General features: G+C 34.9%; 1 protein-coding gene across 1 annotated transcript; it reads left to right on the top strand.

The window, feature by feature from the left end:
- Positions 1 to 46,464: 46,464 nt before the first annotated feature.
- LOC149534496 (putative galacturonosyltransferase-like 4) lies at positions 46,465 to 124,373 on the top strand. The gene is made up of 6 exons (XM_089804094.1): positions 46,465 to 46,886; positions 48,210 to 48,340; positions 114,402 to 114,512; positions 114,602 to 114,752; positions 122,074 to 122,351; positions 123,746 to 124,373. The coding sequence occupies exons 1-6, from the start codon at positions 46,623 to 46,625 to the stop codon at positions 124,002 to 124,004; spliced, it is 1,194 nt and encodes a 397-aa protein (XP_089660220.1). The 5' UTR covers positions 46,465 to 46,622; the 3' UTR covers positions 124,005 to 124,373.
- Positions 124,374 to 144,179: the final 19,806 nt, after the last annotated feature.

The raw sequence follows: 144,179 nt of genomic DNA, 5'->3' as shown, positions 1-144,179 counted from the left end.
GTACTTCAATAGATTCAGACACATGGGGTTCTATTGATAGTTGTAGTGAGAGGTCACAACATCAGCATAGTCCACATGCTTATATTTCCATAGTGAAAGGTCCAACACAGTAGGGTACATGTTGTCTTCTAGCTCCAACTTCAGTTGATGACTACATGGCAAACATTGCAAGTTTGTTTGTGGAGTCACACACTATAGATTTGGGAGACAACCTTGATGATTTACATCTTCTCTTTGATGAAAATGATCCTTCTATAGTTGTTGTGAGGGCTCACTTTGACCCTCATGTCCATTCTCTACATGATTGATCTTTGTAGGTTGATGTGATTATGGAACCTTATGAATAGTAGTTATCGAAGGTCTCTTTATCAGTTGAAGAGATAGATGGTTCTTTGGAATAGGTTCAACAAACATCCTTGCCAGATCTGCATTCATTCTTTTTAGCACAGTTGGAAGGGGTGACCATCAACATCAACTCATAGATACTTGAGCAAGTTTCAGGGCCACCATACATCTTCAAGATTGTACCTTTGCCATTATTTCTTCCAAAGGGGAGGAACATCATTCTGCACTCTTGGACTAGCTTCTACCTTGGAGCAGCTTTCACTGACAGGCATTCTTCATTTGGGGGGGGGGGTGACTACCTTCTATCTCTTCCTCTTATGAGGTCTTGTTCTTCTCATTCTTCATTATTGTATATATTGGATGTATGTCATGATGGGGGGGTCTTGATTACTCCATCCATCCATGCATCTTGCCTTTTTATCTCTCTTTTTGGGGGTGGGTTTTTCTCATGAGGTTTTCCCTCTTTCTCTACTTTATGAGAGATTGCATTTCATTATGTACATGGGTACCTAACATGGCCTAGTAGCTGGGACCCATCTTGCATTTCATCCTAGTTTTTGTAAGCTTAAGGGCATTCCCCTAAGTTGCACTTCAAGGGGGGTGTTGGTGTAAATACATATTTACTATTTACACTTACTTAAGTTTACTTAGGTTAATGCATTATTTTATTATTTATTTTGTGAGACACTTAGGAGTTTGCACACCTTTTTGAGTTGTCATGTTGACAACACAAAAGTATGCAACTCTACTTCAGCACATGGTGTCTACAACACTGGAGTTTGCATCATTCACTGAGTTGTCATGTAGACAACACAATTATTCGCACTCCCTTTTTAACACATGTTGTCTACAACATAAATTTGCATGTTACACCCTTGTTTATCTTCTGATCACCGCACTTACTTATGTGCTTAACGGAGGATAACCCATATCTGGTGGGCATGTGCTTGGTTGTATGACTTATCATGTAGTTGATACTTAAGCATTCTAGATGCATCTCAAAGGCCTTTATATACAGGTACTCCTAGTGTACTTTCATGCATATTGAATTGAATATATTGTTATTCTGATCATACTCTTTTATGTTCTATAGTTGTGTTTGTGTTTGAGTTCTTAATTCTTGGGTGAATTTTACCCTAAAAAAAATTCTTACATGGTATCAGAGCTATACCAAATTCTTACATCATACATAAACAAACATATAATATATTATGATAACCACTAATTTCATACATGAACAAACATATCATATATCATGATAAATAATAATGCCATAAGTCTAATAATGTCATGCATCAAATATATGTCATACATCAAATATAAAATTTTATATATACATCAAATGTATGTCAAATATGTCCACTAACATAAAATCCAAGATATATATCCACTAATTCCTATACATGTGTGTCTATCCCTATATCTTCTCCTTTCCATAAGGGGAAGGAAACAAATCCCTAGAGCTCTTCAATTGTTGCATGGAGGGAGATGATGGGAATGATGGGGTCTACCTTACATGCTCACTCATCCTCTTGTTTAGGCTCCTCTCTAAATGGAGTTGATACAAACAAAGTAGATATGAATCAATAATTATTATACATTGAAATCAAATATATGTACACATAAAATTAATTATTTTCTTACTGTCATCAAATAGTCACTCTATACATCCACCTCAAAGGCTCACAGATGATTGGGAGTAACAAGGCCCAACAACAATTCAATTAATATAATCACTCGATCATACTTATAAATACCATTTGAAATTTCAATACTAACAATTATAAATAAAAACTAAAACTATGAAAACTCTTTCATACCTCAGACAATGGCTTTGAACTAGCCATTGCAGCAGCAACTCCATGATCAATGGATTGGCAAAGATGAGGAGGAGTCTTAGACGTCAACAACTACAAATAATATAATACAATTTACATGTAATATGAAACATGAAACAAATATAATCAAATGAATTAAATTAACATGAAACAAATGAACCTCTACAAAGCTCGTATCATGCCTAGGCTCAGAGTTCCTTGTGAATGTCAAAAATCCAATAGAGAACTAATGCACATGATAAAAAAATTTGTCAATCCTTCCTATGATTACTTAATAAATATATGTATTAATTTAAATGATCAAATCGATACATACCTCTTGACTCATTGACTGGACATAAAATGAGACCGTATAAATTTGTGGCCAAAAGTACCTCTCTAAAATCAGTTTCATTGTCTTATCAATTCCAAAATGTCTAGCAAACCCAACACTATGTTTCTCCTTCATTATGTTTTCTCTCGTAGATCCTCTAGGTATACATAACTGAATTCCTTTAACTAACATGTCTTCTTGAAATAATCAGCCCACTTATCACTTACTATTTGTTCTTTACAAGCTTCAAAGGTTTTGTAAAATCAAGATCAGTCTCATATAAATTCTTCAAATCATCAAAACCAAGTACCTCAACTCTCATCTCAATCAACAAATTTCTTCTTCGGCTCAAGGCATTAGCAACTTTATTCAACTATCCACTTTTATGCTTCAATGAAAAGGAAAAACCCTGCAAAAACTCAACCCACTTCATATATCTCTGATTCAACTTATGTTGACTTCCCAAATACTAAAAAGCTTTATGGTCATCATACAACACAAAATCTTTAGGCATCAAATAATGTCTCCATTTCTTCAAAACCTCATTCCTTAATCTCATGAAAGTACTAGTTGCATTAGTCAAACCAAAAGGCATAACCAACCATTCATACAATCCTTCATTAGTCTTAAAACCAATTTTTCATTCATCTCCTTCTCTGATTCTAATCTGATGATATCTACTTTTCAAATCAATCTGTGTAAAATACTTTGCTCCACGCAAACTGTCCATTATGTCATCCATCCTAGGCAATGGAAATCTGTACTTCAATGTTATCTTGTTTATAGCTCTGGAATTAGTGCACACTCTCCATTCTCCATTCTTTTTAGGTGCTAACACAACAGGTATTGCATAAGGACTCAAACTTTCTCTGATCATACATCTCTCCATCAATTCTTGCACTTGTCTATTCAGCTCAATCTTTTCATCAAGTGTCAACTTGTGTGGTGCTTTAATAGGCAAACTAACTCCATGTATCAAATCCATACAATGAATTATACTTCTCATAGGAGGCAAACCATTAGGTACATTATCAGAAATAATGTCATAAAATTCAATCAGCAAAGGTTCAACCTCAGTTGCATGTTCCAATTCATCTTGTTTCTAAGTCTTTCTAGGAATCAAAGTATAGCAAACATTATGTTCTTTCATTTCTTTGCAAACTTTTTACCATCTACTAAACATATTTTGACTATAGTACAATGACTTTCATCAAAAATTTCCACCAAAGGAAACAATATTTGTTTATTTCCTTCCACCCAAATAGTAAACTAATTCAATCTATCATCATGCAAAACATTTCTATAATACTACCAAGGTCTACCCAAAAGAATAAGACAACAATCCATAGGCATAATATCACACAAGACTTCATCATGATAATTTCCAATTTTAAATTTGATAAGGAATTGTTCACTTACAAGTAAATTATGCTCCTTCTAGATCCAAGCAACATGGTAAGGTATAGGATGTCTCAATTTTTGCAACTGCAATTTGTTAACTAGCTCTTTAGATGCCAAATTATTTGAACTTCCACTATCAATGATTACTTTGCAACATTTTCTAACAATCTTACATCTTGTTTTGAACAAACTTATTCTCAAAATAGGTTCCTCATCAGCTTCCTCATTCCAAAAAAATCCTTCTTAGTATCAAGCTTTCACCATTTTAAGGTTCATTGGATGTTTTAGCAACTTCTTCACAAGCTAAAGCACTTCTGCTATTATCTCCAATCTTCCTTTTAGAGTTAGTACATTCAAAGTCCCTATGTCCTTCTTCACCAAATTTGTAACAAGTACCTTTAAACCAAGATCTCTCTTCTCTTTTTTCACTATTATTATTATTCCTAGAGTAACCAGTATCACTACCTCAAGAGTAATTACCTCTTTTAACAAGTTCATCTTTCCATCCTTTATCTTGCATTGTGTCATTAGATCTACTACTTTCTACATAGGTTCTTCTACTTTATTGAAATATACCACCTCTTCCTCGTTGCCTAAGATCATGTCTGTTTGACAACCTTTCTTTAGCTTTCAAAGAAAATTGATATGCCTCTTCCATGTTATCCATCTTAACATAACTGATTTCATTTTGAATTGATACTCTCAGGCCATTTAGGTATCTACCCACTTTCTCAACTTCATCATCAACATGTCCATATCTGATATCTAGCTTGTAGAATTCTTTAGTATATTCCTTCACACTCATGTCCTTTTATCTCAAATTTTGCAATTTTCTCAACAAACTAACCTAGTATTCTACTAGGATAAACTTCTTCATCTTTCCAAGCATCTTCATCCATGTTTTGATCTTTTATTTTCCTCTCTTTTGTCTATTAGTTTGCAAATGATCCTGCCAAAGAGATGCATGACCTTTCAAATTTCTAACTACAGTCTTCACCTTCTTATTATCAGGAGTACCTTCATGCTCAAAGTATTTTTCCATCTCAGAGATCCAATCTAGCAATGCATCAGTCTCAAGTCTTCCATCATAGTGAGAAACTTCAACAACAGGTATGTAATTAGCTTTAGACAAAACTCTCAAAAGTCATTCCTCATCTTGTTCGGCTTTAGGTATAGGTTCAAGATTAGGTGTTGCCTCTTCTTCATCACTAACATCTTCAAGATGTACACCTCTTCTTTGCATTATCTCCACAACTTCAAGTCTGGTTACAATCTGTCTCGACATATCCCTTATAGCATTATCAGCATTTCCTCTACCACAAACCATCTTTACAATCAAGTTCTCGCTAGATCATAACTTTCTACAAGTTATAGGTTAGATTTCAATCTTTCACCCTACAACCAATCCAATAACGTTCTCCATGATCCAATCCACAAGAAATAACTCTTCTCTAATACCACCTGATGTAGAGACAAGCAGATTTAAGAGGAATTAATCCAACTCAAACCAACAAACATCCCCTACTCATAGTTACACACAGAAGAAACATACAAATTAAATAAAAAATAGAGAACAAGAGACCAAATTTTGTGAAACCATATGATATAATCAAAAAATAAATTCCAACATGCTCGAGTGTGAGGCCTTATGGGTTACAGCCATATAAAAAGAGTTATGAAATCAAATCTAAACTCACATCTAGCTTTCTTCTTTAAGATCTTTCTATGATCTATCTTCTATCTCATATATCCTAATCCTAATAATCCTCACAATGTTTTCCTACATCAATCCAAACTTCTTATATAGTTAGCTAAGCCACAAGTCAACTAGTTAAGCATTTTAATACATTATAGGTCCTCCTTGGAAGAGTAAACTAAAACCATACAAAATATGAATGAAACTTAATACCGAGCCATATTTAGGTCTATACATGATCCAATAACATGTCCCTAGCTTCAAAAGATCTCATTTCCTCATACAAAACTATGCAAGATGAAAAATCCACACATTTCCATGAAAAATGTGCAAAACTCAATGTCCAAGGAAAACAATGCTATCTCCTAGCTTTGATTGAATTACAACTTGTCCTTTGAACTGAAGGTATTACTTTACATCCTCTTCAACTAATTAAGTGTGCAAAGGTGGATTCATCAAGGAGAGCTACACATCCATCCCGAATGTCATGCATAGAAACTCATCACGAAACGAATAGAAAATCAATGTGTTAGAAAAACATCATATCTCCCAAACCATGATTAATTAAGACTTGTTCCTTTAACCATAAATAGTAATCTAGACCCTCTTCAATCCATAAAATTTTCACCTCTAGATCATTGTGCAAAATTAGTAATAGTTCTGGCAATAGGAACGCAAAATACCAAAAAATATAGTTCTAGCAGTAATGCTACTTTACAAATAGAGAAATGTTTTTTTTGGTTGATGCAAGATTGCTCCAAGACCCAAGATGCTCCTGTATCAATTTTCCATCATTCATAAACATTATTGTAATTAATAAGAAAGTAATTGATAGTCTCCTCAACTAAATCACAAAATAAATACCTTGTTGGTCCTCGAAAACCAAAATATTTCCTCCACACACGTGTTAGAATTCTTCCCTGAATGGCTAGCCAAGAAAAAGATCCCACCTTGGGAAGGAAATTTCCCCCACAAAAAATATATACAAGACAATATCCCATCTCTTCTCCCACTATTAGCATTTGATAGCCCACCTTCACTGAGTATTGACCACTCTTCATTGCATGTCATATTATGTTATCTTCTCTATTGCATATATTATTGTTCTCCCTTCAAGAGTGGATTGCATAAGTTCTTATTTCTGTCCAATTAACCTAAAATCCTATAAGGACTTCAAACAACATTCCCAATCATCTGAACTTTGTCTCTATTCCACATAGTCAACCACTTTATTATGCCATCTATCAGTTAGCAACACTCTTGCATCATGTAAGCCCCCATTTTCTATTAAAGTGGATAATCCACACCATGAGTCTTCCCAAGACCTAGCTTATAAACCATTTTCAATCTACCATGATATGTGATTAGTGATTAAGAAATGACAATATAGAATACAGTTCCATATTACTAAACCTTTGGGTGGGTTTCTAATAGTAAAATTATTCTCCTTGCCTCATAATCAAGATACTTAGCCTTGATGATTTCACTCATAAAAGGTTGGGATCATGATAAATGTTCCAAAAAAACTTAGCCCCCAAATCTAAATTCATTCTTTTCCAATCTCTCAATCCTACCCCCATCTTTCTTACTTTTACAAATATGTTTAAATGCTAAAAGTGGTCACTTTTCATTATCTTGTGCACAATTTCAAAAAAAAATTACGTATTTTTTATTCAATAATTCTAATCACCTTCTTGGGTATTTTTATGCACATCATTGAAAATATTGAAATAGCAGAGAACATAGATTTGAGAATTAAGATCCTACTTGTAGATGATAGCAACTTTCTATACTAAGCCTCCATTTTTCTAAAAAATCTATCCACTAGGTCCTTCCACAAACTAGCCTTTGCAGCACTCCCAAATAGATGGATCCCTAGATATCTACCAGGAAGGGTTCTCATTCTCATCCTAAAATTTTTCATATGGATCTTTGTCAAGATAAATTTTTATTGAAGAAATAGACTTCAATTTTAGCCTAAGTGATGTATTGTCTTGATGAATCATTATATTTATCCAAACTAGATCTAATTACTGTTGAGAATAGATTGAAGAAGCTAATCAAAGGAGGAGATTTTTGAAAGAGGGAAATTGCTAAGAACATATAAGTATAATAAATATGCTTCAATAATTGTTTTATCATTTATGTCAAACCTACTATTTGATGGTGAGGCAATTGCTTACAAGATTCAAGTATTATCACTTATTTGATTGATAACGAGGATTTGATCAAAAGATGTAACAATAGCACCTAGAGGAAAGGTTGAGTTATGATTATGTAATGAAGTACAAGAATCAATTAAGATAGTGATAATATGATGTATTAATAATCTACTTAAGGTTACAAAGGCTAGTTACATAAGAAAGTTTAGAAGAAAAAGTTACACAAAGTTTTTCTGCCAAGCTTGACTGAGTGGATAGTAGGTGCCAAGAAAAGACAGAGCAAGCCAAGCAAAAAATTAGTTGGAGCCAAGTAAAAGTTCATTCTAGTGTATGCCGAGCATAATAGTTGATACCAAGTAAATTTTAGTTGATGTCAAGCACCAGTAAACTTTAATTCATGCCGAGTGATTTTATAGTGGATGTCAAGCAACACAGTATATATCAAGCATTAGAAGCTTGATAATGTCAAGCTACTACATTATTTAAAAGATCATGAATTCGATGGATATGAACCAACAAGTTTTTTCTTGGATTATGTGGACCAGGTGGAAGATAAGATTGATGAGCTTGTGGCATAGAATTCAAGGTGAACCATTTTTAGGAAAAATCAAAGAGGATTCTAGGAGAAGTGTCTAGAAGTGATATAAAATATGGAGTAGATACATTGTATCCTACCTAAACCATCTAAACCCTAAATTGGATGATGAAGAATAAGCGGAAAAAGATCTTAATTTCCTATTTCTAGAAATGGTTGGTCATGAAGCAAAGTTTGTCATGTGCAAAAACCTAAGGAAGATAAGGAGTCAAGGGTTTTGCTTCATCTAGTGACCTAAAAGAAGAATATGCAATGGCATGTTAAGAAAAAAGGCTTAAGGGAATGAATGCTTGGAGGGTGAGCAAGCTATCAAAGCTGCAAAGTATTAAGGCCAAGTAGAATTAAGGATTGAATAGTGATCTGTAATCAGCAAATGAAGTTGTAAGTTGTATCAGATCAAAGCCCTATTGTTACTCTCTAACAATTGTATCAGTCTAGGGTAAATCCTTTGGATTAAGGTTGACCTAGCAGTCATTTATGAATCCTTTAACTGGGTGACATTCCAAGTGAATGGTCTAAAGTCCTCTAACTAGGCTCACTCCTAACAAGGTGATTGAAATCCTTTAACAAGGTCATATTTAACAGTGTGTATTGTAACCTTTAACAGGGTTGGCCTTTCACAGGGCATCACTTCAAAATAGTGAAAAGAGTAGCATGTTACTGGTGGTTTTTCCCAAATTGGATTTCCACTTAAATCATTGTGTCAATTGTGTTGATGAATCTGTTATGTTTCATACTTTACATTTCTGCAAAGTTGATTTGACAATAACCTACAAGTTTTAAGTGATTGCATAATCTTATGGATGCATGCATGATGAATAATGTTTTATGGGTTCATTGAGTTGTGAATAGTTTTATTTATACATTTGGACCTTGGATTATTGATTCACACCCCCCCCCAGTTATTCTAAAGTATTAGAACAATTGGTATCAAAGCCATCTACTTAAAAGGACTAGTTTGAAAGTACCAGAAGCACAAAGATCAAGATGTCAAAAAGAGAAGTACCCAAGCTCAATAGAGATAATTTTCCTACATGGAAATTTTTGATGAAGCTACATCTTGGAGGACTTGGATATCATGCATAATCTACCATTTCTATGAAGCATGTTGATCCTGTTAGTGCCCCTACTTCTAAGGATATGAAGAAGAAGAAAGAACACAAACAAGGAATGTTGGAGATTGCCTTTGCCCTAAGTTATGTCGAATTTGATGATATCAAAGGTCTTGACAGTGCAAATAAAATATGGGATGCCTTAACCACTATCTATGGAGGAGACACAAAAGTTCTAAAAGCCAAAGCTAAAAGTCTTAGAGGTAATTTTGATGATATGAGAATGGAAGAAGGTGAGAATATTGCTCATTATGTTAAAAGGATAAAAGAAGTTGTTAATGCAATAAGAGGAGCTACTAGTAATATAGATGATGATACTATAATAAGAAAATTTTTAAGGACATTATTGCATATTAATGCTATTAGAGTTTCTGAAATTCAAGAACTGAGATGCATACCAAGGAATAAACTATCACTTGAAGGTCTAGTAGGTAGACTCACTACTTTTGAGCTATCTAACTTTGATAATTACAAACCTAAAAAGATTGAATCTACTTTCAAAGATAGGTTGTCATTGAAGGAACCTAATGAAAAGAACAAAAAGAAAAAGAAGAAGTATGTGTCTAGTGACAATGATATAGATGAGGAAGATGTTCAAAAACTTGAAGGACTACTATCAAGAAGATTCCAAAAAGGTAAAGGCAAGTTCAAAGGTAAGTTACCCATCATTTGTTTCAATTGCATTGAAGTTGGTAATATTGCTACTAGATGTCCAGAGAAGGACTATAGAGTTGGTGACAAGTACAAGGGTAGAAGAGATGAAGATAGCAAGGATTACAAAGACAAAGACAAGAAGTCTTGCTACATTGTTGAAGAGGAAACAAAAGAAGAATATGATGAACATGATGATGAAGTGATTTTCAATAAAGTACAAATCTAATGAAGATGAGGCAACTACACTTGTGACTTATGTGAACAAGAATGATAGATGGATCATTGATAGTGGGTGCTCACATCACATGACTGGAGACAAAAATAAGTTCATTAACCCAAACTGTTATGATGGAAATAGTGTAAGATTTGGTAATGATGCACCATGTTTGATAAAAGGAAAAGGTTCTATCAAACTCATAGATAAGATTTTATGCGACAATTCTTACTATGTTGAAGGACTTAACTATAATTTGTTGATTATGTCACAACTGAATAATTTGGGATGTAAGGTTGAGTTTGAAAACATGATTGCTAAGATATATGACACTGATGGAAAACTGATTGGAAAGGGTGATCAAAATAAAAATAATCTATTCTATGTTGATATAGAGGATGCTACTTGTCTTCTTGTAAAATTTGATGATGTATGGTTATGGAACAAGAGGTTATGTCATGTTAACTTTGATAACTTGGTTAATATCAGTAACATCAAGAAAGTTAGAGGATTGGCTAAATTGAAGAAGCCTAATAATGTAATGTGCAAACAATGTTTGTTAAGCAAAATGACTATGTCAAGTTTTAAGAGTAAAACTTATACCTCTAAAGGAATACTAGAAATTGTTCATACTGACTTGTGTGGACCAATTGTGTTGGAATTTACAAGTGGGAAGATTTACTTCTAAGAGGGGGGTAGTGAATCAGAAGTAACTAACTTTAACCTTTTCAAAACCCTTTTAACTGATATCATTCACATGCATCTAATTCATCTAGTAAACATGGAAGGAAAGACATGCATGAAAAATAGATAACACAAGATTTGGTAACCCAGAAACCCTCCAAAGTGAGAAGGTAAAACTGGGGTGGGGATGACACCCACAAAGTATCACTACAACAATATGTAATTGTTCAAGGTTACAAAGTTTGACCACTTCCAATGGTCTTCCCTATGAAAGGCCTATCATGTTAAAGACTTTACACCCTGTTAAAATTGACCTGGTTAAAGGATTTACAAACATTCACTTGGAATGTTACCCTATTAAAGGATTTAGCACCTTGTCTAAAGGCTTACAACATGGCTATTAAACTAACCTATCATCATAGGATTTTCATTCCTAATACAAATGCTAGAGAGTATTAGAAAGTCTTGACTTGATGACTTACAATCCTTAATTTTTTATTCTAGATCCTCATTCTACTCTGTATGTTCTGATCCTTGCTTGATCTGATATGTCTCTTCCTAAAATTCTAATACTCTATTCTTGATCAACTGAATTCTGCAATGTTGCTCTGCTCTTCTCAAGTCTTTACACCTTCTGCACTTCACTATAATTTACTCATACACTTCTCATATGTGCACGTACAATGGGGTTTCATCCTCCTTTTAAAGGCTTTGAAGACTTAGGGTTAGGTATGAATCTAGGATCAATATTTACTCTTCATTTCCCTCTCAATTCTTGCACTTTTCCTATTGGTTGCATCCCTTCTCCACTTTTCTTATTAGTTGCATGTTGATTACATAAGAAATGCAAAAGATTTGATCTTATCTTCAAGATCCTTTGAGATTCATCCTAAGTCGGCTCAAAAATGGTTTACATCTGAGTTTGTGAAGGCACAAACTTATATGTTGATTCTGTGTTACTCGACACTTACTAGTCATTGATGCTCGACACATATAGGAATTCAATCTCACTTAGCTCCTATAGCAATTCTGTTTCACTCAGCATCTATACTCTGCTCGGCATCTATAGTGACTTGGCATCACTTATCACTCGGCACTTGAACTTCACTCGGCACCTATTGAATTCTCTTGCTCGACACACACTGTAGCTTGGCTTTTGTATTATACTCAGCATCATCTTGAGAATTAGTTAAGTGTTTTGACATTCAATTGTCAAAACCAATCTGAGACCAACAATCTCCCCCTTTGACATGAGTGGAAAAAATACTTAACTGAACATTATGAATCTGATCTCTATGAGTATACTACATATTTTGTTTGGCATGTGTACAAGACTTCAATAAATTGTTCAAAATTATATATACCTCAAGAATTTGTAACTCCACCTAAGGTAATGTGCCAATTCTATAACCAAAATTCCATTCTTGCAACCAAAGATTCTTGTGTTGAATTTGTCTCATGCTAATGTGCCTGATACTCTTTGCCTTGTCTATACTCTGTATCTATTTTTTATACCCTCCCATTGTTTTTTCTCCCCCTTTCACATCTTCTTACAATTTTTGCATCCCCTTTTTTTGGTTGTATCTCCTTATTACTTCCTCAGAATCTGAATATCTCCCCCTTGGATATTCTTTATTACCTCCATCAAAGAATGTATCATCTCCCCATTCTTATCATTTCCTATCTTTATCTCCCCCAAAATATTATATCTCCCCTTTTTTACACTTATGTCAAAGGGTCCTAAGAATTAATAGAATATTTAGCCAAAAATGTTTTATTTACCTCCATAATCATCTTCAGAGAAGCATCCCAATTATCTAAGGAAATTTCTAGTGATTTGTGTTGGATAGTTGTCTCTGCTGCAAGATGTACTAGGCCTTCTAGGGTAGAAAGATTAGGATCCTTCTTTAAGACATTTTCTACATAGGCCATTTCCTTGTGTAGAACTTCAAGATGTGGAGTAATGGCAGATTGAATCTGTATCAATTTAGCCTTGACATTGGTCTCTTCTACTGTCAATATAGTTAATTCTTTTTGGGTGTGAAGAGTAGGTGCAAAATGCTTCTCACTTTGAGCTAGGTCTTTGGGTAGTTGTGTGCTAGAAATATTAAAATTTCATTCCAAGCTCAGTATTCTTTGCCTAGTTTCTTATGTGAAGTATGATGTGTCACACAATTTGGAGTACAATGAGAATATGTTCTCAAGTACTGTTTTCACTTTTTCAACCTTCTTAGCCAATTCAACTTGTGAAAGTGCTATCTCACTAGATATTTTCTCACTAACTTTCATTTGAAACTTCTTTTCAGACCATTCTAATAGATTAACATTTGTATCAAGGTCTTCATTTTGTACCTAGTCCACTATGTTGGACAATTGCTCCATGATGGGTTGGGTTTCATTAGGTACTGGCAAGCTAAATGCATCAAGGAATATATCTTTGATTTCAACAAGTGCTTGCTTTTGTTTATACTCATTTCTGAGTATCTCCTGCTTCTTCCTTCTCTCTAGTGTCTCTTACACTTCATTTATCTACACTAAGTTCAGTGTTCTAGAGTCATAACTAGGTATGACTATTTCCTTATCAAGTGCAGGGTCTCTATAGTGAAGTACCCTTGCAACCTTGGTGGAGCTCAAGCCTGGTGCTAAAATCTATAGTGGTACTGCATCAGTGCTCAGCTTTTTGGTAGGATTCCCTGAGGTAGGCAAGTTCACCAATGTCTATATTGCATCTTGCTCCTTTTATTTAGTGGGTTTTCTCCTCTTTCTTCTCTTCTTCTCTGCTTCCTTGATCAATAATAATGATTTGAGGAGGTGCATCTTGGTTTTGTGCTGTAGGAAAATCTTGTTCTATTTGTTCCTTTGCTAGCTCCTTGACAGTTGTTGTTACTGTGACTATATGATCAACCTTAGCAATTATATCATGTGTTTCTTGCTCTTTTGTTTGATTTGTTGTAGCTGTGGGAGGTTTTGAAGGTGGTTCTTGTGTGTTCACCTCCTCCCTAGTGATTTCTACTACAACCTTTTGTAACTCTTCCACACTCACCAAAATCAGATTTGTACACAATTGTGATTACAATGTAGTTTGGTGAAGGATCTTTTTGAGATCCTCTGCAATTAATGTATTGGTGTTCTAACCTGAGGTGTTAGAAACATCCTTTACAATTACTATTTCTACAAGTTCTGTATGTGGAGGACTTGGTGGTGGCAGTTGGGTATCTTGGACACTCTGTTTTGGTTGTTGCTCCTTAGTTGTTGCCTCTTCATTTTGTGTCTTCTCTATTGTTGCTTCTTCTTTCTCTTTTTCTCCTTCCTCATATTTTCCATTCTCCTCTTCTTCTTCATCATTTCTTCCTTTAAAGGGGTCTTCCTTCTCTTCCTTTACTATAGTCAATCCATAAATTAATTTCCACATCTGTGTGGACTTTTGCACAACATCTTCAATTTGATTTTGCAAAATTCTAAAGGCTCTGTATTTAGGTGCAAATTTTCTCCCATGTTTCTTGTTAGGCTTAGTTATTTGACCTTTGGTTAGGTCTGGAATTACATGAGCCAATGTTGACTCCCTTATTTCCTTTTCCATTTTAAGGCAGTAATGCCATTTATTCTCTACAATGGAGTTTAGCTCCTTAGGCATTGAATTGTCTTGTTCAAGTAGGGTGGTCTTGAACTTAGCCATCATAGTGTAGATGGATTCTTCCACTATGTTTTTTTGTTCCCTTGTCAACTTATTATAATCAATGGTCTTTAAACCAATTAGATCTACATTGTCTCTAATGTTATTACAAACATTTTCCAATTTAAACTTAGTAGAATGCCTTACCAATCTGAATTGATCTTCATCAGACTCTGTCTTTTCTTTGTCTGATTTTGGAGGTGCAACATATTTTCTTCTCTTCTTTTTCTCTACAGGCCCTCCTTGTTCTATGGTTTTTTATTTCCCTTGTTCTTTTGCCACTTGGGTTGTTGCCCTGGTATTTGCCCTTGTAGTTGGCTTGGTTGGGCTTGGCTTTGTTGCTTTCTTCTTCTCCTTTGGTTGTGCAACTGGTTGTTTTTGTGCTTTTCTTTTCTTTGGCTCTAGCTTTGGTGCTTCTTTCTTAGTACCTTCCTCTTCTTCTATATCCTCCCCCATTACTTGGGTCAAAGAAAGTGTTTCCTAACCTTGTTCTTCTTCATCATCCTCGGCTTCTTCACTTTCTTCTTCTTCTTTTGCTTCTGTAGTGCCCTCACCAAATTTGACCTTTAACTTCTTTACAATTTTATCTTTCTTTTTCAGTGTGGAGGTAGTCTTTAATTCCATATCCACCTTTGACCTAACCACATCATAGGTTCCAAAATGTGGCACACTTTTGTCTACTTCCTCAGCTAATAATGTTGTTGTAGCTGTTGATGCCTCATCTATATTAATTTCATAGCCAAGAGGTTTTAACCATATAAATTTTGGTATGGCAGCTTGAATGTATGTATAGTCAATATCTACATCATTTACATGTTTCTTCACTAAAGAAACTGGAATTCTTAGCCTTTGCTTCATTGTCTTCTTGAATTCTTCAAAATAGCTAGTCATAAGGGTCTCAAAATTAGCTCCCATGTGCTCAATATATTCATTTACTTGAGCTATGGTTGACCTATTTGACTTCCACACAACTTTACCAAAAGAAGAAAACTCATTCTGTACATAAAAGAATATACAAATAAAAATAGGACCAAACTTGCATTGTGCTCCCCTGGTTCTCCTTATTGCTACTAAATTTTCATTAATCTATTGTAGTTGCAGTTCTGCAAGACCATAAGTATGATCCTTTTTCACCAATTTATAGCCCACATCCACTGCAATGCAAGGCACATTGTTAAGTCTGCTAAATTGGTAGAATTTGTGTGCAATAACCCTAATAACAAAGTCAACAAGAGAGTCTTGAATGGTATCAATTGTCATTCCTCTCTTGTTCCACTTAGCACTAGTGTTCTTCTCTATTGCTTCCTTAGAATCACTCCTAAGGGTCTTTGACCAATCTAGGGTTAGGTACCCTGTCACTCTATGCACAATTCTCTTTATTATTTTCACTAGACCATCCTACAACCATAAGCTTCCATCATGTATTCTACTTAGCACTATCCTGATCCATTCAGTTTTGAATACTATGGGGAATTCTAGGGCTCATGTCAAACCCTTCTTTTCAACAATCTGATATTCTTCCTTTAACACTCCATTTTCATACAATCTCTCATAAGCTTCCCTCATCTCCATGTCTCCTATGGCTCCAATCTTGCAATTGTAACATCTTCTTACATCCTAAACCATAACTACCTTAGGGGGTATTATAGATAGGGCTCCGACCAGGTCATTTTTATATGCTACCTTTGGAATTGGATAGAAATTTGGTTGTTTAACTTCATTGGACACTAGCTAAACTTCAAAAGGTTCCTTCTCCTAAGTTTTCTTAGAGCTAGAAGCCATTTGTGTGATCTAGGGTGTGTACACAAAGAAAATATGAAATTGTGTAACTCGGCACAAAAGAAAATACATCAAAATCAACGGAATCATGATGAATTGATGTTGAAATTGGCTTAAACATTGGATTGTTTGTTGTGAAGTCACTCTTCATTCTTTTTCGTCTTTGATCTTCATTCATGATGAAGAAAAATGATTGAAAAAATGATAATATACCTTATTTTCATTGTATTTAATGCTTAGTGCATTTACAACTACCCAGTCAGCTTCTTAAAGATTCTTGCATTCGTCGGCTTCCATTGTCTTTTCATCACTCAACTTCCTCTACCAACTTGGCTGCTACTAATCATTTGGCTTCTACTATTTTTGATAGTCAGCTCGACATGCATTAGAATTTTACTTGGAATCTAAGGGCAACTCGACAACACTTATGAAATCTTGAAATTTTATCTTTGCATCTCTATTCATGTGATTTCTTCTTTTCAATACTTGCTTGTTTAGGAAATGATGTATGATAAAGCTTTGTAAATTAGTCCCTCATGCCTTCTCTTGCTTAGTTTGACGAAGTGTGACCACTTGACCTATTAGGTGAAGTGATACATTCATTTGATGTGCTACACTCATCTTTCTTCTTCCATGTCTTATTCATTTCTTCTTTGATGTGTTCAACATCTACCTTCTCTTTTCCTTTGTTGTTCTTTGAATTGGGTGCCTTTGACCTTGTTGGGAAGTTCCTACTGACATGACCAGTTTTCAAGCAAATAAACATGTGGTTTGACTCAACCATCTACTGTAATTTCCTTTGAAGTGTGTCCTTATGCAATTTTTAGGAATGTCTCCATATTCTTGACAATAATGAAAACTATACCTAGTATTGTAGTCCCAACCATAGTGATGTTCATGGTTATTTCCCCTTGTAGGCTAATTAGGTGTCCACATAGGCTTTGATCTGCACTCAAAAGCTCTATGTCCATACTTCTTGCAATTGTAGCAGTGACTTTCAAATCTTGGTGTTATGATAGTCCTATTCCTGTAGTTATGTGTTTGATGTCCTTACTTGTTGCACTTATGACTATGACTCACATTCTTAGATTTTTCATGTTGATGAGAATTCTTTCTCCTACATACATTAGAGGTGTGCCCCTTTTTACCATAGAAATGACAAGTAGGTTTAGTGTTCGTACCTTTGTTAATCATTTCTTCTATAGTCTTGGATGACTCTCCTTGTTCAATGCTGGTGTATCCTAGTCTTGAAGTATCATTGCTAGCCCTTGGTGATTTCAGTAGCTACTCAAAGTACTTGATGGCCTCATTGGATTTTTTGAAGCTCTCTACAACCTCCTTCTCTCTTTTTAGGTCATTTTGTTGTTGTTCATTTTGCATTTTCAGTGTAGAGATCTCAATGTCCTTGACATTTAGTTCATGGTGTGTATTCATCATCTGACTTAGGGTGTCTAGTTGCATGTTTGAAATTCTTGAAAGTTCAATTAACTTTTCTTCTAGTCTGTTGGCAAGGTTTCTCTTGTCCTCTTCTAGCATAGCCTTATCTTCAATGGCTCTTTTCTTTTGTTTAGTCACCTCACAAAGCATCATGGCTTGTGACTCTTGTTCAAGCTTGAGTCTTCTAATTTTTTCTACTTGGGCTCTATTCTTCTCATTAGGTCTGTTATTGTCACATCAAACTCTTTGGAATCTCCATTTGCAAACAGTTTTGAGGTGTCAATCTCCTTGTATTGTGTATCATTCTCAGCTATGGCAATCTCTCTTCTTCTCTTTAAGGATTTTCTTAGTTCCTCTCTAGCTTCTTCCAAAGTATGCAAAGCAAGTTGTATATCAATTGCCTAATTCTCTATTATCTTCCCAAGTTTGTAGACTTCCATTTTCAGATATTTTCTCCAAGCTATAAGGCTCCTTCTTGTGAGAACTTGGCTCTGATACCAATTGTTGGAATTTACAAGTGGGAAGATTTACTTTTGAGAGGGGAAGTGAATTAGAAGTAACTAACTTTAACCTTTTCAAAACCCTTTTAATTGATATCATTTACATGCATCTAATTTATCTAATAAACATGGAAGTAAAGATATGCATGAAAAATAGATAACACAAGATTTGGTAACCCAAAAACCTTCCAAAATGGGAAGATAAAACTTGGGTGGGGATGACACCCACAAAGTATCACTGCAGCAATATGTAACTATTCAAGGTTACAAAGTTTAACCACTTCCAATGGTCTGCCCTGTGAAAGACCTATCCTGTTAAAGACTTTACACCCTATTAAAAGTGACCTAGTTAAAGGATTTAGAAACATTCACTTGGAATGTTACCCTATTAAAGGATTTAGCACCTTGTCTAAAGGCTACAACATGGCTATTAAACCAACCTATCATCATAGGATTTTCATTCCTAATACAATTGCTAGAGAGTATTAGAAAGTCTTGACCTGATGACTTGCAATCCTTAATTATTGGTTCCAAATCCTCATTCTACTCTGTATGTTCTGATCCTTGCTTGATCTGATATCTCTTCTCAGAATTCTAATACTCTGTTCTTGATCAACTGAATTCTGTAATGCTACTTTGCTCTTCTCAAGTCTTTATGCCCTTCTGCACTTCACTATAATTTACCCATACACTTCTCATATGCACACATACAGTGGGGTTTCATCCTCTTTTTAAAGGCTTCAAATACTTAGGGTTAGGTATGAATCTACGATCAATATTTACTCTTCATTTCCTGCTCAATTCTTGTACTTTTCCAATTGGTTACATGCCTTCTCCATTTTTCTTATTGGCTACATGTTGATTACATATGTAATGCAAAAGATTTGATCTTATCTTCAAGATCCTTCGAGATTCATCCTAAGTTGGCTCAAAAATGGTTTACATATGAGTTTGTAAAGGGACAAACTCATATGTTGAATCTGTGTTACTAGGCACTTACTAGTTGCTAATGCTTGGCACATATAGGAATTCAATCTCACTCAGCTCCTATAGCAATTCTATTTCACTTGGCATCTATACTCTGTTAGGCATCTATAGTGACTTGGCATCACTTATCACTCGACACTTGAACTTCACTTGGCACTTGTAGTTCACTCGGCACCTGAAGTTTACTCGACACCTATTGAATTCTCTAGCTCGACATACACTATAGCTCAGCTTCTATATTATACTTAGCATCATCTTGAGAATTAGTTAAGTGTGTTGACACTCAATTGTCAAAATCAATTTGAGACCAACACAATTGATGTGCAAAGCTACAAAGGAGATAAGTACATTATGTTATTTGTTGATGACTATTCTAGGATGATGACAGTTATGTTTCTGAACTAGAAATCTAATGCTTTCCAAATGTTTAAGTAGTACTTAGCAAGAGTTGAGAAGGAAACAAGTAAAAGTCTGAAGTGTTTGAGATCTGATAGAGGAGAAGAATTCACATCAAATGAATTTGAAATGTTATGTAATGATACAGGAATTAAAAGACAGATATCAGCCCCTAGAACACCTCCACAAAATGGAATAGTTGAAAGGAGGAACAGATCTATAATGGACTATGCTAGAACACTCATGATAGAGAAGAATGTTGCTTTGAAATACTAGAGAGAAGCTGTAAGTACAACTATTTATACCTTGAACCATGTGCAAATCAAGAAAGGTACTCAATCAACACCTTTTGAACTATGGTATGGATACTCAATGTAAAGTATTTTAAGGTATTTGAAAGTAAATGTTACATTATTAAAGATGTCAAGAATGGTAAACTTGATGCAAAAAGTGAAGAAGATATATTCCTAGGATACTCCACAAGAAGTAAAGCTTATAAGTGTTTAAATACTAACACTAACAAAATTGTTGAAAGTGCAAATGTGAACTTTGATGAATATAAAGAGGTATATGAGTTTGGACCTATGAAAGAACCGGAAGAATACAAATCATTTGTATACTTTTATGAAGGTATGCCTACTGATGGAGATGCTACAAATCAACAAAAAGTTCCAGTGATTGTTGAGTCACACCTTATGAATGTTGAGTTACATTCAGGAACCAAGCTAGATACAGATGCTGAGTTATAGAATGAAGTGGATGCACATTCTGATTCTAAGATTAGTGTACATAAAAGAGATGTTGAGTTACCTAACAGAGATGTACACAGTGACTCTGAAGTTGAAAGACAAAATGAAGAAACAAGAGTTGAACCAAGATTGTCTAAGTATGTCAAAAGACATCATCCTATTACCCAAATCATTGGAGATAAAAATGCTAGACCAATGACAAGAAATAGATTGAGAGATGATACATGTTTGCTAAGTATGAAGGAACCCAAATCAATGATAGATGCATTAGAAGATGTTGACTAGAGTAAAGCTATGGAAGAAGAGATTGAACAAATTGAGAAAAACAAAACATGGACTCTAGTTCCTAGACCAAAAGACAAAAATGTGATTGGTGCCAAGTGGGTATTTAGAGACAAATTAGATGAAAATGGTGAATTCACAAGGAATAAAGCAAGATTAGTTTGCAAGGGATATGCACAAGAAGGAATTGACTATGGAGAGACATTTGCCCTTGTTGCTAGATTGGAAGGAGTAAGAACTCTACTTGCTTATTTGCATACAAAGGTTTCAAAGTTTATCAAATAGATGTGAAATTTGCATTTATGAATGGTATATTGGAGGAAGAAGTTTACATAGAACAACTAGAAGGTTTTCTTGATGTTAACAATAAGAACATGGTATGTAGACTACATAAGGCTCTATATGGTTTGAAACAAGCACCAAAAGCATGGTATGAGCGACTTCATAATTATCTTGTGAAGGTTGGATTTGAAAGGACTGATAATAACAACAATCTATACATGAAGATAGAAAAAGGCAAAGGTATTTTTTTATCTAAAATTTTTGTTGATGATATCATATTTGGAGGTCAAGATGCTTTATGTAAAGATTTTGCAAATCAGATAAAGCAAGAATTTGAGATATTTATGTTTGGAGAGATCAAAATTTTTATGGGTTTGCAAGTATATCAGATGAAATATGGTATAGACATCACTTAGTCAAAGTATATCAAGGAAATATTGGAAACTTTTTTATTGGAAGATTCCAAACCAGTAATTACACCTATGGTAACAGGACACAAGTTTTCAAAGAATGCACTTCACAATCTACTGTTGAAGCTAAATATGTTGTTGCTGCTATAAATTGTACAAATATTGTATGGATGAAATAGCTACTCAGAGGTATGAAGGAAGAGATCACAGAACTAGTGATACTTTATTGTGATAATACAAGTGTTATCAATATATCAAAGAATCCTATAATGCACATAAAGACTAAGCACATTGCAATGAAGTATCATTACTTGAGAGAATTAGTTCAAGATAAAGAGGTGAAGGTGGAATATGTCAACACAAAGGAACAAATTGTTGATATCTTCACAAAAGCATTACCTACGGATGCTCATGAGTATCTAAGAGGTAAACTAGGGGTGATACCCCTATCCAAGGCTATATAATAATAAGAGGAGTGCCCTACATCAAACAAGATAATGTTCATATGTTACACATTGATGTAGAGGATCTTATTTTAGGAGCTACCTAAAGTAATCAAAGAGCTAAAACTTCAAATTAGTCACAAGCAAGATGACAGAGGCAGAAATTGAAGAAACTTAAAAAGTTTATATCTGTCATGTTAAAGATGACATCAAAGAGGGAGAGTTTTACTAATCAAGAGAGATTGACTGATCAAGAAGAAGAGATTATATCAAGAAATTATTATCAAAAAGGGACAATTTACTAATCCCAAGAGGGAGATAATTGTTGAAGGAGACAGTTGTTGATCAAGAGAGTAAAGAAAGAGAAATCCTAACATCTACCTAGTAAGAGGCACATATAGTAAGAGGGAGTTATAAGAAAGTGTTTTGTAACCTATTCAAAAGATGGAAGTTGATGATAGAGGGAGATATTTTGATACAAGTTTTCTTTTTGGTATTGTCTTGCTATTTTAACCTAGTGAATTTGGTTGAACAAGGTGTTTACCATTTGGTTGACTCGGTTGATCAGTTTGGTTTGCCATCAATACCAAAGAGGGAGATTGTTGAGAATAGATTGAAGAAGCTAATCAAAGAAGGAGATTGTTGAAAGAGGGAAATTGCTAAGAACATATAAGTATGACAAATATGTTTCAATCATTATTTTGTCACTGATGTCAAACTTGCTATTTGATAATGAGACAAGTGCTTATAAGATTAAGGTATTATCACTTATTTGATTGATGAAGAGGATTTGATCAAAAGATGTAACAATAGCACCTAGAGGAAAGCTTGAGTTATGATTATGTAATGTAGTACAAGAATCATTTAAGATAGTGATGATATGATGTATTGATAATCTACTTAAGATTACAAAGGCTGGTTACACTAAGAAAGTTTAGAAGAACATGTTACAAAAAGTTTGTCTACCAAGATTGACTGAGTGGATAGTGGGTGCAAAGAAACGATAGAGCAAGCCAAGAAAAAAATCAGTTGGAGCTGAGTAAAAGTTCATTCTAGTATATGTCAAGTAGAATAGTGGATACCGAGTAAAGTTTAGTTGATGTTGAGCACTAGTAAAATTTAGTTCGTGTTGAATGATTTTATAGCGGATGTCAAGCAACATAGTATGTGTTGAGCATCAGAAGGTTGATAATTTTGAGCTATTGCATTATTTAAAAGTTTGTGAATTTGATGGATCTGAGCTCACAAGTTTGTTTTCTTGGATTATGTGAACTAGGCAGAAGATAAGGTTGATGAGCTAGTGGCATAGAATTCAAGGTGAACCATTTTTAAGCAAATTCAAAGAGGATTCTAGGAGAAATTCCTAGAAGATATATGAAATATGGGGTAGATACAGTGTATCCTACCTAATCCATCCAAACCCTAAATTGGATGATGGAGAATGAGCAGAAAAAGATCTTACTTTCCTAATAATAGGAATGGCTGGTCATGAAGCAAAGTTTTTCATGTGCAAAAACCTAAGGAAGACAAGGAGTCAAGGGTTTTGCTTCATCTAGTGACCTAAAAGAAGACTCTGCAATGGCATCTTAAGTAAGAAGGCTTAAGGGTATGAATTCTTGGAGGGTGAACAAGCTATCAGAGCTACAAAGTATGAAGGCCAAGTAGAATTGAGGACTAAACAATGATATGTAATCTACAAATGAAGTTGTAAGTTATATCATATCAAAGCCTCATTGTTACTCTCTAACAATTGTATCAGTCTAGGGTAAATCCTTTGGATTAAGATTGATCTAATAGTCATTTGTAAATCCTTTAACCAAGTGACATTCCAAGTGAATGGTCTAAAGTCCTCTAACAAGGCTCACTCCTAACAGGGTGATTGAAATCCTTTAATAGGGTCACATTTAACAGTGTGTATTGTAACCTTTAACAGGGTTGGCCTTTCATAGGGAATCACTTCAGAAGAGTGAAAGAGTAGCATGTTACTGGTGGTTTTTTCCAAATTGGGTTTCCATGTAAATAATTGTGTCAAGTGTGTTGATGAATCTATTATGTTTCATGTTTTACATTTCTGCAAAGTTGATTTGACAGTAACCTACAAGTTTAAAGTAATTGCATAATCTTATGGATGCATGAATGATGAATAATGTTTTATGGGTTCATTGAGCTATGAAATTTTTTATTTATACATATGGACCTTGGATAATTGATCCACCCACCCCCCCTCCCCCAGTTATTCTAAAGTATTACAACAATTATTCTTTCTTATCTTTTGTTGGCCTCCCCCATTAGGTAAGTATCATCGAAAAATTAAAGATGTGAGGCTCGATCAATACCTTCAACAACATTTATTTCCATTCCTTTGTCCATCCTTTCTATTCTTTGCGATCAACCTCCCTTAAAATTTAGCCATGATTATAAACAAGAAGGGGGAGAGGAGGTCTCCCTATCGAATACCTTTATTTGATTCAAAAAGTATTTGAGGGATTCCATTAATCAAAACCAATGAAATTTATCCCCATCAAACCAATCCCTTTCAAAACTAAAATATTCTAAGACTTTTAACAAGAAATCACAATTGACTACATCATAGGCCTTCTTCATATCAAGTTTGAGCATCATTCTAGATGTTTTTTCTGCCTTGACTGAGTGGATAGCTTCATGAGCCACAATTATGTTGGACTTAATGTTCCAAAAATCATAAGTGATTGTTGTGCAAGTAGAAAATCTTGTTTGAGTTGTTGGCAACATAAGTTCAGTCCAAGCGTATGAGTCATAGAGTTTTATTTTGAAATAATAAGTAATTGTAGATGTGTCCTCCTTCTCATAGTTAGTGTCATTCCTCTATAGGTTTTTGTTAATTAGTTTAGCCAATTTATAGGAAAGTGGTTTGTCTCTACGACTATATATATAAGAATCATTTAATCAATATAATATAACATATTATTTATTTGTTATATATTCTTTGTTTCTATTGTTTTATTTGTCTAATGTGGTATCGGGGCCATCTTCCTACTAAATTATTTGTTAGAGAAGAAGCTATTAAGGAGATGAGGACTGGAGAAGAGCCATCGTATCTTAATGGTGATTATGATTTCATTGAAGAAATCGTCTGATTTTGAGGAGATCAATGTTTTGAAGATAGAAATGGATGTAGTAGAGCCTACATAGATGTTCAATAGTCCCATGTGATAAAGGATTAGAGAGACTATACCTCATTGGGGTTATGAGACATACATATGTGGATTGGTGCCCAATAGTTTAGGGAGATCTGAAAATATGGAAGCTTGGCATCATACCTTAATGAGGGTTATGAGGCATTTCATGTGTAAATGGTGTCCAACAGTGATTCAGGACTTGGATGATAGTTGCATGAATATACCAGCATTTGGGAGCAACTTAAGGAAGTCTTACTAGTCTATGAACCATATTTCAAAAAATATTTTTTATATAACATTTTTTTAGTTGTCACATTAGGTGGGGGTGTTGGAGTTAATGCTCCAATAGACATAAGTGATTGTTGTACATGTGGCAGACCTTGTTTGAGTTGCTAGTAATATAAGTTTAGTTCAAGTGTGTGAGTCAATGTTTTAGTTTGAAATAATAACTAATTGTAGATGTGTCCTTCTTCTCATAATTAGTTGTCATTCCTCTATAGTTTTTTGTCAGTAAGTTTATCTAATTTATAGGAAATTTATTTGTTCTCATGATTGTATAATTAAAAATCATTTGATCAATATAATATAACATTTTTTTTCTTTGTTCTATCTTCTTTGTTTTTTTTGTTATATTTTTCTAATAAATTATTCCTTCATAAATTGACCGATTTGGGGAGAACCTGCATTGTTCCTCAAAAATGATCAAACGTAGCATGTTCTTAAGCCTATTTGTTATAGGTTTTGCAATAATTTTATAGATTATATTGCACAGGGATATTGGCACACAATCGCCAAATTAATTCTATCTTCCTTCCTTGGGACCAAAGCAAAAAAAGGTATTGTTTAAGTCCTCAAAATGAATTTTCCTTGTCTTAATTCCTCTTCCACACTTTATCACCAACAATGTGCCAGTATTTCTTTAAAAAATGGTAGAAAACCCATCCAACTCTGAAGATTTTTTTACTACCCATGGACATTACTGCTCTCCTCATGTAGTGCCTACACCTAGTTTACATTTTTGCTATTATTGTCGAACTCTTTTAGGCTAGTTTTATGCTTGATGATTAGTAGCATTATTTTGAGTTTATCAAATATTGTTTCAGACTTAGTTGATAAATGATGAGATTACTTGGTACTCTATACTTCATGCATGCATCATGATTATTACAGTGTTTTTAGTTATTGATGATGATTAGTTAGATGGATTATTATGTGTCCTCTTATGGATACTTACCCCATATTGCATGTGTATGGTGTGCATGTATGTTTTCTTTATGTATGATGTTTCTGATGTGGTTAAGGAAGGGAGTCATAATCACCTACTAGTCGAGATCTACACAATACACCACTTCCTGCCATTGCCTGTTTAGCTTAGTATATATGTGTTTGTACATGCATGGATTTTTATGGAGATTGCAAGTACCAGGTATCAACTTCCTTGAATTGCTAGGATGAGTGTACTCTATCACATTATCTCAATAGTAAGAGAGGGGAGATAAATTCTTAAGTCCAAATCCTAAACCTTTAAGCCATTTGTCCTAGAAAATTAGGACAAGTATCTGAGTTGTTTACCTTCCAAATGCGTCGGATGACATTAATTCATGATTAAATCCCTTTAGTTTGATCTTGTGTGTGTTTTTCTATGATGGGTTTTTCGTATTTTGTTTTATGAATCCTTGGTGATTTTTCTATTTATTTAATTCAAATTACATTATTAAATTAATAATTTAATTTAATGGAAAATTACTATAGTATTTTTAATATTTAATTAATTAGGAGATTAATTAAATAAAAATAATTAAATATGAAGATAAAATTTATAAGAATAATTTTAGAACATGATAATATTTATTTAATTTAATAATAATATAATTAGAGTTCATTTTTAAATAAATGTTAAATACTATTATTATTTAAGTTAATAAATATTTTATCATTTAACATTTGAAAATAAATTAAGAAGTGAAAAAGATATTAATTTATTAAAAGTTTCAAAATTGCATAATGTGTGCATGAGATTAAAATTTAATAAATTAATTGAAAAGAGAAGTCAAGTGAAAATTAAATTTAAAGTTATTTTTTAATTCAATAAACATGCATGGAAAAGAAAAAGAAAAGATAAAGAAAAGTTAATAAGAGTTAATGTCTGGTGAACAAGGAGTCCTCTTGGGTGATCGCACAAGTAGTACCCCAATTTTAGGAGAGAACTTCTTATCACCAATTGAGGGTTCATTTTCGAGGGACCGTGAATTTTGGAGGAGCAAAGGATTTTGGAAGAGAGAAGGTTTTTAGAGGAGAAATTTCTCTCACAATCTTCTTGGGCGTAGCGATTAACATCAGAGTCTAGGTAGATGCTTGTGATTATTTGCACAATTTATTATATTTTTCTTTCCTTTCTTGTCTTCTTCGTGACTGTGGATTGATTGTCTATGTTTTGCTACAACGAATCTTTCAATCTTGTAATTTGGAATTTTTGATATGCATGTTGTTTTCGTCTAAATATGAAAAGATTAAAACATTAGAGCAATCCTCCTTCTATAGAATTAAAATTTGGAAATTAAATTGGGAGGGGTTTTGAAAGAAAAGAAAATTTTAAAATCAAGAATTTGAATGGTTGACTGTATTCTTCCTATCAGACTAAAATTGCAAATGTATATATATATATATATATAATGTGTGTAGGGGCAATATTGTTTGAAATGAATTTCTTTTAATTCTAAATAAAAATTAATTAATTATATATATATATATATATATATATATATATATATATATATATATATATATATATATATATATATATATATATATATATATATATATATATATATATATATATATATATATATATATATTTAAAAAATGAGGTGGGCAGGGGCCACCAACCCCCACCCCCTCCTTCTTACCTTACCTCATGGCTAGGATGGCTTGTGTATGCAGACCGCCTACTGGCCACAACAATAGTATTGAATATTGTTGCGTGCAATAGCAGGTGGCCTATGGCCGCATGATAGTCGCCTTTTGAGGCCAATTGGCGGGCCCTAACCATAGGGGGGTGTTTTTAAAAAGTTTTTTTATTATTTAATTTAAATTTAAATTATTTTTTATTAATAATTTTAAAATATTATTTATTAATAAAAAAGTTTATTAATATTTTTATTAATATTATTAAATTAATTAATAGTTAATGAATATTATTTATTAAAGAATTTTTCTTATTAAATTTTTAATTATTAATTAATTAATAATTATTTAATTTAGTAGTTTAGATTTTAGCAAAGCTAATTCAAATTAATGTTGAATATTAATTAAAAACGTTTAATTATATTTATTGATTTGATTACTATTGGGATTGTGGGTATTTGAGTTTTAAATAATCAAATTATTATTATTTTAATAATTTAACAGATAATTATCCTCAAATCATTTTAGAATAAATAACTTAACATCAAATAGGGGTAGCTGTGCATTTTAATTTGAATATAAGAATGGGTTAATTTGTAAAGGTAAGTTGTGAATTTTATCTACTCAAAAACTTATACTGAAACGAAAATTGAAATCTTACTGTAAACTGAAACCACATGTTTTCAAAATCAAACCAAACTATGAGACTACTCTATTTTCTGTGTGTTGTCTAAGTTTTGGTTTGGGTTGACTAGAGTGTTGACCAATCTTAGGATGTTACCAGAGGCTTGGGAGTTCTACGTTTGTGATGTTATGATGATTTGATTTCGATCTTTTATACTCAACCATGGTAATTTTTCTAGTATGCTCTATGATGTGTGTTGATCTATTGATTAATATTGTTTTCCAGTGTTCTCATGTGAAGCTGAGGTGAATGTTATTACCTACTTGACTTAACCATTTTCAATCTTCGATCAGTTGTATTTGGATTGCTTTCTAGTCACTTTTATAGGACTGAGGTGTTTGGTATGATTTGTTATTAGTGATATCATGTTATGACATATTTGACTTAACCATTTTAAGTCTTCCATCAGTTGTATTTGGATTGCTTTCCAGTCACTTTTATAGGACTGAGGTGTTTGGTATGATTTTTTATTGGTGATATCATGTTATGACATATTTGACTTAACCATTTTGAGTCTTCGATTAGTATTTTTGGAATACTTTCCAGTTACTCATAGAGAACTAATGGGTATTGTGATTTATCTTTTGATGTTTCCTAGTCGCTTGTACAAGACTGAGGTGATTTTATATGATTCTTTGGTTTATACTTTTATGAGCCTAGGGTAGGTTATCTATATGTAATGTCGAAAAGTGGCTTGCAATGGAGGTCGAGGCCCTAAGTGGCTGCCAGGGTAACCCATTGTAAGTTGTTTAATAAGTGAAAATACTACACTAAATGAGAGTAAAATAAACCTAATAAGAATCTTTGTATGTTCTCACCCATGCCTCAAGTGCTAGTACAAACTAGGATGGGAATAGAGAGAATGCTTGGTTGCAACCATGCATCGTTAGTATGCCTTGTTAGTATGAGAGGATACTAGCACTGCATAGGGATCACTAGGGGGCTAGGGTCCTGAGAGACTGCCAGGGTAACTCTAGTGTGATTTGTGTGATTTCACTTGCTCACTTACATAGTAGGCTTCCTATGTGTCTTTGTGTGCCTTTGGGTCTAGATATCGATTTATTTTGGTACCTTTGAGTTAGATTACTTTTATGATTTCCTGGACTTAGAGAGTACTTTCGATATTTGGCTTGATATCATGTTTGGGACTTGAGACTATCTCCTCAATATGGTGAGAGTGGTCCATTTAGGTTCTACATGGTCAGGTGGTAGTGCTTTTTACTCTTACCATTGAGATCATCCGTAGATACCGTGGCTGGAGTTTTCTTGTCTACATTTCCTTTCATTCTATCTTTGTATCATTATGATGGATGGTTATATTTTTATGATGGATGGTTTCATTTATGGTATTATACTTGTATCATGGATCTGAGGAGGATGATGCAATTCTATTTTTATAAATGTATATTCTTTTAGCCTTTCATACCTTGTGACATGTACAGTGGATGATTGATCATTCTGAATTTTATTGTCAAGTGGCACTCAGAACAAATGTATATTATTTAAATGGACTTTGGACTTTTAATTATTATTTCATGTGGATGTGGTATTTATTAGACTTAGTATTAATTATTTATAAATGTAATTCAATGTCTTCGGATCCTTAAGGAATGTAATCTGTTATGTTTGCTTAATTATGATTGTATGTTATTGCTTCTGCTACTTTGTGTTTGATGTGTATGTTATCCTTTCTTGTTCTAGAAAATATATATTTGGCAATAAAAATTTACATCAATTCTTTTGGATCCCTTGGTGAGGTGTTACACCTCACCTCTTCTTTAGAAATATCTCACATTAAGTCTTTTTTTTGTTCCTTTGTACACACTTTGGAACAATTCTAAAATATTGATGTTCCTATTTAGAGTTTTTTGATCAGCCTAAAGATGTTTTGAAAATAATTTTCTACCTCCTTATTAACTGATTGATATTCTATTTAGCATTTCCTCCAACTTGAAATTATCTTCCTTTATGCTATGTGCAATTATGTTTGCATGTAGGCTATATAGATATTCTTTTATCCTAATTTTTTCATCAAAAATGTTCTTAAGAATTGCAATTTTTTAAAGAATTTTAAAGCCTTGTTACCTTTTCTATGTGGTTCATTAGTCCACCACTCATGAATGTTATCCTCTATCATAGAATCTCATAGCCACATTTATTCAAATTTGAAAGGTTATCATTCTAGAGTTCTCCCATCTTAGATGCGAAGGACAACTAGATAATGGCCAAACCCTGTAATCAAAACAATCTTAGTACATAACCATTCAATGATTGCCCAATTTCCAACTAACAAAAATTAATTTAGCTTCTCAGCCATATTCAAGAACCCACTACATTTTTGGTGTATGGGAATTGTCCATTCCTCATCTCAACTTCCATCAACCCATTATTATTCACAAAATCTTCAAAGTCCTATTGACCTTTTTCTAGCCACCCTTTTCCTCCTTTTTTCCCAAAAAAAATAAAATAGCATTCAATTCCCCACCCAATATAAACATATATTCCTAGTTTTTCCTAAGGATGGTGGATAGATATGTTATAATATTTAGAATAATTGAGATGGGGTGGGTGGGGGGTGAATAAGTTATCCAAGGTCTAGATGTACCAATTGAACAATTAAACACTTCAATTACTTCATATATAAGCATCCACTAGCTCGGCCTCTATATTAAATAGTCAACAACATAAAATTGTAGTCCACTATCCGTCTACTTATCAAACTTGCAAAATGCAAAAATTAATAATAAAACATCAGAAATGACATCCACACAAGTTGACACTAGGATTTAAAGTGGAAACCCAATTTGGAAAAAACCACTAGGAACATGTCAGCAATTTTTCACTCTTTTGGAGTGACCTCTATTAGGAGCCAACCTTGTTAAAGGTTACAAAACACACTGTTAAATGTGACCTTGTTAGAGGATATAATCAACCTATTAGGAGTGGTCTTTTTAGAGGAATTTAGAACATTCCATTAGAATATCACCTTGATTAAAGGATTTACATATGGTTGTTAGGTCAACCTTGATTAAAGGATTTCAATACTGATACAATGGTTAGAAAGTAACAACAGGTTTTTATTTGACTAATACAACTCACTTTGTGAATACATATCATGGTTCAGCTCACATGATGGTCCACTGACTGGCCTCCATTGTCATCTCAATCTTTGATCTACTTGGCACTCCTTCAAGTAATCATTCTTTGCCACTTCACAACTCTTCTTACCCTCCTACTCATTTTCACCAATCAATAGCATCAAAAACTACTCTAACCCCTTTTTAGGTTAGCCCGTGTACTTCCTTAAATAGGTAATACTAATATTTTTCCACTTAAACATCATCATAGATCTTAGGCTTAGGTCAAATTCATCATATCCTTCCATCATTTTGTCTCCTCTTTTCTTTCTAGAAACTTCTCCAAACTTTTATTTGAATTCTTGCATAGAAATACACAGACATGGTTTCCCTCAATTTAAATGCTCTAGGTCATCCATCCTTATCTCCCACGTGTTTTATATATACTAGGAAATCAATTGTGTTGGTTAGAAATCATGATTTCCTCATAATTTATCAAATGTTATCCCTTGGACAACACTGTATTCTAATGCTCGATCATCACTAGATTACTTGGTCACTACCAATATTTATTTTTGGCACATATACTAACACTCAATCAATATTGATTCTAGGTTGACACTACTTCTACTTGGTACATACTAGTGCTCGGTCAACACTAGCATCGCTCAACATATACTTCAAGTTTCTTAATTTTCTACTCTTTTTCTCGATCAAGCCTATGCATTATAGTCATTCTTTGATCACTTCTTCAAGGCTTCAATTCAATTGTCTTCTTCACTTGTAGCATGATTAAACAATTATTTTATCTTGTCAAAGCCTAACTAATCAAGTGCCCATTTTAATTTCCTCATAACTCAACCTTTCCTCTAGGTGATTTTTTTGTGTCTTGTCTAAGGTCCTCTTCATCAATCATCTAGATATTACACTCAAATTAGATAGAAAACTATCTTACCAATAAGGTTTGATATCAATGATAACATAAAAATTGTTCCAATTGTAGTTTCCAAAAATATCCCTCTTTGGCATTGATGGCAACACCTCTAGCTACCATGCAATCCAAAACATGTACTACTTCAAGAAATCTCCCTATGTGTTTAGTATTAGATCTTTCATTAATATCCTTAGTTTCATTCTAATTTTCATCCATGTAGCTCACATGAGCTCCTCAAATCATGAAATCAATTAGATTCTTCTATATTGTTGGTAATACCTTGCATAGATTGTTCCTCTTTTCAATGTCTCCTTACTGAATGATACTACTCCATCTTCCTATGGCTACTGACATATACTCTCCCTCTTTCTTATTTTGTAACTTTCATATTCTCCCTCTTTGACAATAATGCCAAAGACACTACATTTGTCTCATACATCTTTGTCATGTAGATATCTTCATATTAGTACTGAATTCATCATTCATCATTTTCCTTTACTACTCTAGGCAACTCCTAAAGTATGGTTTTTCGCATCAAATTATAAGATATTTTGATTAACACATTCGATGCAAAGCTCCTTCTTATCTTAAGTAACCTTTTTTAGGGGAATCACACTTAATTTACCTGTTATATATTCATGAACATCCTTAGGTAAAGCCTTAGTAAAAATATCAATTATTTGCTCCTTAGTATTCACATACTCCAATCTCACTTATTTGTCTTGAACTAACTCTCTCAAGTAATGATACTTATTATCAATAAGCTTTATCTTTGTGTGCATCACAAAATGCTTTGATATGTTTATAACACTAGTGTTGTCACAATAGATAACAACTAGATTAGCGATCTCTTCCTTCACCCCTCTTAGCAATTTCTTGATCCATATTTGAACAATTTACTACTGTTGCCACATATTCAGCTTTAGCTATTGATTGTGAAATACAATTTTTTTTCTTTTTTTTTCATGAGATTAGTCTCTTTCCTAGAAAGAAAGATCCACCACGTGTACTATTTCTGTCATCAACATTTCCTCCCCAATTAGAATTAGTGAACACTTTCAGTTCAAATGTGTCATTCTTCTTGTAATATAAGCCATAGCCTCTCAGTATCCTTTTCATTTTCATAATGTGATTCTCCTTATGACTTGCAAAAAATCTTACAACTATCCCAACTACTAATGCAATATCAGGTCTATTGTGAACAACATATTGTAGCTTCCCAATCATTGATCTATATAATGTCTAGTTCACATTAGTTTACTCATCATTCATAGATTGCTTATGTCTTGTAGCCATAGGTGTACTCACAAGTCTAGAATGTTCCACTCCAAAAGTTTTCATTATCTCCTTGATGTATTTTGATTGAGTAATGTATATACCTAGCTTCATCTAATATACTTGTAAACCAACAAAGAATTTGATCTCACCAAAGATAGACATTTCAAATTCTTTCTTCATTTCATCTGCAAATGATTTTCCTAATGCATCCTTTCCTCCAAATATGATATCATCAACAAAGATTTCAGATAGTAATATCTCATTGTTGTCTCTAGTCTTCAAGTATAGGTTGTCATTATCATTAGTTCTTGCAAATTCAATCTTCACTAAATAATTATGAAGTCTTTCACACCATGCTCTAGGGGCTTATTTCAAACCATATAAGTTTACATACCATGTTCTTTTTGTTGGGATCTATGTACAAATCCCTCAAGTTGTTCAATGTAAACCTCTTCTTCAAGTGTTCCATTCAAAAATGTATATTTGACATCCATTTTGTACACTTTAAATCCTTTATAAGCATAATATGCAAGTATTTTTCTAGTTCCTTTCAATCTTGCAGCTCAGGAAAATGTTTCTCCATAATCAATTCCTTCTTCTTGTGCATATCCTTTTGCATACTGATCTAGACTTGTTTCTTGTGACTTCACCTTTTTCATTTATCTTGTTTATGAATACCCACTTTTTTCCAATAACATTCTTGTCCTTTGGTCTAGGTACCAATGTCTAGGTTTTGTTCTTATCCATCTTCTCAATTTCTTCATTCATTGCATGAATCCAATCCTCATTCTCCAAAGCATATTTTATTGATTTAGGTTCAAAATCACAAGGTAAACATGTATCACTTCTGAGTCTTTTCCTTGTCATAACTCCAGATTCTTTGTCTCTAATAATTTTCTCATATGCATGGTGTCTTCTTGTTGATATGAGATTGTTTTGAAGAGAAGAACATGTAATGGAATAATCATTATTTTGTCAATGATGTCAACCTACTACATGCCAATGAGACAATTACTTATTGGTTTGAAAGCTATTATTTAGCTGATTGATGAAGAGGATTTGAAAAGAGGAGATAACAATATCACTTAGAGAAAAGTTGAGTTATTTGGTATGTAAAAGAAGCACTAAGACAAAGTAAGACATCAATACTATAGTGTATTGCTTATCTACTTAAAGTTTGAAATGAAAGATTACTCAAGTTAAGAATGGAAGAAGATCAAGTAAGAAAAGTGTCTGCTAAGCCTTGTTGAGAAGTCAGTGTAAGTTGAGTAGAAATTAGTAGAAGTTGAGTGAAAATAAAGAGGTACCGAGAAAAGATGAAAAATAGTACAAGCCAAGTGATTGTTAGTATATGTCAAGTAAAGTTTAATTGGTGTCAAACATTAGTAAACTTTAGTGTTTGCCAAGTGAACTAATGTTGGCTAGGTGAGAGAACATAATAGATGTCAAGTGACAACAAATAGTGTTAAATCAAAGATTTGATGAATGTAAGCTGACTATTTTGATTTCTTGAATCATGTGAAGTATGTGGAAGATAACCATATTGAGCTAATGTTATAGAATTCAAGGTAAATTGTTTTAAAGAAAATACAAGGAAGATTATAGAAGAAGTTTCTAGAGGAACCAAATAGAAAAATGGGTAGACTCATTGAATCCTACCTAATCCTACCTAATCCCACCTAACCCTAAAATGTATGATTGTGGCTAAGTGGCAAAAGATCTAATTTCTCTATTTATATAGATAGCTAGTCAGAAGAATAGGTTGTCACATGCGAGAACCTAAGGAAGACAAGGATTCTAGGGTATTGCTTCATTCAGTGGCCGAATAGAGGTGACTGCAGTTGGCATACAAAGCAAGAAGACTTAAGAGTATGAATGCTTGAAGGGTGAACAAGCTATCAATTTCAAAGTGTGTGAAAGTCAAACATAATGGAGGACTAAAACAAAGATATATAATTTGTAAGTGAGTTATAATTTTTATCAGATCAAGCGTTACTATTACTTTCTAATCATTGTATCAGTTTAGGATAAATCCCTTGGATTAAGGTTGACCTAATAGTCATTTGTAATTCCTTTAACCAGGTGACATTCTAATGGAATGGTCTAAAGTCCTCTAACAAGGTGCACTCCTAACAGGGTGATTGAAATCCTTTAACTAGGTCACATTTAATAGTGTGTATTATAACCTTTAATAGGGCATCACTTCAGAAGAGTGAAAATTGGTATCATGTTACTGGTGGTTTTTTCCAAATTGGGTTTCCATGTAAAATTCTTGTGTCAAATTGTGTGAATATTCTTATGGTATTTCATGTTTACATTTTTGCAAAGTTGTTTTGAACTAGGACAATAACCTACAAAGCTTAAGTATTCTATGATCTAATGGATGCGCGCATGACAAGGTTTTATGGATATGGGTCTACTAAGAATTGAAAAGTTTTATTTTTACATCTGGACCTTGGATAACTGATTCACCCCCCCTAGTTATTCTAAAGAATTCTAACACTTGTCACATACTTTTCTAGTACAAGTTCTTTTCTTCTTTCTTCTTGCACATGTTTATCTTGAAAAATAATTTCAAGGTCATTTTGCCTCTTTGGTTCAGGCTCTAGTTTAGGGTCTTCTTGCTTGCCATTGTCTTCTTGATATTCAACATCTTCTGCATGTGTCTTGAAATTATTTTTTTGCTACTCAACACCTGCAGTCTACTCGACAACTTGTTGTTGCAACTCGACATTCATTGCTTTTTGCTTCTTGGTAGATTCATTATCTTGCTCAAGTGCCACATAAATGAATGTGTTGTAGTCTTTAGGTTCTTTCTCGCATTAAAATTCTTTTTTTTTCTTCTGCATATTCATCAACTTTCACATTTGCACTTTCCACAACTTTGTTAGTGTTAGAGTTCAAACAGTTATAAGGTTTTCTCTTAGTGCAATATCCTAGGAATATGCCTTCATCACTCTCAGCATCAAGTTTTCTATTTCTATTACCTTTAAGTATATAACATTTTCTTCCAAAAAATTAAAATACTTCATATTAGGTGCATATCCATACCACAACTCAAAGAGTGTATCATTTGTACCTTTCTCAACTTGTACTTTGTTCAAAGTATAGATTATTGTACTTATAACTTCTCTCCATTGTTTTTGTGACACGTTCTTCTCCATCATCAATGTTCTAGCACAGTTCATGATTGATCTATTTCTAATTTTAGCTATTCTATTTTGGGGAGGGGTCCTAGGTAGTGACATCTGCCTTTTGATTCCACTATCATTGTAGAATACATTGAATTCATTAGAGATGAACTCTCCACCTCTATCAAATCTCAAGCACTTTAGAATCTTACCCATTTCCATCTCCACTCTAGTCAAATACCACTTAAATAACTAAAAAGCATTATATTTCTCTTTAAGAAACATCACGATCATCATTCTAGAGTAGTCATCAACAAATAGGATGAAATATTTGTCTCCACAATAGCTTTGCACTCTAATAGGTCCAGAAAGGTCAATATGAACTAATTCCAAAATGTCATTAGATGAGTATGTCTTGCTCTTGAAACTAGACTTTGTCATTTTTTCCAATTGACATTGTTTACACGTAGCATTATTAGGTTTCTTTAGTTTTGGCAAACCTCTTACTCTTTTCATCTTACTAATGCTTACCAAATTGTCAAAGTTTGCATGACATAACCTCTTATGCCATAATCATATATCTTAATAGTATTCAAACAAACATGTCTCATCAGATAAATTTAGATAGAACAAGTTACTTTTTGTTTGATCACCACTTCCAATCAGTTCATTAGCAACATCACATATATTAGCCTTCTTGTGATGGAATTCAAGCATGTATCCTAATTTGTTCAACTTTGAAATACTCAATAAGTTATAGTTAAGTCCTTCAACCCAATAAACATTTTCATGTACTTGATCTTATTAGTTAGTTGTATTAATTGTTTACCTTTCACAAGACATGGTGCATTATTACCAAACTTAACATAGCTACCCTCATATGGTTTCATGGTTTCAAATTTACTTTTATCACCAATCATGTGATGTGAAAAACCACTATTAATTATCCACCTATCACTTTTACTCACATATGAAATTAATATAGTTTTCTCATCTTCATTAGAATCTTTTTTCATAACATAGACAACTTCTTCATCATTACTTTCATACTCATTATCAGTTTATTCTTCAATAATGTAACCATATTTATTACCTTTGTCTTTGTAGTCCTAATTTCTTCTATTGTCTTGGTCATCTCTTTTTCATTTGTACTTGATTTTTCTTTTTTCATCCTTGTCTTCTCTGTCAAGACACCTTGCAGCAATATGACTAACTTTGTTACACGAAATTTTTTTAATAGGAATTTTACCTTTGTATTTTCCCTTGCCTCTTAAAAGTCTCCTTGTGATCAGTGCTTCAAGCTCATCAAATTCATCACCAGAAGAATCATTGTCACTATTCACACATTTTCCTCTTCCTCTCCTACTAATAACCAATTGTGATTTGAAAGAAGATTCAACATAATTAATAATGAAATGATCAAAATTTGACATCTCAAAAATAGTAAGCCTACCAATTGCACCTTCCAAGGTTAGGTTATTACCAGAAGTACATCTTAATTCTTGTATTGTAGAAACTCTAATAACATAAATAGGAAGTAGAGTTCTCAATACCTTGTTTATCACAATTTCATCAGCAATCTTTCCATTTATTCCTCTTATGGCATTTACAACCTCTTTGATTCTTCCACAATACTGAACAATATTTTCCCCTTTCATCGTTCTCATTTCATCAAACTTACCTCTCAAGCTTTCTGATTTTTCTCTCAAAACATTTGTGTCACCTTCATAGATGGTCTGCAGTGTCTCCCACATTTGATTTGTAGTAGTGCAATCCTTTATGTCATCAAACTTGGCATAGCTGAGGGTTGATGCAATCTCCAACATAGCCTGGTTGTGTTCTTGCTTCTCTTTCATCTACTAAGTTGTTAGAGGAACTATTATTATTGCCACATATGCATTTTGTGTATAGTATATTGCATCATCTCCAATTTTAGCTAGATGCAACTTCATCAAACTCTGTCATGCAAGGAAGTTATCTTTGTTCAACTTTGGCACCTCCTTTTTGTACATCTTGATCTTTAGCTTCAAGCACCTTCAAACTTTTCTCTACAAACACTAGTTTTTTGATACCAATTGTTAGAATATTTAGAATAACTGAGAGGGGGGTGAATTAGTTATCCAAGGTCCAAATGTACCAATTGAATAATTAAATACTTCAACTACTTCAGATCTAAGCATTCATTAGCTCAACCTCTATAGTAAACAATCCACAACATAAACTTGCAATCCATTGTCCTAATACTTAGCAAACTTGCATAATGCAAAACAATAACATTAAAACATCACAAATGACATCCACACAAGTTGACACTTGGATTTAACGTGGAAACCCAATTTGGGGGAAACCACCAGTAATAGTCACCAATTTTTCACTCTTTTGAAGTGAGCTCTATTAGGAGCCAACCATGTTAAAGGTTGCAAAACACACTATAAATTGTGACCTTGTTAAAGGATTTAATCACATTGTTAGGAGTGACCTTGTTAGAGGACTTCAGAATATTCTATTAGAATGCCACTTTGATTAAAGGATTTACAAATGACTATTAGGTCAACCTTGATTAAATTATTTCAACATTAATACAATGGTTAGAAAGTAACAACAAGTTTTGATCTGACTAATACAACTTTGCAAATACAGATCACAATTTGACTCACATGCCACTGACTAGCCTCCATTGTCATCTCAGTCTCAGATCTTCTTGGCACTCCTTCAAGAAATCACTTTTCACCACTTCACTCTTGCTCAAGTTTTCCAATCAATAGCATCAACAACTACTCTAACCTCTTTTTAGGTTAGCCCTTATACCTCCTTAAATAAGTAATTCTAATTTTTTTTTCTTAAACATCACCATAGATCTTAGGTTTAGGTAAAATTCATCGAATCCTTCCATCATTTTGTCTCCTCTTTTCTCTTCTAGAAGTTTCTCCAAACTTTGCTTTGAATCCTTGCATAGAAACACACAAACACAATTTTCCTCAAAATTAAATGCTCTAGGTCATCCATCCTTATCTTCCACAAATTTTACATATACCAAGAGATCAATTGTGTTGGTTGAAAATCACAATTTCCTCAAAATTTATCAAATGACATCCCTCGGCCAACACTATGTTCTAACACTCGGTCATCACTAGATTACTTGATCGCTACTAACGTTAATATTGATGCTCGGTCGACACTACTTTTTCTTGGTATATACTGGCACTCAGTCGACACTAGCATTACTCGACATGTACTTCAAGTTTCTTAATCATCTTCTCTTTGGTCGATCAAGCCTATGCATTTTGGTCATTCTTTGATCACTTCTTCAAGGCTTCAATGCAACTATCTTCTTCACTTGTAGCATGATTAAAAAATCACTTTATCTTGTCAAAGTATAACTAATTAAGTGCCCATTGTAATTTCTTCATAACTCAAGTGCACCTTTATTGTGTCTTCTCTCAAATCCTCTTCATCAATCGTCTAGATATGAAACTCAAATTAGATAAAAAATTGTCTTACCAATAAGTTTTGACATCACTAACAACATAACAACTGTTCAAATTGTAGTTTCCACCAAGATCATGCCATATAATCATTTTTTGTTTTGTATCATTTGGGATGTACACATTGAAAGCCTACCAAGCCTTCAAGAGTTGTTTGGAAGCAATCTCTATCCACATTCAATATATATTCTTGGCTCTTATCTCAGTTTCAATAATCTATTTAGACCACATCACTCGTAATCCACCAAAGGCCCCAACCAAGTCCACTAATTCAAATTTCCATCTAGGGAAATGCCTTTTGAATATCTCTACATCCTTATTGCTTTTTTTTGTTTATTGCAAAAATATAACATCTAGTCTAACCTAATCAAGGCATATCTTAATCAGGCATGTCTTGTCAAGGTTATTGTAGCCCCTAACATTCCACATGAGGAGCATGATTGCTTTGGGGAAAGGACATATCCTCTTTCTAATCTCAAGAGCTTAGTTTGATGGGTTGTTCTTCCTATCATTACAAGCTTCAATTTTGTTGATTTTAGTCCCCTCTTCTTTCTCTCGCCTATATTGGGTTTATTGATGATAGATAAAGATTGCTCAATGCATATGATTTATATGATGCCCAAAGCACCTAGGAGCCTTAGTTCATCCAACCCTCCTTAAACTTCCAATGGATCAATCTCATATTCTAAATCAATATCTCCTTTACTATCCTTAACCCCTTCAAAGGAGCTTTCTAATTTGCAAATGAGGGATATTTCTATATCCTTAAATATTTTTTTCTCCTTGGCCTCCGACTTGATTTTCATTCTCCCCCTAAGAAGGACATAACACCCATTACTGACACACCTCGATCACCACTATCCATATTTGGGTTAAACAATATGCTAAGCCTTGATGTTTCCTAGTCTTGTTAGATTCCCCTTGCTGACTTTTAGGGGTCTCAATCCTTCCCATGCCATTCCCATCCCATGTGCAATGGTTTGGCTCCTAATGTAAAAATCCTTCTTGGTTGATTTCTTTTACTATCTCCACCCTTGAATGAAACCCCTACATTTCCCTTGAGGATTTCTAAAGGCCCTGGTCATCATCTACCTGTTGCTTAAGTCCATCCTTTGCACTTTACATAGTCGGGTTTTGTTGTTTGAGGATATCATATTATAGAATGTGAGCACCACATTCAACCTAAAAAAGGAAGTGATTACAATCCTTTATTCTATCATTCTATCCATACTCACATCCAAATTGATCTACCTATTACAAAAAATTTCACACATAGCCTTTGTGATCTCCAATTTAAAATTAGTGCCACTTTTTTGACCTATCAGCCCAGAAATTTCTCATTCTAGTTCATCTCGAGAAAGTCCTTTCCCTTTTTCCATTGCAAATTTATTTTCTAAGGGATTGTCTCTCATGTTTGTGGAGGAAACATTAATATCAACTTATATTCTTTGCTTCCATAGGCCTTCCCCTAACCTAATCTCAATTGTGTCAGGCAAAGGATGAATTTCTTACCAAATTATTTGCATGTGTGGATAGGTGGAAAGATCACTTGCATCAATAGCCTCCTCAAAATACAAGAAAGACCTAAGTTTATTCGCTATGAACTTTGGAGTTTTAGGGTTTCTATATTCTTATGCCAGGTTAGGAAGTGTAATCTATAAATGGATTTTATTCTTTCTTTTTTTAATAACAAGGTTAAAATTCAAGGACCAATCCACACAAATTAAACCCTTGCCTTCCAACGAAAAAGGTTCATTATTGAAGATACATTCCTTACTAGATCTAGTAGAGTAGATGACTAGAAAGAAACCATTTGTGAGGGTCTTAAGATATAAATCCTTTCATAGATATCATTCGGATTAGGTTTTAATCTTGTCAAAAGATGGCTATGGTCCTGCACATTTGAGAGAAAAAGCACTATGTTTTTGGTAACTAACATCTATGTTCCATTCAAAATTGTTGATTAGCAAAGTTATGATGTCTATGGCATGTCCAATGTCCAAATTAGTTGCCTCGTTAGGAGCCTTATTTTCATCCCCATCCATGATTGCACATTTTTGCTTCCAAAGCTTCTTCTCTATCCATTTGAAATCAAAACCTTGTTCGATCCTAAGTAGATATTCAACTGATTTTCCTTGCCCAAAATTTTAATGTCCATTTTACACTTGTCACCCATTCCAACAATCTGCTATATTGAGTTTTCACATTTTGTTAAATGTTGGTTGCATAGGCTTCATGTTGTAGCTCAATTGGTCATTGTGATCGAAGGGCCATTGAGGGATTTCTATTGCTTTGTAATTGAAACCACCATGTCTGCAAAAACCAAGAAATATCATTCATAGCTTCTCCTCCTCACATTCCATCCACATATCCATAAGATAGATCTTTAGTATTATTTAAATAAATAATTTAAATATTAAGAATAATTTACAATGAAATATTTTAAACAATACAATTAGTATTTAAATGCTAAAAATAAGTAGAGAAATAATTTTCAAATAGAAATAGAACTAATAACAACTAAAACAAGAGTTGTACGACAACCAAATTCCTACCGAAGATGGTACAAGTTTGATGTGTGGATGAAAAGGTTTCAAGATTGGATATAGGTGTGGAGGAAGATGCGAATGTGACTGCTTTTAAAAGCAACATACTCCATCCATTTATATGCCTTTGAATGAGAACATATACAAGTTGGAGAAAGGCATGCTTCATTTAATTATAACAATGTTGTTCATGCAATATAAATTTTAACAAAAGCTAATAACCTAAATATAATAAAGTGAATTTTGGATTGTGGTCAATCAAATGCTTCAGCTACAACATCTATCAACAAATACAATTTTTCTAAGATTAGGACTGGGTATAGAACTAGTCATGTTCTCTCCATTGTACTTTGAAGATACCAATAATATAATGCCAAACCCTATTATGAAATGTCATATGTAGAAAACAATAGTGCACAAAAAATAAGGGCCTTTTCTAATTTCCTCTTTTGAAGAAGTAATATCAGAGATTTCCCTTTATTGTATTTTATTTTAGAAACAATAAATTCCATTATGAAACAAGAGCAACAAATACACAAAATTAGGCATGCATAGTTTGCATGAAATTCTTATAAATATATATTTCAAAAAGAATTACTGGATTAGTACTACCATTCACTTCATTCTTGTTTCAAAATACATAGAATAAACATTTTAAGTTCAACAAATAAAGATCTATTTTAAAAAGAAACACTGAATTAGCACTACATTTCATTTCATTCTTATTTGGAAACCGAAGTAGCACAATTACTAAGGTGGAAAGCACAATTATGTACCTCAAATTTTCAATTCTTTGAGTTGGTTTATCAGGGTTCAAATCTTACATCTATATTTGGTAAGACAAAATAAATTTGATAAACAACAAATCACCTTTGTCAATTACTAAATATGAATCCTCATATTTTACTCTCTTCAAAATATGAATTAAAATTTACATTTTTCTTACTAGAATAATAATCACAATTCAAATTTTAGAAGTACAGATATCATTAAATTGTTAGTAGGGTATGGATATGACTGAATATTTCAAACTTTTAAAGCGAAAGTCAAGTTAGCAATCTAGAATACCAATATTGTACTTTCACTCTTTCAAACTAGAATTATGGTACGAACTTGGAAATGAAAATTCAAATGTTGGAAAGTATAATAACAGTGAAATTCTTAAACCAGTTAAACTTCAACCACATTAATTTAATATTAGGTTTCCACTTTGCAATGAACATCTACTAGAAATAATCAAAAGTAAAAAACATTTCACCCTTATACACATTGTTTAAGGAAAGACATTTGGCTATTAAAATCTTTAAACAATGAATTTCTAAACTATTAGAAAACAAACAAAAGTATGGATATATAAGCAATCAAGTTGGTGTTTGACTTTTTGACATATCACGTTAAATGTATAAAAAAGAGTTAAAAATTATAATATAACAACTATTTAGTTAGATTTCTGACTAATCATTCTATACCAATATATATCTTTGTTTCAATTACAATTTAGCAATATTTATTCTTAATAGATTCTACACTTCTCCAATAATAGTTAGTCTATTTTTGTTTAAATATATACCATAAAAGAACACCTCCCTTCACTTTTATAGATTGTATACTTCTCCAGTAATAGTCTGTTTTTGTTTTAATACAGACTAAAAAAGAACACCTCCCTTCACTTAACACACATTCAAGAGATCAAAAACCATTTTTTATGTTAAAATTCTTGTTTGTATGAATTATCTTTATCACACCTCCACCCCCCCCTTTTGGGCTTTCTTTATGACTGTAGTTTCCTAGTACTTCCAATTTTTTTGTTCTTTCTGCACATTTTTGTACATATATCCCTAGCTACTTTGGTCCAAACAATGCAAGAAAGTAGAACTTAAGAGCAATATATTTCCAATAGAAAATAGAAATTCAGTCTTTGCAATCAAGAAAAGCTCAAGAATACTCTATTTTAACAAAAAATAATCTACAATTGAAAGAAATCTCATAGAATGAAGATTGGAACTACAATTTTTATGAAACAAGCAATAATCATCACTAAAATATTTTTAAAAACCTAATGTTATAAAGAACAAAATCATTTTCAAAGCCTTTCCAAGGAAAACACATTGTGTTTTAAGATCAATGAGTGAGCTAGATTGGGAAAGCCTATAAAGGAGGGTTTGATTGCTATATGTTGCCAACATTTTTGCAAAGATATGGAAATGGAGATTGCAAGGCTTGATGTACTTTCTATATCTGAATTTTAAGAAAACCTTAAAATTTCACTGACCACCATGAAAATAGAGGGAAGTAATGGTGTGATACATTGTCAGATATGTTACTTTCCATAGACCAGAATACTGAAACAAGAATGTGACAAAGGTTAAAGAAATTTACAATATTGCAAATATTGGACCATCAAAGTAGTCTGATTTCTTTTGGAGATACCCATAAGCATGAAGTTTAATTTAAAAGGACACTGTAACACATAACATTTGGTCAACTTTTACCAACATGGCACAAGCAGAAGAGGGAAAATCACATTAGTTCTAAAACAAAGCAAGATAAGTTAGAGACAAATCATAGAAGGTAAGATAAGTTGGAGACAAGCCATAGAAGACAACATCTTGCTTGATGAAACCCATTTTAAGAAAAGCTAATTTATGCTAGAAATAGAATGGAGAGCTTGTGGGGAAGGATGTTGTCTAGCTGTCCAAGTAATTTATTATTTGTATGTGTGTAGTCCACCAAGACCGCCCACCTCCATGTAAAAGATGAAAAAATCAACTGCTCGTTATTAATTTTATAGACTTTTGCACCCTTAAAATGGGCACTGGCTAATCTCCAGACAAAATGCACCAAAGACAAAAAAATGTTAAAGATTAGTCTTTTTCAGATTCACGAAAACACAATGAAATTTTCTCAAAAATTTTGTTGTTTTTTATCACAAGATATAGATATCATAAAGATCAAATGCTAAAAATTTGAAAAAAAATCATTTTTTTTAGTTGTTTTGGAATTTAGTCAATGGTGCAATTTGTAGGAAGGATAGCCACCTCCCTTAAAATGAGCTTCCCAAAACCAATTAGACAAGGACAAAACATTTTTCATCAATAATACACATAAAAAATATGCAACTTCTACATTATGTATGTCGAAAATAAAATTGATACATTGAATCCATTGGGTGGAAAATTACGGATTAATAACTGTTTAAATGAAGAATCACGAACTAAAAAGCCAATTTATATTTTAGAGGGAAAAAATATAAATGTATTATTAATAATTAAAAAATATAAAAGCATAAACTTTCTTTACGTTTTAAAAAATATGTATGACGACAAAAACAAGTTTATTTCAGACGAAGTCAAACGTCTCTGAACCAGTAAAGCGCAGTGCAAACGACCAAAGCTTCTGCAAATAGTATCTCTTATCCCGGAGCTTTGTCAGCGTTTCCCCTTCCCCACGTATATAATCAAACCTGCAAAATATGTCGGAATTTAATTTCCATTTAAGCGGAGGAGGAGCGAGCAGGAGGAAGAAAAATAGTAGCAATTCCAACGCCTCATCTTCGGGAGCACCTCTGCATATTGACATTGACGCTCCCCCAAAGGCCTGGGGCTTTGCCCCCTTTTTATCTCTTGCCTTTATTCTCCTCTTCTTTTCGTTGCAGTTAGTATTACCCGCCACTCATTACCGCCATCCTTTTGATCCTCATCGCCAGTGGAAACCTTTCGTTTCTAACCCTGAAACGGTAACAGTTCTCGTGCCATTAAATTCGATTATTAGAAAGAATTTCACCAGCAAATCAAAATGGTGGCAGTAATTTTAGTTGCTTTAAAATTTTTTCTTATTTTAAAATCCAAGGTGCGGCTGTGTTTCTGTAACATTGTGTGGGATAAGCTTGACCTGAAATTATAATTTTAGGATTTCTAAACTAATATAATAGAGCATAGCCTCGGAGGGGAACTGAACCTTGGTTGCGCTCTTATTGGCGATTCTGTCATCATTTCTTCACAATCCAATTTCAACGACTTTGTTGTTAACTCTTGGTATGTTAATTTGTGAGTTTAGAGTAGTGAGCTTTGATCGTAGATTGGTTAATGGATTTAGAGTAGTAAGCACTGATCATACGATCGGTTATTGGTTCTGCAAGGAAGTGCAACTAGAATCATCATATGTTTCAGGAAAAATGAACTTGTCTTGTTTTGGCAGAGTCTAGCATGCTGCAATCGAGATGACATATGTAGATAAAAATTGTGTCATCTTTCTTAGCTCATTGCAATTCTATGGTAGTCATGTTTAAGTTCTGTTGATGACTACCCCCTTTCGTCCCCTGTTTTGCTAGGGTAGGAATGCATTACAATAATGCCGTTGAGGGCATAGTTCGTTGCTTTTGGGTGGCGTTGTTTCAGCACTCAACCCGATTCAAGACCCTTCAAGGTCAGTGGGCTCTCGAGTCCTGTACCACTAGTGGTCTGCTGCTTGGACCATTGGCTGTTAGGCTATGGTGCTGTCAATTGTGGTGCCACAAGTTGGGTGTGTGGCACAATTGGAGCGGAGGGTCCATTGAAAACCTCAATCAACTGACCAAATAACAATAGGTCATTAAAATATTGCATTTCATTACAAAATGTAGTCATGCAGGAGGCATATTTGCCAAAAGTTGTGCTTATGCCTTGTCATTTGTTAGTATTATAAGTAACTTCTCTCTTTTCAGAAGGATTTCTTGGTAGTTGTGCCATGCTTTTTGAGTATTAATTATCTACGAAGTAATGGAATGCATTTATTTGAATTTATCTAATATACCTTGCTTTACTACAGCAAAAGTAGAATTATAAAAATCTTTCAAAACTATCTACTATAAGTTTTTGAATCAACCTTTGCATGTTTATGCCCCCAAGTATTTAAAGTTGTCAAACTATAAAGTGAATGTAGTTTGTTAAACGCAAAATCAGAAAAAAATCAAGTAAAACTGAAAAGATTCTTTAAGTGAACTTTCAATTTTGGTATTATACATGCCAATCACTTTTTACAATCTAACCACTTTTGAATTCCGTTGGAATGGGGCTTGCAGGCAAATGAGATATCAACAAATGTTTCAACACACACTGAAGTGCTTCGAATTGTTAATATATTTACTTGGATAGATGATTTGGATATTCGACCTGTAGCAGTTATTGTGAATTCTACTATACTTAACTCCAGGTACCGTCTTTGAACATATACTGGCTCCCATTTATTTCATTCTGCAATATCATTTATAAGGCAAAAATTTCAATGAAGCGCTTATAAAATATGATGATGCTTTCATTACATTACTTGCAATGATCTGTCATTGGAGCTAAAAGATGGAGCAAATCTCAAGAAACAGTCCAAACCGAATTAATTAATGTGCAATTTGTAATTTGAGACTTGTCTAAATGTTGAATTTTGATATTTTCAACATGCATATGGAGGACAATTGTAATTGCCAATCCTTTCTGAGGAGATTTTGGCTTTTGTGGAGGGAAGGGTTTTGGCAGGATTAGTATTTCTTGCTGCCTGGGTTTTTAGGCCAGAGTTTAGTGTATGTTGCTGTGTGGAAACTTCAGAAGTATTTTGATGAATAAAAAAGGCTGTCAGAATGCCACTATTTATCTACTCGACCATAGTCTTCCCTGATGCATTTGGGATTGATGAATATGGATTCTTTCCACATTTTTTGTTTTGATTAACATATTTTTATCTGTTTGTTTATTTTATCAGTAGCAAGGATTTGTTGTGGTGCTTATACATGGGAATCAGTCTGTGTTTTTTTTAAGAGATTTTGCTAAGGGAGAGAAAGGAGGTTTTTATCCGCTGCATCAAGTACACTGACCCAGACTGTACGCTCATCTTGGACTCAATCTAAACACTTCTAGCACCGCAGAAATCCCTTATAAATTATTAGGATATTCTATGCTAGGAGATGTTTGGAGACTTGTTGTGTGGACAAAAGTCAAGAACCCTCGATGCGTATTGTTGCCTTGGTATTAAATTTGGTCCAAATTTTCAAAAAATTCTCATATTAACTAATGTCACTTGTGGAGTAAGAGTACATGTGATGTGGCTAGTATTTTGCCTCGTTTGTGTGCGCCAAATATCCAAAATTTTATCTTGGGCCCAAAAATAAGCAGAGCATGCCTAAGTTCAAGCTTTAAAAAGGATAATCATTAGTTACATCCATGGTGATTTTATTGTTTCAAAGCTACGTACCTCGGGGATGCGTCCCCACTCGAAAAGCCAAGGTTTCCGGGACAGGGACATCTCGAGATAGGGGGGACAAGTATGGGACATCCCCTTGCCGTCCCCAGATTGGCAAAAATTGCAGGAGATGTCCCTAGTACTTGGGGATGTTTGGGAGAAAAAAAGAGGACGACAAGCTGTCCCTGGGACGAAAAGAGGATGTATAGATGTCCCTCGATTGTACTGGGGAGGTCCGACTGTCCTCGAGTTTTGCAAAGCAAAAACAAAAAAACCTAATTTTTTTACTTCTAACTCGGTTGCCCAGGTGGGTCCCACCCCTCCAAATGCCCTAAAAAGGTAAAAAAATAGACCACAATATGGTTGTTTTGTCATTTGTTTGGTTTTGCTTTTGAAGTTGGAGTGTGTTGCAGCTGGCTGGGGTTTTCATTTTGCAAGAAGAGGAGGTGATTTTTTTGCTTTCGAGACTTGAGTAGGGATTTGAGCTTCCTTTATTGACATAGGGAGAATGATGGAAACTAGGGCCAAAGGCACACCCAACTACCAAAATCACTTGCAAGAGTAAACACAGTGGAAACACAACACAAAGAACAACAACCAAAGGAGATAGAAAGAGAAAAACACTTTATTGATTCATCAAATCATCAACGTACATGCTCAACTGTAAGGCTTTCTGGGTTACGACCAACATTACAAATCAGACTTCAATGATGATCTTCACATTCCAACTCCTACTGACTCTTCCTTATCAAACTACCTTCATGATACCTAAAGACTACCCAAGACCCCCTTAAATACTTGCACAACCACAAGTCAGCCTGATACAAATTACCAACTAAATAAACCCTTACATTAAATGCTTAACCAAGCCACAAGTTAGCTCTCAACAAATATTAAACACAAATCACGAAATTAACGTGCAAGGTCGGCCCAAACTAGAACAAAACACAGACAACTCAGTCAAAGAAGGACTAGAACAAAATACTATCACTGGACAATGCTTGGGACATACACGAGCTTAGCACCAACAAGCACTCGACACCAACACGAACTTGACAACCACAAAGAACTCAACATTAACCACGAACTCGGCAGCAACTACGAACTCGGTAGCAATAGAGAACTCGGCAGCAACAAAGAACTTGGCAACAACAAGGAGCTCGACAACAACTAATAAGAAACAAGAAACAAGCAGGACTGCAATGCAACCTAGGATTCTCCTGCATCAAATAACCGGGGTTGAAAGAAATGATTCTCCTGAATCATGCAAGTGTCACAACCTGAGCTAAATCCAACTTAGGTTGAGAAATCCATGAGGCATCTTCAACTGGTATGTTCTTCCACTTCACCAAATACTCATAGTAATCCTTTCCTCTTGTGCTGTTACCAACTCTCTGTTCAATATCTGTTCAACCTCTTCAATCTGCTTCTTAGGATAATCATCTGATACAAACAACTTCATCATTTGACTCATGATACTTATACAAATCAAAAACATTGAATATAGGAGATATATCCATGTCATCAAGTAACTCAACTTCATAACCATAACCACTATCAAACTTCTTCAAGATCTTACAAGGTCCAAACTTCTTCATCATGATGTCTTCTAGAGTGATCAATATTTTTCATATACTTCTGATTACTTTGTTCCAACCTCAACTTCACTTCCTTATGCAAAGAATCCATAAAATTAACAAATTCTACCCCTGCAATACTTCTCTTTTCATCACTAGCACATCCCTCAATTCAGATATTCCTTTAGGCCGCATTCCAGTAAAAATCTCAAAATGTGTTTTCCCTATACTATTCACAAAATTATTATATGCAAACTCAGCTTGTGTCAACACCAATTCCAAATTATGTGGTTTATCTTCAACTAAACATCTCAGCAAATTACCCGAGCTTCTATTCACAATCTCTGTCTATCCATCTGTCTATGGATGGAATGTAGAGCTAAACTTTAACTCAGTATCCATCTTCTTCCACCAAGTCTTCCAAAAGTAACCAACAAACTTATTGTCTCTGTCAAAAATAATACTTCTTGGTAATCCATGCAATATAACAATCTCTTTGAAGAAAATTTCAGCAACATGCTCAACATCTGATTTTTTTAATATGGTATTAATGAGCCATCTTAGAAAATCTATCCACAACAACAAATATAGAATCATACCCCTTTGCTGTCTTAGGTAATCCAGGAACAAAATCCATACTGATGTCACTCTAAGGTTTCTCAGGAACATAAATAGGTGTATACAAATCAATATCTTGACTTACTCCTTTTGCAACTTGACAAACTCCACAACTCTTTACAAATTTCTGAACATCCTTATACATCTATGGCCAATAATACTTATCCTTCAACAAACTCAATGTCTTATCAATTCCAAAATGTCTTGCCAATCCACCACTATGTTTTTCCTTAATCAAATTAACTCTTATATCACTTCTAGGGATACACAACTGAATTCTTTTGAACAACATACATTCTTGAATAAAATACTCATCATACTTACTCGTGATTTGATAGATTTGGTACTCTGTACTCTCTCCATGCCTCAAAAAAATCAGGGTCAGTATCATACAACTCTTTCATCTCATCAAAACCAAGAACTTCAACTTTCATCTCGGTCAACAAAGAATGTCTTCTGCTCAATGCATCAGCAACTCGGTTAGTGACTTCACTTGTATGCTTAATCACAAATGTGAAACTCTACAAGTACTCAACCCACTTCATATGTCTCTGATTCAATTTATGTTGACTTCAAAAGTATTGTAAAGCTTTATGATCAGTGTACAATACAAACTCTTTAGGAATCAAATAATGTCTCCACCTCTTCAAGGCTTGAACAATTGCATAAAACTCTTGATCATACACAAAATACTTCCTTCTAGCATCATTCAACTTCTCACTAAAGATAGCAACATGTTTACCTTCTTGACTCAATATAGCTCCTATTGCACTACCACTTGTATCGCATTCAACTTGAAATACTTTATTGAAATCAGGCAAAGCCAATACAGGTAACTGAGCAACCTTTTGTTTCAAAGTCTCAAAATTGTAATCAACTCCATGTGTCCACTTGAAATCCTTTTTGTCTCCTCTCATTGCCTTAGTCATAGCATTACAAACAAAACTGAAACTCTTTATAAACTTCTTGTAAAAACTAGCCAAACCATGATATGATCTTACCTCACCCACATTCTCAAGTGTAGGCCATTCCAAAATTGCTTTAACCTTCTCAGGATCCATTCTCAAACCAATAGCTAAAATCCCAAATCCCAAATACACAATCTCCTCTTCTATAAAAGAACGCTTTTTCAAATTAATCATCAACTTCTCCTCTTTCAATCTCTGCTTTACTTGCCTAACATGTTCAAAATATTATTCCTTAGTCTTACTAAATATCAAAATATCATCCAAATAAACAATTACAAACTTTCCCCAAAATCTCTTGAGAACCTCATTCATTAACCTTATGAAAGTGCTAGGTGCATTATACAAATCAAAAGGCATTACCAACCATATATACAAACCATTTTTTGTCTTGAAAGCAGTCTTCCATTCATCACCTTCTCTGGTTCTGATCTAATGATAACCACTCTTCAAATCAATCTAGGTAGAATGCTTTGCTCCACTCAAACAATCAATTATGTCATCCATCCTCAGCATAGGAAACCTATATTTCACTGTGATCTTATTAATAGCTCTGGAATCAATACACATTCTCCATTCTCCATTCTTCTTAAGTGCTAATATGGTAGGTACAACACATGGACTCAAACTTTTCTCCAACAACTCATGCTCTTGTCTGTTAAGTTCTTCATTCTCTATAGGTGTCAACCTATATGGTGCTTTATTCGGAAAACTAGCTCCAGGAATTAGATCCATACAATGACTTATACTTCTTACTAGCGGTAAATCATCAGGAATATCCTCTACAACAATTTCTTTATATTTATTTAGCAAATTTTCAATTTCTGCTGTACTTGTCTTCTACTAGTTTTTGTTGCTTAGCCATCACAAGCTGACACTCAGTCACCACTGTTTTTTGTCACTCGGCTGCTACTGGTACAACTCAACTTCCTAGGAATTATAACAAAACAAACTTGACTCTTCATTTCTTTTTAAAATTGCTTTCCATTAACCATGCAAATTCTCACAGTAGTACAATTAACCTCATCTGGACTTTCAATCAAAGGCAACAATATTTTCTTTCTCCCATTCACCCAAAGAGTATATTGATTCAATCTTCCATCATGTATAACATATCTATCATATTGCCAAGGTCTACCCAACAAAATTTGACAACAAGCCATAGGCATAATATCACACAGAACTTCATCAAAATAATGTCCAATCTTGAACTTCACAATACATTGTTCACTTACCAATATCTTATGCTCATCTTTGATCCATGAGACATGATAAGGTTTAGGATTCTTCAGCATTTGCAACTGCAACTTTGTAACTAGCTCCTCAGATGCCAAATTTGTTGAACTTCCACTGTCAATGATCACCTTACAACATTTTCCAGCCATCTTACATCTGGTCTTGAAAAGACTTCTCCTTAGGATAGGTTCCTCATCACTTCCCTCATGACATAACGTTCTTCTCACTGTCAGATTTTCTCCAGCCTTAAGTTCACTCGGTGAACCCTCTATGTCTCCTTGAACTACAATATTTATGTTGCCTTGCCCATTTTTAGAGGATCTACACTCAAAGGATCTATGCCCTTCTTTACCACATTTGAAACAATTACCACAAAAACCATCTCTAGAATAAGAATTACCTCTTCCTCGGTGAGAACCAGTACCTCCTCGGTAAGAATCACCACCTTTCCACTCGGTCTTGCCTTTATCATCATTCCTCCATTCAAATTTGCCCTTATTTTGCACATAATGGTTAGATTTGCCACCTTCTCCATAAGATCTACCTCTACCTCTCTAGAATCTACCAACTCTACCTCTTTGTCTTTGTTCATGCTTCTTTGTCAAGATCTCCTCAACTTTCAAGGCATATTGATATGCTTCCTCCACACTTTCCAATTTCACAAAACTTCTCTCATCTTGAATCCCAGATCTTAATCCATTTATGTACCTTGCATTTTTCTCCATATCATCATCCACATGTCTAGATCTGATGTTAATCTATTTAATTCCTTAGTATACTCCTTCATAGCCTTGTCTCTTTGTCTCAAAGTTTGCATCTTTCTCAACAAGCTAACTTGATAATCAGCAAGAAGGAACTTGTTCTTCACTTTGTTCACCATTTTCACCCAAGTCTTGATCTTCTCCTTTCCTCTCCTTTGTCTATTAGTTTGCAAATGCTTCCACCACAGTGATGCATGACCTTTCAACCTAGTAATTGCAATTTTCACCTTCCTATGATCAGGAGTGTTTTCATACTCAAAAGAACTTCTTCATATTAGAGATCCAATCCAACACAACATTGCTGTCCAATTTTCCATCATAGGAAACAACTTCTACAACAGGCTTTGAATGTGCCCTAGACAATACTCTCAACAATCTTGCCTCATCTTGATCTTCTTTAGGTTTTGGATTAAGGTTTTGTGCTACTGCTTCATCATCACTCACATCATCAAGATGTGCGCCTCTCCTCTGGGTTGTTTCTACAACATCTAATCTAGCTACAATTTGTCTCAATGTATCCAATACGACATTGTTAGCATTTCCTCTACCTTGAACCATCTTTACAATCAAGTTCCTGCAAGATTGTAACCCTCTGCAAGTTGTAGGTCAAATCCTCAAATTTGCTACCCCACATCCAAATCAACTTAGGGTTCTATACGATCCAATCTCCACAAGGACGAACCTCAAGCTCTAATACCACCTGATGTAGGGAGAACGATGGAAACTAGGGCCAAAGGCACATCCAGCTACCAAAGTCACCTGCAAGAGTAAGCACAGTGGAAACACAACACAAAAAACAACAACCAAAGGAGATAGAAGAGAAAAACACTTTATTGATTCATCAAATCATCAACATACATGCCTAGTTGTAAGGCCTTCTGGGTTACAACCAACATTACAATTCAGACTTCAATGATGATCTTAACATTCCAACTCCTACTGACTCTTCCTTATCGAATTACCTTCATGATACCTAAAGACTCTACCCAAGACCCCCTTAAATACTTGCACGGCTACAAATTGGCCTATTACAAATTACCAACTAAATAAACCCTTACATTAAATGCATAACCAAGCCACAAGTCAACTCTCAACAAATATTAAATACAAATCATGAAATTAACATGCAAGATCAGCCCAAACTGGAACCGGACAAACAATTCGGTCAAAGGACTAGAACAAAATATTGTCACTTGGCAACGCTCGACACATACATGAGCTCGACACCAACAAACACTCGGCAACCACTATGAACTCGGCATCAACCACAAACTCAACACATACAGACAACTCCACAGCAACAAGGAACTCAACAACAACTAAGAGCTTGACAACAACAAGTAGGTCGACAACAACTAAGAAACAAGAAACAAGTAGGATAGCAATGCAACCCAGGATGCTCCTGCATCATTTATTGTGCACCAAATATGAAACTCTTTATGCTTCCATTTTCCGTTTTATAAATAGATTTGCAGCTTGAAAATTTTGATTTTAAAATTTATTTTTCATTGTTTCAGCTCATATTTTCATTGCATATTTAAATCTCAAAACAAAGCACAATGAGTAGTAGTGGAAGTGCTAGTAGTAGTGGTGATGAGGAGGAAAATGTAGTTGGGGGTGATATTGCTAGTAGTGGGACTAGAAAAGAAGCTGATCCTAAAATGGATTGTTTTAAATGCCCTTCCATCATTCTGAAGGATTTTGTAGAGGGTCCTCTCAATAGGAAAAAATCTCTTATCCAATTTGTCATACCTAAGCCAAAATATAAAAAAAATATAGGAGGGACTAGGGTGTAAGATTTCCATGTTTATCTTGATGATTTTAGGGGCAGCTATACAAGAGTCAAGTCACACTTTTTAGGTGTTGCATGCCATGGAGTCAAAGTTTGTCCTAACTTGATTGATGCATAGAGATTAAAATGCCAAAGATTGCACTTAGTGGCTAAAATGGAGGGGCAAAATTTGACAGTGACATCACTATCTATTCACTTATAATCATCTAGGCATATGTCATCTGCCATTGGTACTAGTGGCAACCCTATTGAGTCTTGAGGGAAGAGGAAGATGAGTAATGGGGAGCAGGGCTCAGTGGAAAGTTTGTTTAATGCACAAGGAAAGGAAAAGTGTGAGGCATCCATTGGTAGATTCTTTGTTGCTAATGGTATACCATATCATGTAAGTCGTTCCACTTATTTTAAACAAATGGTGAAAGATATATTGAATATGAATCCCTCATTTGTACCCCCTGGTGAGCATAAGCTACATGAGCCACCATCCTAGATGAAGAGTACTCTAGGGTTGCTTTGTTGTTTGAGGATATGAAATGCACTTGGGTTAGGACGGGCTGCTCTATTATGATGGATGGGTGGACCGATGTTAGACATCGGCCACTCATCAATATTATTGTGACATCTCTTGCTGATTCTTATTTTTCAAAAGCCATAGATTGCTCAAGATGAGCAATCTATAAGAAGGATGCAGAATTCCAGTCCACCAATTTGAGAGATGCCATAGAGGAGGTTGGGTCGACTAGTGTAGTACAGATTATCACAGATTTTGCACCTGTGTGCAAATCAGTCAGTTTGATGATAAAGGGTGTTTATAGGCACATCTTTTGGACCCTTTGTTGTGTTTATGCATTGAAGGACATAGGGAAAGATTGAATGGGTGAAACAGGTAGTGTTAAAAGCCAGAGAAGTGCAAATGTTAATATGCAACCACCACACTACACTTGCTCTATTCAGGTCTTCTAAGAAGGATTTTCTCAAACCAGTCAAGACAAGGTCTGTCAATTTTAATTATATTTTACTTTTAGTCTTTAAGTTTATTTTTATTTATAATTGTTATAAACTTACATGTGATGTTTTTAATCATTAATGTTTAACTTTATTTTAATTTATACTTGTCTCTATAGGTATTGCACATACTTCATCTTCATGGAGAGGATGATTGAGGTGTATGAGGCCCTCTAATTGATGGTGGTGAATCCAAAGTGGGGACAATCGTCTTGATGGAGCTCAAATTTTACAAAAATTAGGGCCTCCATTTGCGACATAAGGTTCGAGATTTGAAGAAATATTGTCACTACTGTCAAATCAGTTAGGGATACAAGATGAACTTTGGCAGATTATACGAGGAGATTATAATCACTGTGTCATCTACAAAAGCAGCTTGATCTGGAAAGATGGATGTTGTATTAGTGGATAAAGCCTAGCCTTTTATGGAGACGGGAAGCATTTAGATAGAACACAACCAAATGCAATCTATCCTGCTACTTCCTTGCAAAAAATTTCAAGGGTTTGAATGAGTGGTTCACATGTTACATCATGCGAGAAAGGAAAGGAAATGAAAGGTTGTTGTTCATATGGCCTAAGTGTTTGAGAAGCTGACCTTAAGGTTCTCCAACGTTCATCATAATTCTAGAGGTTTTGCCCTATAGGCTAACATTTCCCAAGTATAGCAGGACCTTAATGGACATTATCGTTTCTCTTATCTACAAGCATGATGATACACAAATGCGAAGTAGGAACTATATTAGAGGATATCTTTACCATATATCTACAGGTCATGAAGTGATGAAGATAAAATGAGTACAAGACTTCAAAGCTATAAACCAAAGCATCCAAGAGGTATCCACATTCTATGTTGTTGCACAACAAAGTGATCTTTTGACTCTAGCAAACATTATGAATGTTGTAGGGATGATGCCAAATCAGATTGGTTCTTTTACTATTCCAAGCATGTAAAATCATGGCAGTAACTAGAACGATCATCTCATGACTTCAATCCATGAAGTCCTGTGTTGGATATTTTGACACAGGAAAAGAATGGATGATCATGTCTCAGACCGAACATGGAGGAGAAGGATGATACAAGATTAAACACCTCCAACAAAACAAATGAAATCAGATGTTTGATGCATACGTTAACGGGAGCTTGTAGAAGCAACATATGAGCCTTGGAAAGTTCCCAGTAAAGGTTAATAGTATTCAAATACCTCTTGGCAATGTAGCATAAAAGCCTGTGTCAAAGATTTTGAAATACATAAGCTACCGTATCATCTAATATGCTCGGAGGAAATGATTGCAGACGTTTGCATTATTCTCGAAAGCAAAAACTAGGAATATGTTTATGATTTTGATCATTATGATAGGTTCTAAAATACCAAAGGAGTAAGGGGGAGTTAGGAAATGACAAATTTGAAGCTACCCACATGTGTTTCAAATTGCATAGAAAGTTTAGAAATCCTCGTGGAAAAGAATAGAAGGAAAAGATTCTAGCCAAAGGGGAGAGCAAAATACACAAAACACACATACCACTATCAGGATAGACACACAAGTGAAGGCTACAGGATGAATGCGTTTGTGATCGTGTAGTCAATTCATCCTCATTGATGACAACAATATTGGCATAGCCCATTTTAGGAGCATCTCACGTGGATACCTGTCCCTATTTGTTGGATAATTATTCTAAGAGAATGGTTAATGCGCTTTATGAGATACATTATTAAGATGAGATTAGTTGCTCCATTTGAAGAGGTGCGGTGCTTGGAAAAGCAACCAACACCTCTCAATCTCTTATAAATATAACATACAAATCAAATAAAGGGGACAATTCATATTCATAGATAAATTTTTCCTACAAATTTTTACATATTCAAGTTATATGTACTTTGATATATTATATTCGTTCATTAGTAAAGAAATGAATTTTTGAACTAAGCCCGTGAATTTTGGATTATTGAGTAAATATTTTTATATGTGATTCGGGAATTGAACTGTAGTGGATTGAGCATCAACGATGAGTGTCTTCATTGCATTTCAATTTTTCACAGAACTAGTAAAAAGTATTTATTTTATTTTATTTGCATAAAACTTTAGAGTTGGAAATATTATAGAGTTTCGACCTTTATAATTATTTTTAAATTCTATAAATAATTTATATGATAGATAAGTGGACAGGTTCAATTATAGCATTTTACAATCGAACATCATAGATATGGTGAAATATTTAATTGTTCTTATATCTGTGTCTTGTTTGTCTCCCAACCATAGGAGTTAAACTTCATTCTAGACTATTTTAAAATTGCACCCATATATTTGATCCGTCACATCTTGATTACTAAATTATTAATAGTTGATGTGCATAAAACATTATAAAGTTGTACATAATAATTTATAATACTGACACTATCGCCCTTTTAATTTTGGCACTGGTCTTTATGTTATCCGTAATTCATAATCCATATGCTGGCAATTATTTCATACCTTTCCTTTGAAGAATTCATATATCCATTTGTTTTAGTAATTCATAATTTTTTTATATGTTTAAAGCACTCTCATATTTATACAATCATTTACTTTTGTTCTTAATTTGTGATTTGCACGTATAAAGTTTTCTATAATCCTTTCCGTTTAGGAAACTTTCATTGCATTCATATTCAAATCGATATGTTATAATGATTTTGGACTAAGGTGTTTTGTTCAGGATTAGGTACACCCGCTAGAATCGCAGAGCCAAAAATGCAGGGATCTTAGATTACAATATTCAGTTCTGTCAAGTTGGCCATAGTTGGTTGGATATCCCAACATCGAGTTGGCAAGACTTTTAGGATTTTAATCTGCGGTTTTGGGAAGCAACAAGTCCAATTCTAAGTCCTCTAAAGGAAAAGTGGTGAAGCAAAGGATCCTTGATGAGAGCTGGAAGTCCACAATGAGGTGAGTTGTTGATTTTTAAATTTAATGTTAATTTTTTGCTTGCTGATTTTCAAACTAACTTTTAAAATTTAAATTTCTAATTCTGATTTTAATTTTCTTTTGCATCTTGCAGATATATATGCTTTGTAATAGCACCCGTTGTGGATATCATTAGATATGTTGATACTAACGCTCCTAGGCTGGGATAGATATATGAGACTATTGACAGCATGTTGGGGAAGGTTGCAACAAAGGATCCTACATTGGGGTTTTATTAGGAGCATATTAGGCCTATTCTGACATGGAGGTGGAATATAATGAATACCCCGCTTCATATAGAAGCCTTTGCTCTAAATCCCAAATGGTATGTAGAGTTGTGTGGAAGGGGCCTCCCATGTGATGATCCTAAGGTATTGGATGGCTTCACAAGAGCCATTGATAAGATGTATTCAACTCAAGAGGCTGCTACTCTTGATTTCACCAACCTTCATGGCCCAAACTTGGGTAAGCCACAAGCGACATTGGATAGAGTGATTTTGGCATAGAGAGATCCTATTGGATGGTGAACTTTGCATGGGAGAGATGCACCTGAGTTAAAAGCACTTGCCACTCACCTCCTTGCGTAGGTTGCTAATTCCTCAACTATAGAGAGGAATTGGTCCACATATTCATTTATCCACTTCGTTAAGAGGAACAAACTTACCTCTAAACAAGAAGAGAAGTTAGTGGCAGTGCATCATGCTCTTCAACTTTTGGATTGTCAAGCTCTAGAGTATAGGCAGACACCAGCTTTGCGGTGGGATGTTGAGCCTGAGGATGTGACCCAGATAGATGAGGATGATACAACACTAGGATTGGTTGGGATTCCATTAGACGAGACTACGCTTCCTATGGAGTATGATAGTGAGGACAACTTTGATTTTGATGCCATGGTGGCAGAGTAGAATAGGAGCAAGGGTCTGCTTCATTTTCTATATTTTGTTTTCTATGTTAAACATGATGACGAAACTTTATGGAAGCCCTCTAGCCTTTGGGCATATTTAGATTTCCAGATTTTTATGATATTGTTTACTACTAAACTTATATTTAAATATTTTTGTTCACATATTGATATGCATATTTTGACAATTGAGTACGAAAGTTGGTTATTATTTCCTAGATGGCATTCAAATGGTGTATATTAAGGTTCTATAATGTTTAAATGACATGCTTTGTGCTTAGTTTCATATGAATGACATGCATATTTGCAAATTTCAGTATATATTTTAGAATTTTCCTATATCTATATATATATATATATATATAGCTGTCCCCGTTTGTCATCCCCCTCGTTCCCAAAAGCGCCAATTTTTTTTGCCGTCCTGGAAACCCATCTCGCCGTCCCTGTCCTGGAAACTTGGGGGAACATAGTTTCAAAGTCTCAGCTTGTCTCCAACTCCATCCAACATGTTGAATTTTTGAAAATTGATGCCTGGGTCAAAAGTATTTCAGGTTATTCAAAGCCTCCTAAATACATATTTTCAATCGATTCATTAACCTCCCTCACGAAAGAGGTTAATAAAATTTCCCCAAACACGTATTTTGATTGAAAATATTAACCCCCTAAAGAGTACCTTAGTAATGACTAAGAGCAACGATGCCTAGTCCTGGAAGAAATTTGTATCGATATACTTGCAGAGGTTGGAAAGATAAACAATACATGTTTCTTGGAGAATTGACATCAAAACTATTGAGGATAAAAGAAAAAGGAAATCCTATAACCTGATTGATGGACTACATCAAGTTGGTGATGTAAAATAATGGAAGCACACAAACTATTTGACGTAATGGTCCAATGAAAATTTTGAAGAAAAGGTAAGGTATGCCAATCAATTGATCAATGATTCAACAAAACAGGTAATGGGAGAGTGTACTAATGAAATCACGCAAGGTAGCACTCTAAGCCATGGCACAGAATGCCCCAGCACTAAAGAGCTTCAAATATTTTATAATTGTAATTCACAATAGCCAGTTGGGGAGGTGATCACCAAACCCCAAAGAAGTGAAATGAAGCAAATATGTGAACCACTTGAGACAATGCCAGCCCATGCCAAGTTTGAATGGATTTTTAAGTCATTGAAACAATGTGGTTCCCACAACTTCTACGCCATTCTTCAAGCCCAGGCCATAGTAGAATCTTTTTGGATGCAAAGAAAGTGATAACATAAATATTCACAAGAATATGCCCAAGCCTGACACATTGAAGGAATGAGGCATCAAGTACAACAACTCTGTTTGAGTGGACACTGTGAGTGAGGAATCATTTGACAACTTTGATCATTGGACTATGAAGGAGCAGGTTGGAACGAATAAGAATTGATATGTGACATATCTGAGCGAGCTGTCACCTTGATTTCTCCATTATATGATGCAAGAACCAAGTGTGCCTTTGACCCCCTACCTTACAACGTGAGTAAGGAAGCATCTTTAATCAAAGGCTCGTGCCAAGACAAAGACTTTGAAGAATATGAAGAAAAGATGGATTGCAAATTGCTTGGTGGAATGCCAATTAGAGATTGAAGGACACAAGCCCCACTACCTCTATAATGTCTTCCTACTTCCAAGATATATCGGAAGCTTTGTAATGCCCCGCTAGGGAACCAGAAAGGATAAGACAAATTGATATGGAATTTGGTGAATAATTTTTTTTTGAACACCTTTGCCAGATAAGTTTGTTCTGATCATAGATATAAGAGTCCTAACAGGTTCCCTAATGTCACTCTTAAATAACATTACTTAATTTCTAAATTCAAGAGTTAGCTTTTGTCATCCAATCAACTCAACAAGTATTCTTTATTCGTTGCTTACTTAATTTCCTTTCTAACATTTCATCTTTACTACTTAAGTCAATCCATCTATTAGTTTTACTTCTACTTATGATTTGATACATTATTCATCCTAATGGTTATTTCCAAATTATGAACTGATGTCCTAATCCATATAATCAAATGCATCTACTTAATGTGCAATAAAGACACATGAAATAGATTTAAACCATCAACCATACATGTAAATCAAATCATCTTCTATTCACTAAGTACTTAGATTGTTCATTTGATAGCATTATAAAGAGCACATGGTTCTTTTATTCATCATACTTTCATCTAGATACAAGGAAATATACAATGTCATGCCATCATCATAACTTCAATTATCCTTTGAATAATACCTTAGTTGCCGATTTGTGACATGAATCCGATTCAGGCATGTGAATCGGATCCATGGATTTGGGATTTTTTTTTCCCAATTATGATTCATGGAGGATTCGTGCATATATATATGTGTGTGTGTGTGTGTGTGTGTGTGTGTGTGTGTGTGTGTGTGTGTGTGTGCGCGCGCGCGTGCGTGCAATATATATACTAAAAAAAAGAGAAATATACATAATTTTAAAACTAAATCATTTTATAGTATGAATCTATGATTCTAGTATGCATCTATGAATCTAGTATACTTGATCAATGATAATTAATCTATTTTAGATTATAAAGAAAATCAGCACATGCACATTGAATTATTGAAAGTGAAAGTTTGTAACATTCAAAATATAGATCATTAAACTTAAAGTTTGTAACATGATTTACTCATAAAAGAGTCAAGAGTCAAGACTAGAGTTTTTGATTTAATCATCAAATGAATTTTTAAGAAAATTCACATCAGAGGGGTACTCATGAGCTGCAAGTGCTGCATTTGTATCAGTAGAGGAACCCAAACCACTAGTAGTAGAGGGGATTGTGAACTCATAATCCTCCTCATCATCCACATCAATCAAAGTGGAACTAGCAAGATCTTGGATGGTCATATCTAAATTAGGAGTCTTGGGTGCTACATCCGAAAGCTTTTTGGGCCCCTTCTTGTACATTGGATCCTTCCGTGACAACAACCACAAATTGTTGTGAATGAACACAAGGTCTTCTGATTTTTTTGGAGCCAACCGGTTGCGTTTGACTGAGTGGATAAAGGAGTAAGTACTCCAATTCCGCTCAGCTACAGAAGAGTTAGCAACCTAAGGAGAAATTAAAAATTATCAATACAACAATCAAGACAAATAAATTAAATAATAAATTCAAGGAATTGAGAGTGTTAACCTTAAGCTTAATTTTACAAACTTACTTGGGATAGGACCTTTATGACAAGAGGTTGGAGGTACATGATGTCTTGCCCATGAAGATACCACCATTTGATGGCACCCATCCTGCTTTGGTCTGCTATGACAATAGGGTGGAAATCCTCACTTGAGATGAAGGCAGCAAATTCACTCCTCACAATTGCCCCAATCTTTGGATCTTGGAATATCTTAGCTAGTGCCCTCTTATACCCATTTGCAACCTCTGCATCTCTAAATGGTGGCACTCTACCTAGAAGGCGAAGTACATCTACACTATAGTACTTGGGGATATAAAAAGACAATTGAACACTATCAAATATCAATAGCACAAACATTGGATAAAATAAACTCAAGCATTTGATAAGAACTACAGTACCTTGGGGATAGAGCATATGCAAGGAGGTGCAAAGGTGTGGAACAATTTTTTCCACCTTCTTGTAAAGGGTGTCCTCAGGATCATTCTCCCTCTTCTGTATGACCTAGGATATGAGATATGAATAATAATTATAATTAGTGAATATGTCAATTTAAACTTTAGAATCTAGATATCTCTCAAATAAAAAATTGTTGTAAAAGAGTGTAGAACTTACCATTTTAATTTTTTCCAGCATAGTGTCCATGGAATCATAAATATCCCCAAGGCATGGCTCATCACTATTTGCAAAGCGAAGCATTGCCATTATTGAATTGGTGATTTCGAACACATAAGTCACAAGACCCCACCAATCCTCATCTAGTATCATTCTTCTCACATTTAAGGCTCTTTGCTGTATTCAAAATCTTCCAAACGCCCCATTGGGGGCTAATGACTATATGTTTCAATGCTTTTACCTTCACAAGCCTTCTCAAGACGATTGTGTGAGAGGCAAAGCGGGTTTCAGCAACCTAAGAACATGTTAAACTTAAGTTAGTATTACATTTAAAAATTAAAACATGTTAATGTAAACAACAAAAAAAATTATGGAATCCAATAATATTCAATTATATATTAAATATACAAATTTACCATCAATAATTCCAAGTTCGAGAAACTCCTAAAAATTGCTTGTGACATGTGGTGTTTTGTCACAAACATTTGAATCTCTTTTGCTTCCTCATATATCTTTTTTACCCAATCTATTTCAATGCCAATTGCTTTCATCACTAAATTGAGAGAGTGGATGGTGCATGGTGTCCAAAAGATATGATCATATCTAGACTCTACAATTATCCTTGCAGCCCTACAAACCTTTGCATTGTCTATGAGCACTTGGACAACATTATCAGGACCTACTGACTCTATGACATCAATGAGAATGCGTGAAATAAATTCTGCATTTTTCACTTGCCCTTCATAATCAATTGCCTTAAAGAACATTGCCCCCTTAGTGCATACAACAATAACATTGATCAATGGACGGTTTCTACAATCTTTCCACCCATCCGAAATAATAGACACACCTGATTGAACCCAAAAATCTCTTATTGGTTGAAGTTCAGCCTCTACAAATTTCCTCTCATTATGTAATATAGTAGTGCGCAACTTCTCATAACCAGGCGGTTTGTAACCACGGGGGGCTTCATTTATTGCTTCCACCATCTCCTTAAAATAAGGTGATCTCACAAAATTAAATGAAACACCATTTGCAATTAAACAATGTCCAATTTTGTGATCAGCAATGTCTCTCTTTTCATTTTGCAATGCCCTATCTAGTGGGCCTCTTTTGCGGGTGAGTTGAGATGGGTCTTCATCTTCATCATTTGTAGTTGGCATAGGCAAAAAAGGATGTGTTCTTGTGTTTGTTTAATTGGATGATGGCGTTGGCGTATTTGTTCTTTTGGAAGCACCACGTTTTGCTTTTGCAATTGCTCTATCAGCATCATCTTGCTCTTTTGCCAACACTACTATTTGTGTAGCTAGTAATCCCTTCTTATCACTACCCTGACACATGTTAATTCTTTCACCCGCAGGGCCCAAAAAATGTAGTTTAACTCAGGAATAGGAGCTTCTATGTTGTATATTGCAATAATTACATTTTCATATGTATGCCCCACCCTCAAGACATTGTGCGACTCTTGTTGTGTGTCTCCATAAAGGCAACCCCTTATCAATTTTGAAGCTTGGTGTTGCAGCCCCACCCCCACCCACTGAGCCTTGACTACTCATTGTTCTATTCTTTCAATCTAGAAAAAAAATAAAATGAAAGAAAACCATACTTCACACTTACACAAAAACTTGAAAATTTGGAAATTTAAAAATAATCAATAATTTATGCAAAACTCAAGAATATGGTTGAAATGCATACCTCAAACACTTCTTGCAAGGTATTTGGAGCTCCACAACCGATCTCCTTCGAATCCAAGCACTTTACTTCAAACTAGCAAGTATGAGAGAGCAAAATAGAGAGTAAATGAACTTGTATTATGACTTAGAGGGTCATTTTTAGGGTTTAGGCAAAAAAAAATTTAAAAAAATCGAATGGGCCCACTTTATATGACTTTTCTTTGCTCCTTTTGCGCGGATTCACGGTGGATCCTTGAGGATCCGTAATCCTGCTTGTGGATCTGCCAGGATCTGCGGGCCTTTTGCGCAGATTCGTGGTGGATCCTCGAGGATCAGGGCAGGATCCGTAATCTTGCCTGTGTGCCCGCGGATCCTGACGAATCCACAAGCAAGATTACGGATCCTGCCCGGATCCTCACGGATCCATGCGCGGATTTGGATCCAGATCGGACCCGAATCTGGATCTGGGATCTGACACGCGAATCCGGCAAATATAATACAATATGTTCACATTTCCCTCTATTTCTCCTAGAGATACCCTTTACCCTTTTACATAGCTTTTCATTTCATGATACATATACAAATGACTTGTACTTCCTTCAAGATTTTACATTACAATATTACATAGATTTCTTCCAATGAAATGCAACAAATAGACTTCAATAATCAATCTTCAACAACTGCTCAACAAGGATCCATATAAAGCCATCCATGAAAACTCGAACAATACCTCGAAAATATTTTACCACCCAACTATGTGGAGCCATAATTGGTCCATTCCCCCGAGCTAGGATATAAGCCCATGATCGACATAGGCTCTAAGGTAATCTAAGGCTTATACCCCAAAATCAAAGTACAAAGGTAACATAAAACCACACAAAAGAACAATGCTCAAAATTAAATTACAAGCAAATGGACAACCAGAGGCAAAAGTAGAGTGAGAGGTTTGACCAAATCTAGGTGAGTGTCATCATACCTTCCTATATTGTTGGGATCCATGCCCTAGGCTTGAGACCATCCTACTGCACATAATGTCTTTTCCCCGAGTACTCCAATTGGGATAGGCATGACCTAGTAGTGTTGGGATCAACCCCCTGAGCTAGGGACCTATAAGATATGTAGCGTGTCCCTATTCCGAGTACTCAAACAACACATATGCATATATATACAAATAGTGACAGGCAAGGAAGGAGGAGTGCGACATCGTGTAGATCTCTCAAAGAAGTGACTACGGTTGCCTCCCCTCATCCTGAAGACATGCCAGGTAGAGTAAACACATAAATAAGGCATCATAAGTTAGCTGGGTTAGGTTAACAAAAAATAATAATTAGAACATTATAAACAAGGTATTGAAAGCATCATAATGAATTTAGAATAGTATATAAAGCATTATACAAATCAACCTTATACCTAATCTCCCAAAGACATTTACGAAACATGATCAAGTGTCTAATGCAAAGAAATATCTAACATTATAAGCAAGAGGAATGTGTATGATAACTGTAGAAATGTTTCTAAACTTATTATAACAGAAGCACCTAGTTGATTACTAGTTTTTGAGTAGATAGGTACCATTCTTGTGTATTAAGAATGTTGGATTTTATCTTATAGTTTTACCTATGCATTAATTTGTCAAGTTGTGAAATCAAGGAGTACCAGAAGTAACCTTATCTCCAACATAGTTCAAGTGTACTTATACCCTCTCCAACTCTACTGATACTTGTTAAGATAAGAGGGGTATTAAAAGCTTCCAATCTATGTTAGGCGCCTTTTCAAGCATGATGAAGCTGTATTGTTAATGGAACAGCTCTGGTCAATATACAAGTTGAATGTAAACATTGAGGATGCCCGCTACTTGTTTGACAAAATGTCCACATAGAAATGTGGATAGTAAAGCATGTTTGTTGTTTGATACAATGCGACGCCTGGGGCACCCCTGCTCATGCCATATTGGGGATGTTATAACGGATTACGAATCTTATTGTATCACTTCCACCTTTGCTAGAATTTTCTCCACTTAAACTAAGGACAACACATTATATCTATTGCAGAAAATGTCATTGATGAACACTTAAAATCACATGTTCTCAATGGTAATGGTTGATCGACCTTGCAAAGCTTCATTCGATGGCACAGACCAATCCATTTACAAGGAGATCAAAATAATACATTTTATCAAATAAAAGGATCTTCAAGTGCAATTATTTTGATAGAGGATTCATTGATCTCCAAAATGATTCATTGTTCATCTCACAAATCTATGGAGGTAGAGTGTTCCAATATTGTGTTTCTCACGACACCCTTACCCGCGGTAATGAGAGCTTTGGAACCAATTACGTATACATCCATCAAAGCGTAATGATGAACTTATGTCGGATGAAATAGTAAGAATTGCCCAATGACATACATTGTAAAATATGGAATTATGGTTGATGCCTTTGAAAGGTTCGATAGAGTGCCAAATGGAATCACAAAGATGTAGTAGGTAGAAATGCATGGAAAATATGGAGACTCTACCGATAATGTCATCTCAAGGACTACTGTGATTCACAAATCTGCACACTAAGGTGGACTTGGTATGGTAGATGGATTTACAAGAGAATTGAAGTTTTGCAGGATAACTTGATTGAAAATGCTTGAGCGGATATACTCTACATAATGTAAAGGCACAAATAATATTTCGACACATTGTTATTACAAATCCATATCATAGTTCATTTAGTGAGAATGAAGAGAATGTTGATTTCGGGAAGAATCAGATGGGTGAGACTAAAGGAGAATCATAAGAGATTGGTAGAATTGGACAATCTTAGTCAATGTGTGTAGAAAACTGCTCAAAGAAGGGCTGGATAAAAAACTTTTTGAATTACAAGGTGTATATATTCACAGGTACAACAAGGAAGAGGAACATTGTCATAGGGTATGGCAAAGGAAACAAGTCATACTATGGAGCTTAAACTAGGTCTCATGAATGAAGTGTTGAGTTCATTAAAGACATTGCATTGGTGGTTCCTAGTTAAAAAAATTCTAGACAACAAACTTCTACGTTAGCGCTTGTCTAATTCTCATATTGAGGGCAACATTATGATTCTCTTAAATGTACTAAGGTGGGAAGACCGGTGTTCCTTTGTGTTATTTGTTAAAATGACTTTCGACCATTTTTGGTCAAGGTTAAGAATTTGACCATTTTTGCACAAAATTATGAGGTTAATTAACCTTTTTAAAATGTGTAAAAAGGAGTTAGTTATTAACCCAGAGAGGAGTTAGTTATGTGAGAAAGCCTATAAATACAAGGCTATTTGTAATGTAAGGGGGAGAACTTTATGAAGGGGAAATGTTGGAGAAATTTGTAAAGGGACATTGGGATTTGCATTATACACTTGTTGTTCTTGAACTTGTATATTTTCAAGAAAATAATGAAGAACTCATTTAGTTGCATGTCTTGAATGTGTTCCTTGTTTATTGAATCACTTCTTGTATGTTGAGTTAGTGACCTCTTGCGTAATGATGCAATCTGATAGTCTTCCTGTTTAGTAAATGTATTTATTCCATGGTATCTTGTTATGAATTTATTGAAATAACATATCTTTTTGTATGTCAAGGTATATTATTCATATTTTGTCATCATTACATTTGTCTTCTTGTAATCTATTATCCACTGTGGAGTCTCATTCGATATATGTAGGTCTATAAGTGCGGTTTCTGCTATTTACGTTATTTAGTTTTATGCTTTCTATCCTTTCGTGCTTTTAGGTGAAAAGTACACAAAAACACAAATACACCCATCATATGAGGGAGCTGCCTCTCTCAAACATAGAGAAAGATTACAATCTGATAGTGATTGATTGTAATATATCCAACTGTTGGCATAGTTGTCACTATTCACAGGGCGAAGAGGGTTAGTTTCATAAATAATCTCACAATGAGAAATCTGTTACCAACAAGGACTCAACTTCTACAGTCAAACACAAGTTTAATCTCTCAAACAAAAGTTGTAGACAAATGCAGCCAAATGCAAATTTAATTCTCAAACAGAACTTGTAGACAAATTAATTCAATCCAAACTAATTTCCATTACAGATTTTTTTAACAATTGCTAATACATAATTAACTAGGGATACCCTCTTTAACTAATACCAAAATTTGATGATTTATTTCATATTCAAGCTGCAAACAAATAATAGATACTTCATACCTCACTTACATCCTTTTCCTAGAAAGAAAGTATTTACAAATTATTCTTTTACCCTATAGCATAATCACTTAACTCTGGCATACATCGTCTTGCCCCTTGCTCTGCTCTGTCAAATGTATTAAATCTGTTATAAAAAATTTGCAAATTCCTTATTGAATATTGGCACCACACTCTATTTTCTTCCCCAGCCATGGACCTTCACTTCAATTCATATTCTTCAACCAAGGCATCCTGTTTTCTGCAGCAAATGTTATCATTTTCAGAAATTATTACACCCAAAATAGGCTTTTAAATCCATCTTTCTACAATTCATTTTTGTTGAAATACTTATTCCTTCTATGCTAATCTCTGATTTCTACTCCTTCCTTTCCTTTGTTTGCGACTGTTTCAATTTTAAATTGCTGTTTTTAAACTGCCATTTCCCTTTCAACCACTAAATTTAAATTCTTAAAACAATGGGCAATTCCTCCTTATTTCCATGTCCCCCAACTTCATATATTACTTATTATTAAAACAATACTAAGAGGCATAATTTTTCATAAATAATATGACCTATTATATTACATTAATGATGCACCAGATGAATTTGGACATCGTTAATTTTTTTTTAAAATTCGACTTTTGTATAACTTTTTAGCGAAGTTATATCTTATGTGAAAATTTGTCATATTGGGTAAAATAACCTCTTGAACTCCCCTCAATTAAGTTTTGCCCAAAAATAAAGATAAACAATAGTAAGAAAAGTAAATAAAATGCACAAAAGATATGAGATTATCCTGGGAAAACTCTTCCACTTGAAGGGAAAAAACCTAGCCACACCAACAAATTTTTTTTTATAATAAAAATGTTCACGTGTACAATGCTTTTTGCTTAATTAAAATTTTTTTTTTAAAAAAAAATAAAAAAAAAAAATAAAAAAAAATATATATATATAGAATGACAAGTCTCTTCATTTCACCACTAAAGGTCTCTTCACTTTCCAAATATAAAACTCTTCATACTAACATACTGTTGATGCGAGTTTTGTATCACTTACATAACATATTAGTAATTGAACATTTGATACAGAGTATCAAACATACAATTCCTCTCTTGAAAAGTTATTGCTCATGGGATATGAGAATAACCCCAATGTTCCTTACTCTTGTGGATATTCGCTTAGTTTTATCGATGTGATTTGCTTGTAATTACGTAGGCGGCCTTACGCTATTCATTCAAGGATGACTTGGATTTTGGTGGGATGAAGGTGATGGTGGTTCGGTTTGTGAAATGTGTAGGTGGCAGATAATGTTGATGATGGTGGTGATGAAGGATGTGTCTACCAATGATGATGTTGATGGGAAAGCAATGGTTGTGAAAGGTGAATGAATGTGCTCTGATACTTAACTTACTCCTCTAACTTGCTTCTCTAAGCTTCGACTACCCAACTACTCACTATTTTACTCCTACTCCTATGAATGGAAGGTTAGCAAATGGACGGGGATCAAACCTAATGAGAGCTAACCAACAGCCTCACTTCCATAGGTGCAATGATTTCAAAGGAATAATAAACTAGCTTACCACACAAAGCTTCCCAACCAGCCGCTAGGATGCTAGTGGTCTAGTATGATCCCTATCAAACATTTACCAATGCTACCATACAACTATCCATTTACTTCACTCCTACTTAGCAACTTGAAATGAAACCAACTTTATCAACTTGAAAGGAAATCTAAGTAAGTGGAAGTAGAAAACATGCAATAATACATGCAAATCGCAACAATGAAAAAGAGAGCGATTTTGGTATTATCTTCGCAACAATTTCTCCAACGCTTTACAAATGAGAGCAAATGGCCTTATATAGGGGCCAAAAATACAATGGACGGTGGAGATCAAAACAAGATCAACGATCCAGATTGGATCCTACAAACCCTAATTAGGGTTACCATCCCATTGGCCAATGAGAAGCTGCCACCTCATTAATGGACCAATAAAAAAAGTGCAAAAAGTGGCAACCAATGAGAAGGCACCAAAATGGTGGCCAATCAGAAATAGACACTTGTCCCATTCTAGAAGAAAGGGGAAATTTGCCACTTGGGCTTACATCAAATGATCTTCTAATATAAATCTTCTCATTTCTTTCATTTTCTTAGCTAAGGCAATGAACTTAGCTAGCCTTTCATTAACTTATTCCATAGGAGGACAAAGTGTGTGCTTCGCCTTGAGTTCCGTTGACTTCCCCACGCTGCTTGCTACTTGTAGTATATTTTCGTGATCCTTCTCATATTCCTTCGCAAATCCAATAAAAGCACTGAGAGAGGAAAGGGTGCCCAAATGCTTTTTCTTGATAGCAACTTTTCCTAACTCATCCAACTTCGATCTAAAATCTATCTCGTTGACATCCTCTTTGCCAAGGGGGATTGTCCTTCCTTTAGTCTATCCTTCAACCGTATCATGCCCACTGTACCGATATTGGTGTCAGTTATTCTCTTCATTTTCGAGAAGAAGGGAGTTTTGGGCATCATATCCTCTTTGTCTTTTTTAGTGTTTGCCCACTTGGGATTCTTACTTGCACTAACATCCTCCATGCTCATCGCCCTAATATGGGATGGTAGAGTGGTGGACCAGAAGGCAAGTAGAACCAAGAGGAGCAATCCTTAGACTAGAATGAAAGAAGGATGTCAGCTTAAGGACCCCTTGCAACTCTAGATGATAAAAATTCACCTTAACCAATAATCTTACAATGACTTTTCGGAACTTAGGACAAGACCTCAAGAACTTAAAATCCCTTTGCAAATCAGAAATTTAAATCTTTAAAGCTATCCAACACTTGCCCACAAAGCAAAAAATCAGACTTTTATATGCATCCCTTCACCCAACAAAATCGCCTAAGTCTGATATAAAGAATGCAGTCCCAAATGGAGAAAAAAATAAGACCTCATAAATCGCCCATGTCACATAAATCAGATCTGCCTCAAAAAAATGCTAAGAGTGGAAAGTTCTGCCCTCAAATCACTTTGTCCAAGCATGGGAAGTCTCCAATTTGCTCACAAATGTCACCTAGGGCACAAATTGCAGCCCACAAAAGGAGAAAAAATAAAAAATCACCAAATACTGCAAAAAACTGCCCTCTTGAGAAATCGCCAAGCACCAAAAATGGCTAAAAGCAAGCAAAATTGCCCAACAAATGCAAGAAAACTGCCTTCCACAAAATTGCCAAGCACCAAAAATCTGCTCCCAAGAGAAATTCGCCAAAGCAATGAGAAAATCTGCCTTGAAACTTAATCTTCAAACACCAAAAATCTGCTCCTTAGGAGAAATTTGTGAAAGCATGGAGAGGAGAAATGAAGTGTGAGGAAGAAATGGGAGAGAGGCCTCCTCTTATACCCAATTTCTTACCTCCTCTAAGCCAGCCGACTTGGTTCTGGAGGAGACAAAAAAATAAAAATTAAATCAAAGTCGTGGCCCATAATTAAATACCTAGCTCAAAATTTAATTTTGCCAAAAGGAAAATTGCACTTTTAAATTGCCATTTAGCTCCAAATTGCAATAAGAAATTAAATAATGCCTTGAGCGTGTTAAATATTTCCATTTAATGAGGGTTTAGTAATTAATACGTCATTAAATTTGGATTTTGGCTAACCAAAAGCCATTTTTTTAATATTAAATTACTAATTTCGTTAAAGGCAAAAAGTTTTCAAGGCAATTTTAATCTATTAAAGCCAATTTTTTGCAATTTCTCTCTAAATCAATTTTGCTATGCCAATAAAAATAAAATAAAATTGCATCTAGAACCAAAAATCGATTTTTTGCAATTTAGCCCCATTTCAACAAAATTAAAATTTTTACCAAAGAAAAATTTGAGATTTTCCAAAACTTAAGTCTAGCAAAAATTTTTCTTTTGAAAGATTTTTTTAAAATTTATGCATTTATATCCAGATTTTCAAAAGAAAACATCTAAATACAAATTTACAATTTTATCCTGCCAAATATTGTTCTTTAAAATTTTGTTCGGCCTAAGGATGAAATTAGTGGCTTTGGAAAATCAAATGGAGCTGGGTGAAAATAAGCTAAGTCTCCCCACACTTGTCCTGAAGGTGCTAAGGCATGAAATTTTGAAAACTCAAAAATTTTGGGCAATCCAAAATTTGCCGAGGCGATAAAAAAGAAGCGGGGTCCCCAAATTTTTGGGGCAATGGTGTGAAAACCTCACAACACATACGCATGCCTCTTTGCATGACGCATGACACATGCCTCTTTATACAATATTATGTCAAATATTATCATGAATGTCTCTTTCAGCTAAAGCTGACCATAAGAGTCATAACTGTCATTTCTATTTCATAAAGTCAGAGATAAATATCTCTATCGCAACTACAATTTTCAACACTCCCTCTTAGCAAGAGAGAGATCTTTAGTAAGGCAGGCACACATAGCTGCAACCAAAGATGTTAATGATATTTTTTCCATCATTTATAGATTCTCATTAAAACATGTCATCTCAGCATAACATAATTTATCATAGTTACTTTATAAGTACATGGAATTAAAGTCTTGACTTCCACCATGCCTACTTGTAGAGGGTGGTCCAAGGACTTTCCCTCTTAGTACATATGCTATTTACTAAATTTATCAATCATGGATTCGCTCAACAAAACAATAAAAGAAAAATTAACTTATTAATATTCAAAAATCATGAAATTACTCAACATGATAGCTCTGAAAGAATCTTAGCCACCTTACATCGCAGACTCTCTCAATGTGATGCTATCATGGAATCTCACAACATGACAGACCTGTAGGGATCACAACCATCTTACATCACAAACTCTTTGAACGTGATGTTGTCATGGAATCTCTCAACATGACAGGCCAGCAAGAATCTCAACCAACTTACATCACACACTCTCTCAATGTAATGCTGTCATAGAATCTCTCAACATGACATCTAACTCCCATCACGAAATCCCTCAACGTGATGTTGTCATGGAATCTCTCAACATGACATCTAACTCCCATCATAGAATCCCTCTACGTGATGACATCGTGGACTCTCTCTACATGATGTTCACTATGATCTCCCTCATAAGTGAAGAGTTATTGTAGCTGTCCTTACAACTTTATTAATTTCACATGAATAAGATCTCATAATCAACAAGAAAGAAAATCACCACAATAAGATAGTTGATGTATAATAACCGAGATTCTCTCTTAACAGAGACTCCCTTGTAGCAAGGATGACTTTGATCATCACACTAAGATTGTTGATGCAACCTCCCTCTGAGCTGAAACATCTCCCTCTGAAAATGTATCATCAAGGCAACATCATTGTCTCTGTAAGATGTTAATTTTTCCCACTTCTAAATAAGCATTTAATTATGAACAAATTAAACAATTTCTTTCATATTCACAGGAAAATAGTTATAATAATTACTCTACACATTCAATTGAAAGGGGTCAACGACTATAACAAAATAACTGAATCCTAGTCTATGGAAAGAGAGTAAATGGTTTAACAATATTAACCAACATATCTTCAACTGGAATTAAATACATAAAAGTAAAGTACTTGATAAAAGAAGATAACTTGAATGTAGATCATATCCTTGTATTTTGCAAGTCTTGGCATCTGGTGGAGAGCAGAAGCATTGCCTAGGGCTTAACCTTCCAACCATGGACATCCTGGTGTTAGTGTCAACTAGGCAGCTGACTAGGCTGTGGATACCTTCCATCAACCTATCTACTAACTTCTAGCAATCCTGACCTCTAGTGATCACAAGCAGCAACATGCCACTAACCTACCTTGGCCAAGGATCTATGTGGGTACTGTGTACCCGATCACCCACCGCTCAACTTGACAAACAAGACCTATACTTTGGACTACCATGAGCTGACTTAATTTTTTAGATTGCTTATATTTATTATTGTTCAGTAGTTACTGATTTCTTTCTCTTATCATGCAAGGATAATGTTCGAAATAGATAATACTGAGAGGGGGGAATGAATTAGTATTCTACAAACTTTTTCCCACAATTGAATATTGTTAATTACTTTATAACTTGCATATGAAAGTAAACCAACAATGCTGAACAGTAAATATAACCATGCACATAGAGAACTCATAACACCATTATTTGTTAGGGAAACCCTAGCCAAGGGAAAACCCCAGTGGGGATGATACCCACTAGATGTTTCACTGAACAATAGGATTCTATTAAGGATATTGGCCCTGTTAAGAGTCTATGAGGTACATATAATGTCTCGAGTCCTTGTTAGAGGACTAGGCCTTGTTAGAAGCCTCAACCCTGCTAGGAGTTGTTGAATTATATACAATGTATGCAAGAAGAGCCCACTGCCCTAACATGCAATTATACAATTGAGTTCTTCACTAGAATAGATATACATACAATACTTTCTGTCTATTGTATTTCGTACTTGCTCTGATCATACATCAGATGTAGTTCGCATATCATTGACTTCACATCAATCACAATTATCACATATATCATACATATGTGGCATAGTTCATCATATATCACACAGTTATCTTTGCAAAATAAGATCTTTACTTATACCTCTCATATTCATAATTCATTGCTTAGTCGGCCTTCATGCTTTCACACGCTTGGCATAATATGAAATAACTTATGGAATAATATCCACATAGTCGGCTCATCATGATTTAGCAATTATTTTGTTACCAAAATAACTCCTCAAGTTGTACAATCCAATTCTCTGCTATGCTCTGTTAAATACTCGTACTGGCATTTCAATCATATTTCACGCTGTACTGTCCGTACACACCTGTGCATTGGTATACGCCATCATGATAATGTCATAGAGCTTTCCTCAACTGCACATAAGATAACTCTCAATGAGTCATCCATACACATCACATCTTCTCTCTGTGCTACTGCAAATTGTCTAACACTTAGACAAATTTCTATCTCTAAATGCATAAATGAAATGCTGAATACATGTTGCCACAAATGACAACAATCAAAACATTTCTCTGACCATATTGCCAACAATCTCCCCCTTGGCATTGATGGCAACATTTGGGAAAATTGGCGAAGTCCCAAAATGATGTCGTATATAATAAAAAAAAGTAACTATACAAAATTGCCTTCAAAACATAAGAATTTTATTTATATTTTGATGGGTCATTACAGTCCTTATGTCTCCTTTACATTGATACATAGGTACATAAGTGTACTCCCCCTTACATATATAATACATACAATTTTCCTTCTACATATTACTCTCCCTTTGACATCAATGGCAAAGGTGTCAAAAACTATATCCAAAATTGTGTAGTCTACTGCTGATCAACTTGTTAACCTGTATAAACAATTTGCATAAACAACTTTTTACTTGTCTACTTCCTTCTTCCAGTTTCCCTTTACTGAATCAGAAATACTAATTAGTGCACATAGTGCATAGGATTAGTGTTCCGGGATTTTGTGAGTCCGAGGTAGAGGCAGCCTTTTCGAGGCAAATGGTCTCTGGACTTTGACTCGGCGGAGTCCTGGCAGAGTCCACGTGGACACGCCGAGTCCAGGGACTCTGTCGAGTCTTGAGCCTAAGACTCTCCTGACTTTTTCTTTTAATTTTTAATTTTTAATTTAAAAAAATAGAGAATTCTAGGTGTTTTTTTTTCAGTTTATATTAATTCTGAAAATGATGTTGTGGTATGTCAGGAATTTATTAAGGATTGAATCTTAAATCTTAAATCTTCAACTTTATATTATGTTATTTAGTTTTTTTCCTTCAGAAATTCGCTGTTATACTTATGTGATCTATGCAAAATTGTATATGAGTGTTAAGTAGCTTCTATTTATCTCAATTATTGTGTATTTGATGTTAATTGACTAAATGATGCATGAAAAAATCGTTAAATCCTTAAAAATCTTTGAATTTCATAGGTTTTTTGATTTTTCGAGTCCTTGCCGAGTCCTGACCGAGTCTAAGTCCGAGTTGGATTTTGACTTTCCGAGTCAGAGGCGAGTCCAAGTCTCGTAGCTATGCATAGGATGCCACTTCAACTGCACTCAAATCAGTATATTCAAACTTGTCATAGAAAGTCTTTGTTGCAAGACATTCCTCCAGCTACCTCTACAAAGTACTCAACTTAGTTGACAAAATTTCTGTAAGACTAGAGAATCTCTTTGCTGCCTTCTCCTTGTTAGATTCCAAGCCTTTGATCACACTATGGATCTTCTCCACTTTTGTTCCATAGTCTTCAATGTTGGTCTCTAGGAGCAGTAACTTCGCAGTGAGTGATTCAAGTTCACTCATCGTACCCACTCATCGTACCCTTAATTTGACTCTCAAAGTCAATTAGGTATTTGTATGACAGCGCAAACTATCCATACAATCTCTTCCCTTCATCAATGTGTTTTCTTAGTTCCTTGATGCTTCCATCAAGTGCCTTTAGGTCATTCCTCCAATTGGTGCATACTATATCAAATAGTGATGCATCATGCTTCGCCCGTGCTTGTGCTGAAACAACTTCTACTAGAGTTGTGAAGTCTTCATCAAAGATCTTCACCAACTCCTTGCCCTTTACCTACAAATCTAGATTGGCTATAGTTGTAGTAACTGTCTTCTGCATTTTGTCCAAGACTTCAATCAATGTCTTCTTCAAAGACTTGACAGATTTGGTCTTTTCAAACAACTTGCTCAGCAAGCTCATTAAACCTTTCTGATCATCATCATCATCTGATGGCATTGATACTACTACTACTGCTGCCATGATTGGAGTTACTGTAAGGATAGGCATAACTACTTTCAGTTGTGCCTTCTTCTCTTCCTCAACTTTCTTCTTCTCTTCTTCCAATCTTTCTACTTCTCTCCTAGCATCTTCTTCAACTTTCTTCCTTTCCTCTTTTTCTTTTTTCTTCTAGTCTTCTTCTGCTTGCTTTTTCTTCTCCTCCTCTTTCTTTTTCTTATCCTCTTCTTCTAGCCTCTTTACCTCTACTAACCTCTGTGTTTCTTTCTTCTTTTCTTCTTCATCTTCATTAGAGCTAGTGTAAGCTGTTATATTGCTGATATTGCTAACAATATTTGTTCCATATCTTGCAAAAGGATTCTCCTTTGTATCTATAGTTATGTGCGTATTGTCCACTTGCATGGATCCAGTACCCATAACAATGTGCGGTGGTGAGAGTGCTTACCGTTGCTCTTTTGCTTCTCTCTCATCACTGGATGGTGTGTGTGTTTCCACATACACTGGTCTATCAGGCTTTGACTACTCACTCACCTTAGGCCCTGTAGTTATGAATTTGACAATTGCCTCTTTTGTCTCCTTCCTGACATCCTCATAAATGCCTCCCATCAGAAAAATTTTTCTTTCTTTTCAACAAGGGCTCAATACCCTTTAAAATTTTCTTTGAGTCCTCCTTAGAGTCAACTTCACAGAGTTTATTTATCATAGTGATCCTTAAATTCAGATCTTCTTCCAATACTCTCTTCTTCCTGTTTATTAGCCTATTATATAGGTCTTCAGGTATCTTATTCTGAATGTTCTCAAACTTCTTATTCCTCAAAATCATATTCCTTACAGTGGCATTTTCTAACTGCCTTCTATCCATATTACTCTACAGATTATAATACTTATTTAGCTGTACAAAATTGTCATCATTAATTGTTTGCATGTTTAGGTTCTCTACCTTTGGTTTCCATGCCTTCTTTCCAGCTACTGTTTTTCCTTCTTGCACATTTTGCACTACTGTTCTATCTCTAGCTTCATCCTCAGAATTGTCAGACTCACTGACTTGCATCGTTTTACTTCTCTTGCCTGGTTCATTGGTGGTCTGCTTGACCCTTTTCTTTGATGAAGGTGTAGGTTCTTTCTTCACCTTTACTAGTCTCTCATATTTCCTTTCTGTTGTAGGTGTTTCCACCTCTTGCTACCTCCTTGGCTGATCACTTCTTGTTCTCATAGGTTGCACTTGTGCAACTGCTGCATAAGGTGCAATGGGGGCCTGCGTACATGGTTGCACTATTGTCACACCTTCTGAAGGTCTTGCTACAGCAATAGGAGTTGCTGCTAACACTTCAGACAGTCTGCTTGCTCTCATTTCCATCGCAATGCCTTTGACTTCATTGAATTCCTCTCTGGTCATGCTGGATTCCTTGAGAATGCAATCTATCACCTTTTCCACTTTCTTCTTGCTTTCCTTGTTGCGTAGTTCAAAATGAACTATTCTCATATTTTCCTCATAGGTTCCCCATCTAGGGCACTCTGTGTCCTTCGATTAGAGTATGATTTGCGCATACCCTTCTATGAGCTCAATGCTCATCTCATATCCCATGGGTTCAATAAACTTAACCCTTGGTACCACAACTTCCATACAGGTGTTATCTGTCTCCACTATGAAACATATCTCATCCTTATATTTCTCTACCATTGAGGGAGGTATTCTATAGCTCTCACTGGAAACTTTTCATCATTCTGTCAATGTCATCATCTCTAACATTCTCTAACTTTGGTCTGTAGCATTGAGTCACCATCTTCATTGCGCACTCATTGCTATCCCACTTAGGTACTCTAGGAAACTTCTTTGTAGCATAGAAAAACAAATGAGTCAGTAGGGACTCAAATCTAAAAATTGCTCTCTTTGTTTTCTTCACTTTGGCAATGTTGTCCAACAATTGCAGTTTGGTAATCTCATATAGATTAAATTTTCTTGCTTGTACTACCATCACATAAGTCGCATGCAAAAATCTAGCTGGTACTGAGTTAACCCTTGATCCATGGTTGAACTTGTACCCTAATATCTTGCTTAATGGCTTTACTCCTTTGTCTTGAATGGAGTCTACCTTCATGTTTCTTCCATCAAATCTAGTATTTAGGTTCATCTCAACCATCTTTCTTACATTCTTCTCATTGACAGGGTTACAACCCTCATTACTCAATCCGGTAACCTTATGAATTAGGTCATTGTCAATAACTATCTGTGCATCACCTACCCATAACAAATGATCGTGTACCCTACTTAGAATAATTCGGGTCCAATTGTGATTATCAAATTCCTTATAAAACATATACTTCACCAAATTCAACTCGCTTAGGTGTGCATACTCAAATTTCAAGGATAGGTCACTACTACACATGGTTCCCAAATCTTTGTGAATATCTTCATCTCCTATGCTCTCAATTTTACAGTGGAAATAACTTCTGATATCCTCAACATGAAGCACATTCTCCGGAACTTGTGAAAATGTGCCCAATGGGTCATCCCAAGGTGATACAAATGGATGCTTCTTGAATACATACCGTGGTCTATCACTCATGTCATAGACGGTTTGACTAGCCACTGCAATTCTACTATATTCATTGAAAATACTTAGCTTTAGCTTTGTAAAATACCTTAAAAATCGCGTTTAGGGTTTCTGCAACTTTGCGCCTCACAAACTTCTCTTCGCACTTCAATTTGTTGTCAAATCGTTCTTCAATTTGCTCAAGACACTTCGCATGAACAAATTTTACACACAATCTTGCTTGTGATCCTTAAATCATTTCAAATCGCACTTTGCATTAAATGCATATCTACCATGTAATGTCCCTAATTTTTTATGTAATAATGTAATTAAATTAATTAATTAATTGGTCCCAGAATTTAAATAATATAATAAAAGTACCTTTAATTAATTAATATGGGCCCAAGTTATTTAATGTTTGTATTTAGGGGTTCCGATTGATTTAGTATATCTCGGACCTATTTTTATTTAATTGTTCTATAGGTGTTGGCCGTCAGCTATTTTTGTAAACCCTCAGGATGTTTATCCGAAGGGTGTTTAAGCACAGCTTGTAGGTAGTCGTAGGTATTCTTTGGATTATATTTTCTCTGTACTGCAGATTCCTATTGGAGTTCAGAATTGTTCGCCATTTTAGAAGTGAAAGATTTTCCCTATTTGGCTTGTGTGGTTTCAGTGGGATTCAACCCTCACCCTATTCCGCCTTTGTATTACTCGACTCAGATCTGACAAATTGGAGTGCCATTATTGTTTGCAAATATTTACATCTATATCAATCGGTAATTCTTATTCTATATGTGTACTGGTTTTATTGATATCTCTAGCAAAGGCGATCACTTGTATTCTGTTGTGTACGGCTTAACTTGGGATCTGGCAAATCGGAGCAACATCTTTCGACACATATTAATTAAAGGATTGCTCGTGTTCAAGTTTTCTATTGGGTTTGAATCTATTTACGCAGGAATAAGTTTGCATCCTCCGTGTGGCGCAGTTAAGTAATCGTGTGGTGTTTGGACATTTCCATACAGCCTTCTCATCACCCATACGACATTCATTCCAACCATCTCCCACACACCACTGTACTTGCCCTCCCATCCATTGTACGCTCACTACTTTCTACCATACGACTAGCTGATACACTGTACAACGTCTTTGCTGCTATTGTACAGCCACTCAGTCTTTTAGGCCGCGTAGCACGGGTAGTGGCGGCGTAGCACAAGTAGTAGTTGTGCAGCATGGGTAGTAGTCGCACATCACGGGAAAGTGACCGTGCAGCATGGAAGCATCTCCGGAACCGTTCGGGAAAGTGGTCGTGCAGCATGGGAGCATCTCTGGAACCGTTCGGGAAAGTGCCTGTGTAGCACGGGTAGTGGCCGCGTAGCACAGACAGTAGTCGCGCAGCACGAGTAGCGGCCGTGCAGCACGGGTAGTAGTCGTGTAGCACGAGAAAGTGACTGCGCAGCACGGGAGCATCTCCGAAATTGTTCGGGAACATTACATACCACAAATTCAAATACTGTCTTTGTTTACCAGTAAGCTTGTTTTCCGGATTCCTACTCACTGAGATCATATCTAGACTTGCACACTTGACCATAGTTTTCTCTCTTTGTCCTTAACCTTCTGTTAATTGTGCAACTTCCAACTCTCTCTCTAACATCAGTTCTAGCCAACTGATATACTACCTCTTCTAAAACTGCTTAATTCAGGTAGGATGAGTCACAAACAATTTGTGACTCAATGTCTTATTAGGTGCATCGAAATACTATTCCTTCAAAACCGTATAAGAGCTTTTTGGATCCTTAGCTGTCACAAATGCTTCTTTGAATTCATCAACATGTTCCTTAATTGCTTCCTTCTGACTGTTGTTACTGCCATTATCATTCCTTTTGTCATTTCTGTCATTGTTCCTTCTGTTATTAGGATTCCTATTGAAGTTACTTCTATCCATTCTACAATATCTAGCTATGTGCTAGAAGTTATTGCATAACTGACACATTTATGCTGTGATTTGTTCCATTTTGATTCTTAGGTGCTCTGCAATTCCTTGCTATGTGTCCAGGATTGTTACACTTGTAACACACAAATTGGTTCTTCTCTCCATTAGATTGCTCTCCATCATTGGCTTTGTTCTGTGATCTTCCTCTTTCATTACTTGCAGGGTTAGTATTCCTAAACATTCTACTATTTGCATCATTACTATCAAACTTAAGTTCTTACATTCTACTACTTTATGTCCATAGCCATGACAATTATAACAATAGAAATTAGTAATGGGTTTAAAAGACTTACCTGTGCAATCTCTTTTCATATGTCCAACTTCATTACATATGAAGCATCTACCTCTAAACTCACGTCTTACTTCCTTGGGTGGTTCATCTTGCTTAGGTTTATCAACTTGCTCTGTTTTCTTAGGTTCATCATGTTTCTCTGATAAATCAATTAATTCTACTTCCTTTGATACTTCGGTAGATGTGCTTGATTCAACCTTACTCAGATCAGATTCCTTAGGGGATTCAATAACTGGATCTGGTTCTCTTCTGATTTCAACTTTCTTGGTTGATTTCTCTCCAATCAGATATCCAAGTCTTGTCTTGTCATAAGAAGATCCTTGGTGAAATATCTGTTGATCTATCTTCTCACTACTAGAATAAAGTTTCTCTAACTGTTGCTCAGCGTGTGTCAATTCTCCTTTCACACTGATATTGTACTTTTCTAATTTTGCATGCTTAATCTTGATAGTATCTAGTTCAGATGTAATTTGACTTATCCAGGATCTGAGGTCTGCATTCTTAGTTTTCAATCTAGGTTCATTCTTGCCACCATTTTTCTTAAGACTCAACTTAAGTTCAACGATTTTCAGTTCATGTTTCAAAATCTCATTTTCATTTTAAAGATTTCCTACTTCATTGTTGTCACTAGTCTACGCAATTGATTCCTTGCCAGATTTCAGATTATCAATCTTGTCTCTTAGTTTACCAATTAAAACTTTTGCATCTTGACATCTATCTTTCAGGTTATCTCTTTCTTTAGTAAGAAGGTCAATCTGTTCAAGAGCTTCTTTAAGGCTTTTCTTCAACTGTACCATATCTACAGGGATCTTACTCAAGTTGTTAAACTTCTTCCAAGTAACTGGGCTCCGATACCAATTGTTAGAAATAGATAATACTGAGAAGGGGGGTGAATCAGTATTCTACAAACTTTTGCCCACAACTGAATATTGTTAATTACTTTAGAATTTGCATATGAAAGTAAACTAACAATGCTGAACAGTAAATATAACCATGCACATAAAGAACTCATAACACCATTATTTGTTAACTAGGGAAACCTTGCCTAAGGGAAAACCCTGGTGGGGATGATACCCACTAGATGATTTACTAAACAATACGATCCTGTTAACGATATTGACCCTGTTAGGAGTCTATGAGGTACATATAGTGTCTCGAGTCCTTATTAGAAGCGTCAACCCTATTAGGAGTTGCTTCAACCTTGTTAGGAGTTGGTGAATTAAATACAATGTTTGCAAGAAGAGCCCACAATGCTAACATGCAATTATACAATTGAGTTCTTCACAAGAATAGATATACATACAATACTTTTTGTCTGTTGTATTTCGCACTTGCTCTGATCATACATCAAATGTAGTTCGCATACCTTTGACTTCACATCAATCACAATTATCGCATAGATCATACATATGTTGCATAGTTCATCGTATAACACACACTTATCTTTGCAAGATAAGATCTTTACTTATACCTCTCATATTCATAATTCACTGCTTAGTCGGCTTTCATGGTTTGACACGCTTGGCATAATATGAAATAACTTATGGAATCATATCCACATAGTTGGTTCATCATGACTTAGTAATTATTTTGTTACCAAAATAATTCCTCAAGTCGTACAATCAAACTCTTTGCTATGCTCTGTTCTACTTTGTTCAATACTCGTATTGGTATTTCAATCATACCTCACGTTGTATTGTCCGTACACACCTGTGCATTGGTATACGTATCATGATAATGTCATAGAGCTTTCCTCAACTGCGCATAAGCTAACTCTCATTGAGTCGTCCGTACACATCACATCTTTTCCCTATGCTGCTGCAAACTGTCTAACAATCAGACAAATTTCTATCTCTAAATGCATAAATGAAATGCTGAATACATATTGCCATAAATGACAACAATCAAAACATTTATCTGACCGTATTGTCAACAGATAATGCGCTGTTCATTGATCATTAACCCACACCCTTCATCTCGACCTTGCTGGTCATGCTTAATGAATCTCGACATGACTGTCTAAATATTGTAGAATCACAACCAAATACATTCTGCCCCAACCTGAGCTTTTGGCTTAACATTAATACAAAAGATTCATGATGCTTTACTATCGTATTTTTTTGACTCTACCTGAGAGTGTTGTCTGTTATCTTGAAGGCATAGAGAAGATGCCCATGTATAAGCATTGCATTGGCTAGATCTCTTTCCAAGTTGAACAAAGTTCTAATAAGAAAACTAATTCTGAATGTAACAAATTCTTCAAACTCTTATGCATGTTTGCATAGGTAGACATGAGTAAATAAAAGACACTCCGTTCGGAGCTAGACTCTATCTATATTATCATTGCTTCTTTCAATTCTCAACCAAAGATTTCCGAGCATCTTATAACAATTGTAAAGAATAGAAACAAAAATGCATGACCTGATAAATATTATTCCTTCTTTGTATGTTCAAAATGAACCCTTATCAATTGTTGGTAAGTGTGAAGCAAGGGTTCCAATCATAGAGCAAGGATTTAAGAGGTGCAACTTCCAATACTGTCTCATGACACTATATGCTTGCGCCCCTTAAGCAAGGATGCTCGATGTTGTATGAAAGATATCCACAAAAATGTTGCACGACTTTGTGGAAAGCATTCTCAATAGCGATGCACAATATTGCTAATAAGCTGCTATAAATGTACGGTAGTGGAATTTCAATTGACTGTGACTGCGAATGTGATATGGAGTGTATTTGCAGGATAGTACGCGACTGTTAATGGAATGAATTTCCAGAACAATAAGCGACTTTGAATGGAATGAAGAACGATAAGCGACTGTGAATGGAATGAATTTACATAACAATAAGTGGACTAAGAATAAGATATGAAAATTGCGATTGTTGTCATGAAGAAACCATCACATATAAGAACTTGTCTCTTTGATAGCATGCTGGGCTATGAGCAAGAAGGAAGAAGGCAATATGAGTTACAACAAGAACTAATGGTAACATATGTGCAATTTCATATTATTAAAATGACCACCGAAAAATATTAAGTCTCGCTGAAGATTATAAGGAATATGGCCACACATGATATATTATTAAAATTGCCAAGGGTGGAATTTTTTTAGTAATAATAGCTTCATCCTCCTAATGTTTTATTATAAGGACATAATTGTACCTACCTATACTCATATATGCACGTACACATACACATACGTTAATCCTAAACATATGTATCTTGTGTGCACATCAATTCTAAAGTAGGCGTATATGTTCTTATATATTTTAATTGTTTTACGTTTATATACATGTATAAGTGTACAGGCATCATGGTGTCGTTATATTAAAACATGTTTGACACAACAGAAAGTTTTGAGAACTTCCCAATTTATAAAGGTAACAATTTTGTTCTTAGTTTAAATAATACTTAGTGTTTTTCTTTTATTATTTAACGATATACACATATTGACTTGGTTAGTTCATGGTCGTCCATAGTATACTCTTGCTTGGATAGCCGTTTACCCTTAGCCATGGTGATTATAACTCATACATGTTGGCTCATTGATGGATTGGTTCCTCTTACTCGATTCCCTCTTTGGCAATGCTTCCCCCCTTCATCGTGCTCCAGCAAAAAGAGAATTACCATGATCATGAAACCATAATGTTTAACTAATTTACTAGTGAACCGACTTCACATGAAATCTCAATGGCTATAAAAACATTTTTAAATTAAGCAAAATTTGAGATGTACCAGTCTCATTGCTTCTTGTTACTTAGTGCAACCAAGAGAGATTTTAATAACTCGTAAAATCAACTATAATAGAGATCAATGTTCAAACATACACTATTCCCTATGCCATAACAAAAATTCAGGATCTATACTTAAGGGTATAGAATACTTATCTCTTTGTAGTTTAAACCTCCTCTAAAATTGAACATGTCTACCCATTAGCATAGTTATTACTATTGTTTTATTCCTCTATACAGTTAAGGCCCTCTCCAAGACTTTATGAAACTTTTCAAATTACCAACAGCTGTGTATGCATATAACTTGAAGATTACCACTAATATCCAACAAATAAGCGGGCCTCAACTCAAATTTCACAGGTTGAGGTCACCAGTTTGATCCACGGTATGCCAAAACTAAACATCCAAACCTTATTTCCAAATTCAGATATACTTCATGTTGATTTCTGCTTGACGGGCAGATCGGGATACCACTTTGAGCTGACCAAACTCTATCACCTTTGGCCATGCTGCATAAGGAAGATTGGAAAAATTGTCAGAAAAGCTGTGAGATGGACCACATAATTTCCTAATCAACACAAATTTTTCACTAGCCAAATACATGAATATGCTTTCTTGTAACATCACTATTCATAATATATGTTAAATGCTTATTTCAGAGGCACACTCTACTTGTGAATTCCTTTTAACTTGCTCCTACAAACCATCATTTGACAATGTGACATGTCGAAAAGCACAATCTACTTTGATCTGGGAATCCATTCCTAGGGACTTTGGAGTTACTATCGTTGTTGGAAGCTCTGGAGCTGTAACATATAAGAAATTATCTGGAGCTGTAACATATAAGAAATTATTGACAGTGCCAAAGGTGGGATTCAATATAGGCTATCGATCATTGTATCAATAGTGCTTGTCAGCAATAAACTTGAACCGCTCATTCTTGAATTGTAATGGGAGCCATAATAGTTAATGGAGAGTGCGAAAACTTGCATTTTGGGTTTTAGCATCTGCGTAAACCATAGTAACACGGGGATGCGTCCCCCCCCTTTTTGCCCGACGTCTCGGAGACTTCAACGCACCGGAGACTTGGGGACTCCGTCTCCCCGTCCCCAGCGGTGCCACTAGATTCCACCACCTCCACCGAGGATGGGGGACATCCTACTATTCACTATTTGCAAATTCAACTATTTATGTTTAATGTTTGATGTTCCAATTCAATGCAATGTTTCAAGTATTCACTCTTTTACATCTTTACATCCTATATTGCAATACATATTTTCATAACTAACATTTTTAAATACCATATGCATAGATATATACACCCCTCTTGTCCCCTACCGCCGTCCCCCCACCGTCCCCCCGCCGTCCCCAAATTAAGGCCCCTCTGTCCCCCCATCCCGGAAACTTGTCCCCCCGTTTCGCCGTCCCCCCGTCCCCCAGGGTGGTGTAACCGCCGTAAACGGAATCCCAAAAACAGGCCTGTAGGTTGCAACAAAGCCACGAGGAAGAGAATGACAATTTCCCTTTAAGTCATCCATGACTGTTGCATCCCTTGCATTGGTTCACACATAGAGCCAATAATTACAACCCTCTCCCTCCTCCATTGCATCTTGGCATGATTACAAGTGTAGAAAAAAAAAAAGATTTGAATTTTTTTCTTGGTGTCCTCCACACGTTGGGGGAGTCATGATGCGAAGATATTATCGATGATGAAACAACAAGCCACATTCTGGTTGCGTAGAGTTGCCAGTATTATCATCTTCTATCGAAATTGATGCTCCATGATCTGAGCCTTCTTATCATCATTCTGTGGTCGCTCAAGAATCTTAATGAACTCTGAAATTTCATCATTTGTTATCTTTTGCTGCTGATTTGTCGGGTGCCCGATTACCAAACACTGCAGCCAACGAAAAAAGAGGCCGACAAAAGATCTTCATTTTCTATGTTATGTGATCTGACGAAAAGAAGTGCAGTTTCCCAGGTTACAACATTGTGCCACAACTTGCAGACAAGGGAGGCGACATGGTGATCAAAGGCAGGCATCAAATGATAGACAATCACAGAAACCAAGAATCCATCTCTTGTCACTTTCTCCACACTCTCTCCTCCATTACTCGTCCTTGATTTTTTTCATCACCTTTGCTTCACAGCATGTGGAATCCACAATGGGAGATCCTTACGGTGAACAAGGAATTTTGTGTTGTTGCCTCCTTGTCATGTCCCCTTCTCAGCTCTAGAAATTTGGGCTCCAATTTAATCTATCTTTACATCCGGATAGATTAATAACATTTTTTTTTTCATAGGATGCCTACCACTCACTATGGGAACTTAAATTAATTTATTTCAGAACTTTATTAAAGCAAGTGGAATTAAGTCATTTTAATGTTATAAAGTTATTTACTTTGTAAAACGACTTTAAGTGACTACAGGACGAAAATGGAGTTTTAATCCCACATTCCTTGCTCCTTGTGTTTTTCCACACTTCGAGGCTATAAAGGAGAGTTTGCTTTGGGATTAACAACACACAAGAAATTTATGAAATCAAAATATTCCTAGTTTTGGTTGTTTTGATGTGACTGGTCTGAGACTTTGAGGATGAAAACCCTCAAGTTACTAAGTTTCAAGGAAGTTGGACGTCACCCCAGTCTTCCTACATTCAGTGCAAACAAGTTTTGGGTAGAGAATCGACAAATAAGAAGTTTTGGAAATAAAAAGGAGGTATGAGTTTTTCTTAATAGTGGCAAACTCCAGTTCTGAGTTATTATCTTAGTTGCAAATTTACAGGAAGGTGAGTGAATTTCAATTCAAGAATCAGAATCTCCAATGAAAATAGTATGCAACAAGTGAATATTAAGAAAAAGGGTGAGCCGCTAAACATTGTGGAATCCCATTAAAACTCCTCACGGGTTGAGTTTTTCAGTTCTACTTTCTAGACTCGGGCAAGGAAAAACTTGGCTATGAACACCTGAAAAAAATGACATAAGTTGTGACTACGTCCATAGTGATAAGGGGTCTGCGAACAGGAAGGTAGATTCTGGGTTAGCCACTGTCAGCAAGCCCTAATGTTGGAATAACAGTCAGCTAATATGGGTCGGATTGCAGTGTTTGAGAAGTGGTAACCGTGCGGGTGGAGGGTTTATTGCCCAACGTGAGTGACAGGAATCCTTCCATACATTCGTAGGGGTGGAAAATCAGTGGTTAGTTGCTATCATTGACGGGTGCCAGTCATCTTCACACAGATTCAAACTTCAACTCCTCTAGCAGTAAGAAAACACGGGTCTGAAACATGGGTCTGTACATTCATATTCCCTTCAAAATTCCTTGCTAGCATTTGCTGTGTATTTCTTGCATTAATTTGAGAGATTATACTTGTATGAAATGTTTTAGTGATTTGGATTATTGACTGTTAGCAACCTGGGCTGTGTGAATGTTAATTCCTTCATACATTAGGTGAATATACAAGTAACATTTATATATATATCTGCTGTTGGTGAAGTCTTCAAGTGTTTGGCAAGTCTGGTATAAGGTTTTAAATTAATCTATAGTGATATCTAAACACATCAAGACTACCATAGAACTGTTTGAGGAAATTCCTCACAGCCGTATAGTCAATATTTTTCCTTAATTTGAGCTCCCGAATATTACACTCCTTCAGATCTTCAAAGCCTCTTGCAATGGTTGCTGATAATGTACTTGTGGTTTATACCGAACTCTGCAAGAGAATGAGCTCTTCGACTTTGAATGTTGGAGCCAACAATGCTATCTCAGTGATCTGGTTTTTCCAACTTTCCTGTGCCTATCCAGCGTGAGCAAAATCTTTAGTCACATCCAGAAACAGAACAATGCCTAGAGAAGCTTGGCGTATGCTCTATGTACCACTTAAAAAATTTTGACGATAGCAACAGGTTGGGACCCACTCCGTACTCAAACATAGTGACTAACTATTGTGAGAAATATCCGATAAGCTGAAAGCTTGCGCAATGCAACCTAAACACTTCCAGACACTCAAAAAAGTCTACAATACATGTCAAAAGACACCAAAGAACTCTTGCAAACATATGAAAGAGAAGACGGTTACAAGAAGGTGAAGGAGCCATGACAATTTGAAACATACACTATCGCAAAGATGAGGCTTCATTAATGATAACAAGTTTCCTCTGACAAAAAATATAGAAATGATGCTACTTTGAGAATACTTCTTTACTTCTTTACTTTGAGTCAATAGGTTTGATGAAATTTGACAAACCCTCTCTAAAAGATCAATATTATTAAGCTTGGCCATATTCACTGGTTTTCACAAGATTCAAAGGCAAAAGACATTCAAATCTAGATTAGCCAATTTCACTCAAGAAGTTAAAGGGTCGGGAGACGACACTGACTGCAAAAAAGACTTGTCTTATTCAGCAAAAAGTGGGGTACCCCATTTGCAATGGGGCAATGTGTGAAAAGGTCACAACAGTACCCAACAAGAAAGATTAGATATAACATTTCAAGATCCTAGGTAGAACGTTTTAACTTTCTAAGTCTTTCAGATAAAATTTCTAGTATTCAACTAAAGCTTTCATATTGTAAAGAGAATACTTTTGACCAGTAAAGAAGTATTCAACTAAAGCAGACTTTTGACAAAATTTGACAAGGATCAAACTTTTGAGAGAATTGAACCAGGAATTCCTAGGTCCAGGAGAGAATCTGGTAACACAAAGTTTTGGAGAAGCTAAGGAATGATATTGACCATCTTGATGTTTTTGCCTATAACATACTTACAAACACTTTGAGTTCAACTATAATTGCCTTCAATTTTGAAGAGCTAAGTGAAGAAAACATAAACTTGGAAATTCCGAGTGAAAGATTGAGATCTTCTAGTGGTGGAGAAAATGGTATTGTCAGAGGTGAAATCTTGGAAGGCCTTTCATCTCTTAGATTTCCCATGACTTCAGTAGGAGAAAATGCAGCTAAGTGGGAGAGAATAATTGTGGCAGTGAGAACTGAAATGGATTCAGCAAAGAGGAAAATTTGATACACACCCATGCCTACAATGAATGAAGTCAACAACATGGTGTTTGTAATGTCCCCGCTAGCGAGGACAAGAATACCTGCAAAACCAATGTTAGCATTAAAATAATAATAAATCCTAGTTCATTATTCTACCCTCTATCCTAATCCCAATCTTAAAGACGTCTCCATATCAAGATTAATGACCCTCATGGAGATCTCTAGGCCCTGAATGATATATCATGAATCTTAGTGCCATCCTTGGCTACTTCTCCGTCTTCTATAGAGTGCTCCATCCAAGTTCCTTCCTAGAAGAGATATCCTCTAACCAAGACCCTTATCACATATGCATATGTTACCTTTAATGGGATATTCTGACCTTATAACCATATTAAGTTCATTCTTTTCCCTAATAAGGACTCTCTTGATCTTAGGTTATTAACCATATTAAGATCACTCTCTTCCCTAAATGGACTCTCTTGATCTTAACAATTAACCATATTAAATAATGTGTATCATTCTCTTAGTACTCCATGTCTACATATACATATATACTTTCATATATATATATATATATATATATATATATTTATAAGTATTTATAATCCATAAAAATATATTCCTAATTACAATTAAAATTTAAACCACTAGCATCATACCTTCCTTACCTTTATTTGATTTGCATGACTTCCTTGATTAGTCTGAAAAGAATCCCTCTTCGTATTAGATTCACCACTTTATTATATTGTGCTCCAAGATTTTGATCTCCTTCTTAGTAATAGGCAAATGAATAAGTAAAGAGATATATTTCTTGATGATTCCAAGTTCCCATGGATTGTATTTAAATATCTTCACTGAGCGATTTGACCCTTGTCCTTCAAATTGTCGGCACTTTAAGGGAGGGTTTTAATCAAAGTAACGAGACTCAGATCCGACTTTGACTTGGCAAGGGCAATTCGCTTGTGACCCAACCCAAACTTGATCGTGACTCGGTAGTGACTCGACGAGCTAGGGTATATTAATAGAAATACCTTATAGAAATATAAGATATTTGATGACTTGGCGGGTTAGGGTCACGGGTCATTTTGACTCGATAGGGGTGATTTGACTCGCCGACCCAGGTGACTTGTGTAACTCGTGGCAAGTCATGTTGCTATGGGTTTTATAACATGATCGGTTTATTTAATGGTTTATTAAGTTGGCATTGGTTTTTATTACACTTCATTTGGGATTATTCAAACCGATTCCCTTAAGGATATTGACTTCTTCCTTACCCTTATAATATGATAATTGGTCTTTGATTGATGTTATTACATTTTAATTTATTTAAGAGCATATATAATAACTCTTATTATGTTATTTTATTATTATTTGAATATTGATTTATTAAATGTTATTTAGGATTAATATGAATATTGATAATGGATAAAGTTTATTTGTCTAATTATTTTAACAAAGGCTAATCTTTATGTATGATGAATATTTTAGCAACTATTTGATTAACGTTGATAATGAAAATTACATTAGTCAAATGTCACTAGTAATTATTCAAATTTGTTTATTGGTCAACCCACAACTTAATGAAGGTTCATTGCAATCTCTCCATTCAGACTTTGCTTGTCCTCAAGCAACTTAAGGATTTCTTCTTTCTCCCAAGTAGCATTTGTTTCTGGTAGATTTTCTACTTGATTAGAAATTTGGAAATAGTTTTGTTCCCCATTCTCTTTTCGCGTGTATCTAGAATAACTTTTGGTATTAGGGTGGTTGACCTTTGTCATCCAAAGGGGGTAACTCTTCACAAGGAGTTACTTCTTGTCCTAGGACCTTCTTGAGACAAGAAACATGGAATACATTGTGTATCTTACTATCCTTAGGAAGTTCAAGCTCATAGGCCACTTCTCTAAACCTTCTTAGTACTTTATATGGTTCGTAGAACTGAGGCTTCATCTTTTCCGCACCATTTTTCTTAATTGATGATTGTTTATATGGTCGTAGTCATAAGAATACCAAATCTCCAACTAAAAGACTCTTTTTGTTTGCTTCTTATTTGTATATATCATTGGTTGATTTTGGGCTCAATACAAATTTTCTTTTAAGGTTTTGATGATGTCCATATTTTGCTTTACAAACTCTTGTGTACCTAGTATTATACTCTCTTGGGTGATCAGATTCTCGAATGATGTAGCTTCATATCCATAGAGTGCCTTAAATGGGCTCATTCCTATTGACATATGGTGAGTAGTATTATAACAACACTCTCCCAAGTGTAGCCACTTAATCCATGCGTTTTGTTATCATGTAACATAGTTTCTTAGATATCGTTCCAACCATTTATTGACCACTTTTGTCTGCCCATCGGTTTGAAGGTGATAACTTGTGCTAGGAGTCACGGTTGTACCTACTAAGCAGACATGTTCTTGCGAAAACTTCTCAAGAAATTTGCTAGCTCTACCACTTACAACATTTTGAGGAAGCCCATGGAGTTGAAAAACCTCTTTAAAGAATAACTCAACTACTTGGTGTGCCTTGTATTCTATAAAGATGGCAAATAAGTGTGCATACTCTGTGTGTCTATCTATGACCACAAATGTACTATCCTTTCCTTGGATCTTTGGAAGACTTCTAATGTAATCCATTGATATGCTTTCCCCTTTTTGGCTTGGAATGGGTAATGGTTGTAGTAACCCTACAAAATGTTTTAATTCTATCCTATTTCGTTGCCAAGTCATGCAATCTTGTACATATTTTAGTACATCCTTCTTTAACCCCTTCCAAGAGTATTTCTCTTTAATGTGCTTATATGTTCTATAGTACCCTTGATGACCTACTAGTGGGTGGTCATCATATTCCTTTAATATTTAAACTTTAGTTTTGATTGTGGAGTTAAGCATACTCTTCCTTTGTAAAGGATTATGTCATCCCAGCTTTTGAAATCTCCATTGGGTAAATTACCTTCTAATATTTCTTGTGCTTGGGGATCCTTGGCATACTTTGCTATGATTTCTCCTCTCCAATCCTTGGAGATGTGTGTAATATTATTGATATGGGGCCTTCTAGAGCGAGCATTGGCAACCTTGTTATTAACTCCTTTAACATATTCTATATCAAAATTATAAGCTTGGATTCGGCCTAACCACTTTTGTTGCCTATCATTAAGATATTTTTGATTTAAGAAGAATCTTAAGTTGTTATGGGATGTCTTCACAATGAATCTTCCACAAGCTAGGTATTGTTGGAACTTTGCTAAGGCATGCATGATAGCTAACATTTCTTTATCATATATTGAGTAATGTTTTTCTTGCCTCTGTGAGCTTACGACTTTCAAAGGCTATAGGTGTTTCACTTGCATGAGTCAATAGGTTTGATGAAATCAGGAATAGCTAGAGAAAGATAAGAACACATGATTTCTTTGAGTTTTTCAAAAGCTTATTGGCATATATCATTCCATGAAAAGGCTCCTTTCTTTGTTAAATCTGTGAGGGGGGTTGCTTTTTTAGAGAACCCTTTTACAAAATGTGGATAGTAGCTACATAAATCGACGAACCCCCTGACTTGGATTAGGGTTTTGGGTCTCGGCCATCCCTTGATAGCTTTGAATTTTTTCTTATCTACACTTACCCCTTTTGCATTGATTTTGTGTCCTAAGAATATAATATCCTCTAACCCAAATTCACATTTTGAAATTTTGGCAAATAATGGTTCTGTTCCCAAAATTCTCAAAACCTCTTCAGTATATCGAAGACGTTCTTTCCATGTTTTACTATGAATAATTATATCATCAAAGAATATGATTAGAAATTTCCTTAGTTGTTGTTGGAAGATCTGGTTCATACACGATTGGAAAGTTGTTGGTGCATTGGTGAGACCCAATGAAAGTACTAGATATTTAAAATGTCCATTGTGGTATCTGAAAGTAGTTTTGTGAATATCGTCCTTCCTCATTTTTTTTATGATATCCAGATTGCAAATCAATTTTTGAAAAGTAGCACGCTCCATGTAATTCATCTATCAATTCATTAATTCTTGGAATATGATACCTATTTTTTATGGCCTTATTTAGGGCTCTGTAGTCAATACACATCCTCATGGTGTCATCTTTGTTTTTGACCAATACTATTGAAGAAGCAAATGGACTACTCCTGAGTTGTATATGTCCCATTTTTAGTAACTCTTTAATTGTTCTTTCTATTTCTTCTTTGAATTTCTTGGGGCGTCAACATGAAGTGCTTATCACTGGTTTTGCTCCTTCCAACTTGAAAGAATGTTCAAAACCCTTTTTAGGGGGGGAGACTTGGGGCAATTTCTTCAAAGACCTTTTTGTATCTTTTCAATATCGGTATGATATCTACATGAATGGTTTGCCCTTGTGGATTAGACTTATCCATTACCATACATTGTGTGACCTATTCACCTTGGTCATGACTGAGTATTTTGGTCATTTTCTTACAAGAGACCACCATGGGAACTAGGTATCTGGTAACCCCTTAAGTGTAATTTCTTTCCCTTCATGTTTGAAGTATATTTCTAAATTAGGACTCTCCATTATGAATCGCCTTAAGGAGTTTACCCATGACATTCCTAGGATAATATCTTTCTGATATTAGTTACATAGAAGTTCCTCTTTAATGTGTGACCTCCTAGGTTGATTTCCAACTGGGGTACTATAGTGGTGTAGTGATCTATGGATCCATTCCCAAGGGCTACTATGAATCCCTTAAATTCTTGAGTTTTTAGCTTCCTTCTTGTCACACTGTGTCTTCCAATGAAATCATGTGTAGCTCTTGAATCCACTAAGGCAATTATATTTTGTCCTCTAAATGTCCCCTTAATTCGAAAAGTTCTATTTTCATTCTCTTGTGTAATGACGGCTAATACCCCATGCTCTTGTTTCTCGGTCTTTTATTTCTTCCTAGATGTGTTTTCTTCAAATGTTTCTTCTATATTATTCATTTTCCCTCTTTTGCATTGATGGTCACAACTTGATGGTGCCTTACATTTAATACATAGGTTCTTTTGGTATAACTCTTTGGACATTAGTGTTCTTTGCTCCACAACTCTTTACATATTTAGCAAGGTCTTCCTTTATCCCTTCTAGGTGTCTCATTTTGATGAGATGTTTTATATGTAGGATATTTGGATCTTTCCCTAGGTGTATTTATCTCAACCATTTCTATGTTTTTGATAGCATGTTCTAGCTTGTGCGGTTCAAGAGGTTTTGCTGATCTCATATTGGGATCCTTAAGTCTTTCCATAAACATTTGGGTGAGCCATTTTTTGAGGAAGATCATGAATCATGATAGACAACTCTAGGAATTTGCGCACATACTCTTCCATGGTTCCTATTTGTTTAAGGTGGGTTAATTCTTGAAAATACCATTCAGAAACTTTATCATCAAATCTATTAATAAGCCTTTTTGTGAATTCATTATAAGTAGTGATTTTTTTATGGGCTAGAGTTTGTGACCATAATACCACCAGTACTCGTGGGCTGGTCTTGCTAAATGAAGTATAGCAAATTTTGATGACCTTCTGTCATAGGGCTAAAAGATAGGTATGTATCCAATTTTTGGACCCATGAGCAGTTTCTTTCCCTAATCCATCAAAGCGCAGTAGCAACCTTTTCAATCTCTGTTTTAAGATCTTTATTTATATAGATTTCCTTTTTTACTTTCCAATAATTTGGTTTCATAGCATTCTTTAAAGGAAATAAGGTTCCTGACTTGTGGGTCCAATCTTGTGTATATTTGTGCAATTTCTTCCACACTATTCGTGGTGGGTTCCTCTTCTATAGTTGGTTCCTTGCTTGGGAGGAATAAAGGAAGTGTGTCTTGAAAAACTGAATCTTCTGTTGAAAGTACATTTTCTGAATGATTAGAATGAGCATTCCTCCTCGAATTTGGATTAGGTCTTTCAGTTTGATTATTATTGCTCAATTTTTGTATAGCTTCGAGGATCATTTTGTTTGTGCTCTTGAATCTTTCGTTAGTTTGCTCCATGAATTTTCTCAATTCTTGTGCTAGTTGTTTTGCCATAGTTTTATGATCTATTGATGGTTTTGTATGAGCCAAGATTCACAGGATGACAAGATTATGCTTTGATACCATTGTAATGTCCCTGCTAGCTAGGACAAGAATGCTTGCAAAACCAATGTTAGCATTTAAATAATAATAAATCCAAGTTCATTATTCTACCCTCTATCCTAATCCAACTTTAAAGACGTCTTCACATTGGGATTAATAACCCTCTTGAGGATCTCTAGGTCCTGAATGATATATCATCAATACTATTGCCATCCTTGGTTACTTATTTGTCTTCTATGAAGTGCTCCCTCTAAGGCCCTTCCTAGAAGAGATATCCTCTATCTAGGGCTCTTATCACAAATGCATATGTTACCTTCAACGAAATATCCTGGCCTAACCATATTAAGATCACTCTCTTCCCTAATAGGGACTCTCTTGATCTTAGGTTATTTAACCATATTAAAACCACTCTCTTCCCTAAAGGGACTCTTTTGATCTTAAGCCATTGCCCATATTAAGATTACTCTCTTCCTAATAAGGGACTCTCTCGATCTTAACAATTAACCATATCAAATCATGCATATCATTCTCTTAGTACTTCATATCTACATATACATATATTCTTTCGTATATATGTATAAGTATAGATTATCCTTAAAAATATATTCATAATTACAATTAAACCATTAGCGTCACACCTTCCTTACCTTTACTTGATCCACATGACTCTCTTGATTAGTCCGAAAAGAATCCCTCTTCGTATTAGATTCACTACTATATTATATTGTCTTCCAAAATCTTTGATCTCCTTCTCAGTATTAGGAAATGAATAAGTAAAGAGATATTTCTTGACGATTCCAAGTTCCCATAGACCATATTTAAATATCTTCACCGAACGATGTGACTCTTGTCCTTTAAACCATCTGCACTTTAATGGAGGGTTTTAATAACATGATCAGTTTATTTATTGTTTTATTAAGTTGGGATCAGTTTTCATTACAATTCATTTTAGGATCGGTGACACTTTTTCCCTTAAGGATATCAGGTTTTGCCTTACCCTTACAACATGGTAATCGGCCATTGACTGATTTTATTGCATTTTAATTTATTTAAGACCGTATACAATAACTATTATTTATTATATTGATTTATTAAATGTTATTTAGGATTAATATGAATATTGATAATGGATAAAGTGTATTTGTCTAATTATTTTAACAAAGGCTAATCTTTATGTATAATGAATATTTTAGCAACTAATTGATTGACATTGATGTTGAACATCACATTGGTCAAATGTCATTAGTAATTATTCAAATTTGTTTATTGGTCAATCCACAACTGAATCAAGGTTCATTGTAATGTCAAGGTTCCTTGAATTAGCAAATAAAGAAAGAGGTAAAGTAAGTATCATTTTGGATAATAAATTAGCGTAATCCTATATAGCAACTATTTTCTCAGTGGTCAGTCTAGGTGTATGATTCTGATTGGCCCACATTTGTGGTACCTTTTGATTGGTTGCTACTTTTATGGAATTTAAGTATTGGTCTATTTTTACGATACTTGGACCTCATTGGTCGATGGGGTGACAAACCAAATTAGGGTTTGTAGGATTCAATCTAGGCCATTGATTTTGACTTAATCTTGGATGTTCATTATATTTGAGTGTCCTATATAAGGACTTCTTTTCTCATATCTAAGGTTTATGTTGGAGAATTGTTGCAAGAGTAATATCTAATTTTCTCTACTTATCCTTGTTGTGTTATGCATGGTGACAGTTGTGATGAAGTTTGAGTCATTGCAGCTTTATCCTCATTTAAGTAGATTTCATTTCATAGTTGCTTTTCATTTCAAGTTGTTGAGATAAAGTAAATAGAATTTTCTTCAAGTAGTTAGTTGGATGAAAATATTTCTGGACATGCATTTGCATGACACCAACAAGTCCGGGCTATTAGCTTCTTAAGGATTGTATGATTTGCCTTGCTCGATTAGCTGATGAATGATAATGCTTAACTTAAATTAGTATTGGATCTTTGTTTTGCATCAACTTTTTGGGATTAAGGAGAGAGTATTGATTTGAAAATCTTAAGTATACCTTAGAAGTTTGCACTAGGTGAGTCAAGGCACTGATTGAGCTACATCTAGTAGAGTCTGATTCTTTCACAAGTCCTTGCGTTCAAATTTAGGAGTAGATGTAGAGATCAAAATTTAAGCTAAGTTTAAAAGTTAAGAGTTGAAAACCAAAAACAATATTTTCATTGCACATTGTGAAGTCATATTTTTAGAAGTGCATTATCAGATCTTGAGAAACAATGTAAGTGCCAAAGTGTTTACCAGCAAATCACATTATTTCATTGAGTGAGCATCTTTGATTGAAGGAACCTTGAGGTCATTTCAAGATTTTCCTTTGCAAGCTGAGCATGAGGGATGGCCTTATATCAAAAGAGGATGAGTTTTTGATATTTCACATTGAAATGTTGAGTATTTGATTTTGCATGTTGTAGTGGAATAAAATTCGCATTTGAGCCTCACATTTAAATTTGAAACTCTATATAAAGGCCATGCCTTCTTATTTGCAATTAGATTAGATTATATAGATTCATAGATAGAGAGGCAGATAGATAGCTATTGTTCCTTAGAGTAGAAGTAGAGTAGGAGAAGGGGAAGAATTCTTCGTAAGACTTCAGGAAATAGAACTAGTTTTGATTGAAGATATGGTAGATTCATGTTTATTTCAACTCATTGTATGGCTTCTTTCTAATTTTGCAATTGTTAGATAAAGTGCTTTTATTTCAGTGGAGAATGTAATGGAGTTTGATTAATTTCCATGGTTCATACTTTTGCTAGCTGATTGTAAGCTGTCATGTAAAGTTAGCCTAAGCCCCTTTTATGGATGCTTAACTTCTATCATTAAATGTGCATTATTCGTTATGATGGTGTACATTGTGATATGAAAAATCTTTTGCATAACCTTTAGAAGATTGCTCTAGTTCTTGTGGAGCTGTAGTTAATCTTGGCGAAGTAGAGTTTGGTTATTTGGGAGTATTAAGGTTGTAGCTTCAGTCAAATTGGCTCAATTTGAGATACATTATTGTTATTGGTAAATCCTCATTTCCTATATATATACTTATCCATATTATAAATATTATTGTATATAATAGTACATAAAAATATATATATATATATATATATATATATATATATATTGTTATACATATTATTATTATTTATGTTAATATAATATTATTAAATGATGATTACACCATAGAGACATGTCTCTCTCCTCTCATATTTATATGAGATCCAAATTTGCACGAACACATCAATTACAATGGCCATGATAGTACATTTGCAGGAAAAGATCCATAAACCTTAACATGGTATTAGAGCAGGCTGCAAATGTAAGAAAATAATGTGTGGCCATTTTAGAGAGGAATATTCATTGTGAAGCAGATCCAAGAGGATCTGAAATTATTATGTGATAGAAAGAAAAACAAATGGAACATTGTCAACCCCAGCATATAAATGGCAGACAGCAAAAGACTAGAATTAAATGGGACATGTGGGCCAAAAGAATGCAGGGCATTGATCGTAGTTTGATGAAATCAATAGACATTCCACACTAAGAATGTCGTTTGGAGAATGCAATCAACAATAAATGAAATCTAATCAGAAAATGTTGTGAATAGATTAACAGAGCATTAGATGCCAATTGAATCAGCTTTGAAAGGAATATCCACTTAAACACTCCATAAACTGGGAGGAGCATCACTATTGACAATGTTGAGTATGATAGGAGGAAATGAAATACATATATATAAATATACATGTTATTTTAGGTGTGAATTTCTGTAAATGTATCAGCACTAGGAATGATTGTCCATTGTTGTCTAATATCTTTGAATGACATAATATCTCTGCTTATCACTGGAATAGGAGTTCAAATATTAAGGAAAGAGGAATCATAAATATATTAAAAAATAGTTGTGTGGAAAGCCACTATTCAGCATCAACATAAGAGGATAGAGAATAAGACAATCGCTGGAATTTATAGAGAGACCAGAAGCCTGATATGGTAGACAACGTGCAGTTGCTACAAGCAGGAAAGAGACTGATAATAAGGGAGCGAAAGACGGGATTCTGAAAGCTTTGACCCACGATGAGGAAAGTGGTACAAGAAAAGAGATTATTATTTGTAATTAAGTGGGGAGTGCTCGTTGAGCAGAGATACACTAATGGAGAATGTAAATCCGAATGAATTGACATGTATGGAAGATGGTATGCCATGGAGAGGAAGAGCATAGAGAGTGATGCAAGACCATCTTGGGTGTAAGAGAAATCTTGCATCACCCAGTAATATTTTTTTATTTCAGTCTTTTCTATTTTAATAAGGACTAGTAGACAGGGTGGTCACTATTTATGGGAACCTGCTATTTTTAGTAAGTTTGTCATATGAGCTCGGAATGTTCTCATTTTCTATAGGAAGGTTCATTTTAGAGTTGTAAGCCTACCATAAAAATCTCATTGCTCAAGCATAAGTATCAGAGAAGTTATTGCAGATTTTCGGTGGAAAAATTTGTAGAAAAATCTTCAGACTCACTGTTGAAGGCCTTAGAGTGCCCGGATGAGGTCTAAAAACGTGATAGAAGGACGCTAGCATAGTTTTGATTTATAAATTAGGAGCTGGCGTTTCCAAAAAGTGGTTATAATAGCCAATCTAAGCAACAATTCGTGAGTTATGGCCTCTCAAAGTTGGGCTGCCCGAAATATCTAAAATAATTGTCAAAGATGTATTTGGCCGACTCTATATGTATTGTTAGGGTCTATAGGCCCTGGGTATTAAGTTTCATTGTCTAGAACCTTCTCGAGCGGCATAAAATTGCCTATTTAGAAAAGATCCGAACATTGTCTAGAGCAACTTTGGGTGATAGTTTGCAGCTTGTCTTGTAGATTACTATAATGAAGGCGCCCATGTGGGTTAGCATATTGTACTTGTGAATTCTGTAATTCCACATTTGTGGCGGAAAAAGTCCATATTTTGTTCTTACATTTGTTGTTGTTTCTTTGTTTGTTGTTATGGCTTATGGTATTAAGGGGAGCACCCTTCATCAAGTGGTATTAGAGCTAGAGTTCTTGAGTGTGTGGACAAATCGCCGACTGTGAGGTAGTTCGCGCCATGACCGTGGTTTGGGTTGAGCATGTAGACAAATCGCCGATTGTAAGGCAGTTTGCACTAGGGTCTCATTAGAAGTGCACAAATGCCTCCATGAAGAGAGCATGGTGGAAGAGCTGTAGGTGTTACACCTAAGGGTAACCAAGCCCTCCAAAGACAAATACAAGCATTGGAAGAACAAATGCGTAGAGGAATGAATCTTCTCATAAGAGATGAAAGCGAGGATGATGACGAAGTAGAAGAAAATGCTGAAGAAGAGGTAGTTCTAAATCTAGAGGAAGAGAGGCCTTTTAGGGCCATCTCCAAGATTGGAAAAAGACCTAAGTTTGAGGTTCCCATATTTTCGGGAAATCTTAACCCAGAGGAGCTGATCGATTGGATCAATGAACTGGAGGAGTACTTTGAGTATGAAGATATTGATGATCCTGATAGGGTCAAGTTTGCGAAGGCAAAACTGAAGGGACATGCAAAGATCTAGTGGCAAGAGGTTCTGTTGGAGCGAAATAGAAAGGGAAAGGACAAAATCACCAAATGGGATCGAATGATAGCTAAACTGAAGCGACAATTCATTCCCATGGATTATGAGCTTGATCTGTTGAAGAAGATGCAAGGGTTGAAGTAAGTGGGAAAATCTGTTCAAGAGTATACCGAAGAGTTCTACCGAGTTCTCATTAGAACCGGCCATGCAGAAGTTGATAAGGAGAAAGTAGCCCGTTATCTTAATGGGTTAAGGCCAAGCATTCAGGATGAGCTGAGTCTAGTTCGAATGAACAGTATTGAGGAGGCGTACCAATCTGCCCTAAAAGTTGAGGAGAAACTGAGCAAGAAGTTTGACAATAAGAATAGCGGAAGAGGTCGTGGTGGAAGCTCTGGTGGACAATCTTATGGAGGTTGTAATGAAGATTAGAAGAACAAGGATGAGGTTGGGAGTAGTAGTCAAAGCCAAAGGGGAAACAATTCCAATTGTTTTCATGATTAGAACAATAGAGATCAGAGAGGAAGAGGAAGAGGACAAGGATCTAGAAGAGGAGGCTTCCGTGGGAAATGTTTTCACTGTGGAGAAGAAGGGCATATTGAAGGATAAAGAAGAAAAGTATGTAGTGCTACCAAAATATGTTTTATTGATGGAAAAGAGTTTCTTAAAGGTATGAAGCATGAGCATTTGTGTTTTGCTATAATTTCTAAAGATAGTAAAGAAGAAGTAGAGGAGGTACTTGCAAAAGTTGCAGATATGTTGGGAGAGTTTTCTGATATTGTGTCAAATAATGTACTTGATGGATTGCCTCTAATAAGGAAGATCAGTCACCAAATGGATTTGGTTACAGGAGCCAGTTTGCCAAACAAGGCAGTGCACAGAATGACACCAGTAGAAAGTGAAGAGTTGAACAGGCAAGTTCATGAGTTGTTGCAGAAGGGGTTGATTCGAGAGAGTTTGAGTCTATGTGTAGTACCAGCTGTATTAACACCAAAGAAGAATGGAGAATGGAGGATGTGCACAGATTCTTGCGCTATCAACAAGATCACAATCAAGTACAGATTTCCTTTGTCAAGGATGGATGATATTATGGACTGTTTGAGCGGAGCTGAGTATTTCACAAAGATAGATTTGAATAGTGGGTATTATCAAATTTGTATCAAAGAAGGTGATGAGTGGAAGACTGCTTTCAAGACAAGGGAAGGACTGTATGAGTGGTTAGTCATGCCTTTTGGGCTAACCAATGCACTGAGCACTTTCATGTGACTCATGAATGAGGTACTGAAGGAGTTTATGGGTGAGTTTGTCATTGTTTACTTAGATGATATATTGATCTTTAGTAAGACATTGGAGGAGCATTTGATTCATATTTGTAAGGTGTTTGATAAGTTGAGGGAAGAAAACTTGTTGATAAACCTGAAGAAGTGTAGTTTTGTAAAGAAGTCGGTGCACATGGGATTTGTAGTCTCAGTAGAAGGTTTGAAAATGAACCCAAAGAAAGTGAAGGCTATCCTTGAATGACCTACTCCAAGGAGTGCGACCGAGGTAAGATCTTTTCATGGATTGGCTAGTTTTTATAGAAAGTTCATAAGAGGTTTTAGCAGTATTTGTGGATCCCTGACTGAAACAATGAGAGGGGATAGGAAAGAATTTAAGTAGACTATAGGAGCATATAAGAGTTTTAATATGTTGAAACAGAAAGTTACTGACCAGCCTGTTTTAGCACTTCTTGATTTTAACAAGGTGTTTCAAGTAGACTGTCATGCTAGTGCTACTGCAATAGGAGCTGTTATGAGCCAAGAAGGTAGACTTGTTGCTTATTTTAGTGAGAAATTGAATGATGCAAAAAGAAAATATTTTGTTTATGATTAGGAATTTTATGCTATAGTTCAAGCATTGAAGAAGTGGAGATACTATCTTTTTCCTAAGGAGTTTGTTTTGTATATTGATCATAAGGCTTTGCAATATTTGAATAGTGAAGGAAAATTAAACCAAAGGCATTTGAAGTGGGTTGAGTTTTTGCAAAGTTATACATTTGTTTTGAAACATAGGAGTGGGAAGTCTAACAAAGTTGTAGATGCTCTTAATTGGAGACAACTTTTGCTTACAAAAATGTAGATAGAGGTGGTTGGGTTCAAGGAACTCAATACTTTATATCTAGATGATCCTGATTTTGGTGAAGCATGGAAGGCTTGTACAAAACCTGTTACACTTGATAGGACAAAGTGGTTGGATTTTATAATCCAGGATAGTATGTTTTTCAAAGGAAACCAGTTGTTTATTCCTAAAAGTTCAATGAGAAAATCTCATCAAGAAGAAACATAGTGGAGGATTGGCTGGACATTTTGACAGAGATAAAACCATAGCTTTGGTTGCTGAGAATTATTACTGGCCACAGTTGCAGCAAGATGTGAAGAAGTTGCAAAGTATGTCAAATGGCGAAAAGAGTACAAGGTTGTATCAGCTATTACTTGTACTAGAGAAGCCGTGGGAGGATGTTAGCATAGATTTTGTTCTTGGATAACCGAGGACACAACACGGGCATGATTCTATTTTTGTGTGGTTGACAAGTTTTCAAAGATGGCACATTTTATTCCTCGCAAGAAGACTAGTGATGTTGTTCATGTGGCAGAGTTGTGTTTTAGAGAAGTGGTGAGACTACATGGTCTGCCAACGAGCATAGTTTCATATCGAGATACCAAATTTGTTGGGTATTTCTGGCGTACATTGTGGAAGAAGTTGAAGACAGATTTGAAGTTCAGTTCATCACATCATCTATAGACTGATGGACAGATAGAAGCTAGGAATTGCAGTTTGGAAACTTGCTGAGATGTTTGGTTGGAGATGAACCAAAAGGATGGGATATGATTTTACCATAGGCAAAATTTGCATATAATAATTCTGTCAATAGGAGTACTGGTAAATCACCATTCTAGATTGTATATGGGAGTAGTCCCAGAAATGCTTTTGAATTGAGGTAGTTGGATAAAGGAGAGATGAGTAGTGTTGAAGCAGAAGATTTTGTTGAACATTTGAAGAACATCCACGAGGAGGTGAGGAAGCACATCATAAAGATGAATCACAATATAAGGCTAAAGCAGATGTGAAAAGGAGGTATAAGGAATTTCAGATTGGAGATGAAGTCATGTTTCATTTGAGGAAGAAGTGTTTTTTAGTGGGTACATATAATAAGTTGAAGACGAAGAAGTTTGGGCTGTGCAAGATAGTAAAAAGGCATGATTTTGGAAATGCTTATGACATGGAGTTACCTGCCGAATTGAATATTTCAGATTTGACAGAGTATTATGGAGGTGATGGAGATGAAGTTGCAAAAGTGCATTGGAGTATTCCAGCAGCTAGTTCGGCTACAAAGGAGATTGAGGAGATACTGGACAGTCGTGTTGGCAAAAAGTAGAAGAAACAGAACTTATGAGGAATACCTGGTCAAGTGGAAAGGGAGGCTAGTAGAGGACTCATCATGGCCAGCAAAGGAGGAGGTTAACCGTCATGGTTTTTCTTTGAACACCTGAGACGTGACAAGGTCACTTCTCAAATTATCCCGAGTGTGTGAGTCAGGAGCATCCTGGGTGTAAGAGCAATCTTGCATCACCCAAAAATATTTTTTCATTTCAGTCTTTTCTATTTTAATAAGGACTAGTAAATAGGGTGGTTACTATTTATGATAACTTGCTATTTTTAGTAAGTTTGTCATATGAGCTCGGAATGTTCTCATTTTCTATAGGAAGGTTCATTTTAGAGTTGTAAGACTACCATAAAAATTTCATTGCTCAAGCATAAGTATCAAAGAAGTTATTGCAGATTTTTAGTGGAAAAATTTGCAGAAAAATCTTCAGGCTCACTGTTGGAGGCCTTAGAGTGCTCGGATGAGGTTCGAAAACTCAATGGAAGGGCGCTAGCGCAATTCTGAGCCTGTAGAACAAGAGCTAGTGTTTCCGAAAAGTGGTTATAATAGCCAATCGGAGCAACGGTTCGTGAGTTATGGCCTCTCAAAGTTGGGCTACCCGAAATATCTAAAATAATTGTCAAAGATGTATTTGGTTGACTCTATATGTATTGTTAGGGTCTGTCGCCCTAGGTATTAAGTTTCATTGTCTAGAACCTTCCCGGGCGGCATAAAATTGCCTATTTAAGAAAGGCCCGAACATTGTCTAGAGCAACTCTGGGTGATAGTTCACAACCTCTTTTGCAGATTACTTTAATGAAGGTGCCCATGTGGGTTAGCATATTGTACTTGTGAATTTTGTAATTCTACATTTGCAGCACAAATAAGAAGTCCATATTTTGTTCTCAAATTTGCTATTGTTTCTTTGTTTTTTGTTATGGTTTATGGTATTAAGGGGAGCACCCTTCATCAGAGAGTGTTTAGCATTTGGCAGTTCATTGTTTTGACATTTAGCATCTATGTAGAGACACTGTAACACTCTCTTCAAGGTAGCCTGCCAATTTGGTTGTCGCGCTCTTGAAATTTAGCGCAATCATCTTATTTTTGGAAGAATTGTTAATACCAACCATGCAACAAAGAAAAGTAGAGGGCAATTCAATATCAATACGAGACAAGGCAACTCAGCTCAGATGATCCCACCACATACTTAGAAAGATATAATTCATATTATTATGAACCAAGTCAAAAATTTCACATGCCTCAGAGGTACTAGGGACCCACGGCCTATCAAGGAGGTAATATTGGGTATGGTTATACTTTATGGTGTATATACATTCTTTGATATTTCATATTAAAGAATAGTATTATTTATCATTTCTAAATAATAGACATATGGATATATTGGGAAGATAATTTAAGGATATATTATTGTATATAATATAATATATATTATATATATTACAATATATAATATATTATATATATAATTTTAATGGAATTAATAATTAATGTCTAGTGGAATGAAAAAATTAGATAAAATGATATTATATGTAGATAAGTATTTATTAATTTTGAGATATAATTTATTATTTTGGTCTACCTCTTATTCCATTTTCAATATATACTATAAGAGCTATATGCCTTGATCTTTTCCCCTTCAAGAATGTTATTGTAGGAAGGGGAAGATTGAGATTCAGAAGGAGTTTGACATATCATTAGAGGCAACCTTGAAAGAGAGGGAGTAGATAGAGGATATGATTCACTCAACCTTCGGTGATCTCGGTCATATTGATTGAGAAGGAGTAAACCATGTTGCAATGGATTCTTCAGTGATCAATAAATTGTAGCAGTCAAGAGGACAGTGATTCATGAATTTACCTCAGGTCTACATAAATGATATTCACCAATAATATAAATTTGGAATACATAGATTGCAAGATGTGCGTAATATAGGTTTAATCAAAAGATCAAACAAATACTTTTGCATGAACAAAGGAAATTTGAGTTGAGAGGTTAATGAAGCTTTTGAGAATTCATTTGAACCATCTACGAATCTCCCTTTGATGAATGAAACTCAACCTTTGAGTTGTAGATTCATTCATGTGGCACAATCATACTCAATCAAGATATTGGCATATCATGGATGAGTTTAAGAAAATGGAAGGACATGTTTGCTTCTACTGTTAAGCTTAATGAATGTTTGGACCTTCAATCGATGAAAAGAGCAAGTTGGAACTTAGAAAGAAGTTGTCATATTTGATGTGATGCAATATATTCTGGTTACAAGATGGTTAGAGAATGATAGTCATGATGGAATTGATTGAAAGAGAGACTCTATCCTGACTTTAAGACAAATCAAGTGCTCAACTTGAGATAGTTTTATGAAGTTATTGATACATGAATTTAGAGAGATTCTTTATAGGAGAAATGGCACCATGAGAACCTTTAATAAGCATAAGGAACATATCTCAGAGACTATAATATAAGAATTCAGATTAACTATCACTTATGGTATTACTTGAATCAAAAAATGAGATCTCATTTAGATAAACATATGAAGAATAGAAACATCAACCCTTATATAGTGCATCTCTATACTAAATATAATCCTTTTTTATTCATATTATAGAGTCAAGTAAGAGGAAAAAGAGGGAGATTGAGAGGGAGATAGACACACATAGAAGGATCATTCCGAGAAGATTGAATATGATTATAATTCATCTACAAGTGGAAGTGAACTAGACTATTTTATGGTTTAAATTAAAAATAATGAAGTATGTGGGAATTCTACATTGTGGGGGGTGAATGATTACCTTAACCAATGTTTCATTCCCCATTGGAGGCATTTTCTTGTTTGATGTATATGGACCTTCATTGGAGCAACTTGTATCAAGAACATTAATGTGCAGATAGGTATTCATTAACTTTGATTTTTATATTTACTTGCTTATTATTTGTAATTCTACACATACTATAAGAGTTAATTGCCTTGATCTTTTCCTTTGTGTCTAAGGATGCTCTTGCAGGAAAAGAAGGTTGGTACTTTACCAAATATAGTGTAGACTCAATCTTATGGCAACAGCTCTAAAGGAGTTATTCATTATTCATCTAATGATCTGGCTAGTTAAAGTTAGGCTCAAGAAGTGAATATCTTTGATGATTGAGATTATGAGTCTCCTTTCATAGCAAGAGAGAGTTCAATACTTCATCAGAGACAACCATATACAAGGAGCTCAAAAGATTGATACTTAGACAAAGTCTAATATACTTGTGTATGACTACATGGTTGTGATGGGCCTACTCATATGTACATCACGAAAAAGTAATAACTTATCACTTGAAGGTTGAAAGATTAATATCAAATTCGAAGGGAGTTTGACAAACATCCCTGGGTGAAGAGAGTCTCAAAGGGAGTAACTACAAGACCTAACTTCCTAGGATCATTGTTCAGAGGGAGAATTTTTGAGGTGCAATCCTTTGTGAATGATATCTTCTCTATGAGGGAGAAATTCTAAGTAAAATTTATTGTAATGTATTCTTCTCCCTGAGAGAGAATTGAGGTGAAAGCCCTTGTACCACCCTCTTGTTAAAACTAGAGCCTAGAAATCACTGATGATAAACCAATAAGAAAGATCCAAAACTGAAACAATAAACACCAGTAATATCCTGGGAAAACCCTTCTAGGGAAAAACCCAACCACACAACAAAAATATTGTTTTATTGATAATATGAATTCAAGTGTACAATGCCTATTGCTAGATGCGAAATATATAACTTAAGGAGAGACTCTTCACATTCCAACCGAAGGTCTTTCCAATTTTCCAAAACGACTCTTTATAACAATTATAATTACAACTCTTTGAATTTCCATGCCTCAATGCACACGTCATTAATATTACAATTCAACATAAGTGTCCTTTTCAGTTGAAGGTGACAATAATGGTAATAACGTCCATATTTCCTGAGATAAAGATCTCCATCGCAACTACAATCTTCAACACCTCTGACTTGATTCGTGGTGGTTACTATTTTGCATATGATATGTAAAGAAAGGTGACGATCTTCCATTGACGTATGTAAATAGAAGGTAACCATTGCAGGGTGACGATCTTATAAATGGTAGACTTGTTATCATGATAGACTTCATTAAGTTGTTGTCACAGAGTGCTGAAAGTCATGATAACAAATATATCATGACAAACTTTATTAAGTTGTTGTCACAAAGTGCTGAAAGTCATGATAACAAACATATTATGATCAGAGTTCATTAGTTGTTCTGGAGTGCCGGAGATCATAATACTTGTCATGATAGAGTTCATGACATTGTAATTTTTGTTAATTTGATCGACCTAATTGTCTCGGAGAGCTGGAAATCAGATAACTTATTCTCTTGATAGACATCTCTTATTTGATGTCAGTGCGCATATCAAAAGAATATAAGTATGATTCAAATATCATATGATTGATATTTCTTGTTGAATCATACTTTAGATTTTATTGAAAGGTAACATCTAAATGGACAGATATATTCTGATATCCTTAAATTTTCCATTCCTAGAATATCATACTGAGATGATATCTCTTCATATACTTGAGAGCATAATGTGTTCCACAAATCCTCCCTAGCTAAGAGGGAGTGTTAAGGTTGTAGCTTCAGTTGGATTGATTCGATCTAAGATACATTATTGTTATTGGTAAATCCTCATTTCCTATATATATACTTATCCATGCTAAATTATATATATATATATATATATATATATATATATTATTATTATTATTATTATTTATGTTAATATAATATTATTAAATGATGATTACACCATAGAGACATGTCTCCTCTTATATGAGATCCAAATCTGCATTTGGAACACATCAATTACAATGGCCATGATAGTACATTTGTAGAAAATGATCCATAAACCTTAACAGGGGGTTTGTCCACTGGAGCACTATCCACTAATATCATTGCCCTTAGAAGTAGATTTAGATCCTTCTAGCCCTCTCCCTTTCAATGACAGTACTTTTCAGTTGTGTCTATTCGAAGAAGAAGCATCACAAGACTGCAATATCCGATGGAGTTTCAGTCAGCAGAGGTGAAGAATGATTCAAACACAAGACCCCTTGGATTACCAGCATATCACAATGACCATTGAGCTTATGCATAAATAAAAGTAAACTCGGAGTCCCGTGTATTTGCATTCTTAGCATACACTAGATTTGTTTCAAGACAGGATAAAATACCTTGGTACTTTATTCTATGTTGGTGTGGTCATAAAACACCCATAATAGGTACCATAATGCTCTTTATGGTTTGATCAGAAGATTCGTATTCTTTATTTTTGAGACAAACTTTTGGGTTCATATTTGTAATCTGGTATTTATTCATTGCTGCAACTTGTCAACTCCTCCAGATTTCACTTTATCATAACATAGTTGCTAGAAGATGAGAACTTGTAGCATTACAAGAGATGGGGACACATACCAGTATGCAACTTTAACAAATAGCTGGAGACCATACATTTTTTATCCAACTGAAAAGAATGTAAATTATTAGAATGTTTAAATCTTTTGAAATATAAAGTTTTGGAATATTGAAATACAAATCCATGACAGGAAAGATTTATTATATTGATATTTGAGAATCATCAGCATGATGTAAAATATCATTTTCAACCAGAATCACCTGGAGATAGCAGACAGAGATTAGGAGTGGTTTGTCATTATTTTAAAAATTACGAGATGGGGATCCTTGGAGATAACTATATTGTCAGTTGATAAATATTCAATGCATGTATACATCTAAAGCCTTATTCTTGTTTCTCTTTGTACTGTTGCCTCTTCAGGATTTGGTAAGAAGATATACTATTGCAATTTTTTAATGAATTTTGTGTAAAAAATACAAGTCTATTAATCTTTTCCTTGAGTTATTTATTTTTGTCAACCACATATCAGCACTTATGAAAATTATTTATAATTCTAAATGATGTTTTTAAGAAAACTCTATTGGAAGTTTCTTGATTTTCAAGGGCTACTTGTAGGAGATGTATATAGATGGAAAGAAATTTTATCTACAGTTTCTTAATAACTGGAGACATCCCCTTGTGCATCTCTGAAATGGGAACATGTTTCCATTATGGGAGATGTAGCTAGGTTCAGGATACAAGCTATCAAAAAGTTCAGGATACCGATTTTATTTTCTTGCTTTGGTTTATTAATTATTTTAATGTTTATAACGACCTCAGTTTTTGTTTGCCTATCATGTTCAGGTATCCTGGAAATATACATTTTCACTTTTTTCTGCCTGATGATCTCGATGAAGAGCATTCTCACTATAAACTGAAAGTCTTTTTCCCAAAATCAAATATTGTTGTGCAAAGGTACATTAACTGATTTACTCTAATGCTACACAAGCAAAATCTTTTCTTTTATACCAGTTTTTTTCTCATTCATGGTTCTCTGTGTGCAGGCACAATGTTATCAGAGAAAAGGTAAAAAAAATAATATCAGATGATGAATATGATGCAGTTAATTTGGCACATGTTCTAGCATTTTACATCCCCAAGATCTATCAGAACATTGGAAGGTTTATATACTTAGCACCAGATGTTGTTGTGAAGGTACATTCATTTGTACTTAGCACAGGAAGTTGTTGTAACAGTGAAGGTATACTGAATATTCATTGGTTGCCCTGTCTTTGTATAGTTTATCTTGACAAAGTTGCCTTACATTTGAAGGATATGCAAATTAGTCTCTTTGTCTCACTCTTCTAAAGTTTGTCTTCCAGTCGAGTCAGGATAATAGATTGCATCTGACTATCAAAAAACTAAACTATTATCTAAAGACCTTCCCACACTTCAAGAAATCAAAATTAAACAGCTTCGGGATATACAGCAGGTCCTGAACAAAATAAATTGGACTAACCAAAATCACAGGAAAAGTACAAATGTGGTAAGCCCTCCACAAATTGGTTGGATCAAATTTAATTTTTATGGCTGCTTAAGAGGGAATCTGGGAGTTGCAAGAGCTGGAGTTGTTCTTAGAGACTGCAGATGATACTTGATTGAGAGTTGTTTTTAAAAACCTTGGCTGCTTGACTAATAACAGAGCAGATGCAAAGGCTGCCTAGAAGGCTGTTAATCTTGCTATGGCAATAGGGTTTCGGAAGATCACATGGAAGGAGATTCTAAGTTAATTGTGGATATCCTAAAGGACCAAGGAAAAGGCTCTTGGGAAATAAAAAATCTAATTGAGAAAAGTAAGAATATTCTCTAGATATTTCTTCAATTCAAAGTCCTGATATTCCCTAGATATTTCTTCAATTCAAAGTCCTCTAAAATATTCTCTAGAAATCTACAGGGAGGGCAACGGAGTAGCTGATGTAATTGCAAATAAATGTTAAAATTTTCAAATGTGGAACTGTTGGAACAAAACAAGTATCCCACCAAATATTAAAATGGCCATTGCAAATGAAAGTCAAATAAAAAATGCTAATGTGGATTAAAAGGTTCTGTATGTTCAAAATGCTGAGGTTGAATGATTGGCATGGAATAAGGTTGACGTGTATGCGAGCTAAGCTTATTTTTAATGATTCTTAGTATAAATTATGACAACATATGGTAGGGTATGGAGGCATCTCCATACTACTGATAAGACCACTACCAGTCGTATTTCTTGAAGAACCATAATGCTGATAAATAAAAGCCTCCAAAAAATCTTGTGCTCTTAGTTTTTGATGACTTCTCATGCGAGGAGCGATAGTGGCAAATTTAAGGCTTAAATTAGTGAGCTGGGTCATGAAGAAAAGATTCGACAGCTACGAAAATATCCAGTACCCGGAGAAAGAATGCAAATATCATTATGACACTTAGTGTCAAAAGTAATTTCAGATTTAGCTATTGTTTTCATTGTTTGCCTTGTACTAAGAAGTTTATTTGCGAGTCAGCTGAGAAGGTCGAATCTGCTTTGTCCAGAGTGTTTGTGGCAAAGAAGTTGAAATGGGGGGGGTCTTCACAAGTGAAGGAATATTGAAAACAATAACAAAATTGAAAAATATAGAAAAAAACAGAGATTATATCAAACTCAAAATATGTTACATTGTAAAAACTAGGTTCCAAGTCCTTGTAAAACCTGGGTTCGTTTTATGGTCTTTTTATATGGTTTCAGGTCCCTGTAAAACCTGATTTTGGTACTGTTAAACTGCAGGTTTCAGGTCCTTGTAAAACCTGGTAGTGCTTCATGGTTTATCTTTTACTTTTCTGTTAAGGGTTTCGGGTCCCCTTCAAAACCTGTTTTTACCTTATTCTAAAATATGTTACATTGTATTCATTCTCTGTTAAACAAAACCTTTATTCACTTTGGACCCCGAAGGATCAAAAATCTTGAAACAAAGTCAAAACATTGAGAACCCAAAACCCCAATCCCTGGAATTGGGAGTGTCACATAAGTGTTAGAAGTGTTTTGGTCCTCAAAATGATTCCTTTGGGAGTTTGGGTCCGGAAGATTTCTTAAGCCAATTGAGTAATAGGACAAAAAGCTCCTCAGACCTTGGAGTCTAAAGTATTGCCTATGCATTTTCGAAGCATACCCAATTCAGTACTTTGGACCTCAATTGATCATTTGAGACTAGTTCCTAAAATAGTTGGGAGTTCTTGAAGATCTTGGATCTTGAACCTCAAAAGAGCCCAAATTAAGACAAAATTAAAAGGCTTATAATTCATATTGGTTTAACCCTAAGAAGTTAAAATTTTAGCGATAGACTACTGCATATTTCAACTTGTTGTTATCAGCAACTTATTGTCGAGGGTAAAATAAATAAATATCGGCAAATATCAGAGATAAGTTGGGAAGTTATCGGAAAAATATTGAGAACTTTAACAATTGCTTAAATTTAATTGGAAATACATTTTTTTGCAAAATTCAATAAAGAGATGCATCTAATGAGTCTGTAAATGTGTAAACTAACCAAACAATCTGATCTAGGTATATATAAATGTAAATAGGATACAAAATTGCATCCTCAAGTGGAATGATGATGGCTCATACCTGTAGTTTGATAGTCTAAATTCTAAAGCAAACTAAAAAAAGAAAGTTGTCTTTGTAAATCTATAAGCAAATACAAGTGTCAAGTAAAATATCAAAATAGGCTACATCTTCCTCTTCCCCTTCCAAGCAGCTCTAGTAAAAACTATTGGAGTGGGAGGGAGTCTAGCCCTAGAAGATTGTTGTTGCTATGGCTGGACCTCGTCTTGGATGTGGATGGTGTTGACATTGGCAATGCCTCTTCATCATCCGTATTCTCCTCACTCTCAGTGCCCTCATCCTCCTCAGTGTCCTCATCAATGTCATCCAATCCCGCTGCAAATCCACCGTCCTCCATATCCTGCATCTCTAAATGACAGATATTGTTTGTGAACAATGGAGGTTGAACCCATGATGTCCAATCACAGTAGGGATCTTATGCATAATGTAAGGTTATAATGCACATAAACAAGGTCATAAAGGCATCTTTGTGCTCTTTTTTCCTGTGAATGACCTCGAATGAGCTCTAGTTGCACTCACAACCGAATGAGCTACATGGCTGATATAAGATGCGAAGGACAAGTTTTTGCAGATTTGGAACATTTCCACCCCAATTTCATCACAAAGCATTTGCAAGTCAATGGTAAAGAGTTAGGAAACAAGTTGAAAACATAGTTTTGTAACTCAATTTTTATCTATTTATCATGCATCCGAAAGACACCAAAATTCTAAATATTGTACCTGGGGTCTGAGTGTTCCTCTTCTTGCCAAGTCTGAGGATAAGTTTGAGTGTTCCCCTTTTTTGTGTGAATGGCCTCGAATAAGCTCTAGTTACACTCATAATGGGATGAGCTACATGGCTGATATAAGATGTGAAGGACAAGTTTTTGCAGATTTGGAACATTTCCACCCCAATTTTGTCACCAAGCATTTGCAAGTCAATAGTAAAGAGTGAGGAAACAAGTTGAAAACATATTTTAGTAACTTTGTTTTTATCTGCTCATCATGCATGCGAAAGACACCAAAATTCTAAATATTGCACTTGGGGTTTGAGTGTTCCTCTTCTTGCCAATTTATAGGCGATATTTCCAACTTATAGGTGATTTACCTACGATAAGTTTTAGTTTATAGGTCGGTGATAACTTGTAGTAGTTTATCACTTGTCCTGATTTATCGGGATAAGTTCACTTATTGCCTATATATCAGTGATAACTTGAACTATGGACTGTTCATCTTGGAGTCTTGTACATCAAAGTCTTCAAAATCCTAAAAATTTAATGTTCACGGAGTCCCAATTCTCAAACTTCTTGGAACCTTGGAGTCTGAAAACCCAAAGGGCAACTCCGGGGGCTAGAAGATTAAGGTTAAGATAATGAATTTGAAATGTTATTTCAAGTTGGTAATGGTGTCTTTTTGGTCATGTAGGTGCACCAATGTCTCAAGTTCTGGCTGATGTGTTTGAGACCTGCCAAAAGAAAAGAAAAGCAGATTTGAAGTTTGAAAAGGGTCCTATCACCATGAAGTATACGTAACAAGGAAAGGAGACTCTCTCTAAGTTTTGCAAAATAGTACAATGGATTACAGATACAAAGATAGGCCAATTTTACCTAGATGTTATGCTCTCTCATGTCTTTGGAAATGATATTGCTGAGGTATACAAATGCATGACCCAATATGGCCTTGTTGATGTTTCTATCTTTCCACAAGTAGTGCAAAGTTTGGAGCTTACAATGGCTATTGCTCAACACTACAACAAGGTAACAAGGCAATCTTTTGATGACAAGGTAACATTAATTGTGGACCTTACTCAAACATGGTGGTTTCCATCTAACATCCATTAGTATGATGTGAATTTACAAGCCAAAGAGGATGAAGCCTTGATAGAGCATCAAAAGGGTATTGAAAATCACAAAGCCATTTGAATAGGGTGTGGTTAAAAGAAGTGATGGAATCAACAACCATGGTGCCAAATAGGATTCACATAATTGATTTCAGAGATGTGGTGGCAGATCTGATCATCATGCTTAGTAGAGCCTTTGTCAAGGAAAATTCTAGACATTATCACCCTTGGATTTTGAAAATGGACAACTTATTTGACTGGGCTCAATTGAGTTTAGATACAATCCATGAACAATTATGTAAAGTAGAAACCTCTAAGAGGTCATGACTTCTTATGCTATTTGATTAGTGGCGAGGGTAGGAAACTTCCCACAAATTGATACAAGGGAAAAGCACTGGGGATGAACAAGGTGTGGGATTGCTACACCCAACAACCATTTAAGGCAATCACAAGTCATTACAAAAGGGTAAATGAGGCCTTCCCTTTTATTGTGATCAATCAACTGATAGGGGATGTGGAATATAGAAGTCCAAGGAAGCTTTGAAGCTTATTGAACAATGGGGCACCTAGCTTATCCAAACCCCAAGTTCACTATCAAATTAAATGGGACTCCACCAAAAGTCTTTCTTACTACCAATATGTTGTGATGATGGGGCGATCCTCTCAGAATTCACCAGATAGACTGCAAATGCACAAGCCTTCCTTACTTTCAAGTATAAGCCAGGGTTTTAAATTCCACTTTAAAATGGGTTATCATGAATGTGTGAATGTACAAGTGGATAGAATCAATATCTATGGACTTGAAGATTGAGTTTTTCAGCTTTATGTAGAAAGACTGTTGTGACCTAAAGGGGAAACTCAAAGCCCTAATGTCAATTACTTTCCCAATCATGAGATAGCACTTCAAGACTATTGGGCCAATCTCAAAGTTGAATTTGAAGTAAGGAAGAAGCAATCTTAAGATTACTTGGTTTTCACTTGAGGGCATTCAAGATCAAATTTCATAGCCCTAATAAGTCTTTTGATGATAGGGAAATCCTAGATCCCCTTTACAACCAAGAGGTGGCAAGAAATGTCTCCCACAGATCAGGTGATTGAAGGAAGAAATTACAAATATAAATGGTGTATTGGCACGTGTCCTCCAAAAAAATAAAACTTGAATTGAGTTGAGGGTACCCAAGGGGAAGACTAAAGGAAAAAAGAACTGGGAACCCATAATTCTAGAAGACCACCATGGAATACCACAAAAAGAAAACTCATGAGAAAAAGTGGAGAAGAGAAGAAACTCAAAAGGAAAACCTAACCCTTGAAGAAGCTCAATTGATGCACGAGCTCTCCAAGAAGCTGGAATTAAAAATCCTAAAGAAAGCAGTAGATACAAGAGTCAAAGAAAGCCTATCAACAATGGGTGAATCTTCCATAGGCCCACCAAGGATTGCAATTAGTTCAACTCTTTGGGAAGGAAGAGCTCTAGGTCTAGTGCAAATCAAATCTAAAGATGGGAAAGATTCATAGGAGGCAAAATCCAGGGAGGAGATAAAATTACCAAGGAGGACAATCCCTTGGCTAGCTCTTCCCAAAACCTATTCAAGTGAAGAAGTGTTTAACTTACCAACAATGGGATCCATGGAAGGGACATTAAGAGCAAAGGAAGACATCGGACCCTTGCCAAAAACTGAGGCATATAAAGGAAGTAAGGAAGAAAGAGAACCTGAAGATCGTGTTCCCTCATCAAGCACCCCAACCCAAGTTGGTTTGCTTGTGGGCCAGGGGGTCGAATTGACTTGGATGAATGGCTTGGTTGGGGAGGACAGTTTCGCCGCACCCTATAATCCTTTCCCATTGCATTCCTATTATGGTTGGCTAATGTAAATGAGCTAAGAAATGGATCCATATGAATTTAGGATACTTTTTCTTCAATAGGGATTATTTATGATCATAATGTTTGGTATAAATTAATAACATTTCTCTTTAACTGCGAATAGGCAATTTATATATAGAATACCATTTGTAAATAAAGTGTATTGTTTGACTTGTTATTATGGCCAAAAATCAGGTATATCCTGAAATGGGGGCATTACATCAATTTCAGTCGAAATAACAATGGATGACACAAGATATACCATGGGAAACCCTAATGGGGTAAACTCTAGCAATAGAAGGACTACTAAAAATATATCATGTCAAAGAAAGAATACAAGACAATATGAGAGTTGTTGTGCTATAAAGGAAATCTTTTACTCAGAGTGGAGAAATCCAATATATCAGCAAGGGCAACCCAAGAAAATATGGTTTCACCAAAACATGAGCGAATTCATGGTCAAATTGATTTAACTTGGACCCTTGAAAATGCTCTTGTGAATGTAGACTTGCAACGTAAATGCAACTATCAATTAAGGATCTTGATCCTTTAGATGATCAACCCAAGTTCTCCACCTTGGAGCAATACATCCTTTTATAAGACAAATTACATATGGTTAAAATAATTGCTCAAAAATGGCCTACCTAGTGCACAAGTAACCCCCTCTATCAAATGCTCTTGTAACCTGCCATAACACACAGGACATACAGTGGAGTGTGTCATATGAGGAATCTCATGGATTTCCCCAAAGGCAGTGCCCCCTTCCACAAGTTTTCTGTTACAATACATTACAAATATTTAACTATTACAAGCATTACAAGGTGTACAACATGCAGTCCTAACATTAGAGTTAACTTATGTATTAGCAAGACAACTTTACAATTTATAATCTACTTATATTCTTTTTCGATTTGTTACTCCAGTTCAAGCCATGTTGACTGTGAATCTACCAAGTAGAATAAACACTAGATATTTATTGGGAAGTTCAAATGCCATATTTGTTTAAACCTGATTTATAAATTTCTAGTGTACTTCTCTTGCCGTTAAAAACTGGTTTAGAATTTCAGAGTCTTCTTTTTTGGTTATTTAAACCGGATCAGTAAATTCACAGTTTGTGCCTTTTTGTCATCTTCAATAGTCTAGGATATCATTTACACTGTAGATATTGTGCTTTCATCCACATTTATTGCCTGAAATAACATTTTGATATTTGCTTCAGGATAAAGTTGAGGACCTTTTTCAAGTTGATCTCAAAAGCTTTGCTCTTGCTGCTGTTGAAGATTGTTCGCAAAATTTTGGTTCCTATAGAAATTTCGAGGTCATAAATGCAATTCAAAGATCTGGTGCAAGGCCTTGGGTGGCTCAAGTGCCGTATGAGAAGAACACATGTATCCTTGATCTTAGTGTGCTGTTAGTTGATGGTAGTAACCTAGCAAAAGAAAACATTACAGAGACAATGAAATGGTGGAGGAAAGTGCTTCCTGCTGAAGGTGAAAGGTAATAGGTTGTTCTCTTTCTGGAAGTTCTACATATATAATTTTCTTTCTACACCTTTCCTCTCCATATATTGCTTTTTATTGATGTGTGCAATTTTCAGCTTCTCTTTATTTTAAGCTCCTTTTTCTGTATATTATGGTTTATGCGTTTAATGCAAGTCATCTTGATGTTGTATGCATGTAAGTCACAATATGTTGAAGTATTTACACAATTAACATTCAAGCTAATTACCTTGATCTTCCCAACTTGACCTCAATGATTATAAATGGAGTTATTCAAAGATCTTAAGCTCCTATTGTAATCAATTTGGAATTGAGAGATTTAAAGTGATTGAAGATGCATATGGCATTCTGTGCTGTGGAATGTCTGAACTGGGTTTTTTGCACGATGATGTGTCATCTCAAACTTCTGGATCACAGTTGGATGGATTCTTTATTTTTGTACACAAGTTTATCATGTCAGTCAAAATGAATATGATGAAATTGTGCCTTTACAACTGTAATAAATTCATTTTGTCGTCCCTAAATTAGATAGTTCTTTATAAATCATACCATATCCATGCATGCAACTCTATTCAACCACAGAGGGAAAGCTGACAAACATTGGGCAACTACTATTTGCAACACCCTAATAATTAGTGATATCTGATTATTGTGAACACTCCAAATGCTTAAAATTAGTTCAATTCATGGTGGTTGCACGTGCTTCATTAACTCACCACTTTCATAGATATCTCAGAGACTCAGTGGAGTTGATTCTAATTAGAATGAGGATCCGTGCTTATGGGTATGGATTTATATCACCTTTAGTCATGATTATGAAGCACAAGCCAAGACAATGATGCACCTCATTGCAATAGCTACACAATGACACATATTTGATCACGAAGAAAAACAATGCACATTTAAAGTTAGTAACCGTATAGGCATAACAGCGTCTCATGTTGAGTCAGTAACATGTCATTATTCTAGCATTTTTTACACTCAAATGATTAACATGCTACTATAAAAGTATTGGGCCCTTTATGAACAGTCTGATCTTATTAGGTTTTCTGTTTACTTATCATGTATTTGAATCTTTTTCCCTATGAAGGAATGCATGGGTCAATAATTGCTAACCAAAAGCACATAAAATAATTAGCAATAACAAAATTATTTACAGTATCTATTATCCACATAGCGTAAGAAGGTGATAAATGAAGTTGCTTTTTTTAGTAACAACTAGATAAACCAACTTTATGTAGTATTTTCTCATTAGTGGTCATCAATTGTCAACCAAGAAATGTGATATTGGTCACGCTTATTAGTAAGCTAATCATTTTATATTCTTGTTTTGGTTATCAGACGTAATGTTTTACAATAGATCTTTACTAAAACATTCATCCTTTGATGCAGAGGGAGTCGATCAGATCATTCAATTCTTTTAGCACTTTATGGAAAGTACACAAGACTTGATGGAGCTTGGAATATTAAAGGGTCTAAATTATCTGAGATGAGTGGTGATATAAAAATTTTACATTTTGATGGAGAGAAGCCATGGTTAAAAGAAGCAGAAGGTCATGTATACACAGGTATGATTAACATATGGTGGAGCTATCTATCTCCACTTGCAAATGAGCTATTGAGACACCCAATACGTAACAATTCGGACTGACAGCTCTATTATCAATATTTTTCTAAAAACACTGCATTAAACTTGTAATATTGTTGTTCCAAGGCTTCAATTCTTTAGTTTGATCAACACAGGTAGAAATTTAGAATATCAAAATTTCTATTGTTCCCAAATATGTTACCAGAAACACGACAACTTAATACCGTTGCACGTTTCAACGAGAAAAATGTGTTTCATGTTGTGAAACGGCCATTTCTGAGCCACCCATTATCCTTCATTCTGTAGCTACAAACTAAAGAACGAAGTATTCAAAGGATTTGTTTTTCACACATCAAAACAAAGGTGCAATTACTGTCTGTCTGTTATGAACCATCAGTTTATAACGAATAAAGTCTGAGTTATTAAATTAAACTTGTCAGATTGACTGCTTGTTAAGAGTTAATTTATAATGATTAATTTTTTTATGAGCCAGATTAACTGTCTGTTAGGAATTAGTTAATGATGATTAGTTGGTTTTCAGTAATAATTTTGTTATTAATAGATTTCTTTAATTTGATGTTAAATTATTGTGAGCCTCTGAGCATGCATATTTGTTATATGCTATCATATGCTAATTACTTTTTTGTCATTGTATTATAGAAAAATATAATAATTATTAAATAAATATTATAGATTATTTTCGAAAACTCTAGTTTTCTGTCATATAAAACATCTCTCTCTCTCTCTCTCTCTCTCTCTCTCTCTCTCTCTCTCTCTCTCTATATATATATATATATATATATATATATATATATATTATGTTTCTTACGCAACTTTTACAAATTCTGTTTCTCGTCATCTTGCCATTGCTGTTGCATTTATTGTTTCCTAAGTTGCCGATCGGGGAAGGGTTCGGTTCATGGGTTCGGGCAATTTTTTTTTTTTCCCATTTGGGTTCGTGGGTGGGTTCGTGAGTGTATATATATATAGACACACACACAGAAGAGAAACATGCATAGTTGCAAAACAAAATCATTTCACAATATGAACAATTGTTGCTTGATCATTGATCAATGCCAAATGCCAAAGGGTTTTGGGTCCCTTCAAAACATGATTTTACCTGAATCTAAAAACATTAAATACTCGCTCATTAATCTATCTTCATGATTGTAAAGAAAATTATACATTGAATTACTAAATTGCAAAACATAGACTAGTTCATCAAATAATACATTGAATTACTAAATTGCAAAACAAAAACTAGTTCATCAAATAATAAAGTTTGAAACATGATGATAGATGACAAGTGTTTAGTAGTTTATCAATAATCATAGTATCAAATGCCCTTCAAGGGTCAATTGGATCATCATAAAATGAGAGATCAATGGCTTCATCCCCAACTGCAGCTATATCTAGAGCTTCATCATTAGAACCCAAACTGGTTCCACTAGTCCCATATGCTGCTATATCATCGTCCTCCTCCTTGACATAAGGGATTAGATGAGTGAAATATTTTTTAAATTTTTATTAAGTTCCTTTGAGAGTTATAGAAGAAAACAATTTAAAAAACACACTCTTTAAAGTTGTTTTTAGCCTCGGATTCGTTGTGGGTTCGTCTGGGTTCACTCCAGCAAGGACCCGGACGAATCCACAGTTAAAACTAAGGACCCTGCTTGGACCCACAGCGAACCCGGCGGCGAATCCGGATCCGTGCAGACCCAGACCCGAATCCAGGCAGCAGGGGACGAATCCGGCAACTTAGATTGTTTCTGGTAAAATAGGTTCCCAAGGACTTCTACAAAAGTAGAAATATTTGAGAAAGAAAAATGTGGAAGACCACGTTTTCCTCAAATGACCGGTGAAGTTGCAGCCACAAATATAATGCCATTTTAGTAAAAAAGAAAAAACCAAGTGATCTTTGCATGCAATATTTCTTGGAGTTGCAATATGCTTTTCTAAAAAGAGTACCAAAGAGGATGGAAAGCTAAGTGATAGTGTCTAACTATCATACGTGTGTTATCTCCACATTGCTCAGCCTCATATTATACCTCTAGTTAATAGTAGTTCTAGTGGGGAGTATTGTAAATGGCAAACCACCTACATGAAAAGAAAGAATGAAAAGATTTGAAAAACTTAAGGCTTTACTAATATATATTTAGTAATTTTTGTATAACTTCTGGAGGAAACTGTGTAGTTTTCACATCAACATTGTTTTGTCAATTGTCGGGATACTACAGAAACATCAAGCAAAATTTGTTGCAGTGCAATAGTTTTCTTCTATTTAAATATGAATGTCTACAAATATCCGTGATGAGTGGGGTTGTGGAACTCAGAGAGGTGCTGTAAGTTTAAAAAAGATAAGTACTAGAGTAATACCTAATTAATACCTCTTGTTAGGAAATATTATTGTAATCAGTGTTGCTGAACTGATTATTAGGAGTTGTCTCTGAAAACAAATTAGGATTAAGCTTTTTATTTAAAAAAATTATTTAGAAGGAAAAACCTTTATTCGTAAAGAAAACATTTAAGATTTTAACTTTTATAGCTGGTTGGGAGGGTATGGAATGGGTTTACCAGCCCAATCAAAATGCCAGTTTTTAAAAAATTGATTTTGCAAAAGCCTATGACCACATTGAGTGTTCTTTTATTTTAGCCATGTTAAAAGCTTTCAGTTTTGGCCCTCACTTTGTTACTTCTGTTCAAATGTTTTTGTAGATGCTAATGCTTAGGCTTTGGCTATTTGCTTGCTTCTGCTACATTTAGAGGTCGTGTTCATAGCATTTCCCTTCCCAATTCTGACATTCAGCTTATTAATGGCCATTTTGTTGATGACTCTTTTTTAAATTTTCATAGAGGATAAAGATAATATCAAGCATGTTCTTCATTGCCTAGACACCTTTTGTTTGGCTTCTGGTACAACCATTCAGTGGCATAAAACACTTTGCTATAGACAATCATTCCTGCATGCTCCTCAATGAATTCTTCAATATGACTAGAAATAGATCCAGCATGGCCAGGTTTTCCACATTTTGGGAAAACAGCTTTTGCCTTTCATGGATCAGCTACAAAACTTTAGAATATGGTGCTCTCTAAATTGAAACCCCTTAGTTCTTGGTTCTTATCCAAAGAGGCAAAGCCATAAGGCTGAAAATTGAAACCAAATTGGCATATTGGTTGACCAAGCCTCTTTCCTTGGCAAGAAAATTTCAAATTTGTTCTAAGATACTTGCAACCTCATGTGTTTATTATTCTTCATCCTGTGAGTATTGTCACACACCTAGGTATTCTAGAGACCTTGGCCTTATTTCCACCCACAAGGTCAAATGGGTTGTGCGATGTGCCTCAAGAAACGAAGCTTAGAAAGTTCTTCAACATTGCATCCTTTTGGGTTTCCCCTAAACTGCACAACATTGGTTTTCAAACTATCTTAATCACGAGAGAACCAATCTAGATCCATGCCTCTTTTGTTGCTAAAAGCATTTGGCATGCTTGGGAAGCCACTTAACCATGACTACCAGGCATGGAAATGGGTCTATTAATGGCTTCTCTTTCAACCAACACAGCCTCTGGTGTTCTACATTAGTTCAAATACAAGGGCTCTCTCTAGCACAATTTTTGAGTCTCCATGCTCTGGACTTTCACGAGTGTGGCATTAGAACACCAAAGGACCTTTTTGCAAGTCTATTGTGTGTCCATATTTGGGAGGATGCTTAGGTTCAATTCTAACTTATCTATCAAGACAAGTGGATACACCTTTGAGTCGCTAGTTTCTCTTTTGTTGGGTGAACTCTTGCACAAAATTGAGATCATCAGTCTTACCCCCTATGGAAGGATTGTCGATTGTATCCCAAAGCTGCTTTCCAATACAAACCTCACCAGGGGTATCAATTGCTTTCACGCTATTTACCAATTGTAGATGTTTTGAACTAGCATTGACATTTGCAATCTTATCACTCCACCTAGAGGTTGAGTTTAATTAGAATTCAAGATGTTTCCATTGAGCCTAAAATTGCTCATTTGGCTTGGTGTATTCTTTTCCAAGAATTGCTTTTAGGTCCTCACCTCCATCAATTGGGTATCCAAGATCCCTGTTGCCCTTTTTGTGGCCAGTTTGAGTCCTTCATTTGTTTTTGTTCTATCAAAGGGCCTATAATTATTGGGTTTGGATTAATGTTTTTCTTCCCACCATTTCTATTTAGTATGTTTTCTTGGCATAAGGTTCCTCTAAGAGATAACCCTTAACTTCCCTTTCCTTTTCTACAACTTTGGCACACTTTGAGGCTGAAATTCTCTTTTCCATTTGGAAAGATAGAAATATGATGACACCTTAATTGATTCTATAGTTTCTCTTTTTGCCAAATCTTGCATTTGCAATAATGTAATTGTTACAAATATAGGTTCAAACAGATAAGGTGGCTCATTTACAAGAATTGTTGCAATATTGGGGAAATGCTCCTTGCACAGTGGCAGGGGTTTCTCTAGAGGTTTCATTTTTTGTGGTCAGTCCACTTCTCATGATTGGCATTAGGGGGAGAGCTCTTCTAGATAACATACATATACCTTCTCCTTGTTGTCGTTCCCTAGTGTCGATTTTTGTCACATAACTCTGATATTCCACCACGCCTTTAAGGTTCTCCCTCAAGATGAGCTCTAACTGCTAATCCTACTTAGGCTTTCTAGCTACCTTGGGTTAGCCTTCACCCTCCAAGGGCTTCGTTGGGTTGGTTTTGGCAATCTCACTGTGGCGTGAGGACATGGAGGTTGAGAAAGATGTTGCAAATGGCTAGACCTTGCCAAATCCTAAACCAACTTCTAAGTTGGGGTGCGATAAAAAGGATGAACCAAGCCCTCCTCCTTCAATTACTACTTTGGTGGCTTGAGGGTGTTTCTCTCTTAGGCTAGACCTCTTTTTATTTGGTTATTGCTTCATAGCTTTGCCCTTGTTTCTCTGCTTTCTAGGATAGGCTCATATGACTATGTTTTCATGATAGGCCTATAAGATATTTTTTGTTCTAGGGCTAGCCCTTGTTTACAAGACTTCAAGGCTTTGCCCATGTGACCTTGGGGGGTGACTTTTTCTTCCAATTTATTTTTTGATGTATTTTTTGGATTATGAGTTAATTTAAAGTAGTTTTTTTTCATCATAACAAAAAGCTTTGAACTTTAGGAAGTTTCAAAATTATTTTTAATGAATCTAATTGGTTGAGAAATTTAGGTGCAAAGGGTATTTTTTTGGAATCCTAAATGCAAACCATCGCTAGGATTTATAGAACATATTTTTGAAACAAATTACCTTCAAAGAAATTCATCATCTGCTAAGGAGCAAAGAAATCCATCTAAATGACATTAAAAAGAGGCATAGGATCAAGCATGAAGTGAGAGACATTTGTTAAATAGTTGGGAGCTCTCATCATCAACGGTATAGGAAAATGGTCAAAATAAGTTTGAGACGGGGTTTTAGACTATCTTTAGCCTCGTGTTAGAATAATTTCTTTTTTTTTGTTCTTTATAAATTGAGTAAAGTATTGTTCATTTGTCTTTCCTCCACCAATTATATTAACTATGTCATATTGAGTCAATTTGATTTACCCATGTTTCATAAATTACGGTTCACAAGTACCCATCTCTCATGAGAATGGATGGAAAACTTAACACTCACTGTGTAAAATGGGCATGTTTGCCTAAAATATAGAAGTCCAATAGTGTTAGATTTTTAGGCGACTCTACAACACCCCAGGATCAAATGAAAGACCAAGATAATTTCCACAAGAGATTTACAAAGTAATTGCATCAAGATGCAAGAATGCTATTATTGACTACGGACTTGATTAAAATGTACATAATAGGCCTCCTTATATAGGAAGGGCGATGAGAGACAATGATAAGGAGAAAATAACCTATCACCTACACAAGGTGTTGTCACATGTCAACCAAAGGTGTATCATCCTTCATTATGCAATGAAGTATGCACAATGATGAGGATGATAATGTGATATGTGCACTAAAGGTGGAATGAGATAACAACTATCACCACCTAGAGTGGAATTCTCCTACACCATGTGTTTAATTGAGGTGCAAACTCCTAGGTGTCTCAATGAAAAATTATTATGCAATGCATCATCCTAAGTAAGCTTAAGTGTAATTAGTGAATAATTAATTACATCAACACCCTCCCTTAAGTGCAACTAAGGGGAATGCACTTAAACTCACAATGCAAGATGGGTCCCAACAACAAGGCCATTTGAGGTACTCATGTACAATATGCAAAGCAATACATGAAATGAAATCTCTCGTAAAGTGAAGAAAGAGAGAAAACCTCATGGGAAAAACCCTCATCCAAAAAGAGAGGTGAAAACACACAAGATGCATGGATGGATGGAGTACTCAAGACCCCCCCAAGAACTACATACATCATGTATATAGAAAGAATAATCCCCCCATATGAATGATGAAAGGAGACTGGATATCCCCCCCCATAATGAAGAAGCCCTAATGTTGATGAAGTGGACATACAAACAAAAGAGAATCTAATGCCTAAAGCAACATTCCTCCCCTTAGGAAGAAATAGATACACCAAAAGATGAAGAAGCTGATTCATGTGAAAATGGAACCATGAGGAAGGTGGTCTCCATGTATGCATCTCTGAAGACTGAATAGGTGTCTCCAAGCTCAAAGACTCCATCACACAATCGAGCTGACCTATGTGATGTGGCAAACCAAGTGAAGTTGAAGAACTAGGAAATCCAATCTCCAAAGAAGGTGAAGAAGTATGTTGGAATGCCATCAAAGTAGTCATCCCACACTACAAGATCTGAAGCAATATGATCATCTTGCTGATTAGTAGAAGCATTCATGGTTGAAGAAGATGGAGGTGGAGTAGGATTATTGTCTCAAGAACACAATAATTCAAGTGCCCAAAGTTCTCTCTCTAAATGTTATAGTTCAGTCATTCACATATATATGAGTATTATTGTTAGAGAAATTAATATAATATATATAAATGCCATTATATTAATTAATAGAGTATATGTTAATGCGTCTCTCCATCTCCCATCCACAATAGAAATAAGACAGAGATTGATGCATTTGAAAACCACATACCCTACAAGCAATGCCAATACATTTGTAGTGATCCTCTAAAAACAACATGGTATTAGAGCCATGGTTAATATTTTGGAATGCATACAATTTGATTTATTTGGGCATCTGTGTCTTCATTCCCATATTTCATTAGGTGTACTTTCTTTGAAGATTTTAGGTAATAGTGCAGAGGGATAATTTTGCAGGGAAGCACCATTTATCATTTTGAGAAAAAAAAAAAAAAAAACGAGAAAGAATGGCTGAGTAGATGCATGATAATATCATTGTTGTGATGTTTTTGGGATTGAATCAAGAATCAAGATAATGCTTAAAATTATTGGTGTTAAACTACAATAATTTACTTGGTTCATCTTTAAGGGTGCAACTCCTATGCATTGTTGGCTGTGTAGGAACATGGGCGTCAAGCTTCGTTATCGACTCATGTTCTTCTAATCTGACAGTTTTGACTACTACCATTTTCCTCTAAGAATGCTCTGTGCTATTTAAAGAGTGTTGTTTCATATTTGACATGAAGAAGTTTATAGGACGAATGTCATTCTGAATAGTCTTTGTGATGTGACTAAACCTGAAAATGGGTGTTCCTGTAAACTCTATTGACAATGGTTAAGGATGAGAGCCATGTTACGATCATGCCAAAAACATTCTTCCCATTAGATAGAGCACCATCCATTGAAATCATCAACTGGCTTGTTAGATCGAGCTTATGGAACTTGAGTAGTGGCTGGAACAACTGTTTTCCATTAGAGTAGTAAATCAATCAATCTACATAGCATGGAATAAAATAATTAAGTAGTATGATCTATGTCTTGATATATCGTGTATTGGCTGGTAGAGATAGAGCCACACGATTGAGTGTTTGACTAATAATAGGGGCATCCCATTGCAATGACAGTCCATTGAGCAAGAATGCCAATTCATTTGAAAGCACGTTGATTGGTAGCATTACCTAATCCGAGTCGGCAAATAGTATATTCCAAATAGCCATCTCAATATTCAAGAAATAAGTCTGGTAGAAATATTAATGAACAATTGGCAATCCATTGTGTTCTTGACAATGAAGATTGAACACATGATCTATAAAAATACAACACTCGGCTATTTGTAAGTGTTAGGAATTAAGAAATAATATAATGGGCCCCATCATGAAGGTAATAAAGGGACCACCAACAAGGAAAAGGTAAGCATAAATATGTTAAACAATATAATTTATTAGTATTATTGTGAGTTACTAATATTGTTATTGAATGGAATGAAATATGAAATATAATTATAAACAAGGAAAACAATTAGTAATGAATACAGAAGTCAAAGGCCAGAGGGCATTATCCTTTGATTGTATTCTCTTTTGAGTACAATTACTAAATATTGTATTCCTAATACAATAAATCTCTTATTTGTACTATAAGAGCTATTTGCCTTGATCTTTTCATTTCTCTCCAATTATGTTCTTGCAAAAAAATGGAGAATGATATCAGATTCAGAGGGAGTTTGACACTTCTTCAAAGGCATCACTGGATGAGGAGCTAAGAAGATTGATATGCAAAGGGAGTTTGAAAATCAAAGTGTGTCACTGCATGATTTTAATGGGCCTTCCCACTGTGTACACAATGAGGAAGTGACGACTTCCAAATGATTAGCAATTGTATTTGTAAAAGTTATTGAAAGGTGATGATCTTTCAATAACGTAATCTTTTATAATGATGAACATCTTATGATGTCCTAGAAGACCGTGATAGATGATAACTTGCATGGTGGATTAAGTTCCTTAAATGGACCATGGCCTTCTATTGTGATGGACATCTTATGATATCTAAGCAAATCATGATAGATGATAACTTTCATGGTGCATTAAGTTCCTTAAACAAACCATGGCCTTCTATTGTGATGAACATTTTATAATGTATAAAAAGATCATGATAGATGATAACTTGTATGGCGAATTAAGTTCCTTAAGCAGACCATGGCCTTCTATTGTAATGGACGTTTTATAATGTCTAAGCAGATCATGTTAGATGATAAATTGCATGGTGGATTAAGTTCTTTAAATAGACCATGACCATTCATGATATTATGGTGAGGTACTATCTATTCATTTGTTTATGCTTCTAAACTAAGAGGGTGTTAACTTTATAATTCATTTGGATAAACATATACGACAATACTATTATAGACATACATACATACATACATATATATATGATATATAATTTATTTATATATATTCATTTTATATGAGATATAAATTATATATATCTGAGGATTGTTGTTAGATAGATAGATAGATAGATAGATAGATAGACAGACAGACAGAACAGACAGATAGACAGACAGATAGATAGACAGACAGATAGACAGAACAGACAGATAGACAGATAGATAGACAGATAGACAAATAGATAGACAGATAGATAGACAGATAGATAGATAGACAAATAGATAGACAGACAGACAAATAGATAGATAGATAGATAGATAGACAAACAGACAAACAGACAGACAGATAGATAGACAGACAGACAGATAGATAGAGAGACAAACAGACAGACAGATAGATAGATAGATAGATAGACAGACAGACAAATAGATAGACAGATAGATAGATAGACAGACAGATAGATAGACAGAGAGATAGACAGAGAGATAGATAGACAGACAGATAGATAGACAGATAGATAGACAGACAGACAGAGAGATAGACAGACAAACAAATAGACAGACAGAGAGATAGACAGAGAGATAGACAGAGAGATAGACAGATAGACAGAGAGATAGATAGATAGACAGACAGAGAGATAGACAAACAGACAGACAGACAGACAGACAGATAGCTAGATAGATAGATAGACAGACAGATAGACAGACAGATAGATAGATAGATAGATAGACAGATAGATAGACAGACATATAGATGGATAGATAGATAGATAGATAGAGTATATGTTAATGAATAAACATATCACATGAAGGGACATGTCTCTCCATCCCTCATCCATAATATAAATAAGACATAGATTGTTGCCTTGAAAAACACATACCCTACAGGCAATGCCAATACATTTGCAGTGATCCTCTTAAAACAACACTCTCCATGTACAAAATTCACCCTTGGTAAAGGGGTGGATATATTAGGAATATCATCATCATCAATAAAATGTGGAAAGGAATACAAGTGTGATGCATGATCAACAACTCCCATAGCTATGACATCTCTACTCTCCATGTCCCTAATGGAGACGTAATTAGGAGCGAACTCAACAATTTTACCTTGTGTCCCATGAGTAATTTGGTAAACAAAAAAGAGATTAGTGGTTGAGGATGGTACACAAAGAGCATAATTAAATGTCCCCTCTTCCATAGGATTAGAACCTTTCCCACAAACCTTCATGTATGTATCGTTACCCATCAATATATATGGAGAAGTATAAGGATCATTAGAAGAAAACATATCTGATATGATGCACCTGAATCAAGAAGCCATTTACCTTGCTCAAGTTGTATGGAAGCAATGATTGCTTGTCCTTTACCTTTGGATGACAATGTATATGTAGAATTTGTCGAAAATGTAGGAGTAGACACTGACAAGGGCAACTTGATATTGTTCTTTTGAAGAATGTGAGTGAGCTCATCAATCATCTCATGGAAACTTTTACGCTCATCATGTCCTAGCTTTTTGCAATATGTACATTTATCTCTCTGTCTTTTAGACGATTCCTCTCTTGAAGAGGACATGGATTCAAACTTATTGTGTGAAGGTGAATTGTTACCTTTATCATGTTGCTTAGGATCTGTGTGTTGCTTCTTTCCTTTTCCTTTAATGGAAGCCTTTGGAGAGGAGTCATTTGCAACCAATGTTTGATGCTTTGAAGGCTTTAATTGACCCATGTGTACGATCTCTGCTTCTTCCCTTATGAACTGAGTTGCAAATTCATCAAGAGAAGGAATTTTGTATGCACTACCAAGAGCATCCACAGTAGCATAGAATGTGGAAACAAAGTTTGAACTTTTAGGACATAGCTTGGAAAGAATAGATAATATCAATTGTTCATCATCTTTAGTAATACCACAATTAGAAAACTCCAATCTAATAAAATTGAACTTAGATAAGATAAGATAATATTATTAATGTCCAACAAAAGACCACAATGAGGGTCTATGGGATTGGAAGCTTATAGCAAGAAAATAGCAGACAAACGGGGCACCAAACAATGTCCACAAAAGAACAAGTACAACAAAAGAAGAAGAAAGCATGATACATCACAGAAAAGATTAGGTATCCGTCCTTGCAAGGAAAAAGTCCAACAACAACTAATCAGTGCGGCTACCAAAGGCCTTGTGATGAAGCTAAGTGCTACGAGAGGAGTGTCGTTGGCAAAGAGGTCCCCTATAGGGTCTCACAGATTTGGAATGACCCGTATTAGGAAAATTGTATGAATGCTTCACACCCCGAACCAGAGTTAAGGGTGAGAAGAAGGTTGTAATAAGCTATGTCTGGGCTTGACTCCTAGGAAATGGAAGCTATAAAGTATGATCACAAAGCTGCAAGGACTCACAAAGATAGAGTGCAATGCAATGCTGATCGATGTACCTGAAAAAATTCAAGAGGGATCTACAATCTCTAAAATCATCAAAATCACAAGGATTTAGACGTATGAACTCATTATCCAATCTAAATTTTCTCATTCTATCAGGTTTACCAAAGATTCCTTCCAATGTTGTCCAAGCATCATGAGGATGTGTGCAAGATGCAATGTGATATAGTAAATCATGAGAGATGGTAGATCTAAGGGAGCCAAGTGCTTTATCCCTTTGATCAAACCATTTTCTCCTTTTTGCAACATTTGTAGCTAGTTCTAGTTCCTATCCAAGAATCATTTTAAACAAGCCAATACTCAACAACTGATTAGAAACTGATTGTTTCCATTCATGATAATTATATGGATTGATTAATGGACCCTATGAAAAATCCACCATGAACCCAAACAATGACTAAAAACAACTGATAACTCCAAATTACTGATACAAATAAGAAAACTAAAGTCCAAGTATTAACCAAGTGCAAATGTAGCCAAAAAGGACCTATTTCTAAAAGTGATATGTCTACTCCAAATCACCAAAATCTGATTATAGATTTGGAAATTAAACAAAAATCATGCACTTCCAAAAAAATTGCATTGGAAATATTATTGTATGCACCTAAATGAAGCGCTAAGAGTTGCCAATTCCAGGATTAGATTGGCCAAAAAAATTGAATAGGTGGACCTAATTGAACTACGCCGCCTAACTAGGTCTAATACAACTAGTTTTGATTCAAGAGTGTTGTGCGGGATAGTACTCTCCCAAATAAATAGTTTTGATGATATAAGGATGCCAAGAACCCATTCCACCCATGGGAAGTGCTAGAAGTCCATATTGAAGGTTTCAGTAGAGTTTGAGGATTTGAACCTTAAGGGAAATACAATGTTCCAAAAATAGTTTAACTTTGGGAAGAGTCAAGAACTCTTAAGGGTTCAGAAATTCCCCTGTTAGAATTTTGGAGTTTGGTTTGAAACCATCTCTGATGTTGAAGGTCATTCTTGTTGTGGGAGTGAGTGGTATTTAGTTGTTTGGGTCCATTATAATCTCTAGTCTAAAAAACATACAGATGATGAGTCTGGTTTGAAACCATCTCTAGTGAACAGTCTTTAAAATCTGCAAATTATGGTCAAAATAGCCACCAAAATCCAATACCAATACTACCACTGCAATCTTCAAGAAATTATACCCCACATTAAAAAAAATTACTCAAAAAAAAAAAAAAATTGAGCAAGCTATGACCTTGTGAAATATGACTACAAAACCAAAAACTTCATTGGTGAAGGCATAAATATTCAAATCGGTGATAACATCAACAAATCCTTGGATCAAATTTGATGGTTGTATGGTTGTCACATAAAGAAATCTTTCTTCCCCTAAATGAAATGCATATGGGCATCAAATTTAGACCAATAAAATTGCACTCTTGGCAAAAAAAATACTCATTTGTTGTCTGGGTCATTTGTTGTCTGGGCCTAGTGTCTGATGATGTTGACATGGCAGATGTGATTGCAAATGATGCAGCAAATGATTTGTCAATCTAGACAACACCCGCTTGTGGCTAGGAAAAGGCACAAGTTTGAGAGAGTTGATGTGGTAATCTCCTCCAGTATAGAGATGCCACAAGTCAAATATTGATTGACATATCTAGGCCATACTCTGTATGTTGATTGGACCACAAATGGATGATGTGGCACCAATTTATTGGAGGTACTACATAATAGGGACTATGGAAAATATTTGACCATGGAAGCTACAGAGGATTGGGAAAATCTGGGCCTCACTGTTCTTGTTTTTACCAATCAAACTACTTGATCAATTAGGCAAGTCTCCAAAGACAATCCATGATCTAATGAAATGCCCAGATTTGAGATCCTTTCTCACCATTGAGTTGGGTCAATTCAAGCTAGATTGGGATTCGTTGGCCTCAATAATGGGCACATAGTCTGTTGCAACGGTCGTTGGACAGTCCGCGTTGGTCTAGATGAAGTTTGTTGTGGGAGATGGAAGCCCATGTTGGGTCTTAGTTGCACGGAGTAGTGTTGAAGGGGCACGGTGAGAACTAATAGTCATGTAGAGGGAAGATTGGTCTGCCACATGGATGGAGATGTCGCGCTCGAGATGGTGCTAGAATAGTGATGTGTTGTGAGTGACCACGAGAGGCAATGACTCTGCGATCTCAGCAAACATGAGTTATCAAGCTCCTTGCTAGTGGTGCACATAGATTTGATGATGAGATTTTGATCCCTCATGACATGGACGATATGCCAAACATAATTATTGTTGTAGATCTAATGGTGTCGTTGACAAGCCGTTGATGAGCCAAGTTGTTGTGGATGACAAGTCACGCAAATGATGCTTGGGACTTAGTCCCACATTCAATATATACCAAGATTCAAAGCCAGCTTATATTCAACCCCCCAATGATAGGATATATAGCATGAAGCCTTTTAAGATATCTGTAATTTGGCTCATTATTGATGACTTATGCCACACAAAATAGTGAAAAGAAAATAGCGAAATTGCAATAGAAAAAATCACAAGAAATAACAAAATTTTAATGAGTATATTTTGCCACACAAAATGGTGAAAAAAAAAACTACAAGAATAAGTAGAAAAAATCACAGAAGAAGAACAAATTTTTAATGAGTGCATACCATGTTTTAGGCCATAGTGAAAAGAAAACCACGAGAATAAATAGAAAAAATCAAATAGAAAAAATCAAAGAACATAACAAATTTTTAATGAATATGTTTTGCCACACAAAATAGTGAAAAAATAATTTAGAAGAATAAATAATAAAAAACACAGGAAATAAGAATTTTTTAATGAGTGTATACCATGTTTTAGGCCACACAAAATAGTGAAAATAAAATTGCGAGAATAAATAGAAAAAAACACAATTTTTTTTTAATGAGTGCCTTTTGCCACACAAAATAGTGAAAAGAAAACTAGAGAATAAATAAAGAAATCACATAATTTATTTATTTTTTAATGAGTGCATACCATGTTTTAGGCCACACAAAATAGTGAAAAGAAACCGATGAGAATAAATAGAAAAAATCACGGAAAATGACAATTTTTTAATCAGTGCCTTTTGCCACACAAAATAGTGAAAATAAAATTGCGAGAATAAATAGATAAAAATCACAGAAAAGAACAAATTTTTGATGAGTGCATACCATGTTTTAGGCCACACAAAATAGTGAAAAGAAAACTGTGAGAATAAATAGAAAAAATCACATAAAATAACAATTTTTTAATGAGTGCCTTTTACCACACAAAATAATGAAAAGAAAAATGTGAGAGTAAATAGGAAAAATCACAGAAAAGAACAACTTTTTAATGAGTGAATATTGGATTTGTAGATCAAGTTGTACGACGTGGTTTGCGATTTTATTTTTTGCCTTAATTTTGATTTGTGCCAATATAGACATGTTTATAGTCAATTTTAATTGAAATAATCTCTCGGACCGATGTGCAAATTGCAAAATTCTGCACCTATGATGAGATCAAGACAAGATTACACTTCTCGAGAAGAGGCCTTCACACCTTCAAAGATTTGATTCCATGTTAGAGTTTTTGGTGACTCTACGCCACCCCAGGATCAAATGAAAAACCAAGATAATTTTCACAAGAGATTGGCAAGACTATTGCATTAAGATGTAAGAATGCTATTATTGATTATGGACTTGATTAAAATGTACATAATAGGCCTCCTTATGTAGTAAGGGTGATAAGAGACAATGATAAGGAGAAGATAACCTATCAACCACTCAAGATGGAATCACATGTCCACCAAATTGTAGATCATCCTTCATTATGCAATGAAGTATGTGTAATAATGATGATGATAATATGATATGTGCACTAAAGGTGGAACGAGATAACAACTATCACTACCTAGAGTGAAATTCTCTTGCATCATGTTCTTAATTGAGGTGTGAACTCCTAGGCATCTCAATGACAAATTAGTATGTAAAGCATTATCCTAAACTTAAGCTTAAGTAAGTGTAATTAGTGAATATTTAATTACACAATAAATAATTGGATATATGTTAGGGGATGTTGTTGTGGATGCCTCCTTGGCTATAAATGAATAAATTTGACCTTTTATTAGAGCTCCATATGATTTATCCTTGGCAAAAAAAGGAAAAAGAAAATATAAGTTTTACTTATTTGATATTATCTCAAAGGCAAATCTAATTTCTAAGTTACTTTAAAGTGATGCATTAGATCTATTTAAATAAAATTTGTCGAGAGATATGATTTTATTTTTCTTAGGAGTTTTTTTTGTTACTATATCTAAATATTCTATATGTATGTAAATTAAAGAATATTGTAAATATTATTATTTTATATTAATGTATAAATTTTTTTCTTTACCTTTAAAAGAAAATGTTTATCCTAAATATTTTTTCTATTATATATTTTTAACTCACAATTTTATAATTCTATTCAGGCAATATTTGATGTTTTAATGGTAAAAATCGTTAATATTTTGATTAGTGGCATATATGTATATACTATTTCTAATTTATATTATCGTATAAAAAATTTTCTTATAATCGTACGAGTTTTTTATATTAGTATTTTGATCATATTATATGTTTTTATTAAATTAATATTAAGTTTTAAGGAACACAAAACCCTTTACAACATTAGAGCATAAAGATATTCAACAAAAGTCCCAAGGTAAAACACTGCCAACAAGCATTGAGTCGTAGTCCAAGAAAAACCATAAGAATAATGCAAAGGACAACAATATTCAAGACCAAAATAAACCAATAGAATATAAAAATAAACACAAAGACCAAATTGACCAAAGCATTTAAAGACCAAGCACCCACAACTTGACGAATATAGAAAAATCTAGGATTTTCCTCTATCTTGTTGGTCACAATTGATAATGATGAAAGAAGGGAGAGATTGTAACTAATACATTGATGCTATTGTTGGACACAACTAATGATGACAAATGAAAGGGAGAGATTTTTAGATAAAAGTGGCATTGATGTTGAACAAGGCCACAACTTAGCTATATGTTGTATGTAGAAGAGTTAGATTAGTTGTATGTTGTTGTTGATGTCAAGCCTAGCAGAATGAAGGATTTGACTTAGTATAGTCAAACATTCAAGACATGTTACTAATTCATGTAAGTTGCAATCATCTGAAGGATGTGATGTTGAATAGAGAAGTAAAAACAAAAGTTACAAGTTACGATGTAGAAGTGATGTTGAGTACATGATATTAATTAGGCAACTGATAAATCAGCCTATGACAATATAATAATGGTTTGGTTATTTTACATGATCAAATGAATTGTTGATATGATGTACAATCAAGTTGTTTTGATCAGTAAAGGAATGAATAAAGCTACAAAGATAAAATATGAAGAATCAATAAGATACACTGAGCTAGAGATGGTGGTCAATAAATGAAGAGGTCGAGAGGTTAAGTAAGGAAGACAGTATTCACCAAGCAAACAAAGATATAACTAAGCCTAGTATTAACTAAGTGATGAAGGTGTTCGACAAAGCAAGAAAAAAAAGTCAGTTAAAGATGAACAGTTTCTGAAAGATCGAGTTAAGACTGACATAGCGCAAAGATTTGGATTTTTCAAGAAGTTTCTAAGTATAAAATTGAAGTTTGTTAGCAAGATCAACAGGTGGAATAATTAAGGAAAGATACAATGATGGAGATTTGAAGCATATTTGGTAATCCAAGGAGAAGTTCAAAGTTTGAGGTAAAAGAGTGTCTAGATTCAATATATCTAAGCTAGAAATTGATCAACCGATTGTGATTAAGTGGAAAAACCATGAGGAATGTCATGAAGCAGAAATTTTTTGTCTATATAAGAGATAAGAAAGAAGGAAATTTTTGTTGGTCTAGTTGCTAGCCAAGTTAATGCAAAATTGTTGAAGCAGATCCTACCAAGTAGATCAAAGTGCAAAGTTGAGGTAAAGCAAAGTGTTGATGTGATGGCCAACTAGTGAGAAGAAATATGAGCATCATGGATATCTAAATAAGCAAAGTGAGTTTCATTTTAATCAAATCATTTCATTGTTACCCTCAAACCATTGTAGCAGAAAATCTCTTAACCAAGTGGACTTAACAGTCTTAACTAAATTGATTTGTATGGTGGCATTCAATTGAATGTTTGTAAGTCCTTTAGATAGGCCAATCATTGAAGGGTGATAAGGTCTAGATGATCTTTGGTGAAAATCCCCTAATAAGGTCACACCTAGTAGTGTGCTTGTTACCTTTAATAGGGTTAGCTCTTAACCAAGCTCACTTCATAAGAGTGAAACTATTTCAATTGACTACTCTCATGTGGTTTTTACCCTAATTGAGTTTCCACATTAAAAACCATTATGTTAATATGTGCATGAATGTTCTGTATGTTACTTTATGTTTACAATTGAAATCGTTATGCACTATTATAATTGAGTTAATGAAAGTAATACTTAGTATAGGAAGCAAAACTTGTTTAATTCATAAGATTGATTTAGTTTACTATGTTTACTGAGTTGATTATTGATAAGTTTGAGCTGTTATAAGTTGGAGAAATTATTTAGAGGGCTCGAAGATAATCGATTCACTCCCCGCCAACCCCTCTTTCCTCTCTCATTTATATAATAATTGGTATATAAGCATAATGTTTGAAGGAACAAGTTTGAAGTCTTAAGCTAAAATTTAAAGATGCATAAGAGAGAGGTGCCAAAGTTGAACAAGGAGAACTTTCTATCATAGCAAAGCAAAATGAGGTTGTACTTATATGGTGTTGGAGACCCTACATTATACTACTTGGATAATAAGTACAAAGTGCCACCCCAAGGACCTGTGATAGTTGTGCAAATGAGAGAAAACCAAGAACACAACTCTCTAATGATAGAGATTGTTTCTTCCTTGAATGATGTTGAATTTGATGATATTAAAGATTATGCTATTGCTAAAGAAACATGGGACAAAATCACACTTGTGCATGGAGGAGATCAAGACGTGTTAATGGCTAAAGCTGAAGGTTTAATTGGGAAGTTTGATGACATGAAGATGAATGAAGGTGAAAATAGTGTGCAATATAGTAACCAAATCAAGGAGTTTTAAAGTTGTATTAGATTAGTTGGAGGAACCATAAGTGATGAAGTTGTGATAAGAAAAGTTCTCAAAACCCTACTACCTATCTATGCTATTAGAGTTTCTTCTATTCAAGAGCTAAGATTTATACTTAGAAATGATATTACACTTGATGCTTTTGTTTGTAGATTGATTGCTTTTGAACATAATAATTTTGATAATTGTTGTTTACCTAAGATTGAATCTACTTTCAGGTCATCACTAACCATTGGAAGTTCAAAGAAAGAAAATAGTTATCAATACAAACAAGATGATAGTGATTGTGAATAAAAAGATAATGATCTAGAAGATCTTGAAGCATTACTAGCTAAGAGGCTACAAGGAGGCAAGGTAAACTACCTTTGATTTGTTTCAAATGTAACAAGGTTGGTCATATTGTTGTTAGATGTTCTGACAAGAATATAAGTGAAAGGAATGACAAAATAGAGAACAAATACCAAGAAAATAGATGTTGGAAATACAAGGTAGGCTAGATTACTACTAAAAGGGGAGAGGCAAATCAGGAACCAATAAAACTTTAACTCACTTTACCAATTATTCTGTCATATATATATTTAATCTAATTGCATGCATGAGAGAATGAAAGCAATAAAACATTCATAAAACTTTGACACAAGATATGGTGACCCAGAGACCTTCCAAATAGAAAGTAAAACTGAGGTGGGAATGATGCCCACAAGCTTTAGTACTGCAGTATAAATTTGTCTTGTTAAGGCTTACAATTGACCACTTCTGGTGATATGCCCTGTTAGGAGCAATAAGGACTTTTAGGTCCACCTTGTTAAAGGATTTACAAACATACAGTGAAGTATGCACTTTGTTAGGATATTTAGTAAAAGACTATTAAGTCCACCTGGTTAAAGGATTTAACTGATGCACCTATTAGAATGAATCAGTGGTTGATCTTTGATCTGCAACTTTGATTTGCTAAATGAGATTCCTTGAATTGCAATGATCACCTTGCTGTGATAGATAAGTCTTTGTTGTACAATATACTACTTGTAGCCTTCCTCAACTCGTACTCGTATGCTTCTTACTCATTATTTTATTACTTTCTTACATTGGATATAATAAAATATATTTCATATATATATACCAATCCACTTGATTACCTTTTGGAGTTGGCTACAATACCAAATTCATCATAACTCACAAAGTCAGCCCATTGCTGTAACTCGGGTTCATAAGACAAACTCGATGATGTTCTGACACTTGACAAACACTGTTCACACTCAACATACTCTGGCACTTGGTTGATGTTGAAGCTCAGTCCATACTAATCACTTCGAGTAGTAGGAACACGGTCAACATTGTATGACTCGGTGAACATTGAGAAACTCGGCAGATATTGAATCACTCGGTTGACACTACATGATTTGGTCAACACTGGATTCTCTTTGTTAACACTGCGAGCTTGGTAGACACTGA

Source organism: Cupressus sempervirens, chromosome 10 (assembly GCF_028749045.1).
Source record: "Cupressus sempervirens isolate cs-2001-9-10 chromosome 10, ASM2874904v1, whole genome shotgun sequence".
NCBI classification, from domain to species: domain Eukaryota; kingdom Viridiplantae; phylum Streptophyta; class Pinopsida; order Cupressales; family Cupressaceae; genus Cupressus; species Cupressus sempervirens.
The sequence above is the reverse complement of the archived record's forward strand: the minus strand, read 5'-3'. Positions and strand labels throughout refer to the sequence as shown.

Bases quoted from the DNA above. Each gene is read 5' to 3' on its own strand.
- LOC149534496 (XM_089804094.1), top strand. From the start codon at position 46,623: ATGTCGGAATTTAATTTCCATTTAAGCGGAGGAGGAGCGAGCAGGAGG. The intron at 48,341-114,401 runs GTACCGTCTTTG...TATCATGTTCAG, and splicing joins TCTACTATACTTAACTCCAG to GTATCCTGGAAATATACATT. The intron at 122,352-123,745 runs GTAATAGGTTGT...CCTTTGATGCAG, and splicing joins CTTCCTGCTGAAGGTGAAAG to AGGGAGTCGATCAGATCATT.